Source organism: Rattus norvegicus, chromosome 10 (assembly GCF_021556685.1).
Source record: "Rattus norvegicus strain SHRSP/BbbUtx chromosome 10, alternate assembly SHRSP_T2T, whole genome shotgun sequence".
Classification (NCBI taxonomy): Eukaryota; Metazoa; Chordata; class Mammalia; order Rodentia; family Muridae; genus Rattus; species Rattus norvegicus.
In genome coordinates, this window is record NC_141543.1 from 109367387 (window position 1) to 109481878 (window position 114492).

General features: G+C 51.6%; 7 protein-coding genes, 3 long non-coding RNA genes and 1 other non-coding gene across 34 annotated transcripts; 6 read left to right on the top strand and 5 right to left on the bottom strand.

Annotated features, from left to right (window-relative positions):
- Positions 1 to 4436: 4436 nt before the first annotated feature.
- C10h17orf99 (similar to human chromosome 17 open reading frame 99) lies at positions 4437 to 15405 on the top strand. Of its 9 annotated transcripts, none has more exons than XM_087575068.1 (6): positions 4437 to 4546; positions 5864 to 5896; positions 10319 to 10606; positions 13829 to 14098; positions 14249 to 14372; positions 15251 to 15405. In XM_087575068.1, exons 1-6 carry the CDS (start codon positions 4510 to 4512, stop codon positions 15324 to 15326), a joined length of 828 nt encoding a protein of 275 aa, XP_087431194.1. In that variant the 5' UTR covers positions 4437 to 4509; the 3' UTR covers positions 15327 to 15405. The 9 variants fall into 9 exon arrangements, with proteins under 9 accessions (XP_087431194.1, XP_087431196.1, XP_087431197.1 ...); XM_087575070.1 differs by having other exon boundaries at positions 14252 to 14372; XM_087575071.1 differs by having other exon boundaries at positions 15097 to 15370.
- On the bottom strand, positions 12651 to 12754 carry LOC120095354 (U6 spliceosomal RNA). Its single transcript, XR_015632528.1, has one exon. It is a non-coding gene; the product is annotated as a U6 spliceosomal RNA (small nuclear RNA).
- A 2459-nt stretch (positions 15406 to 17864) lies between the features above and the next one.
- Positions 17865 to 22380, top strand: Syngr2 (synaptogyrin 2). Its single transcript, NM_053553.2, has 4 exons — positions 17865 to 17991; positions 20500 to 20737; positions 21101 to 21240; positions 21334 to 22380. The coding sequence occupies exons 1-4, from the start codon at positions 17893 to 17895 to the stop codon at positions 21529 to 21531; spliced, it is 675 nt and encodes a 224-aa protein (NP_446005.2). The 5' UTR covers positions 17865 to 17892; the 3' UTR covers positions 21532 to 22380.
- A 281-nt stretch (positions 22381 to 22661) lies between these two features.
- Positions 22662 to 33937, bottom strand: Tk1 (thymidine kinase 1). Its single transcript, NM_052800.1, is given in 7 exon segments — positions 22662 to 24349; positions 24428 to 24547; positions 24823 to 24912; positions 29325 to 29418; positions 32755 to 32865; positions 33698 to 33729; positions 33810 to 33937. Coding segments are annotated over 7 exon segments (699 nt in total). The 5' UTR covers positions 33876 to 33937; the 3' UTR covers positions 22662 to 24163.
- Positions 33938 to 34033: 96 nt separating this feature from the next.
- Positions 34034 to 49551, top strand: Afmid (arylformamidase). 7 transcript variants are annotated; one of them, NM_001111366.1, is given in 11 exon segments: positions 34034 to 34124; positions 36527 to 36617; positions 42175 to 42279; positions 42365 to 42413; positions 44353 to 44438; positions 44518 to 44590; positions 44713 to 44810; positions 44972 to 45050; positions 45136 to 45277; positions 45987 to 46091; positions 47975 to 49551. In NM_001111366.1, coding segments are annotated over 11 exon segments (921 nt in total). In that variant the 5' UTR covers positions 34034 to 34064; the 3' UTR covers positions 48008 to 49551.
- Positions 43738 to 46020, bottom strand: LOC102548046 (uncharacterized). The gene is made up of 3 exons (XR_015632282.1): positions 45916 to 46020; positions 45209 to 45405; positions 43738 to 43956 (listed from the first exon to the last, which is right to left on the bottom strand). It is a non-coding gene; the product is annotated as an uncharacterized LOC102548046 (long non-coding RNA).
- A 9643-nt stretch (positions 49552 to 59194) lies between the features above and the next one.
- LOC148003199 (uncharacterized) lies at positions 59195 to 61013 on the bottom strand. The gene is made up of 2 exons (XR_015632310.1): positions 59883 to 61013; positions 59195 to 59773 (listed from the first exon to the last, which is right to left on the bottom strand). It is a non-coding gene; the product is annotated as an uncharacterized LOC148003199 (long non-coding RNA).
- A 225-nt stretch (positions 61014 to 61238) lies between these two features.
- Positions 61239 to 69657, top strand: Birc5 (baculoviral IAP repeat-containing 5). 2 transcript variants are annotated; one of them, XR_015630986.1, is made up of 5 exons: positions 61239 to 61382; positions 61765 to 61874; positions 65689 to 67013; positions 67218 to 68302; positions 68413 to 69655. XR_015630986.1 is itself a non-coding variant. In NM_022274.2 (4 exon segments), coding segments are annotated over 4 exon segments (429 nt in total). In that variant the 5' UTR covers positions 61251 to 61271; the 3' UTR covers positions 69207 to 69657.
- Positions 69658 to 71290: 1633 nt separating this feature from the next.
- Tmem235 (transmembrane protein 235) lies at positions 71291 to 80259 on the top strand. Of its 4 annotated transcripts, XR_015631062.1 has the most exons (6): positions 71502 to 71742; positions 73656 to 74735; positions 76706 to 76786; positions 77328 to 77465; positions 78956 to 79338; positions 79644 to 80259. XR_015631062.1 is itself a non-coding variant. In XM_087574401.1 (5 exons), the coding sequence occupies exons 2-5, from the start codon at positions 74561 to 74563 to the stop codon at positions 79195 to 79197; spliced, it is 636 nt and encodes a 211-aa protein (XP_087430527.1). In that variant the 5' UTR covers positions 71291 to 71742; positions 73656 to 74560; the 3' UTR covers positions 79198 to 80259.
- Positions 80260 to 82752: 2493 nt separating this feature from the next.
- Tha1 (threonine aldolase 1) lies at positions 82753 to 88225 on the bottom strand. 3 transcript variants are annotated; one of them, NM_001430275.1, is given in 7 exon segments: positions 82753 to 83536; positions 84038 to 84230; positions 84353 to 84490; positions 85101 to 85286; positions 85680 to 85768; positions 86305 to 86388; positions 87919 to 88190. In NM_001430275.1, coding segments are annotated over 7 exon segments (1176 nt in total). In that variant the 5' UTR covers positions 88121 to 88190; the 3' UTR covers positions 82753 to 83252.
- Positions 88226 to 93494: 5269 nt separating this feature from the next.
- Positions 93495 to 107390, top strand: LOC120095220 (uncharacterized). Of its 4 annotated transcripts, none has more exons than XR_015631368.1 (4): positions 93495 to 93662; positions 104062 to 104157; positions 106182 to 106374; positions 106542 to 107390. It is a non-coding gene; the product is annotated as an uncharacterized LOC120095220 (long non-coding RNA). The 4 variants fall into 4 exon arrangements; XR_015631365.1 differs by lacking the exon at positions 93495 to 93662 and adding an exon at positions 105308 to 105435 and having other exon boundaries at positions 103506 to 104157; XR_015631367.1 differs by lacking the exons at positions 93495 to 93662; positions 104062 to 104157 and adding exons at positions 104539 to 104632; positions 105308 to 105435.
- The last annotated feature ends 7102 nt before the right edge of the window (positions 107391 to 114492 follow it).

The following is a 114492-nucleotide window of genomic DNA, read 5'->3' on the forward strand; positions in this document are numbered from 1 at the left end:
CCTGATCCTCCTGCCTCTGCTTTCCTAGTGCTTTGTGACGATCACAGTTCCCTCCACCCAGCTGAGACACCTGCAGCGGCTGCCCTGATTTCTGTCACAGACACTAGAGTCTTCTCAGGTGACCTCTGAAGACTTGGCCACTTCAGGCCCTCCTGAGACTTCCCTTGCTTCAGTTGCCTGGCCACCACATGACCTCCCCCTCCCATCTGTAATCAATTAGGTGCTTCTAAATGCTAGGGTTTCTGCAGCAAGTACAGGTCTACAGTTTGAGAAGCATGGAAAATGTACTGTAGGAGGTGGCCCTGGAAGGTGGTGTCCCCAATCCCTGGGCCACAAACAGGGCAGGGGTGCAGGGCCCTGTTCCTGGAGCAATAAGACCTGTAAGGGCACAGGTAGGCTCTGGTGCCCAGTAGGAGGAAGGTCACAAACCATCCAGGTGAACAATAGCAGCTACAGTCACAAAATCACCTGGGAGCAGCTTGGAGACAGATTCCTGGGCCTGAGCTTCTACACCAACTCTTTTTTTCTTTCTTTTTTTTAATTTTATTTATTTTATGTATGTATGTATAAATACACTGTAGCTATCTTCGGACACACCAGAAAGAGGCATGGGATCCCCCATTACAGATGGCTGTGAGCCACCATGTGGTTGCTGGGATTTGAACTCAGGACCTCTGGAAGAGCAGTCAGTGCTCTTTTTTTTTTTTTTTTTTTTTTTTTTTTTTTTTTGGTTCTTTTTTTCGGAGCTGGGGACCGAACCCAGGGCCTTGCGCTTCCTAGGTAAGCGCTCTACCACTGAGCTAAATCCCCAGCCCCAGTCAGTGCTCTTAACCACTAAGCCATCTCTCCAGCACTACACCATCAACTCTTAAGACACTGCCACAGTGGAATCTTTTGGGGTTATTTGTTTATTTGTGGGGTTTTGTTTATTTGTTGTTTTTGTTTTTCAACCAGGCTAATGGCCCACACCTATAATCCCAACCCTTGGGAAGCCTAGGCAGGAGGATTATGAGGTTGAGGTCAGTGTAGACTCCACAGCAAGACCTTGCCTCAAAAACAAAACCAGTGCAGTTTGGTGGCACGTGCATGTGCATGTGATCCCAGTATTCGGGAGGCAGCAGGCTAGCCATTACGTTTTAGGCTAGCCTGGTCTACATAGTGAGTTACAAGGCCAGCCAGGGCACAGGGTAGAACTTGTATCGAATATACTAGAAAAAAAAAAATGACCAGGCATGGTGGCATACCCTTTTAATTTTAGCGTTCTGGATAGGTGAGTCTCCATAGGTTCAAATCCAACCTGGTCTACTTAGTGAGTTCAAGGACAGCCTACAAAGCGAAACCCTGCTTCAAACAAACAATAAAATAAAATAAAATAAAACCATCTAATAACAGCATCAGCATAAAACTAAACCAAACATGGTGAAGTCGTGCTCAAAAGACCCAAACAGGAGAAGTAGGAAGAGAGCTTGAGACTAGCTGCTAATCAGACAACAACCAGGGCCTCTGGAGATGGCACTTCCAAGGGAGGGGTTGGCTTGGAGCCCTACCCCCCCAGTACAGCTTGGGGAAGGGGAGATATGAGCAGGAGATTGGGGGGTTGCTGAGGAAGGCTTGCAGATGGAGTTACACTGTCCAGGCGTGGGCAGCTGAGCCCCTATGGCAGTGGTCAGAGTCCAGGAGGCCGAGGCAGCACCTGCAGTGTGTGCCACAGGGCCTAGATGACCCGCACTGACACACTGTGAATGATGTGTCTGCTCTGCTTGCCCAGGACCACATTAGTGAGACCTTGTTTCAAAGGTAAATAGAGGCTGGAGAGAGAGCTCAGCCAGCAAGGGCCCCTGCAGAGGACCTGGGTTCAGCTCCCGGTGCTAACATCTTGGCTCACAACCCTGTATAACTCTAGTACCAGGGGATCCAACGCCTTCTTCTGACTGCCACAGATGGCAAACATATGTACTCAGGCACACATGCCTATGTGGATGGATGTCTATATGCAGGTTAGGGCAGGCACAAGATAAGGCAAGGCCTGGGATTGGGCAGTGAAAAAGAAAGTCAGGGGCAGAGCTTTTGTAAGGTGGGAAAGATAGGAGAGAAGAGGAAGAGAAGATGGAGAAGGAGAAGGACGACCCACCCCTGTGGGTCTTTAATTAGCCCTGGGTAGTTATGAATACCTTATAAGGGATGGATTATTAAAGGACAATTTGTCTTATCTAGGTGGGCAGTTTATATCAATATCAACTGGCTCTGATTTTATTGTGTGGACGTTTTGTGAGTGAGAATTTACTGCTATAAATCTGATTGATAAATTAAAAGCTTTAGAGCTTTGATTTTTAATGGGTTATTGGGAGTTGGGACCATAACCACGGGGTTGGGTGGATGCTGGGAATGCGAACAGAGTCTGCAGCAGAGAGCCCTGAGATAGATGCTGATGGAGATAGCCATGGAGGTAGAGAGATGGGTCAGCAGTAAAGAACACTGACTGCTCTTCCAGAGGTCCTGAGTTCAATTCCCAGCCAACCACATGGTGGCTCACAACCATCTTTAATGGTATCCGATTCCCTTTCCTGGTGAGTCTGAAGACAGAGACAATGTACTCACACACATCCAATAAATAAAGTCTTTTTTTTTTTTTAGATTTATTTATTTATTATATATAAGTACACTGTAGCTGTCTTCAGATACACCAGAAGAGGGCATCGGATCTCTTTATAGATGGTTGTGAGCCACCATGTGGTTGCTGGGAATTGAACTCATGACCTCTGGAAGAGCAGTCCGAGCTCTTAACCGCTGAGCCATCTCTCCAGCCCCAATAAAGTCTTTTTTAAAAATCCTCATTTCAGAAACAAATTCTTTCTTTCTTTTTTTTTTCTTTTTTTCTTTTTTTCGGAGCTGGGGACCGAACCCAGGGCCTTGTGCTCTCTAGGCAAGCGCTCTACCGCTGAGCTAAATCCCCAACCCCAAGTTATTTCTTTTTTAAAACTTACTTTATTTTTTGGAGTACACTGTTTCTGTCTTCGGGCACACCAGAAGAGGGCACCAGATCCCATCGCTGATGGCTGTGAGCCACCATGTGGTTGTTAGGACTTGAACTCAGGACCTCTGGAAGAGCAGTCAGTGCTCTTAACCACTGAGCCATCTCTCAAGCCTCAAGAAACTAATTCTTTTCTTTTCTTTCTCTCTCTCTCTTTTTTTTTTTTTTTTTTTTTTTCGGAGCTGGGGACCAAACCCAGGGCCTTGCGCTTGCTAGGCAAGCACTCTATCGCTGAGCTAAATCCCCAACCCCGAGAAACAAATTCTTTTTTTTTTTTTTTTTTTTTTTTTTTTTTTTTTTTTTTTTTGAGAAACTAATTCTTAAAGAACAGGAATTTTGTGGGGAACTAAGTCAAAACATTCTCCCCTTCCCCCAGTTCCCACTGAAGAAACCTTACAGCAGGCGTGGGCAGGGTGTACACTGCTGAGTGTCAGAGCCGGCTCAAGGCACACAGCAGGTGTCCAGGCGACCTGCCTCCTTTGTTAGCTCTTCCCCCGGCTTTTTCCTCTGCTCCCTTGCTGTGGGGCCACAGCACAGACAGCTTCCTGATAAAACTAGGCCTCTGTAGGTCCTCCAAGAGTGGCAAGAGGGGACCAGGCTAGAGTGGCCTTCCTAGAGAAAAGGGCTGGACTAGGGGCTTAAGTGCAGTGGTCAGTCAGGCTCTGTGGAGCATCTACACATGACAGGGCTGTGACTTGGCAGCCGGAGACCTCTGCTGTGAAGGAACTGCCAACGATGGCGGGCATCTCCTGGGTAGTCATTGAGCCTGCCCAGAACGCCACAGGTTAGTAGGAGACTGTAGGGGTGGTCTCCCATGGGGTAGCATGTTTCAGGGCTTATCTCACCTGCTTCTTTGATTCTCCGTCCCTCAGACCCTGTGGGTCTGGCCCTGGTGTAGCCTTAGGCTTGGAAGGAACGGCACTGCCCAGGCCACACCAATGTCAGTAGCATGGCCCGCTTTGTCCAGGTTAGGCTGGATCTAGGTCCTTAAGGGATGACCTTGCCTTTCTCTGGACTCCTTTAAGGACAAGACTCCACACTCTCAGGTGACAGGGAGTCTCATCCCGCCTGAGGTCTAACTTGGAGACAGAATGCACCAGCTATGCAGATGCCTGGTCTACGGCGCTCAATACGGTGCTCAATACAATGCATACTAAAGCACCTTCTTCCCTGCCCCTTAGCAGGACCCCACTGATTCCCAGTGTTAACATTAGGCCCGTGCCGGTGCCCCAGGATAATTACCCATCCCAAACCCAGTAGGCACTTGCTTGCCCCCTCCACCCCCTGCAGGTAATGAGGGGAGGACACAGATGTCCCTGGAGTCAGGTATCGGCCCCCTGGAGAGCCACGGCCTTCAAGTTATCTCCTAGCTGCAGGCAGGCATCCACTCAAGGAGCATCGGGGGCCTCAGGGTGGAGAGGCCACACCAGGAAGCTTCTGACGCCCAGAGCTCCATTCAGCCCCAGTCCCACAGAAGCATGAGGTGCCTTCCGCTGTTCTTCTCCGCCATGCTGGGTGAGTCCCATGCTGGGTGAGTCTCCTGCAGGCATCATGGGAAGGGCCAAGAAAGAGAGAGAGAGAGAGAGAGAGAGAGAGAGAGAGAGAGAGAGAGAGAGAGAGAGAGAGAGAGAGAGAGACCCAAAGGCAGGAGCAGCCTGGAAGCCAAAGTAGCAGAAGGAGACTATGGGAGGGTCTGAGCAGAATATTGACAGCAGACAGCCTGTGTACGTAAGACCTTGTTAGGGAGTCATCCGCCATTTGGATTCCACTGGAGTGTGTATTGTGTGTGGTGTGTGGTGTGCACATGTGTATGGTGTGATGTGTGTGTGTGTGTGTGGTATGGTGTGATGTGTGTGTGTGGTATGGTGTGTATGTGTATGTGTGTGGTGTGTGTGTGTGTGATGTTTGTGGTATGGTGTGTATGTGGTATGGTATGGTGTGTGTGTGTGTGTGTGTGTGTGTGTGTGGTGTGGTGTGTGTGTGTGGTATGGTGTATGTCTGTGTGGTATGGTGTGTGTGTGGGGTGATGTGAGTGTGTATATGTGTGCATGGTATGTGTGTTTGTGTATGTGTGTGTGTGTGTATGTTTGTGGCGTGTGTGTGTGATGTATGTGGTATGGTGTATGTATGTGTGGTATGGTGTGTGTGTGTATGTGTGTGGTGTGTGTGTGTGTGATGTTTGTGGTATGGTGTGTATGTGGTATGGTATGGTGTGTGTGTGTGTGTGTGTGTGTGTGGTGTGGTGTATGTCTGTGTGGTGTGGTGTGTGTGTGTGTGGTATGGTGTATGTATGTGTGGTATGGTGTGTGTGTGGGGTGATGTGAGTGTGTATATGTGTGCATGGTATGTGTGTTTGTGTATGTGTGTGTGTGTGTATGTTTGTGGCGTGTGTGTGTGATGTATGTGGTATGGTGTATGTATGTATGGCATGTGTGTGTGTGTGTGTGTGTGTGTGTGTGTGTGTGTGTGTGTGTCCAGCACTCAGGAACTAGAGACAGAAAGATTAGGAGTCCAGGGTTTGGGGATTTAGCTCAGCGGTAGAGCACTTGCCTAGCAAGCGCAAGGCCCTGGGTTCGGTCCCCAGCTCTGAAAAAAAAAAAAAAAAAAAAAAAAGATTAGGAGTCCAAGGCCACCCTCAGGTACATACTGAGTTCAAAGCCAGACTGGAGTACACAGAGAGACCCTGGGTAAAGTAAGATAAGATAAACACTCGTGATCAGAGATTCTAACTGGTCCCCGGGGCCTCACTGTCAGAAATCAGCCCGGGGAAGGAAGCTGTCTGGACAGTTTCCCTCCTCTACCGGCTTCCCTTACCCCTCTCCTCTTTTATAGCTGCCTGTGTCTTCTCAGAGGAGCAGACAGAAGGTGAGTAGCAGACAGAAGGTGAGTAGCCCCCACGCTGCAGGGAGATGGATCTAACTGGGGACACCTGGGTCACAGCTGCATTCTGTGGCAGGTGCCTTGGCTTGGGAGACGTTATTGAACGGTGAGGACACAGTTTGAGAGCACCCAGATGGATAATTCTGGCCTCTACCCCTACAGCGCAGGGTGGGCCGTTATGAGGCCTCTAGGGTACATGAGAGAGGAGAAGTTTGGAGTGTGGGAGGAGGAGGGATCCTCAGCAGCTGCGGTCACGGGGCCCAGGTCTTCATAGGAAACAAAATTCACCTGCTCCAAGCAAGTCCCACAGCTCTTGCCTAATGAGTGGAATCCAGAGAAGACTGGGGAACTCTAGTGTGTGCTTATCGGAAAGGAGGGGATAAAGATATCACACACACACACACTCACACACACACACACTCACACACACATACACACACACACACACTCACACACACACACACTCACACACACACACACTCACACACACGTATAGATAGATAAATCCCTCCTTTCCTCCTCTTTTTGTCTCCCTCCTTTCTCCTTTCCTACCCCCCCCCTTCTTTTCCTCCCCAGTAGTCCTGGCAAAGGGCCTACTCCATCCAGGCTCTATCCATCTTCCTCTGCCTCTCACCTCCTTCCCCTAGATGGACCCCTCCCTTGGCCCTCCATCACCATGTCTGCAGCTCCTGTACCCCTCAAGGTGGAGGCAGGCAGTCCCCTCCCTGTCTCCCTGTCCACCTTGCATCCCTGGGCATCCCCTTCTGTTCTGCTTAAGGGCGGTGTTGACGCAGATCTCACTCAGATGAGGCACAGACCATACTACCATTTCCTCATTTTCTGCAAAAAAAGAAAGAGTTTATTAGTGTCTCGGCTAAAAAAAGAGCTGGTGGCTGGGTCTCAGGAAAGTACCCAGGCAGAGGCGGTCCTGTCTTCTTGTCCTCTCAGCCCATGGCCGCAGCTCTGCTACGGGTCTCTGAAAAGCTGGCTGATCCCTTGTTCCCTCACAACCCCTGGAGGCTGATGTTTGGCTGTTAGCAATGTTTCAGGATAAAACCAAATATAGAAGAACCCAAGCTTCCTGCAGGGACAGAGTATGGAGGGAACACCCCAGGCTTATTCTTAGGAATAAGAACATGCATGGGTGTAGTGGTTCACACCTACAGTCCCTGCACTGGGGAGGCAGAGGCAGGAGGATCTCTGTGAGTTTGAGGTCAACCTGGTCCACATAATGAGTTCCAGGACATCCAGGGCTACACAGAGAAACCCTGTCTCAAGAAACAAGGGCCGGAGAGATGGCTCAGCGGTTAAGAACACTGACTGCTCTTCCAGAGGTCCTGAGTTCAATTCCCAGCACCCACATGGTGGCTCACAACCATCTGTAATGGGATCTGATGCCCTCTTCTGGTGTGTCTGAAGTCAGCGACAGTGTACTCACATAAATAAAATAAATAAATCTTTTTTAAAAAGACAAGAACTTAAAAAAAAAACCAAAATAAATAAAAACAACAATATTTTTTTTAATTCTATAAAACGAACAAACAAACAAACAGCAACAACAACACCCCAGCAGTCGGCCTCACACCGGCTTCATGTGGAAAGAGAGCATCCCTGTTTTCTCCTCTGGGAGCAAACTGTATTTTCTCAATGCTTACAGTTGGTACATATGCAAACCAAGCTTCTATTCCCGGCCACCGAAATGGAAATGAGAGGGACTGGTTTTCTTCTCGATTTTACAAGTCAAGCTCATTGTTTCTTGTGAAGGGGGTAGAAAAATAGACAGACATAGAACCACAGCCTGGCCTTGAGCTCATTTCTTCAGTGAGGCAGAGTCCAGCCCCAACCATGTCGTTTGGATCCGAAAGAGACCTGTTGTCCCTAAAGATTAAGGTGGCGAAAGTCTTGTCAGAAGTCTGACAGACGGTGCTCAGAGAGGATCCAGCTTTAGCATTAGGTCCAGGTTGGAAATCTATTTTGATCTAAAAAAACAAAACAAGGGGGCTGGAGAGATGGCTCAGTGGTTAAGAGCACCGACTACTCTTCCAGAGGTCCCGAGTTCAAATCCCAGCAACCACATGGTGGCTCACAGCCATCTGTAATGGGATCCGATGCCCTCTTCTGGTGTGTCGGAAGACAGCTACAGTGTACTCATATACAAAATAAATAAATAAAAAAAAAAACAAAAAAAACCAAACCAAAACAAACAAACAAAGAAACTCTCAAAGAGGGGTAGTTTACAAAGTTTTCACAAAGCTACAGAAGTGGGCTCTGTTGGTGTTGGGGAGCAACTAGACAAAAATGGGTCATCCGCTGCTGTGGGGTGGGGAGTATCTGACCTCAATACTCAGCTGTAATGCCAGCAGACACAAAATTCCCCTGAAACAGTCATGGGAATTAGGATCTGAGAGAAAGTGGTCAGATGCCTGGGGCTTCCCAATGTCTGCAGGAGCCTGGGATGCCTCCTCCATGGGTGTCCTCTGGCGAGGGCTCAGTAGAGCAAGGGCAATGTATACAGTCTGGGAGGTTAACTACCTCTTCATCCTCATCCTCCTCCCCTCTTCCCCTCTCCCTACTTCCCATCCCCCTCCCCCCCCTCCTCCATCTTCTTTGAGAGGGGTTTCATTGTGTAGTCTTGACTGTCCTGGAATATATAGATCAGGTTAGCCTTAAACTCACAGAGATCTGCCTGCCTCTGTCTCCCAAAGGCTGAGATTTTTTTTTTTTTTTTTGGTTCTTTTTTTTTTTCCGGAGCTGAGGACCGAACCCAGGGCCTTGCGCTTCCTAGGCAAGCGCTCTACCACTGAGCTAAATCCCCAACCCCAAAGGCTGAGATTATTAAAGGTGTATGTCACATGCTCTCTCTCTCTCTCTCTCTCTCTCTCTCTCTGTGTGTGTCTGTCTGTCTGTCTGTCTGTCTGTGAACCATATTCAGGCGGTACCCACAGAAGCCAGGAGAGGACTTGGATTCCCGCTGATAGTGGGGTTGGTACAGGCATCTGAGAGCCACTGTGTGACACTCTCTTTACTGCAGAGCCCTCTCCGCAGCTGCAGCTGCAGCTGCTTGTGTTTCTTTCTTAAGATTTATTTTTGCTATTTTTATTTATACGAATGTGTGTTCTGCGTCCATATGAGTGAGTGCCACTTGCATAGGCATGCCTGAGAGGATCAAAAGAGGAACCAGATCCCCTGGGATGGGACATAGAGGCAGTTATGAGCTGCCTGGTGTGGGGCCTGGCAACCCAGCTCTGGCCTTCTGCAGGAGTGGCAAGCGTTCTTAACCACTGAGCCATCTCTCCAGCTCCTTCAGACAACAAAAGGCAAAGTATACTTATGTAGCAGTTTCCCTTGTGTCCGGCTTCTCGGAGGTTGAGTCAGGTCTCATAGGGTCTGTGGCATCTGCTGGGCTCATTTCTTTCTTTTGACCTCGCTGGAATCAATCTGCGACCTCGCACAATGCAAACACAGGTTCTGCTGTTGCGGCACACCTCTCGACCCTCATTCGTCCCTGAGACCTAATCGTAGTCCTTGCCCAGGTCTTGTTCCAGTGTTAAGTTCTGAAGCTGTTTCCACCTCAAGAGGTAGCCATGGGGGCTGGGGATTTAGCTCAGTGGTAGAGCGCTTACCTAGGAAGCGCAAGGCCCTGGGTTCAGTCCCCAGCTCCGAAAAAAAGAACCAAAAAAAAAAAAAGAGGTAGCCATGAGCGAGTGGCCCTGGCAGGCATATAAGGATCTGTCTAAGGCTGTCATCAATTCTGTTGGGATGTGTCTAGGACTACAATTGTTAATCTTTTAGGCCAGGAGTAGCCTCTAATTCTTTTATCTCCACCCCTCCCCTCACCTCTTTCATGGTGCTGGGGGCAGAACCCAGGGATTGATAACCTTTTTCTTTTTCTTTTTTTAATTTTTATTTACTTATTTATTATATATAAGTACATTGTTACAGTCTTCAGGCACACCAGAAGAGGGAATCAGATCTCATTATAGATGGTTGTGAGCCGCCATGTGGTTACTGGGATTTGAACTCAGGACCTCTGGAAGAGCAGTCAGGGCTCCTAACCACTGAGCCATCTCTCCAGCCCAATGGCCTTATATTCTATCACTGAGATATACCCTCAACCCTTAGGTTTACACTTCTTTCAAAAACCAACTTGCTCATGTGTATATGTATCTGCATGAGTTTATGTGAACCACCCTATAGCTGTCCTCGGAGGGCCAGGAGAGCGTGTCCATCCCTGAGACCCAGAGTGACAGTTGGTTGTGAGCTGACCCGAGTTGGAAGTGCTCTGGGCCACTGAGCCTCCTCTCCGGTTCCGATTATTTAACTCTTTGAAGAATTGTCAACCCTGAGTTTCCCTTGGGCGTCTGATCATCTTGGTTTCTTTCTTTCTCTGGCTGGTTCTCTGCCCAGGCATCACCATTGCCTACAAAGTACTGGAAGTTTATCCCCGAAGTCGGCGAGTGCTTATAACCTGTGACATCCGTGAGGCACCCCGGCCCATCACATACTCTCTCATAGCTAGCCGAGGTGTCCTGGTGGCAAAAAAGATTGTGCGTGACTACACCCCGGCCTCCTTCAACATCAATATCACGCTCAAGTCCAGCCCAGACCTGCTCACCTACTCTTGCCAGGCGGCCTCGAACCTGGGCACCTATGGGCCCAGCAGCAGGCTGCAGATGTACTCTGAACTGTGGACTAGTGAGTACTGGGCTGCTGAGGCCGGTGGGATGGAGATCAGTGGAGGGCCTGAGGGAGGGAGGAGATTAGAGGAGACCTAGGAAGAGGCCAGCAGAGTGGGGAGGGACAGACTGCTTGCCTCTGAGGCTGTACTCATCCATGATGACAGAGGACACAGTCTCCAGGCAGCAGCCTGTTGCAGTAAAAATAAAAAAGTGGGCGGAACTGTTTCCTGCATGCACCCTGGCAGTCACTAGTTCTGGCTCCAGCGGGCCATTGGAACTATGGCTAATTCATCTCAGATTAGTGTCTCTCCCGGGGGCTCTCTGCTGGCCTCGAACTCTCTGGTTCCAGCCACCCGGTAAAATCAAGACTCAACAAACTGCAACCCAACAATCGGATTTACATGTTAAATCCTCAGTCCACAGTACATCCACACGATAAACTCACAGCCACTAGAGAAGATATAATTTGCCCATCTAGACAACACAAAACCCTGTACACATCCACCCCTTAAGAATAGTCATAACAGGGCTGGAGAGGTGGCTCAGTGGTTAAGAGCACTGACTGCTCTTCCAAAGGTCCTGAGTTCAATTCCCAGCAACCACATGATGGCCCACAACCATCTGTAATGAGCTCTGGTGCCCTCTTCTGACATGCAGCTATATATGCAGAATACTGTGTATATAATAAATAAATAGATCTTTAAAAAAAAAAGAATAGCCATAACAACCTGTAAATGTGCAGAGAGAGGGCTGGGGATTTAGCTCAGTGGTAGAGCGCTTGCCTAGGAAGCACAAGGCCCTGGGTTCGGTCCCCAGCTCCGAAAAAAAAGAACCAAAAAAAAAAAAAAATGTGCAGAGAGAAACCTTAACATCCACCACCATGTTCTCTCGCCTGCCTCCTCCTCGCTCTGCCTCTCTAAAACTTTTCTCCCGCCCATCCTTCCTTCTCGTCCAATGACAGGCCTCGTTCTATCCTGTACCTGCCTTCACCTGCATAACCACATCAACCTACAGGTGGGGCCTGGCTTGGGGCTGGTGATCAGGGGGTTGCTGTTAGTTCTGTTGGTTACGTCACCCACCCCCACTGGGGGCTGGTCAGCTTCTCCACGGTCACTGTGCAAACTGAAGTTCTCTGACTTTGAGAGGCTTGCTTAGACAACCTACAAGTGGCCACATCTGGTTTCGTTCCCAACACTACCCACTCTAGACCTTCCTTTCTTCCCTTTCCAGCACAGAGGTCACTTCCTGTTCGTTATTAGGAACAGGAAGTATCAGTGGCCTCCGTGAGCCCAGCATCAACACCACAGTGCACAGGGTCGGGTCGGGCAGTGGTGGAGACATCTTTAATCCCTCTGCTTCGGAAGCAGAGGCAGGTGGATCTCTGAATTCAAGGCCAGCCTGGTCTACAGAGTGAGTTCCAGGACAGTCAGGGCGACACGGGGAAACCATATCTCGAAAAACAAACAAAAACCAACCCCCCCACCCCCAAATGGTTGCGTAGGTCCCGAAGCCCAGCAGGAGGAAGGCTGGGGTCTCTTCCGAGCTGGCTGTGGGGTTGTGGACAAGTCTCTCAATATCTGGACCTCAGCTGCTTCCTCTGTGGGACAAAATGATAACACGGCCACCCCAGGGGGCAGAAGGGTTGTGTTCTGACCTGATGAGTCTGAGACCATCAGGAACAGGTAGCTACTGGTCAGTCCGGATGCTCAGAGCGTCCGACCGAGTACTCCAGCACCTGATTCTTCTTGTCCTGAAGGAGCTTGTCTTGGACTGAGAGATAGCCCAGCCATCCTGTTCCATAGCTCTCACCTCTCATCCCTGAGCCAGAGGCTGTCAGTCCAGGAGAGCATCCTATCACTGAGCTACATCCTTAGCCCAGCTTAAAGATTTATTTTCCTTTTATGTGCATGAGTGTTTTGCCTGTGCACCCCATGTGTGCGGCATCATAGCGGCCAGATAACAATCCCGGAGGTGGAGTCGCTGATCACTGTGAGCTACCGTGTGGGTTCTGAGAACCAAACTGGGATCCTTGGAAAAGAAAAGTAGCTTTGTTTTGTTTTGTTTTTACGGAACGCTTCATGAATTTGTGTGTCACCCTTGCGCAGGGGCCATGATAATCTTCTCTGTATTGTTCCAATTTTAGTATATGTGCCGAGGCGGGCACTTGTTTTGTCTTTCAAGACAGAGTTTCTCTGTGTAGCTCTGGCTGTCGTGGAACTCAGTATATGGCTGGCTTTGAACCCAGAAATCCACCTGCCTCTGCCTTCCAACTAAAGGCATGTGATGCCACTGCCCAGTCTGTTTATTTATTTAGAATTATGTGTGGTATGAAAAGGTGTCTTTGGAGGCCAAGTCTTACATTTCCCGGAGTTAGAGTTACAAGTTGTTGGGAGCCACTCGACATGGGTATTGGGAGTCTAAGTTAGGTCCTCTGCAAATCAGTAACACTCAATGGCCGAGCCTCTCCAGCCCTTTGTTTTCCTTGTTTGTTATTTTCTGCCCCAGATTCTTTTTTTAAATATATATATGTGTGTGTGTGTGTGTGTGTATACATATATATATATATTGTAGCTGTCTTCAGACACACCAGAACAGAAGACGGCACCTGATCTCATTACAGATGGCTGTGAGCCACCATGTGGTTGCTGGGATTTGAACTCAGGACCTCTAGAAGAGCAATGTGGTGCTCTTAACCACTGAGCCATCTCTCCAGCACCCCTGCTGGCTGCCTGGGAAACCTGACTGTCTCGCTACCTTCTTAGATAAACTGCTTGGTGTTAGCTTGGTAAGGTGGGACTTAGCTCTTGGGCCTCCACTTTTTTTTCTCCAGCATGATTCCCTCAAAAGCTTAGTCCAAAACAATTTGCCATGTGGTGGTATGCGCCTTTAATCCTAGTACTGTAAAAGCAGGAAGATCCCTGTGTTCAAGTTCAGCCTGGTGTACAGAGGGAGTTCCGATAGCCAGAGCTATCTGTAGAGAGACCCTGCTTCAAAAACAACAAGGACAAAAAAAAAAAAAAAGAATTTCTTTAAAGTACATGTTAAAGATGAAATTGTATCATATATACTACAAACCGTCCAGAAGCCTGGACATTCGGTGCAGAGGGCACGCTGGCTGGGGGAGAAGGTAGCAGTCACATTAAGTCTCTGGGTTCACTTGACACATCAGGAGGAGAATTTATTTGGGATGTGAAAAGCTTTTCCACCACACCTATGCTACCCTCTTCCACCCCGTCAGAGCCAGTGTCTCAGCTGCAGGCTGACTTCGTCCTACGGGATGGGGATTCAGGTCCCACTGCAGAGCTGTCCTGCCTGGCATCCTCAGGCAGCCCACCCATCACCTACCGCCTGGTGGGGAATGATGGGCGTGTATTGGCACAGCAAAGGCCACTCCACGGAAAGCCTGCCAACTTCTCCCTCCCGCTGTCCGAGACCTCCAGTGGGTTCCAGTGCGTAGCTGAAAACAGTATCAGCGTGGACAGTAGTGCCCTCATCCTGCTGCCCCCAGGTGAGCAGGTCCTTCTGGGCCTGGAGCAGGGAGCTACACCCATGTTCAGGAAGGTGGTTTGGGCTGGGGAACGGCTGAACCTGGCCACTGTGCAGGGCAGGGCAGGGCAGGTCCAAGGGTTGCTGCATGACTCTCTTGCCCCTTTTATAGCAGAGGCCCGATCCGAACTCGTAACCACCCTCACAGGGGAGCTACCCCTGGCACCCACCTGCATTCTGGCTGGCAGCCTCATCTCCATTGTAGTTATTACCTCCGGGATGCTGAACTTGACCAGGTAAGCTGTGGGAGCTTGGTGTGGCGGGGCGGCTGACCACCTCAGTGACAATCCAGTGTCCTGAGTGGGAACAGCAGGTTCGTCTTGTGAGACTGGGTTTGTAAAATAAGGCTTGACCTGAAGCTGCTTATTAAAGCCAAAGGAAAGATCCTTACACACTCCACCCTAACCATGGCTCCCAGCCGACATCTGGTGAGGGATTTCCCAATGGGCCTCATAGGGCCTCTAGGGACCAGGGTGGGTCAGGAGCTCTGCCCACCACACAGTCTCACTGGTCAGCCTTTCGGCAGAGGGAAAGCTTCCCAGGTTACCTTCTCCTCAAGCCTTCACATCTCTGACATGGACAGTGGCCAGGGCATTTGTGTGCTCTGGTTCCAAGCACCAGAGATCTCTGTGCAGACCCAGTACTGGCCTTTAGGTTATGATCACTTCTGTTCTCTTGAACATCTCAACTTGGCACCTGCTGGACTTTATGGTTCATCCTCCCGAGACCATCTTCTCCAGGGGCCAGACTCATAGGAGAGCATGTCACCTCTCTGAGACTCATTGTTTTCCTCTATAAAATGGGTGCGAAAGCCTAGCTCCCACTAACATGTGACCAGGGACCAACGAGTGGCCTCTTGGTGATTCAGTGCACTTAGTGGGGTGAGTGAGCTCACCGGTGCTCCCGGCACCACAGGATCTGGTGAGTCTGTCTGACCTGGACTAACTCCCTTGTCATCAGGTTGTGACCAGAAGACAGAGCCTTGGGCTTGCCTCCCTGCCCTAAACAAGAACCCACCAATGGAGCAAAAAAGAGCCTGGGGAGTAGGGGATAGAAAGGGGGTGCAGGGCTGAAGAGATGGCTCAGTGGTTAAGAACACTGACTGCTCTTCCAGAGTTCCTGAGTTCAATTCCCAGCAACCTCATGGTGGCTCACAACCACGTGTAACGGAACCTGATGCCCTCTTCTGAAGACAGCTACAGTGTATTTATATAAATAAAATAAGTAATTCTTTAAAAAAATAAACTTGGGGTTGGGGATTTAGCTCAGTGGTAGAGCTCTTGCCTAGGAAGCGCAAGGCCCTGGGTTCGGTCCCCAGCTCCGAAAAAAAGAACCAAAAAAATAAAAATAAAATAAAAAATAAAAAAATAAACCTTGATAAAAATAGACGGGGTGCAGATCAAGGTACCAAACGTAGTGTACCCCAAAAGAGGCCCAGAAATCTAGAGCATTCGTGTGAAGGAGGCCCGAGGGAATAAAATCGTACTGTGTGGGATCCCTGCCGAGTGAGTGAGTGAGTGAGTGGCCGTTGGTGAGCAATGATTGCTCCAAGAAAGCACAGGAGTGCCTGACTGAGTGGGTGCGCCTGCTCCTACTCTCTGATGCACTGAAGCCCAGCTTCTTAAATTTCTGGTCACGACCCCGCCTGGGGTTGCATAACCACTCAAGCTGGTGTTCATTGACAGTTTGGCAACAGTAAAAGGTTTCTCTGTGTGGTGCCTCATACCTGTAATCCCAGAACTTGCCGAGTGGAGGGAGGAGGATCTGGACGAGTTCAAGGTCAAGCACATGAGTCCAGTTCCAAAGAACCAGACAAACAAAAAGATAAATGAAAATTGAGGTGCTGGCTAGGTATGCTGGCTGGCATACGCCTCTGGTTCCACTATGTGGTAGGCAGAAGCGGGAGGATCTCTGCAAGCTAGAGGCCAGCCTGGTCTATGGTAGCGAGTTCCAGGACAGTCAGGCTGCATAGCGAAGACTCTGTCTCAAAAATCTGAAAAGGGGCCTGCGAGATGGGTTAAGGTGTTTGCTGCCAAGTCTGGAAGCCTGAGTTCAATCCCGGGGACCCTCACTGTGAAGGTGAGCACTGTGTACAAGGTGTCCTTTTTATGACATGTGTCATTTCATGCTCTCCACCCACCCCAGGCACAAACCAATTACATGTAAATGGGAAAAGGTTGTTTTGGTTTTGCTTTTGGCTTTTTGAGTCAGGGTTTCTCTGTGTAGGAGAAAGGAAGGAAGGAAGGGAGGGAGGGAGGGAAGGAGAGGGAGAGAGAGAGAGAGAGAGAGAGAGAGAGAGAGAGAGAGAGAGAGAGAGAGAGAGAGTGTGTCAGTCCTGCTAGTCAGGACTCCTTCATCAAACACTCATGACCCACATGGACAGATTTTAGGATGGCAAGGAGTAGCCCTGGGCTCACCTACCAGCTTCTTGTCACGCTCTCTGTGCGTGTGGCGAGAGTGCTGATAGATTATTAGAAGGCACGGCCCCTCTTGTGCCTACTCCTGTCTTCTCCCCAGTGACACTCCTTCTGGTGGCTCAGGTTTCTTCCTCAGCTCCCTTACTGTCCAGCCCCTCTCATTACTGAGGTGTATCTGTCCCATTTTTTATCCATTGACGTGACTATGGTAACATCATCTTGTCAACTCCATTCTGTGTCTCCCCTCCTCACTTCTCAACCCTCTACACCCCCAACAGTCATGGTTCCCTTGGCAACAAATTCATGTTGTCAACATAAGGGTGTCTGGGGGCTTCTTGGCAGTCAGTGTGGGGCCCTGGGTTGACACACAACGTCTTCAGACGTTATTTGGGGAAGTGGGGGTGGGGGTGGGAGGGGGGGAGGAGCTGGGTTCTGTGAACTAATGTTTTAATTTTTATTTGTTTTATTTTTTTTTTCCTTTTTTCTTTTTTTCGGAGCTGGGGACCGAACCCAGGGCCTTGCGCTTGCTAGGCAAGCGCTCTACCACTGAGCTAAATCCCCAACCCCTTGTTCTAATTTTTAAAATTACATTCCTTAGAGTGTGCGAACTTGTTCTGAGACAGGATCTCAGATAGCTCAGTCTGGTCTTGAATTCCTTATTCTCCTGCCCTCTTTCTCCTCCTGAGACAACCACCAGGTTCTCTGCAGCATGTGATCTTGAAGTTTAGAGATGTGCAGGCACTCTGTCCTTCAGAACCTTTTGTCTGGCAGGTTCAGGAAGAGTGGGTAAAGGACTGTCCTTCACTCTATCCCAGGCTTAGCTCCAGAGCGAAGAGTAACCAAAATGGTGGGGGCCATATTTATTAATATTGTAATCCAGAGAGGAACCCGGGAGCCTCTGACGTGCTAGGCAAGAATTTATGCCCGAGTCCTTTGGCCTGGAGCAGAATGGTGACGCCTAGGTATTTATGAGCCTGGGTTCTGGATTGGTGGGATTTGGGTGTCTGGAGGGTTTTCGGAAGAGGACCCTCACAGGGCAGTGTGTAAGTGTAAAGTGGAGGCCGCCGAGGATGTCTCTTCCTGGGGACTCTCTGATCCTTTCTGGTTGAACTTGGGATGACTGATTTCCCAGGGGTGAGCTTTTCCTCCCCCTTGAACCTCAGGAGCAGCTTCAAGTTCAGGCCAACTTCCAGCACAGTACAGAGGGGTACTCGGCCGGAGTTCCCGGCTGTTGGCCACGCCCATCGGCGGGGCGGCCACGCCTCCATGGGCGGGGCTGAACGGGGGCGGGGCAATCCGGCTGGTTCCCGGCCATCCGCGGCTCGGCGGCGACGGCGACATGGAGAGCGGGGCCTATGGCGCGGCCAACGCGGGCGGCTCCTTCGACCTGCGGCGCTATGTGTCCCAGCCTCAGGTGGTGACGCGCCTCGTGAGCATGGTGAGTCGACCGGAGAGGACCCGGAGCCGCGCGTCCCGGGTACAGGGGCCGTGGGCCGCCAGCGGCGGAGCGCAACAGGTGGCGGCGGCCGCGCGTCCCGGGCCTGGCGGAGAGCGCGGGGCCTCGCGCCCCTCCGCGTCTCTGTCCCCTCTAGCCGGTGCGTCCTGTCGTCTGTTACACTGCGTGGCTCTGGACCTTGTCTCTCCCACTCGGGGCCGGGCCCCGCCGCACCCTCGACCACTCGTCCGGGCCACTCTGGTGGCGGACGTCCCTGAGGTGCTCCGGGGAGGCAGGCCTGTCGCCCTGCTGGCAGTGGGAGGGGCCGGAGAGGGGCACGCCGCAGCAGGTGGCCGGCACGCCGCGACTCCCAGCCTAGGGAATTCACCTGGAAGGGACTTTCTGAAGCCACGTGGGGTGCAAGGAGGGGGATTGGTCCGGCGCCCCTAAGGAGGGTTTCCTTCCCTCTCAGAGACTGGCCAGTCTGCTCACACAGCAGAACGCACTCCCTCCCCCCGGATGCAGGACGGCTTTCTAGATCTTGGGACGAAAATACTGAACGCAGAGGTTTTAGCGCCAGATTGAGGGTGGCCCCACTGCACCCAGAGTACCTGGGCCTGGAGCCTTGGAGGTGCCCTGGCTCTCCGAAGCCTCCCAGCCTAGCGGTGGAGTCTAGCGACTCAGTCCTGGATTGTACCGTCAGTCAGGATGGCAGTGCCAGGAGTCCTGACCCAGACTCTGCGCCCAGTCCTGGAGTTCCGGCTTCATCCGCAGCTAGGGGTGGGGCTTGTGACTGTCAGTTGCACGGCCCTATTGAGAGCGTCCCGGCAGGATCGCTCTAGTCCTGCGAGTCTGGAGGCAGCCAGGTGCCCACAGACTCAGTTGCATCTGCCGCGTTCACGTGGGCTTGGCAGTGGCCTTAGGGTGTGGGGAGGAGGCGAAATGCCAAAGGGGCTGCCTACCAAACTTTGGGCAGTCTCTGCTGGTGAGTTTCCCACCTCTGCCCTGGCTCACAGATCTGTGGATCTCATCACCCCAAGAACCTTGTTCTGAGGGGAACCAGTGTGGAGCTGGAGAGTTGTAGTTCTCTGGAGGGGAGGGGCCGACGTGCCACAGAAGCCGGAAGTCCTTGTAGGGAGAAGGCTGGCTAGCTGGGGAGTCTCTTGCCATAGGGAAGTCTCGGAGGGGAGCAGGGCTGCTGTTGAAGGGTGTTCTGGAAGACGTTGGTCTATGCTGTAGAGTTGACTTGAGTGAGGGTGTTGCGGTGAACGTTGGATGAAACGCTTCGAGTTTCGCCTCCGTGACTTTGTGGCCCATCTTGTTTAAAACTCATCCAAGTGGGATGTGGTGGCTCAACCCAGTATCTCAGCACTGAGGAGGCTGAGGCAGGATTGTCACGAACTTCAGGCCAGCCTGAACCAGAGTGAGATCTTGTCTTTTTTTATTCTTTTTATTTTTATTTCATGGGTATGAGTGTTTGCCTGTATGAAGGCACACCACTTTCGTGCCTGGCATTCAGAGTCGGAAGGTGGTTATCTTGTCCCCTGGAATTGGAGTCACAGGTGGTTTATGAGCTAATATGTGGGTGTCCAGGTCCCCTGCAAGAGCAGTCAGTGCTCTTAACTGTGAGCCATCTCTCCAGACTGAGAGTCTATCTTAAAACAACCAAACGGGCAGGTGTGGTGGCACAGGCATTTACTCCCAGCATTCTCTTCTGGAGGCAGAGGCAAGTTCCCTGAATTCCAGGACAGGCATTGGTACCTGATGAGGCCCTGTATCCAAAAACAAGACAGAACCATCAAAAACAACAACAACAACAACAACAAAAAGAAACTTACACACACACAACCTCAAGGACTAAAAATGTAGGTCCATGGTGGTGCACTTGCCTAGCACGTGTGAAGCCTGGGTTAAAGTTGCCAGCGATCGGGGTTGGGGATTTAGCTCAGTGGTCCCTGGGTTCCCAAGGCCCTGGGTTCAGTCCCCAGCTCTGGAAAAAAAAAATGTTGCCAGCGATCAGGATAGGATAGGATAGGGGAGGGGGAGACCCAAACAGGCACATGGTTATCCCGGGATTGGGAGGTGGAGGCAGGAGGATCAGGAATCATCCTGAGTTACACAGCTAAATGAGACCCCTTCATCACAAACAAACAAAAAAAAACCAAACCACCAACACCCCTCCCCCCAATAAACAACAACAAAAAAAATCTCATACAAAATGGAGATTCTTCTTTGTTCTTAGTCACTACCCTGAATGAGAACACACTGTAGTCAGGCAGCTAAGAGATAGCCCCTTCTCAGAATAAATAGCCCATTCTGTCCCCAGCCCCCTGTCACTCTGTCCCATGAGTCCAGAAGGAGTTGAAGCACCAGCCTCAGATGAGGACATCAGCAGGGAGACAAGAGATACCCTGTCCTACCAGGACCCTCCTCTCTAGGCCCTAACAGGGGTCTGTACAGGATATGGCCCGCACGCGTCTGCCACTGCCCACAGAATCTCCTCTTCCCCAGGTCTTGGCCTTGATCGTATTCTCCTGCATCTTCGGCGAGGGCTACATCAACCTTCACTCATCTGACCAGCTACACTGTGTGTTCAACCGGAACGAAGATGCCTGCCGCTACGGCAGTGCCATTGGGGTGCTGGCCTTCCTGGCCTCAGCCTTCTTCCTTGTGGTGGATGCGTTTTTCTCTCAGATAAGCAATGCCACTGACCGCAAGTATCTGGTCATTGGTGACCTGCTCTTCTCAGGTATGCCCATGGCACTGGTATACCGGGGCTTCATGACTGAGACCTTGGTGCTGCTGGGAGGGGCTGCTGACAGCAGCTGAGGGGCATGAACCTTACCTGAGGCTTCTCCTAGGTCCCCCTGTACCCTGGGACGGCACACAAAGCTTTCTGGCTTCAGAAATTCAAGGGTGTTGGGATAGAAGTGTGAGGCATGGCATCAGGTTTCTGGGCTCATCAACCCCACTTAGCTGACCCCTTACTCTCACGTCCCTCTGCTCCTATAGGTTGCACAGCTCAAGGCCCTGGGAGAGTCCTCTGTGTCCCTCCTGGATCCTGGGGATCCAGTCCATCGCTGAGGCCGCCTCTCCCTTGTTATTTCCCTAGCTCTCTGGACCTTCCTGTGGTTTGTCGGTTTCTGCTTTCTGACCAACCAGTGGGCAGCCACCAAACCTGATGACGTGTTGGTGGGAGCAGACTCAGCCCGGGCTGCCATCACCTTCAGTTTCTTCTCCATCTTCTCCTGGGTAGGTGGACCGGGGGAAGGCAGTGGAGGATTGGGTGAACACTGAGGTCCCTTGCCCTGCCCACACCTTGGCTCTCCCCCAACCCACCCACAGGGTGTGCTGGCCTCCCTGGCCTACCAGCGTTACAAGGCTGGAGTGGATGCCTTCATTCAGAACTATGTGGACCCCACGCCGGATCCCACCACAGCCTACGCCTCCTACCCTAGTGCCTCGGTGGAAAACTACCAGCAGCCGCCCTTCACCCAGAATGTGGAGACTACTGAGGGCTACCAGCCTCCCCCAGTGTACTGAGCAGCCAGGGACAAAGAGGCAGGAGGGTGCTTGGTGGGGCTGCCCCTCCACCCTGGACTTCTCTCAAGGTTTGCTGTCCAGAACTGTAGTCCCTTGGCTGTTACAGTTGACAGCCCGAGTCCATGCCTTTCTGCACCCCAGCAGCCAGAGCACACCTGAAGTGCCCATGCCCAGAGGGGCTTCACCGCCACCCGCCTGACCCTCAAGGGCATCTTTGAGGAGAGGGTTTTACTAGGCCTTATCCCCCCACCCCAGTACTGTAAATGGAACCCAGGGCCTTGGATTTGCTTAGCCAGCGCTGCCATCCAGCCGTACGCTCAGCTCCGCATTGCTTTTAATAACACTGAACCCCATCAGAGCCAGAAGCAGGTGCCCGCTGCAGTTTTTGACACATGCCACTTTCCCTACAGCTGGAGGCCTTGGGAGCCCCAACTTTTTTTTCTCCAAAGACAAACTTGGGGATCCTTGTGCTACCTGTCTCCTCAGTGCTCGGCTCCCCACTTCCTCACTCAGGTTCAGGACCCAGCTTCGTCTGGGTTCTATGCTCACTGCTGTGTCTTCTGGGGTCACCACTGTGCCAACCGTCTCCAGGCTGCCTGCCTGACAGCTGTGGGGCGGGCAGAGGGACGAGATACCACTCCTTTCTTGCTCCTACCCCTGGCAGAAGGACAGAACTTGCCCGGAGACAGCACCTGGCTTTATGTAAATATTCCCAAGCAGCTGTTAGATACTAGTGGGGAGGGCAGGAACCCCTGCACTGAATGTACGGAGACTTGGTGGGGACAGCCCTGCCCTCAGTTCTGTAGACTAGTTTGGAGATGGAATAAACGTTTTTCTCAGCCTGTTGTACTTGGTGGCGTCTCAGGCTAGGGGTAGATACTTTGGATGTATTGCTTTGAGACAAGGCCTCCAACTTACACAGCCGAGGGTGAAGCTCTGACCTTCTCCAAGTGCTGGCTGTCAAACCCTGAACTTCATGCTGGGCTCCCATCCTTTCAAAGATGATATCTGCATAGCCCAGGCCTATGGTGCATGCTTGGCTAGAGCAGCATCTCACTGTGTAACTCAGGTAAGTCCCCAACTTGAGGCAATCCTCCTGCCTCAACATGGTTCTAGTTCTACACCATGGTTTTGTTTTGTTTTGTTTTTTTAAGATTTATTTTTGTTTTATTTATATCCACACAAGAGGAGGCATTGAATCCCCTTACAGATGGTTGGGAGCCAACATGTGGTTTGAGTACTGGGTAAAGCTGCAGACCACCATGCCCAGTTAGACCATGTTCTTTAAGTTTGGGGTGGCAGCTTCCCTAGTGGGGTCTCAGTCTTCACACTGCCTTCTACTGCATCCTAAAACAGCCACCATGACAGCTTGTGAGGCGGATTGTTCTGGACAGCTGGCCAGGTTTCCGATGCCTGCCAGGGGCCCCTGGGTGTTGCCCCTCTGAGGTTGACTCTGGCCCCTCTTGACACCTTCCAGGGACTTGGCAGGGAGTGGACCCATCTCTGTCAGGAAGCAGCCATGCCCCTGAGGTAAACTCTTGTGCAATAATGGGGCTGTGGAGAGCCGCTGGCCGCGTCTTTCAAAATCTGAAGTATAAACTGACAGGCCGGGCTCCGAGCTGTGGGCCTCCTCTGGAGAGCATGCCTTGAGCAGTTGGGCATGGCACCAGCAGCACCCCACACCTTAGACCCAGGTCTCTGGTCCTCAAGTGTCACCCTGCCCACTTTCCAAGGCCATCTGAGCCGTTTCCTCAACTCAATCTATCAGGTATCGGTCTCACAAAACCTGACCTTCCGTGCCAGCTAGAAACACCATCTCCTGACTCTCCTGGCAGGTGCCTTTGCCATTTTTGTCCCCAAACCAACCAGATAGAAATGTGGGTGACTGTTCCTCTTGGGCTGTGGTGGAGACCATTAGTACTACAGAAGAAATTTCTACCCCCAAGTCATGTGGGTGCTAGTTGCAAGATTTAGGGAAACCCAGGCTAAGTAAGTTATAAGTAATGGGGCACAAGAAACATACTCCCTTGGCTTACTGAGAGCTGAGCAGAGAAGGATTGGAGCTATAATGGCAGTAGGGGTCAAGGGATACATATATGGGAGAGCTGTGAGAAGGCTAGAGCCTTGGTAAAGTGTGGGGCTGAAACGGAAACCCAGCAGTGAAAGCCACCAACAAGGAAGAAGCTAGCACCACCAATGTCACAATGCTGGGTGGCTCTGTTCTCACCTTTGGCTGAATGTGAGACCCGAGCCACCAGGCAGGGTCTGGGCTCCAGTCTGTGCTGAGGTGTCTTGGCAACCAAGAAGGGAGCTAAAGGTGCTGGAATGATAGCTCAGGGGTTAAGAGGACTGACCACTCTTCCAGAGGTCCCAAGTTCAATTTCCAGCAAGGTCTCCCCATGCAGCTCTCTAGTGAAGCAAGACCAGTAAAGTATGATGTTGCCTGAATCACGGGGTTTAAGAGAGAAGCGTTGGGTTGGGGGCTCACAACCATTATAAGAAGGGAACTAAGAAAGGTTTCAACAAGCAGATAAGCCAAGGTGCAATGTCCAGTAGGAATGGCAGGCCCCGCCCCTTTCCCTGCTCTCTGGGAGTCCAACCTGGGGAAGGAGCTGGCAGGCCCTGGGTCCCCTCAGTTGGCAGAGTTACACTGTAGGATTTGCTGAGGGGCAAAGAGCTTCCTGACAGCCGGGATCTCTATAGGCTGCCCCAGCACTGAGTAGTTCTCTTTGTTGTCTGCAGTCTGGGCTGAAGACTTCTTAAAGTAGCACAGGCGGCAAACAGAGTGGTACTTGTCCGCTCCGCCAATCACCTCCACCTGGTAGGAGAGGCGTATGAGGGAGGACTCAGAAGCCTAAGCCCACCCCACTCCGTGGGCAGAAGCACAAGGAGATACCTCTTTCTCCAGGCCCAGCCTCTTGGTGTAGGAAGCTTCTCGAAAGCACTCCATGCACACAGCGGTGAGCTTCACCACACTCTCGGCCAAGGGCACCAGGTTCAAGATGCTGCCGAAAGCCTACACAGGACAGCAAAAGTGTTAGCCAGGCACTTCCCTCCCTGCCTGTGTTCACGTGTATGCGTGTGGAGGGAGTTCTGCGGAACTGACGCAAGCCTGTGTGCAAGGCAAGTGTGTTACAGCCTGGGCTGCCCCCAGCCCAACGCTTCTCTTTTAAACCCCATGATTCAGCAACATCATACTTTACTGGTCCTGCTTCACTAGAGAGCTGCATGGGGAGACCTTGCATGCTGTCTCCCCTCTCAAGACCGCTGCCATGGGTCAGACATCTTTACCTTCCTCTGGAAGGTTCCGTCCAGCGCCGCCACAATCACTGTCTTGCCTGTATTGGCCATCGTTTCACAGAAATCCACAATGTCAGGGAACTAGGAAAGTTCAGAGAGGATGAAGTGAGGCGTCCTGAGCAAGGGCCTCATGAAGACGGTGAGGGATCCGAGCACACAGGTAAGCCCAGAGCCGGAGATCAGACCGCACTGCCACTCCTGTGAAACATCCCACCTGCATGCCCACTGCTACCCAGGGCTGGCCCACAGAGGCCTCTACATACCAGAGAGGCTGGAACAGCAGTTCTCAACTAGTGGGTCGAGACCCCCCTGGGGTTGAACAGCTTAAACAGTGTGCATGAAGCCCTTGGCTCCACCCCCATCCCCTACCCCCACATCAAATGAGCCAGACAAGGTGTCCAACACAATACCACTACTTTAAAGGTAGAAGGATTAGGAAGTTAAAATAAACCAGGGCTGGAGAGATGGTTCAGGGGTTACAAGCATGGCTTGTTCTTATAGCTAACTAGAATTCAATTCCCAGCACCCACAACAGATAGCTTACAAACCATCTGTAACTCCAGATGCAAGGACAGCTAATGTCCTCTTTTGGCATCTGCAGGCACCCACCCTCACATGCACACATGCACTTTTAGCCCCCATGGACAGCTGGAGGGAGGAAGGGAGGGAAGGAGGAGGGGGACTCTTGGTAATGAGATGTACAAGGCGTACGTAAGTAGGTTGGCAGGGATAGCTGCCCTCCGCCTTCCACTGTCTCTCAGGCCAGCCTCCCCTTTCACAGCACGGGTGTAGACCAGGTTAGCCTTGAACTCAGGAGATCTACTTGCCTCTGCCCCTGAAGTTCTAAGATTAAAGGCCTATGCTATGAGCCTGGCGCTTCCATTTTGTTTGAGCTGGGTCTCTTCCTGAATCTGGAGCACAGCTACTGGGCTGGGCTGCCTAGTCAGGGAGCTCCAGGGGCCTGCCTGTCTCTGCCTTCCTCACACTGGGATTATGGACATGTGGCTATACCCAGTGTTGTACACGGGTGCTAGGGACCCAAACTCAGGCACTCATGCCTGCAGAGCCAGGGCCTCCCTCACTGACAGAACTGTCTCCCCATCCCTTCTGTCTCTCACTTTTGATTGGTTACTGCTGTGCAACCCAGGCTGGCCTGGGTTGCAAAGCAATCTCCTGCCTGCCTGGTTCTTGGACCTTTTCTTGAACATATCTCTGCCCTACACCTTAACGTTCTAACCTTTCTCTTCTTCCACGGTCCCTCCCAGTTTTAGTCTTTCAACGGAGGTGAGGTGGAAGCTCCAGATTTATCTCCAGACCTAGAATGCCGCAGCCAAAGGGCAGAAACTTGGAATGGATGCGATTGGTCCCTGGACTCAGCCATTCCCACAATAGTCACAGCATGTGACATGGCTTGCTCTATAAAAACACACGTGTATAATTAGAAGCGTCCAGGCTGGACTGGCATTCATCAGAGTCCTGGCACTGGCTGAACATAATCTCTTGGGTCAACACCAGGCAAGGCAGGCACCCTGGCCGCATGAATAAAGACCCTTCCTCAGTCTCACGTGACCACTGACAAAGCAGGTGCAGTCTATGCCAGAAGCAATCAAACAAGCACCACCCTTCCGCCAAAAGGAGCTCGGTCCCCTCCCGGAGGGCCACTGTTCCACGACTAGTGTTTGCCCCGTGGCAGGCTTTAGAACCCACAATATTGGCTCGCAGGGCATTCCTGGTAGTTTCTGGTTCAAAGACACTTAAGTGGCAAGCCTCCTTTGTCTGGTGTGCTCCTGCTGTGCCCTACATTGAGCCTGTCATTACTGCGTCAAAAAGAAGGGAAACAAAGTTCTTAACGATGCAAGCTTCTAATCTTGCCCAGAAGCTGTGGGCCCTGCTTCTGGTGAATGAACACACGGGAAGCTCTATGTCCTCAGCTCTGGCTCCAGGGACCCTACAAGACCCTCTACCCACTGTCTGAGGACACAGGAAGGAAGGGCAATCTCCTTGTGTTACCACGAGGAGATCCTGAACTTAGTAAGGAGCAGGGTCTAGAGTCTGGGGCGGAAGCACACAAGAATTGTGTTGTTTATACAGTGCACACTGAATACTCACTGTAGCCTGTGCGAGGGCCCATGACTACACAATACCAGCACTCGGGCCCGAGTTCTAATCTAGCCTGGACCACAAAGCAAGACCCCACCCCAAAACTCCAAGTAGCCACTAAATGAACTCGTTTTCCTTAATCATAAGGTGGGGTGGGGGTGGGGCGCATAGAAATAAATCTCTCCTATAGGTTAGGATGGGGAAGAGGGTTGGGGCGACTGGTAGGCTGGTGCCAGACCTGGGTATGAGTCTATCAAGCAGGAAGAGCTAAGAAAAGAAGGTAGTGGGCTGGAGAGATGGCTCAGCGGCTAAAAGCACTGACTGCTCTTCCAGAGGTCCTGAGTTCAATTCCCAGCAACCACGTGGTGGCTCACAACCATCTGTAACGGGATCTGATGCCCTCTTCTGGTGTGCATGAAGACAGCTATAGTGAATAAATAAACAAATCTTTAAAAAAAAAAAAAAAGAAAGAAAGAAAGAAAGAAAAGAAAAGAAGGTAGTGCCTAGGGAGTGCGGCTGGGCCTCTGGGAATACCAGGAGAGCACAGAGTAAGCAGGCTACTGCCGCAGGCCTGAGGGGGGAAACTGTGTCCTAAGTCAACGTCTGCACAGCCATTGCACTCCCAAGGTTTACCTCTGAGGACAAAACAGATCAGGCATGTCCAAATGGATAGACAGATGCCAAGAGCATGACGAGGGTATCATGGCCAGAGCTTTCTCATTCTATCCTGGGGGTCGGGGGCACACGAGGGACAGATTGGAACATTCCTCCTCTAAACCCAAACAGCCTCTCTCCTTCCAGGGTAGATCGTAAGACTGGTGGGCGGCCAGAGAGCCACAGCAAAGTCTAGCAGAAAGTCATCAAGTGATACAGAGCCTCTGGCCCAAACCCCACCACCCAGGACCATCATCCAGGTTTGTGAACAAGCCTCTTGCTGCCACAGGACTCATTTTCCATTGAGTGGTTTATTATGTTGTCACAGGCTGCTTGCTTGGGACATCACGCCATCTTTATGTGACCACTATTTTTAAAATTTAAAAAAGTCATGTGTGGGGTTGGGGATTTAGCTCAGTGGTAGAGCACTTGCCTAGCAAGCGCAAAGCCCTGGGTTCAGTCCCCAGCTCCGGAAAAAAAAAAAAAAGAAAGTCATGTGTACATGTCTATCCGACGAGTGTATGAGGACTTGCATATGTGTAGATGCCCACACAGGCTGGGAGAGGTCCTGGGCTGGAGCTGTAAGTGGCTATGAACTGCCCAGTGTGAGTGCTGGGAACAAATCCGGTCACTTGCAAAGTGAGCAAGTGCTCTCAACAACCGAGCCTGCTCTCCAGCCATTACCGTTTTACAATGTCTATCATCACATATGATACATGGGAGGTGGGCGCTCACACGTGGAAGTCAGGGGATAACTCTGAGGAGCCGGTTTCCTGCTCTTTCCCTTTCGTGGGTTCTAGGGATTGAACTTGGGCCTCCAGGCCGTGCAGCAAGCTCCTTTACCCACTGAGCCATCTCACTGGCCCTATTTTTGATTTAAGACAAGGTCTCCTCTGTAGCTAAAGCTGGCTTTGAACTCCTGACCCTCCTCCTGCCTTAGTCTCCCAAGTATGGGGATCACAGCATCACCTCATCACCTATCAACAAATACTTTAGACAATGTCTATGATGTCAAATTTTAGAGTGTGGTTTGTTAGGCCTCTGTCCTCATTCTCTCTGGTGGACCGGATACAGACAGCCTTTAACTGGCAATGAAGTAGGTGTGGCGAGGCCCTACTTGTTTGCAGGCCCTCTTGGAGCCCAGGCTGACTCCAAACTGGCTACACAGAGCCAATGATACTTTGAACCGATCCCCGCCTTCATCTCTGGTGCTAGACCCAGAGGCATTCCAGCTTGTCCAGTTCATGTCATGCTGGGCTGGGCCTTGTACTCAACTAGGCGGGTGCTCTGCCAGCCCCGCCCGGGCCCTCACTGAAGGACTTCTACTGCTAGCAATGGCCAAACTTCCAAAGCATGGTAGGGGTGAGGGTTGGGGGTGGTGTTTAAGACCATGAAAGACACAATTCCCACCCCAGTCAGAGCATACCCTGAAAACAAACACCACCTCCCAAAGAAGAATAAAACCCCACAAACAAACCCCCAGACCAAAGCAAGGCTGGGGTCAAAGGACTGGAGGTCTGGCCACCAATGAGGCCAAGGCTGGAGTTCTCTCCCTCATAGCTACTTTGGCAAAAGCAACCCTAGCCACCCAAATGACAATATGCACACAGGCAAGGGGATCCACACACCAGTAAAGACAAGTCAATGACCCATCTTTCCGAAAAGATGAACGGAACTTCTGAGCCTGCAGGGCATGAAGGGCCAGGGGTGGGTAGGGGTTGTGCCGCAAGCTAACTTACAAACTGCCCTTCATCGATGCCAATGACAGCCACACCCAAGGCCTCCTGGGCCACATCCTTGAGCATGCAGGCCGGCAGTGCATCCATGGTGTTCCTGGGAAGATAAGGCCAGAGGATGAGCAAGGCCACAGGCGCCCGGATGAGAGTGCTACTGTGGCGTTCCCACAGAGCAGCCTGAGGTGTTCCCGTAGCTTCTATGGGGGGAGGAACGGGGAATACAGGCCTTGTTCAGAAAACCAGTTATTACAGCTTACCTCCCTCAACTGAATATGGGTAGTGTCTGCTACTAAGGTCAACAAAGACCCCAAAGTTCTTTAAAAAAAAAAAAAAAAAGGCTTATTTATTAATTATGTATAAGTATACTGTAGCTGTCTTCAGACACACCAGAAGAGGGCATCAGATCCCATTACAGATGGTTGTGAGCCACCATGTGGTCACTGGGATTTGAACTCAGGACCTCTGGAAGAGCAGTCAGTGCTCTTAACCACTGAGCCATCTCTTCAACCCGACTCCAGTTCTTATTCAACAGGACACGCGGTACCTGGCCTAGGTACTGGGGCCATCAGGAAAGGCCCAAGGCCTCTGAGAACAGGAGAGAGAGCAGGCCACTAAGCAAGCCAAGCCACGAGGTTGACAGTGAACATGGGAATACACCCGCGCTGTAACTGAAACACTCAGGAGCTCCAAGCAAGTAAGTTCCAAGTCAGCCTGGGCTATGGAATGCTTCAAAAACCAATGTGCACACCAAAATCTAAACCCCGAACAAGTTACCCTCCCCCACAAGAAACAAAACAGTCCAAAAACTTACCTTCCAGACAATCAGCTATATACACTACATAAGCTCTCAACTACGGAGCCACCCAAGTGTTTTATGAGGGACAGTCCTCAGGGGACACGATACTCTGAGCAGCAAAATCCATATATATATATATATATAAAATGTGTTTTTCTTAATTCAAAATAAATAAACTGAGATGATATTAACATATGTCACTGCCATCATAAAATATAATTTGTAGCCTAGAGGCAGAGCACCCGGTGGCTTCTGCCTGAGGTTCTATCCCTCAGTACCAAAAGACAAAGCAAAACAACTCATTTGAGTCAAGGTCTCTCTGTAGACCAGGCTGGCCCCATACTCTGCCTCTGCCCAACAAGTGCTAGCTAGAATTAAAAGTGTAAGCCACACCAGGGAAAATTTAAATAATTTAGTCACAGGATTAGCGGTTTCCCTGCGTGTACATCTGTGTACCGTGTGTACCGTGTGTACGTCTGGCGCCCTTGGAGGTCAGAAGAGGGTGTTAGAACTTCTGGAGCTGGAGTTGCTTACAGTCGTGAGCCATCAAGTGTGTGCTTGGAATGGAACCTGGGTCCTCCTTGGTAAGACCAAGTACTCTTATTAGCCACCTCTCCAGCCCAGAGAAGCAAGAGTGCAGTGCCCAGGGAAGGGAGACTGTCACAGGCCTGTGGATTTGCCCCGAGCAGCCCAGGATAAGGAGCGTCCTGGAAACCAGACAGCAGAGTGATGCTCTGGAACCCGGTTCTAATTCATCGCTCTCCACAGACTGGAGGACTCTGCACGCCATGTGGCCAGCTGCGGGCAGAGTCAGGCTGTGAAGCCTCTGCTTACAGTCTTACTGTGGACCGCTTCCCAGGAAGGAAGAACCCACCCAGGCCTCTGAAGGCCAGGTTGGACATGCTCCAGAACACCATTAAAGGATGCCAGGAACCTCTCTGCTCTCTAAGGAGTGGAATGCTGGGCTGCACCCAGCGCCTTCTCCCTGTGGTTTCTGCCTCGTTTTTAGAAACAAACTCAGAGAAAGCTCTTTCCCAAAACACAGGCAACAGCATGCAGTGGTGTCCTTACAAACAATAGAACCTCCCAGGCCTACTTATTACCCCACAATCTTTTTTTTTTTGGAGCTGAGGACCGAACCCAGGGCCTTGCGCTTGCTAGGCAAGCACTCTACCACTGAGCTAAATTCCCAACCCATTACCCCACAATCTTAAGATCTGGGAAGTTGGGCGTAACCAAACATGTCTGTAATCCGTTTATCTATATAGAGCCGATGGGGGTGCGGGCTGGGTGTGGGATTGCTTGCCTGTAATCCCAGGAGGAAGAGGAGGGGAGGTCACAAGTTACAACCCAGCTAGGCTACAAGAGACCTGTCTCAAGGTTGGAGAGATAGGATCGGGTGCTATCCTTGCAGAGGAACCAACCATGGGGCAGCTTACAATGATCTCCAATTCCTGTTGTGGGGAATCTGATGCCCTTTCCTGGTCTCCAAGGGCACCAGGCAAGCAAGTAGTTTGCAGATCTACAAGCAAGCAAAATACCCATATGTAAGAAAAAATAATAATAAAAAACCAAACAAATCAAAAACAGGATTGAGATGTCTGAATGTGTAAAGGCCTTGCTGTGAGAGCACACTGAGCCAGGTGTGGTGGCCACGACTTTGATCCCAGGCGTTCGGCAAGGCGGAGGCAGGCGGTTCTGTGAGTTCAAGGTCAACCAGGTCTACAGAGAGAGAGAGAGAGAGAGAGAGAGAGAGAGAGAGAGAGAGAGAGAGTTCCAGGGCAGCCATGGGTCTAGAGAGATCTTGTCTCAAAAAAAACAAAACTGAAAAGTATGACCAATGAGTTTGGAACCCAGAACGTATAACCTGAGGCTGTCCTCTGAACTGGTGTGTACAGACACATGTGTGCACAACACAATACTCATGAATCTGAAGTTCTCTCTTCCCTCCCCTAGTAGAGCAGACAAGGGAGGACAGGCAACAGGCCGGCTGTGGCCGACACTCGGCTGCCTCCGTCCTGCTTTCGGCCCTCCTGGATGCTCATCCCATCCTGTGTGCTGGACACCACGGTTACAGAGACAGAGAAGTAAAGATCTCAGCACCTCGCCTGGCAGGAACCACGGCTAGAGTTCCCGACCCAACTCCAAGTCCTGGTTATTCTCCGCTCTGCTTCTTGTTCTGCTTCAGAGACCTGTTCCTACAGCTCCAGGCTGTTCACCCTCGGTCCAGGTTCCAGCCACCCTGAGGGGCTACCCCAACCTCACGGTCAGACTTCGACTCTGGGTTGAGTCCAGGATACTCAGAAAAGAGTGCCTCAGAGCACGAATCCCCAAATTTTCCCTTCGGCAGCAGAGACAAGTGTTCAGTGCTAGGGCTGGTAGACACACAAGTGGGAATGATGACAGCTACCTGATGACAGAAAGCCAACTCAAGAGGGGGAAAGAACCTCTGGAGTCAAGGTAGCTGCAGCCTCTACCCAAGTGGAACCCAGGTTCTCCCATGCTTTGAGCCCTCATCCCTATCCATTAGAGGTGAAACGCAGCCCATCCCTTCACTACCCCAGCCCTGATGCATGTGAAGGTATGCCCTGTGCCTTAGGGGTTCCCGCAGGACAGGATCAAGGGGGCAGGACTGACCGGTCATGTGTGGAGAAGCTGTTGCTATAGCGCGTGTCTTTGGCATACTTGATGACCAGGCACTTGTACTGGGCGATCTGGAAGCGCCTTACTCTCCTCATCAGCTCCGTGCTGCAAGAGTAACCAGGCAAGATGAGGCCCGAGCCAAACGCGGGCTGCCACCGCCACCTAGTGTCCAGCCAGAACCGCACGCGTTCACCACATGCTGTTCTGAACAAATTTCCATTTATAATGAATGAACTTCTTTGACAGAATCGCCAGAGCTTGCTTCTGGGCCCCAGGTCTCGAGCTTCGGCCTCACCCTCAGGTGAGGGACAAAAGTGAGGTGACACCAGGCTGTTCAAGAAGAGTGGGGTGCCTGGTGTGGTGATGCACCCCTATAATCCCAGCACAAGAGATGAAGAGGCAAGCGGATCTGAGTTCGAGACTAGCTTGGGCCACATAAAAAGATTCTGAGTTAAAAAAATTAAAACAAAGTAAAAAATAAAGCAAAGTAACCCCGAGTAGTGTGTGTGTGTGTGGGGTGTTACTCGGGGTGGGACTTCCAGAGGTCAGACCCTCACCTCAGAGAGTTAATTGGGCTCCAAGGCTTTAGGAGAGCTCGCACGGGGAATGCATAAGGAAACTGTCTTGGAAAAGGTGCCCAACTCCCAAGGGACACACTTGGGAGTCCGGTGGGCTCCTGGGGATGTGGACTGGGTGTTTTCAATTGTACCCCGATGTGGTCCGCTTCAGCAAAATAGGGTTCCCTGAGAAGAGGCTTGGGCGGGAGGGAGGCAGGAAGCCAGCAAAGAGGATTTTGGGCGGGAAAGTAAGCCCAGAGGTGGAGCGGCCTTTTCCGCCTAGTCAGAGGCCTCTGGAAAGATGGGGGAGGTGGGAAAGGAGAGCTAGGGTCTGCGGAGAGAGGGAGACCCACCGCCCCGAAGGCCCATTCATTCATTACCTTTTCCCTGAGAACATGGGCCCGAGAATCACCTAGAAGAGAAGTCATCTTACGGGGTTTCCCCTTGCACACCCCTCACCACCCACCACCCGATCCCACCCAGACCCCGCACCTGGATCTGCCCCCGGGTCTTGCTGGGGGAGATGGGCAGCACGGTGGGCAGGTTGATGTAGCTCATGGCGATGGGGTAAATCCTAGCACCCGGGTCCTTGAGTGGAGTACGTTAGTCACACACAACGCCTCCCACAGTGCCCCTTGCGCGCCTAAGCACGGAGCAATCGCCCGGCAGGGCGGAGCCTGGTGAGACCCGCCTCCCCTCTCAGTCCAGTGAAAACCCTGGACTCGACTAAGCCCTCGGGATCTGGCCATGGCTCTTCCTTCCTCTCCTTCTCCCGGCCAGGCTCCGTGGAGGACCTTGTCTTCAGAGGTAGGTGTGGTGCAACCGCTCCGAGCCGAGACTGGAATTTTAGGAATTTTAGGATGCCCACAAACCAGATTTCCTAACCTCGAGTGCCAGATTTCTTCATTTTTCCTCGTTACAGGGTAATTTTAGCCTGTTAGTCTGGTTTTAAAGACAGCGAAAACTGAAGTCCTGCAGAACTAAGGGGTTGAGGGTTCGGACCTTATTCTGAGGTTGTGCAGTGTGGGGGTCTATGTTTCTGTAACCACAGTCCGAAAGATGCCAAGGCAGGGGTCCCTGCTGTGAGTGGCTAAGCAAAGCAGGCACCTTCTGGGACAGACAGACAGTCTTGAGAATTTCCCTGCTAAAAATCCTCTGGCTCACACTAAGCATGCCCAGAAACCTTTGCACTCAGGAGTTTGTGGTTGGTTACTCTGCCTGACCGTGGTTGCTGCAAGAGTTATCTACGGTGGTGTACACAAAGCACGACAACCCATTTTGGCGATTTCTGAAGTTAATTACCATTCCGTAATGATTTCTTGACTGGTTGGCTTGTATTAAACGGGGTTCTTCGTTTTGGTCGCAGACAGACATCATTTAGAAACTGTTCAAAGTTAGGAACATTGTGTTGTCGGTGGTGGCCCACGCCTTCAATTCCAGACAGACGAAGACAGGCGACTTGAGTTCAAGGCCAGCCCGGTCTATAGAGCCAGCTCCAGGACAACCAGGGCTACACAGAGAAACCCTATTGAAAAATCAAAAAAGAAAAAAAAATAGATTTTTTTTAAATCAGTCGTAAATCCTAGTATTAAAAAAATGAAGGCAAAGAAAGGGCTGGATTGATGGCTCTGCTGTTGAACATTCAATGCTCTTCTTCCGGAGGACCGGAGTTAGATTCCACCCATCAGACAGCTCACAACTTCCAGCCCCAGAAGGGACTACTCCCCGATTCTCCGGGGTTGTAGAGGGGGCTGCACCCCCGAGTGGAAGGGCATTTACTCTTATATTGAGCACACGGGTGAGCCTCTGCTGGGGCGGGAGGTGGAGGTGTGGCTGGAGGCAGAAAAGGCTTGAGGGAGGACAAATTCTAGTGAGACGCCCAGATGATGTATGCATTTCAGAAAAAAAAGATTTCTGGGCAGATGTGTATAATCTCAGCACATCCTGGAGGCTAGTCCTCAGACAGCTACATAGTCACAAGAGGCTCCATCTCCAGAAACAAAAGGACAACAACAACAAAAAAATGAGGACGGTCCAGTGCCAAGCCCGGGCCCTGGCATCCAGCAAGGTACCTTACCGGTACTGACCTGAACAAGACGGTGTATAGCACCTAAGGCGCACACTGAACAGGAAGAGGCAACTGTGCTTGAGCAACGCACACCTCCCTTCTAGCCCTCTAGGCGATTAGCACGCCCATCATACCAAAGAGCAGGAGTCCTAAGCTGGAGACAACCAGTAAGAGGTGGAGGTTGACGGTGCTCAGCCCCCGGCCTTTGTGTGAAGACTGTCTTCAAGATTCCGATTGTTGGGGCTGGGGATTTAGCTCAGTGGTACAGTGCTTACCTAGGAAGCGCAAGGCCCTGGGTTCGGTCCCCAGCTCCGGGGAAAAAAAAAAAAAAAAAAAAAGATTCCGATTGTTGTTCAGGAATCTGTCTCCTGCTTGCTTTTCTCTGTTACCTGTGGGCATCTCACACTCTCCCCGCGTGATGCTGGAGATCGAATCCAGCACCTCACACGTGCAGCACCTCACACGTGCTAGGCAAACCCTCCACCGTTGAGTTATGTCCCCACGTTTTACTTCGTTTATTTATAAACGGGGTCTCACTCTCTAGGCCTGGATATCCAGAAACTTGCTCTGCTCCTGCCTCAGCCTCCGCCTCCACAGAGTGCTGGGATTACAGCGGCTGCTTAGCCACACCTCAGCTGCATGGCCTCCTGCATCAGCCGTCTGGCTGAGCGGACATTTGTAAACTGACCTTTGACTTCTTCTTCCTTACCTCTGACCCTGTGACCCTGTACGTGCCTGGGGTCAGACTACTGTCCTCCCAGGAAAACAGCCCGTACCACTTGATCGGTTATGGCCACACAGCTGCCTCACCTCCTGTGGTCTCAGTTCCTATAGGAATGTGGCCCCCCAGTGCCATTTACAAACCTCATGTCTCATGAAGGCTGTTAGCTGGTTAAAGGCACGGTTGCCACTAGGGAACCCCTTTGTCACCCTTTTGGAGGCATCTTAGATGTTCTGCTGAGATACCCAACGGGCAGCTAGTGGAGGGAGTGGGGAGTGGAGGCTGATGGGGCTTGAGAAAGCTGCTTGCGTTACAGGGTCTTCTCAGGGCAGAGAAGTAGAGAAGATCAGCCGTCACGGGCAGGTGGGGTCGATGCACCCCCTGAGAGGGAGAGTCTCACAGGGTTCTGTCTGTCCACAGGAACTGGAGAAGCAGTACTCACCCAGAAGATGGGTCATCCGCATGAAACCAGAGGAAGTTGTCGGGAATTTCATGCAGATAGGAAGCCAGGGTACTGTGGGACTGTCCCAAAGGGACCTCGATGTATGGCCGCTTCTCTGGGGTTGGGGAGGGGGCTGCACCCCTGATTGGAAGGGCATTACTCTTATATTGGGCACATGGGTGAGCCTCTGCTGGGGCGGGAGGTGGAGGTGTGGCTGGAGGCAGAAAAGGCTTGAAGGAGGCCAAGTTCTAATGAGACTTCCTGGTTGGCTAGGGGCCTCTAAGCTCTAAAGCTATGGTTCTCAACGCATAGATTGAGGCCCCCTTTGCGGATTGAACGACCCTTTCACAGGGGTTGCCTAAGACCATCAGAAATATCAGATATTTATATTATGATTCATAACAGTAGTAAAATTACAGTTCTGAAATAGCATTGGAAATAATTTTATGGTCGGGGGTCACCATACCACGAGAAAGTGTATTAAAGGGTCGCAGCATTAGGAAGGTTGAGAACCACTGCTTTAAAGGGACATTCTATGGTTGGCACGGAAATTCAAACTAAAAATAGCAAAGAAAGCGGGGTACTGTTACTTTTTTTTTAATTTTTTGTTGTTGTTGTTGTTGTTGCTGTTGTTCTCTTTGTAGCACTAGCTGTCCTGGAATTCACTCTGTAGACTCGGCTGGCTTTGAACTCAGATTCTCCTGCCTCTGCTTCCCAAGTTCTGGGATTAAAGGTGTGCTCCACCACTACCCACCTCACCCAGCTGTTTTGAGTTTAATTTTTTTTATTTTATTCTGAGACGGGGCCTTTCTGAGTAGCCTAGGCTGGCCTCAAATTTACTATGTAACCCAGGCTGGCCTTGAACTCATTAACTTCCTGCCTCAGGCTCCAGAGTGTTGGGATTACAGGTGCCAATCACTATGCCCAGAAATATGATGGGTGGGATTCTTCCCAGCATGCACTGCCCTGGGTTAAACTCTCTGTCATAGAACTGGCACGGTGAGTGCATGGCTGTAATACTAGCACCAGTGAGGCCAACCAGAAGTTCAAGGTTATCCTCAGTTACATAATGAATGCTAAGATTGGGATACTGAGACCATGATGGGGGAGGGGATCAAACCTTTGTTCCCTTTAAAGCAATCAGAGCTTGGGTCTTCCCTCTGCCCCAGGGTGCTGAGGTGCTGTGGTGGATGCAATCTTTGGTGAGGCATCCATGCTGGGTGGGGAATTGCTTTGAGGTGGAAGTAGGCTGTGGGAACAGCTGTGGTGGATGCAATCTTTGGTGAGGCGTCCTTGCTGGGTGGGGAACTGCTTTGAGGTGGAAGTAGGCTGTGGGAACAGCTGGCTGTCTGCTCAGAGCGGGAGTCTGAACGCTGGCCAAGTGCCAGGTCTCAGCAGACTGACCAAACCCTTGCCCTTGGAAGTTTTCAAAATAGAGAGAGGGGTGTGGGGAGGATCAGGCTTTGGGGGCCACCACATGCATATTCTCCTTGGCCTCTTACTGTGGATTGGAGCTGTTTCTGAACTCTAAAGAGTCCTCACGGTGGCTGTCACAGTAGGTATGCGGAGATGTGTGGCCTTGGAGTGAGCACATTCGCCTTTCTTTCTTTTTTTTAAAAACATTTATTTATTATATATAAGTCCGCTGTAGCTGCCTTCAGACACACCAGAAGAGGGCGTCGGATCCCATCACAGATGGTTGTGAGCCACCACGTGGTTGCTGGGAATTGAACTCAGGACCTCTGGAAGAGCAGTCAGTGCTCTTAGCCGCTGAGCCATCTCTCCAGCCCAGCAGGAGTTAAAAAGCCAGCCCAGCAGGGGAAGGAACTCACTAGCCAAAGCCCAGGGCTCAGACTAGGCCACTGTGCTGGACGCTCAGAACCCTCTGTGGTCAGCTCTCAGGAAGTGCTAGCAGGGCTGTCCTGCTGGTGCACACTCCCCTCCCCAGCCCCACCCCCAATCGCAGCGCTCACAGACAGGCTCCTCCAATGCTCTGTGCTTTCCCTGCTCACAAGCTTGCCTTTCCCTGTGCTCCTTGGATTTGACTGAACTCTGAGACTGAGCCACAGGCCCTGTTCTCTACCCTAGCCTTATCCCGACCTCTCCACCTTGTGGGGGATGACCATGTACTTCTGATCCTCCTGCCTCCACTCTCCTATCACTACAGGACTACCCAGCTAGGTTGGTGTTTTATTTGTTCTAGAGTCTGTAACAAGGACTGGCGGAACAGCACACACACACACACACACACACACACACGTTCAATCCCAGGGTTCCTTCCCCAGCCCCCAAAACAAACAAGATATAGAGACTGGTACAGCTCATAACTGATGCTGACATTAAAACCTGTTCATAGGGGCTGGAGAGAGTGGTTAATCTCTAGCAGCTCTTCCGGAGGACCTGTGTTTGATTCCTAGCACCCACGTGGCAGCCCACAATTGTCTGTAATTCCAGCTCCAGAGGGTCTGACAGGATTCTCTGGCTTCCTCAGGCACCAGGCATGTATGTATGCATATGACGCTCAGACATATCTTCAGGAAACTACTCATAAAATCAATTAACTTTTTTTTTAAAAAAAAAAGCATATTTACTAAATGAAGTAAAAAAAATCAAAATGCACCAGACTCTGAAGGCTGGGGAGACAGTTCAGTGATTAAGTGCATGCACTGCTCTCGAAGAGGATCAGAATCCTCCCAGCTCACAACTGGCTCTAACTCCAGCTCCAGGGGATCTGAAGCCCTCCTCTGACTTCCACAGAGAACTGCACACGTGCGCACAGGGAGGTGCACATACACACATAAATAGAAATAGAATAAGCCTTAAAAACACAAAAATCGAGTCTTATCATTTCAAGAGGCTGAAGTGGGAGGTTCAAGGCCAGCCTGGGGTACGTAGCAGTTCCATGTCATCCTGGATAAATGTGTCTCAAAACTGCAGAACAAAACAGTGTACTCTGCCGTCCGAGGATCCCAGATGTTGAAATTCGTAGATAGGAGGAGTTGTTCAAGGTCACCCTCGGCTAGGTAGGACTCTGAGCCAGCCGAGGTTGCATGAGATCCTGTCTCAAACCAACAGAAGTTCCCAGAGAGAGACAGCATGCTTGACTCCGTGTGTATAACCTGTAGTGAGCTCTGGTTTCTGCTTCCCACTGACCAGTCCCTCCTCATGCTTGGATTCATTTGCATGGCCTCTGGCCCCTGCTTGCACTGTTAGACTGCCAACACAGCATTCCAGTTGGCTCTGGACCATGACTTCTAGAACCTGGGGTTTTGTCTGTAAGCATTTTGGCTCTTTGGGTTATGAATATTTAAAGTCTACTTCTCTCTTTGTTACGAAGTTTATTCTGGGGTGTCTTGAGAAAGCCCTCTTGTGTTCCTACCTATGGGTTCAGAGCCTGGAGGGTATTCACACTCTGGGGGAGGTTGTGCATCACCTCAGATTTGTGTCTCGAGCCCAGTGAGAGTTGTCCCAGGAGGCTGGTCCTTCCTTGTTAATTAGGTCAGCGGTGCTTTGAATATCTGAGACTTCAGCCAAGAACAAAAGTGTGGTTTTGGCATCAAGATAATCTAATTCAGCCAGGGAAGTTGTCAGGACTCTTAATAAAATCACTAGCTTTTGATCAACCCCTGTGTTGACGAGACCCTGAGGCACACACTTCTCCCTGGTTGGAAGCGTCTGTGGAGGACACCACCAGTTCCCTCCTATTGGCAAACAGGGCCACCCTCTGGCCCAGAAGTCACACTTCCTGGAGGTGCTTAGTCCCAGGGTCAGGAGGTTTGTGACACCCTAAGCTAACCCATGCATGGCCGTGGTTGGATCTCAGCCAGGGAGTGGCCCCAAGGGATGCTGGTTGTGACAGATGCTGATGTCGCAGGTTTTGGGGGTTCAAGGAGGAACAGGAAGAATAGAGGGGGTGTCACTACCTTCCAGGGACAAAAGAAGGCAGAACCCACCAGGGAGTCTCAGTGCTGGTGGGAGGGGGAACCCTGAATCGAGATAGGCTGTGAAGGGAAAGTCCTGAGCAACTGTCTCAAAGAGAGGAGCAGGGGGCGGGGCAGGGGCGGGGCAGGGGCGGGGCAGGGCACAGCCATGTTGCTGGTAGAGAGAATGACTGTGACCATTGTATGGGACCTGTGTGATCTATGCTTGTTCTTTACCTAAGGAAATACTTCTGTTTGTCTTAGGACAGGCTTGCTCTGTAGCACAGGCTGCCTTAAGACCCAACTGCCCCAACCTACCGGGTGCTGGCAAGTCACAGCTGAATCTCTTCTCCTGGTTCTGTGTGGTCTCTGTTGACTTCAGGTTCATGAAAGTCTGTTTTGCTATTGTCCTTTTATGAATGTGTGTGGAGTGTGTGGGTCTGGGAGATTGAACTCAGATCTTCAAGCTTGGTGGCAAACCTCTTTACCTGTTGAGCCATATCACTGGCTCCTAAGGTGCTTTCTTTCCAGAAAAAAAATTTACTAGCATACACTGTAGCTGTCTTCAGACACATCAGATCTCATTACAGATGGTCGTGAACTGGGATTTGAAGTCAGGACCTTTGGAAGAACAGTCAGTGCTTTTAACCACTGAGCCCAGCCCCCTAAGGTGCTTTCTCAAAGTCTGGTTGATGGTTAACATATCTGGAGTTGATCTTTTGTGGTGTGAGGTATGAATCACTTGGATATTAACTCTCCCAGTACTGTTGCTCTTAACCGCCGAGATTCTACCTCTCCACAGCCAGTTTTTGTTTAACATAATAAAAATCTTTTTTAGAAGGCACTGTCTCCAATTCAAATGTCCCTGTCCCTAATTAGATGGTCTCAAGATTATCCGTTTCAGGGTGACAAAGATGGCTCAGTGAGTAACTGGTGCTTGCCATGGGAGCCTGGTAACCTGAGTTTGATGGACCTTTTTTGAGACCCTGTCTCAAAAAATAAAACAGGGAGACAGGTGTGGTGGTGCACACCTTTGATCCCAGCCCTCCAGAGGCAGAGGCACGCCGATCCCAGAGTTCAAGGCCAACCTGGTCTACAGAGCACATTCTAGGACAACCAGGACCACACAGAGAAACCCTGTCTTGGAAACACAAACATCGAACACTTTTTAAATCGATAAATAAAAGTAAGGCAAAGACTGAGGCTCTGGCTCAGTTGATGACGAGCTCTGGTCGAACGTGAGGACCTGCGTTCAGACTTGGTGGCAATCACACTCCACACACACAAGATCTCTGCTGACCTCAGTTAGATCCCTAGTAACTGTGGGGACGAAAGGAAAGGATAAATTCCCCTAAGTTGTCCTCTGACCTGCACAAGCATACCTCGACACATTGACACCTTAACATGTACACACAAGCACACTGAATGAATAAAAATAATTTAGAAAATACGCCGCTTTTCCCAACACCTAGGTAGGTGTGTGCTATCTAGTGGCGAACGGAATCAGAGGGCACTGAAGTGGCGGCAGCCAGCCGCAATGCCTTCTGGGACCACGGGGGTCACTTGCCCGCAGATGTCAGGGTGGGGGCGGGGCTCCAAGCGGAAGCTGCCTCTGCTGACCACTTAACCACTGAGGAGGCTGCTGCAAACTGCCCAGAGCTTGCAGTATCTGGGGTTAACTGACAGCGACTCATCTGCCTCTGCAGCCACCCAGAAGGCCCGGGCCACCAGGAGGAACCAGCTGGATGTCTCCTATGGAGATGGTGTAGGGGAGAAAATGGATATCTACTTTCCGGATGAGGATTCCAAAGGTGAGATGGGCAGCGTGCGGGGCCCATGGTCCCCTGGAGACTGCCGGGTGTCTGGCTCACTAGCGCCCCCTACCGTTTGTTACAGCTTTCCCCCTCTTCATGTTCTTGCATGGAGGATACTGGCAGAGTGGAAGGTGAGTTGGAGAATGTAGGTTGACTAGTGAGCATGAGTCACCCTTCCCCAGGACGGTGTTCCGGAGCTGACACATTACCAGCCTGCAAGAAGAGAAGCTCGACCTTTCACATCTTGTGGCAGGAAGTCAGAATCGAGGTGCTGAGGGGCCTGGCTAGAGGTGCAAAGGGGGTGGTGTGCTCTGGCTGGGTGTTCCTCAACTTGTGGCCCTGTCTCAGCTTTTGCTTTCGTCCTCACATGGTTACTGATGCGTGTGTCCCAGAGCTCCCTCTCATAAAGACACCACCTCAGGGCTGGACACATGGCTCAGGGGTTAAGAGCACTGGCTGCTCTTCTAGAGGTCCTGAGTTCAATTCCCAGCCCCCACATGGTGGCTCACAACCATCCGTAATGGGATCTGATGCCCCCTTCTGGTGTGTGTGAAGACAGCTACAGTGTACTCATAAATAAAAAGCTAGTAAAAAATGTTTTTTAAAAAGGCATCGTCTTGGGCTGGAGAGATGGCTCAGTGGTTAAGAGCACAGACTGCTCTTCCAGAGGTCCTGAGTTCAATTCCCAGCAACCACATGGTGGCTCACAACCATCCGTAATGGGATCTGATGTCCCCTTCTGGTGTGTCTGAAGACAGCTACAGTGTACTCATATACAAAATAAATAAATAAATCTTAAAAAAAAAAAAAAAGGCATCGTCTTGGGGCTGGGGATTTAGCTCAGTGGTAGAGCGCTTACCTAGGAAGCGCAAGGCCCTGGGTTCAGTCCCCAGCTCCGAAAAAAAGAACCAAAAAAAAAAAAAAAAAAAAAAAGGCATCGTCTTAGATTTAGATGTCCTTGTCCCTATTTAGATGATCTCAAGATGATCAATTTCTAATTTGCAAGATGGCCCGGTGGGCAAGGGACTTGGAGTGTTTGGTGCTTTGGAAATAAGAGCAGGGAAGCTAAGGCAGCAAGTTCGAGACCAGCCTTGTCTCAGAAGACACGAAGCAAGGTGGGGTGTAGTGGGTCAGTGGGACCTGGGTTGCATTGCTGGTACTGAATCAAATTCAGCATGATGGCACGTACCTCCGATTCCAGCCCTCGGGAGCTGGGGAGGTCGGGATCAGGGTTATCCTCGGCTACATAGGGAGTTTGAGGCCAGGCTGGGATACAGAAAACAGGAAGTTTGTGTCTACTCACGCATGCTGCATACACACTAAATGGATAGACTTGGTGTCCCTGTGTTGAGAAGAAGGGTGTTTGGGGTCTCGGAGGACACCACTGTTCTGAGGACCGTCCTGAGATGCCTGTCATGGGAACCCTCCCGCCCCACAGCGCACTCATCTCTTTAATTTTTCGTCTTATTTGGCCGTTGTATTTATTCCACTGTGCTGTGCTTTTCACCTTCAACTCTCACAACTTGCAAAGACAGGGAACATAATTGTCCTGTTTTCCAAGGGAGGAAGCCAGCCTAGAGATTAAAGTCCGTAGTGAGCACAGCCTATTCTTTCCCTCAGCACAGTGTCCTGTGTGCATGGGATTATCTGCCGCAGGGCGTGTGTGTCCAGGACCTGAGGGACGAAACGTCACAGTCAAGTTGTCTCCACTTGTCACGTCTTTATCTTTCATTTTCTGTTGCTTCGGTTTTTTTGAGACTGGGTCTCTTAGCTGAGGCTAGCCTCAAACTCACTAAGTAGCTGAGGGTGGCCTTGAACTCCCGATTCTTCTGCCTCTCCTTCCCAAGTACATATTATATGCATCATCATCATTTTGTGTGTAGCGTGTTTGCCTGCATGTGTGTGAGTGTGCCACGAGCCCGCCTGGTGCCTGCAGAACTAGGAGTTCCAGATGTTCATGAACGTCCATGTGGGAACTGAGGGATGAACCTTTGCGTGCTGGAAGAGTAGCTAGCACTCTTAACCCACGGGCCAGCCTCCAGCCCCCTGGCCGCTTTTGTCTTTCCACAGTAAAGATGACTCGGCGTTCATGGTAAACCCACTGACGGCACAGGGAATTGTGGTGGCCGTCGTGGCTTATGACATTGCACCCAAAGGTAATAAGGGTGGCCCCTGAAGATTTGGGGGCCAGAGCCCCCCTCCCCGGTGGATTCTGACCGAGCATTTTGCTCTCAGGCACACTGGACCAGATGGTGGACCAGGTGAGCCGCAGCGTTGTGTTTCTGCAGAGACGCTATCCGAGCAATGAGTAGGTGTCTCATGGAGGCCCTCTGTAGACCAAGGGAGGGGTAGATCTGTGGAGCCCAACCGGGACTGGGACTTCCCATGCCTTAGGGAAGTAGCCGTAATCCAAGTCTCTGTCTCACCCAGGGGAATCTACCTCTGTGGACACTCTGCGGGAGCTCACCTGGCTGCCATGATGCTCCTGGCCAGCTGGACCAAGCATGGCGTCACACCCAACATCCAAGGTTCCTTATTGTTTGTCAAAACAGAATCTGGTATCTGACCTATAAGGGCTCTGTGGGTACGGGAAGAGCTGGCCAGACAGCTCTTACCCTCTCTGGAGCCATGGAGGATTGGGCAGCTCCATCTAGGCCCAGCCCCGGGCCTGAGCTCCTCTCCTTCACAGGCCTTCTCCTGGTGAGTGGGATCTACGACCTGGAGCCCCTCGTATTTACCTCCCAAAATGACCTTCTGCACATGACCCTGTGAGTCACCTGCCCTCCCTCTTCTCCAGTACCCCCACCCAAGGCCTGTCTCCCCTCTGCCCTGACCTCCACTGTCCCATCCCAGGGAAGATGCTGAGAGAAACAGTCCGCAGCGACTCTTGGAGGTGGCTCCAGCACGGCCTGTGGTTCCAGCCTACCCTGTGTTGGTGTTTGTGGCTCAGCACGATTCTCCAGAGTTCCACCGACAGTCCAAGGAGTTCTGTGAGGTACCGCCCACAACCAGCTTAGCCCCTGTTCAGCATCGCGTGATCTCCCTCTCTGGACCTGGTGGTGCACATACGTACTCCCGATTACTCCGGAGGCTGAGGCGAGAGGGTCATGTGGTCAGGGTGTGCTGTAAAGAGAGCCCAGGGCTAGCCTAAGGAACTTAGTAAGACCTTGTTTCAAAGTTTAAAAAAAGAGGGGGCGGGGGGGCTGGAGAGATGGCTCAGTGGTTAAGAGCACTGACTGCTCTTCCAGAGGTCCTGAGTTCAAGTCCCAGCAACCACATGGTGGCTCACGACCGTCTGTAATGGGATCAGATGCCCTGGTGTGTCTGAAGACACCTACAGTGTATAAAAAATAAATAAATCTTTTAAAAAATATTAAAAGAGGGTTGGGGATTTAGCTCAGCGGTAGAGCGCTTGCCTAAGAAGCGCAAGGCCCTGGGTTCGGTCCCCAGCTCCGAAAAAAAAAAAAATATTAAAAGAGAGAGGTTAGGGTGTAACTCGGTGGTAATGGGCTTGGTAAACATAAGCCAGGCTCTGGTGGAATCCCCCAAGGACTGTAATAAATACAAATCCTGTCTACCCAGACCCCAGGACAGTCATTTTCTCATTCAACAAAACCATCCAAATAAACTTGCCGTGCACCAGACACTGAGAGCTACCTCCCCAGCCACACTCTTATGCCCGCCCCACCCCCATTTCTATCCAGACACTACGCCTTGCAGGATGGAAGGCCTCTTTCCAGGAGCTGTGTGGTGTGGATCACTTTGACATCATAGAGAATCTGACCCGGGAGGATTATGCCCTCACCCAGGTGAGGTTCACCCCTCCCTGCAACAGTCTTTCCACATGGACTGCGTGGATCCCACTCCCTAACATGGCCACCGTGGCCAGGGCGGCAAGAGCAGGGGAGAAACACTGACCCGTGTCTAGATGCAAAAGCCAAGGCCAGCTCCACAGAAGGGCATGTGGCTAGTGTTTATTAATTATTGTTGAGACAACGTCTCACTACATAGCCCTTCTAAATAGATGCAGCTGCCCTCAAACTTGTAGTGATCCTCCTGCCTCAGTCTCCTGGGGTGCTGAGATTAGAGGTGTATACAACCATATCAGGCTTGCTACAACTTTGACACAGAGAATACCATGAGCAATTCAGAGAAGCCAGCAGGATGGCTCACTAAGTGCTGGAGAGATGGCTCAGCGGTTAAGAGCACTGACTGCTCTCCCAGAGGTCCTGAGTTCAAATCCCAGCAACCACATGGTGGCTCACAACCATCTGTAATGGGATCCGATGCCCTCTTCTGGGTGTGTCTGAAGACAGCTACAGTGTACTTATATATATAAAATAAATAAATCTTAAAAAAAAACAAAAGGCTCACTGGGTAAAGAAAGGTACTTGCTAGGGTTAGGGATTTAGCTCCGTGGTAGAGCACTTGCCTAGCAAGAGCAAGGCCCTGGGTTCGCTCCTCAGCTCCTGGAGAGAAAAAAAGTACTTGCTGTCACACCAGAGAACCTGGGTTTGACCCCCAGGACCCATGAGGTGGAAGGAGAGAACCACTTCTCGAAAGTTATCTTCTAACCTCCACATGCGTGCCATGCTGTGTGAACATACAATAAATAGTCCTCTTAAAGTCCAAGGATAGGGGTTGGGGATTTAGCTCAGTGGTAGAGCGCTTGCCTAGCAAGCACAAGGCCCTGGGTTCGGTCCCCAGCTCCGAAAAATAGAAAAAAGAAAAAAAAAAAAAAGAAAAAGTAAAAGTCCAAGGATAAAGCTGGACATGGCGTCGTACGCCTTTAGTCCCATGCTGGCGAGGCAGAGGCAGGCAGATCTCTGAGTTTGAGGCTGGCCTGGTCCTATAGAGTTCCATGACAGCCAGGGCTACCCAGAGAAACATTTTGAGGTGAGAGGGGCCAAGGATAAATAGAAAAATGTGGCCAGAAAGCTGATAGGGATAATTCTTTTTGTTTTTTTCTCCTTTTGCTGATAGGATTGACTGGCTTGATTTTATTTTCAGGTGCTGGGGATTGAATACTGTATATGTGTGTGTGTGTGTGTGTGTGTGTGTGTGTTGACATGAGGCATCTTCAGACACTCATGTTTTTAAAATTTTAATTATTTTATATAAGTACACTGTACACTGTCGCTGTCTTCAGACACACCAGAAGGGGGCATCAGATCTCATTACAGATGGTTGTGAGCCACCATGTGGTTGTTGGGAATTGAACTTAGGACCTCTGGAAGAGCAGGCAGTGCTCTTAACCTCTGAGCCATCTCTCCTGCCCCTGACAGACTTTTAAAACACCTTTCTGTTACACTTGCCTGTCTACTCTGTATGTGTGGAGGTCAGAGGCTGACTTGCTGGAGTTGAGTATTCTTCAACAGTTCTGGGATCAAACTTAGGTCGTCAACTTGGTGGCAAGCACCTTTACCCGCTGAGCCATCTCATTAAGGTTTTGAACCTGTAATCCTTCTGCCTCCACATCCTGTGGACTCCGGGACTAGTTTAGACCTTTTATTTGCTTGTCTATTTATATTGAAACATGGTTTTACTATGTAGCCTGGCTGGCCTCACACCCAGAGATCCACCTGCCTCTGCCTCCCAAGTATTGGGACCAAAATTGTGTGCCAGCACCAACAACCGTTTATTTACACGGCCATCCATTCCTGGGCTTTTCTGTCTTCTCTTCCCCGTGCAGATCATTTTGAAAATGATCTTCCAGAAGCTGTGAGGACACCCAGTCCCCAGCCTGCATGCACCTCAGAGAGCCTCCAAAAATGAAGTGACCGTTCCACCTCACGCTGGCTTGCCTGTCCACCCTGTATAGTCTCCCTGCTGTGAACACATTCTCCTCTCCCGCCATTCTTCGCCCCACTGAGATGGAACTCCGGGGAAAGCCTGCAGATTGTCACTGGGAGATACACACAGCCACCACCTGGCCAAGTCTGTCCCCCAGCCCCACCCCTCGCCTGCTTACAGGGCGTGGCAATCACCCTCTGGCTGGCTTTCTATGGGAGTTAGCAGTATCAGTGTGGACTGGCTGGGGCTGAGGCTGTAGCTGAGTGCTGGAGTTCTGCCTATCTCCTGCTGCAAGAGAGGGTGGGGTGGGGAGAAGAGATGAAGCCAGAAGGCCAGACTGGCGAGACCGGCCAACCACTGGGGGATGTAACTCAGTAACTCGCTGGTAGAATAACCAGCCAACACGCATAGGATCGTGGGTTTTAACAAGGAAACCTGGTATTAACAAGGAAAAAAGAAAAGAAAAAGGCAGGGGTAGGGTGGGGGGCATGCCCAGTGTACACCTGAATCCCAGCACTGAGGCAGGAGGATTGCTTGTGAGTTCAAGACCAGCCATCGCTAGACCCCGTCTCAAAAAAGAAAAGTGGCTGGAGAGATGGTTCGGTGGGACAGAGTGCCTGGCACTGAGCCTCACAACCTGTGTTGGGTCCTGGGGACCCATACGGAAGCAAACCACCATGCCCCCCCCCCATTGTCCCTTGTCTGCCATGTATATGTGTTTAGCACACACACACATCCATACATGATGATGGTGATTAAAAAGAACCCATGTCGGGCTGGAGAGATGGCTCAGTGGTTAAGAGCACTGACTGCTCTTCCAGAGGTCCTGAGTTCAAATCCCAGCAACCACATGGTGGCTCACAGCCATCTGTAATGAGCTCTGATGCCCTCTTCTGGTGTGTCCGAAGAGAGTGACAGTGTACTCACATACATTAAATAAATAAATAAATAAATAAATAAATAGAACCCATGTCTGTGCCCACTGTGTGAACCGTCAAGGATTTCCTCAGAACTGTGCCATCCCAGTGAGGCCGCCTGCACCGAGACCGGTGTGTGGCAGGTTTCTGCAGCACACCCCGTAGCCACTGGTCCTTCTGAAACAGCAGGTGTGGGATATTCTATTGGGTTCTTGTAGCTACCACCCTTTCCTACCCCAACCCCTTCCGAACCCCCAGCACTAGGAAGGTTAGAGGGGAAAGGGGGGGAGTAGATGCCCTGCTGGTCAGGGGTGTCAAGATCCTTGAGGCAGCAAGTCATCAGACAATAAATTAAGCCGCAGGGGATGCAGCAGCCACCTCTTCTTGGGGCTCTGGCCTTTTTATACCCCCTCAAAAGTCCCCAGAATTCCAAACGTGAGCTATGTGCAGTTGGCCGACCGATGCCCCTGCTAGGGCACAAGACGAATGACCGCTGCTGTGGACAGTCTGAAGCAATGCCATACCCCACACCTGGGATCAAAAACAGAAGCACAGTCACACAACTGGGTTTTCAAAGAAATAAAAAATTCTCACTACAGTGGCCATTCCTGCTTCCTTTCCAAAGCTTCTCTCAAACTCACCTGGTGGGGCCTGCCAGCAATCCCAGCACTTGAGGGCTCTTTAGCTCAGGTCTAATTTGTGATGGGTTTCTCTGTGTCTGGTTTGCTTTTTATGTTTCTGTGGTAAAGGCCATGACCAAAGCAACTTGAGAAGGAAAAAGTTCATTTCATCCTACGCGTTTCAGTCTGTCATCCAAGGAAGCCAAGGCAGGACCTTGAGGCAGAAACGACCAGAGGAAGGCTGTGTACTTTCGCTCCCAGCCTCATGCTCAGCCACCTACAGTCCAGCCCTACCTGCTTAGGAATGACACCGCCCATGGTGGTCTGGACCCTTTCACATGAATTAGTAGTTAAGACAGAGTCCCACAGACATGGCGAGAGGCTACTCTGATGAGCAGTTCCTCAGCTGACAGTTTCTCTGCCTGGATGTGTGTTCAGGTTTGTGTGACATTGACAGGTGACACCATCTACATCTTACATCCTGACAGTTGTAAGCAGCAGAAAGGCTGCGTTTCCATGCCTTCCCCTTCCCCATTCTTTCCTGCCAAATCAGAGGCTCATGCTGAGCAGAGAATTCATTCGGAGTATCTGTGTGTTCTATCATTGCTCCTTTGTGTGTGAGTCCTTTGTGGGCAGACACGCTAAGCCCTAGTTGTGTCTTATCACCCACTGGGGACTGTGCAACCAGTTCTCCCCCATCTACTTTGGGGTTTGTCTGTCCTTATCCGGGTATCAATGGTATCACATGACTTTTCAGAGAGGATATGAACAATGCATCTACTTACCTCAGAAAGGGCACCAGCAACAGACCAAAGGAAGATCCCATTGAGTCTAGTACCCAGGGTGTTTATTACTGACAGGGGACATGGTTGACTCAGGGCAGCTGCGTCCCTGAAAAGCCCTCACAGCATGGGTGACAACTCACTTCATTCCTGGAGCTACTGCGTGTGGTTGGCTCAGGCCTTTCAGCATTTACTGACTTTATAAGCTAGCAGCCAGGCCTTGCAGCTCCCCTGTGGTTCGGAGCTGAACATTGCTGAGCCTTCTGGCTCCCTACAGGAGCGAATGTTTCAACCTAGAGGAGATAGCTAACTACAGCCATCTAGAAAGGGTCAAACATCAGGGCCGAAGAGGTGTCTTAGCGGTTCAAAGCACAGTTTGGCTGTGGCAGGCTTGAGTTCTAGTCCCAGCGCCCACAACCGCCTGTAGCTACAGTTCCAGGAGGACCGGACCGCTCTGGTCTCTGGGGGCACTGCGCAGAGTGATTCAAAGTACAAATAAATCTTTCACATAAACTTTCAGATTCAGGTGACTACAAATAACTTGTATTGGAACATGGCCTTGTTCATGGTGGCCCTTGTGTTCTGGGGCAGGTGGGGTACCTGCGACACAGTCAGTCTGGCCCCGGCGAAGGCTTTTCTCTGTGCTTCAGTCTGGGCTGGGTCCCTCCTGACGTCGGGCGTTTATAGTGGATGAGTTTCTCATTCCTAGGACTCAACTCCAAGCACCTCCCGACTCAAGGACGGCCTATTTTATGACTCGGTTTGCAGAGATGGAGTCCACTGTAGTGAAGAGGCATGGAGCACGGGGCTGCTGACTCTAGCGTCCAAAGACCAGGAAGGATGCTTCCTAGATCCCGAGAGGGTCACGTGTGCGGAGTCAGCCATGTCATCTCGGTCCAGGCCACCCCACAGCCTGGGCTTCTCTCTGAGTACCTAGTAGTCAGGAATATCCAAAGTGAGCCAGGCTGAGACCGGGGCATTGCCATGAATTCAAATCTGGGCTCCATAGCAAGATCGAGTATGGGCAGTCCCGTAGCAGAGCCACAGAGCTCTGATTCTCACTTCCGGTATTTGTAAGTTACCGGGACATTCTCATTCATTCCGTAAGCTTTGCGTTTGTGAAGTTGTGTGAGGGTTCTGAACAGATTTGTGTGAGGCCTTATGTGAGGGTTCTGAACAGATTTGTTCATTACCTGTAGCGAGGCCTTGTGTAGCACACGCTGGGGGACTCCCTAGGTGGCTCCAGCTTCTGGCATTCTCTTCCGGCCGCCATTGGTACTGCATAGGTGGCTGGCATGTATTCCTTCTCCAGCCCCAAACATAAGCCAAGCATGGGAGCACCTGCCTGTTGTCATCCGACCACTGGGGAGAGAGACCAAGGAATAATGAACACTGCCAGCTTGAAGCTAGCCTGGGCTACATAGTGAACTGCCTGGCATGGGTCCTGGGAACTGAGCTCATGCCCTGGAAAAGCAGGACCTGTTCTTCACTTTGAGTCTCCTGCGCCGCCATGCCTGGCTTTCTGAGCGGCTTTAAGGTAGGTTGGGCTAAGCCAGGATGTTGAAGTGGTCAGAACTAGGAGTCCATCTTTGACTTGGGATATCGATTCCTAGTGGAACAATAAGATGCATTTTTAGTGACATACATAAAATGTTCAACCATATGCTGCAGCACGGTCTCAGACTGTGGAAGCCACAAAATTCCTGGGCTTCTGTCTATGTATATATGTATCTATACATCTATGTATATATCTGATCTATCTATCTATATCTGTATATGATATATCTATGTATCTACATCTATCTATTTTTGTTTGTTTGTTTGTTTGTTTGTTTTTGAGACAGTTTCTCTATGCAGCCCTAGCTGGCCTGCACCTCATAGTTAGACCAGGATGGCCTCAAGCTTAGCGATCAACTTGCCTCTGCCCCCCTGGGACTAGAGAAGCACACTACCCCATGAGTCTCTGTATGCACGTGACAATGAATATAAAGGGAGAAGTCTAGAAAGAGCTGCACTGACGGTCTCTGTGTCTCTCTGGAGGGTAGAGTGCCAGGAAGATGTAGAGGAGTGCTTGCTTTCTCTGGATTCTTTGAGTCTTTTTTTTTTTTAAGGGTTTATTTATTTTATAAGTACACCGTAGCTGTCTTCAGACACACCAGAAGAGGACATTGGATCCCATTACAGATGGTTGTGAGCCACCATGTGGTTGCTGGGACTTGAACTCAGGACCTCTGGAAGAGCAGTCCATGCTCTTAACCACTCTCCAGCCCTCTTTGAGTCTTTACATGAGAGTTGGAAGAGGACTTCGGTGTTCTTTGAATTAGCAACATCAAAACTCTCAGAAACCTTGTTGGAAGCTGGGAGATGCGAATGTGATAGTTGTGACCAGAATCCACTGTGGAGTTACAAAGGAAGTCAGTCAGGGCCATGGGACCTCAGTGACTGTTTGTAACCCATTCCTGGAATCTCTCTCACCTGAGTTACTCCCTGGGCTGTACCCTAAAGTAGGCATGAGCGAATGTAAATAAACACACAAACATATACATATATGCTCTGCTATATGTAAATATGCATGCATAGAGAAAGGGGCTGGGAGCCTGTTAGGCAGTAATACCAGCATCGAACAGGCAGAGGCAGGAGGAACATAGTAAGTTCAACAGAGTGAGCTTTAGGTCATTGGCGGGTGGGGGTGGGGCTAGCTAGACTGGCCAAAGCCAAAGATGGCTCAGTAGGTGAAAGACCTTGCTGAACCAGCCTGGCCACCTGGGATCCCCAGGTGGAAGGAGAAAACCCAACTCTCAAAACCTGTCCTGGGGGTTGGGGATTTAGCTCAGTGGTAGAGCGCTTGCCTAGCAAGCACAAGGCCCTGGGTTCGGTCCCCAGCTCCGGAAAAAAAAAAAAAAAAAAAAACTGTCCTGGCTACACTCTGCACACACACACACACACACACACACACACACACACACACATCCATCACACATACATAAACACCAAGAACAATCAGTAGGTTTTTTTTTTTTTAATTTATCACTCTTATGTATATAGGGAGGTATGTGCACCTGAATGCAAGTGCCCACAGGGGTCTGAGCTCCCGGATCCCCCTGGAGCTGGGGTAACTGGAAGTATGAGTGCTGGGATTGAACTCAGGTCCTTAAGGAGAGCAGAGTCGCGTGCTCTTCACTGCTGAGCCAACTCTCCCGTCTCCAAAATCAATACTTTTTAAAAATTAAAGATGCTACTTTAAAACGTAAAAAGCTATCCCTTCCCCTTACGAAATAGGAATTATTGGGCTGGAGAGATGGCTCAGCGGCTAAGAGCACTGACTGCTCTTCCAGAGGTCCTGAGTTCAGATCCCAGCAACCACATGGTGGCTCACAACCATCTGTAATGGGATCTGATGCCCTCTTCTGGTGTGTCTGAAGGCAGCTACAGTGTACCCATATATATAAAAATAAATTAATTAATTAAAAAAAAAACCCAGAAGTTGTCGACTGAAAGAAGTCAGTGGCCTATCGTGGAGCTGAGGACCAATGGCCTCTCCCTGTACCTCACAGGACAGGAGACACGTTGTCCTACAACTCTCAGCAGCCGGGTGCAGTAGACAAGGCAACAATTACTTTATTTATCTTTTTCTCTAGATTTCCATGCGATTATTTATAGATAGACTGAAGGGTTTACCATTACTTGGTCTCCTTGCTTTGAAAATGCAGGAGAGTTGGCCCAGTGACTAGACCCCTAATCTTTTCCTGGTTCCCCAGTGACCCTGGCACTGACCCAGACTACAAGAAATGGTTCTTTCATAGATGCAAACCTCATGCCCTGGCTCTTAGGATACTTGTGGAGACTTAGGATACTTGGGTTTTTAGAGATAAGGCCCTATCAAGTTGCTCTCTGGGGGGCTGGAGAGATGGCTCAGCAGTTAAGAGCACTGACTGCTCTTCCAGAGGTCCTGAGTTCAAATCCCAGCAACCACATGGTGGCTCATAACCATCTGTAAGGAGATCTGATGTCCTCTTCTGGTGTCTGAAGACAGCTACAGTGTACTTATATATAATAAATAAATCTTAAAAAAAAAAAAAAAGTTGCTCTCTGACACTAGCTGAGAAATCAGGGCCTGGTTGCCTAGTATCCAGGAGCTGCCCATAGGTTAACTCCAGAATCTGATTTCACCTGGCCTCAGGAACCTTCCAGATTTTCCCCAGGAGCTCTGAGTTTCCACATACCCATTGAATAACCTGGCTAGACGCTTGTCTAGGAAGCACAAGGCCCTGGGTTCGGTCCCCAGCTCCGGAAAAAAAAAAAAAAAAAAAAAAAAAAAGAATAACCTGGCTAGAGCAGGAACAGGCAAGTCAACAGACAGCTGTGGGCAGAACTGTGGCGACAGGTTCTGTTACATAAGCGACCTTAGCTGCTCAGAGCAGGTTACTGAATAATCAGGCTGGGGAGGGGACACAGAGAACAGGCAGGCCTGGGCAGCAAGTGAGAAGAAATTGGAGTCTGGAGAGATGACTCAGCAGTTAAGAGCACTGGCTTTTCTTCCAGAGGACCTGGGTTCAATTCCCAGCACCCACACGGCGGTTCACAGCTGTCTGTAATTCCAGTTCCAAGGAATCCGACATCCTTAACCCAGACGTGCATCACAGACACACACGCAGGCGAACACCAATGCACGTACGATAAGACTAAATCATTTTAAAAACAGAGAGGGGCTGGAGAGATGGCTCAGTGGTTAGGAGCACTGACTGCTCTTCCAGAGGTCCTGAGTTCAAGTCCCAGCAACCACATGGTGGCTCACAACCATCTGTAATGGGATCCGATGCCCTCTTCGGGTGTGTCTGAAGACAGCTACAGTGTACTTACATACATAAAGTAAATAAATAAAATATTTTAAAAACAGAGAGAAGAAATCAAGCGGTCACTTGACTGCGGAAGAGGAGAGGAGCCTCTTTTGGGTTGATACAAATTATCAGTTCTTGGTTGTTTTATTCTCTCACATGGAGGAGGATCCAAATGCTTTGACCTCCAACTGTTGTGACATTGCCGTGACACTGCAGTGTTCTTAGCTAATCGGGACTCATCAAACAGCAGCCGGACAGTGCCAAGCCAACCTTGGCCTTTCAGCTGACCCCTGTTGTCCTTTTGTTCATCTCAGCCCTGTTTAACAGAATCTCTCATAGTTTATTTTTATGATTAAGCTGAGAAATAAATCCAGTCCGCCAGCCTCTTACCCAACTCAGAGTTGGTGATCTCAGTGGTAGAGGTGAACACAACATATCAGATAACGGGAACATCGCACATAGCGGACTTTGCTAAAATAAATGAAAATTCAAGAAATTTACATACTAAATGGTGATGGCTAGAAGACGTTTGGCTCTGGCTAGAGAGATGTGCTGTGGACTTGGTCTAACACTTGTATTATGTTAATTGGGTTCCCCCCACCCCCCACCCGGAGAGAATCCACAGCAAGACACTGAGGGTTCCTGCTCTCAGTTGGTTTTGATTGATAAAGTTGCCAGTGGCCAATGACGGGGCAGGGAGACAAGGGTGGGACTTAAGGATTCCCAGGGAAGAAACAGGGAGGTGCAGGAGGAGAGAATCCCCATGCTGGGAAAGGAGTAAAGACCAGGCCTGAGAAGTCAGGATAGAGAGACAGCCTACATGTAAGAGTTGGGGAAGAGGGGCTGGGGATTTAGCTCAGTGGTAGAGCGCTTACCTAGGAAGCGCAAGGCCCTGGGTTCGGTCCCCAGCTCCGAAAAAAAGAACCAAAAAAAAAAAAAAAAAAAAAAGAGTTGGGGAAGAGTGGCCCCGTGGCCCCACCCCCCAACCCTGTCTAAGTAATACCTCAGGGAAATCAGAGGAAAGCGCGTTAGCCACGTGGAGGTTTGGGAGTGGCCCAACCATTGAGCTGGCATATTAAAATATAATGCACTGTGTGTGTGTGTGTGTGTGTGTGTGTGTGTGTGTGTGTGTGTGTGTGTGTGTGTGTGTGTGTGTGTGTGTTCCATTCAGGAGCCCAGAACACTGGGGCAGGTATCGAGGACCTACCAGAGATGGCTCAGAGGTTAAGATCTTCCAGAGGTCCTGAGTTAATTCCCAGCAACCACGTGGTAACTCATAACCATCTGGTGCCCTCTTGTGGCCTGTAGGTATACATGTAGGAGAACGCTGTATACATAATAAACGAATCTTTAAGAGTTTTGACTCGGCTGGGGAGATGGCTCAGTGAGTGTGAGCCCTGTGTTCTTACTCGAGTTTGAGTCCCGGTGCCCTTGCTAAGGGCCAGGCATGGCCCCGCCCCTATGTATCTGTAAACCCAGAACTGTGAGGGGCAGAGAAGAGAGGACCTGTGGAGGTTCTGGTAGCCAGTTTAGTTGAGGCTCAGTGAGAGACTTTGTCTCAAGGGAATAAGGTGGAGAGCATTAGAGTATGACACTCATTTTACTCCTTCCCTAGCATTGGGGGGTGGGGGTGGGGGCTGGTAGGGAAGCAGAAGTGCAAGAACCCAATAAAACAACACAAAACACACACACATACACACACACAACACTCCCTAGCGCCACAACAACATACAAGCACACACATTTGACCTGGGCCAGGGGGATAGCTGTGTTGTCAGAGTGCTGGCCGAGCATGCATGAGGCCCTGTTGCCTGGTGTATAACAATGTCAATGTGCTCGGTGCCTTCAGCCTTTGTGTTTAAAACAGTTCTGAGACAGTAACTATAGTTTACCCTATAAAACCCTAGACAGTTGTAGTGGTGGACGTCCCCCCACGGGAGATAGGGTGGGGACGTAAAAGTCCATACTTTAAATCCCAGCACTAAAGAGGCAGAGGCAGGCAGATCTCTACCTGGTTTATATAGTGACTTCCAGCCAGGGCTATATAGAGAGACCCTGTCTCACAAAAACAAAACAAAACAAAAACAAACAAAACCCAAACACACACACTCCCCCACACACACACATTCACACTCACACTCTCTCCCACACACCCAAGCATAAGCGTGATAGAGGGAAAACGGTAGCGGTGACTGGAGACACGGCTCAGCGGTTAAGTTCTATGACTTTTCTAGAGGACTCTCCCTCATTGAGTTCCCAGCACACGTGTGACTCACATTCCTGTAACCTGGTTCAGGGGATGTGAATCCTTCCGGCCTCCATGGGCAGTGCACACGCAGATGGTTACATATACATACATGCAAGCAAAACACTCGTACACATGTATCTTATTTACTTTTGGTTTTTCAAGACGGGGTTTCTCTGTGTAGCTCTGGCTGTCCTGGAACTCACTGCAGAACAGTCTGGCCTTGACAGAGATCTGCCTGTCTCTGCCTCTGGGATGTACAGCTGCACACCTCACCACTGTGTCTTTTTTTTTTTTTTCTTCTTCTTTCTGTAAATTACTGAGTTCAATTAGTGCTGCCGGTTGGAATGCTGGCTTAGGGGCTTTTCACTGGACCACGAATGTTACTTTGTAATAAAGAGCTTTGTTCCTGAAGGATTGGGTTGGACTCCGTGGTCTAAAAGTTGACCGTCTAACATGAATATTTTATGATCCTACAACTGGTTGTATCGTCCCAGTATTGATTACAATGGAATCTCTAGTCAACAGCTAGAAAACACAGAGTTCACATGGAAAGGAATGTTCCTCTAGAAAACCCTCAGCCCAAGTGGCTGGGATTGAGTGACAGATACTTTGGAAAGGACAGAGCTTTGTCCTTGCTACTAAACATTTTACAGCTGTGGAGTCTCACACCTGGCAGTCCCCTTAGGCGTGAATATCTCTCAGCAAAGGCTGAGGAGCAAAGTAGAACTATGACAAAGGATCAAGCACTTATGCCTAAGTGGGGGGAGGGGCGGTGGAGGATTAGAGTGGGGGATGGAGATGAGGACATAAAAAACAAAGAACCTATTGTTTTAGGGCTACTATTGCTGTGATGGAACTCAGAGACCTGAGAGACCTGAGGTTAGGCTGATTCTGTGACAGACTTGGAATTGGCAGTTAAGAAGACTGGGCCTAAGAACTGGGCAAGTCCATGCAAGCCAATTACTAATAGAAAACTCCAGGCTCCAACCTTCACGCCCTGATAATGGTTTTTGAATGCCTAGAGCTAGAGTAAACTAAAGATCTTATACCCCGGAATTCCAATGTGCTTTAAAAGGAGCCTGCGAGCTCACTTGGTTGTCCAACTTGGTAATGGGAGGCCCCAGCATGCTGGACTTGTGCAGAATAAAACACTCTTTGTGTTTACATACTATTTGAGTCCAGAATATCATTCTTCAGCGAATCTTAGACTCTTACAGACCAAAGGCAAGTTGGGGAGAAAAGAATTTATGTGACTTACGCTTCCACCTCACTAGTCCATCACTGAAGGAAGTCAGGACAGGAACTCAAACAGGACAGGATCCGAGAGGCAGGAGCTGATGCAGATCATGGAGCGTGCTGCTTACTGGCTTGCTCAGCCTGCTCCCGTATAGAACCCAGGACCACCTGCCCAGGGGTGGCTCCACCCACAACGAGCTGGGCCTTCCACATAAATCACTAATTAAGAAAATACTCTACAGGCTTGCCTGCAGCCCACTTTATAGACTGCAGCCCATTTTCTCAATTGGGGTTCCTTCCTCTCAGATGATGCTAGCCTTTGACCAGTTGACATGAAATTAGCCAGTTCATCTACCTTGTCAGGGACTCAGAAGAAAATTACTACTGTAACACTGGGCAGGAGAGGAATCTGAGCTGTCTGTGCAGGGCTGACTCAAAGACAACTTAAGTTGGGACTCACAGTACATACACCTGTTGCTATTTCAAATGTTTATATTTATTTTTATTTATTCATTTTACATCCCACTCACTGTCTCCCTCCAGGTCATCCGCTGCCAAAATCCTCCCCCCATACCCTCCCCTTCTCTTCTGAGAGGGTGGGCTCCCCCTGGGTATCCCCCCACCCCAGTACATCAAGTCCTCTATGGGACTAGGTATATCCTCTCCCTCTGAGGCCAGACGAGGCAGCCCAGCCAGAAGAACATATCCCAGACAGGCAACAGCTTTTGGGATAGCCACCCGCTCGTTTGAGACCCACATGATGACCAAGCTGCACATCTGCTACACATGCTGGGAGAAGCCTAGGTCCTGTAAAGTGTATGCACTTTGGTTGGTGGTTCAGTCTCTGAGAGCCCCAAGGTCCAGTTTAGTTGATACTTTTGGTTTTCCTATGGAGTCCCTATACCCTTCAGAGTCCATACCCTCCCCCCTATTCTTCCATAAGAGTCCCCAAGCTCCATCCAATGTTTGGCTGTGGGTGTGTCCAACCACCTGAATCAACTGCTGGGTGGAGGATAAAGAGCAATGCCTGAGACCTTTAAAAATGAACGAATGGGGGCTGGGGATTTAGCTCAGTGGTAGAGCGCTTGCCTAGGAAGCGCAAGGCCCTGGGTTCGGTCCCCAGCTCCAAAAAAAAGAACCAAAAAAAAAAAAAAAAAAAAAAGAACGAATGAACGAACGAATGAATGAATGAAAATGAGGACGTGCCCACTCCACGTTTGGTGGTAGAGAAGGGTTTGATTGTAGATATGTAAAGTACACCACAGGCATCTGGAAGAGTCCTGTCTGAACCGGGCCATGAGAGATGAGAGGAAGTGATGAGAGAGGGCAAGAAAGGGGAAGCAAACCAAGAGAGAAGTGGAGAGTCTGGGAGCAAGTGGTAGACATGGCTGGACTATACAGGGTAGAGAAGCTCAACCCCTGGGCTGGAGAGCTTTAGGGTAGGGGGCAGGGTGAGAAGCGCTGGGAGGAGGTACAGGAACTGATACTTGACCCATGTTTCTTTGGGACATAACAAAACCCCTCTTGTTCCAGCTGGTCATACATACGCGGTATGACCTGTTCTTCCTCACAATCTGTGAAGTGGCCTGGTCCACAGTGGAGGCCCACTGGCGGGGAGCCTACTGCGGTTAACTGAAGAGGAAACCAAACTACTGGGCACTCGCTTGCCACGCCAACCAGGGCTGTGCTCGGGATGTGCCCAGCCTGCTGTCTGTAGTGTGGGGCCCTTTAGAAGCCGCTGCAACCACAGGCAGCCCGAACAGAAACACTGTAAACGGACCCACTGCAAGGCTGCCGCATCGCCACCAGGCTCAGCCAACAGTCATACCTAGGAAGCAATATTTTTTTTTTGTGCCTGGACTCGCTTGAGGTGTACGGCTGCTTCCTTTTAGTCTGAGCTAGGCCGATGGACTCAGAAATATACACCCATTGATTTTCCAGCTTTGAGGCATGTATACAGACCCCGCCTCCATCCCAAGGTGTCTACAGGAAGGATGGCGGCTGCAGGGAGGAGGGTCTCCTGTCTTCCTAAGGGTGCCCTCTCCACCAGCCTGTGGGTGGGTCGAGGCACTCTATCAGCTGGGTGGAGCACTGAACCTATCTAGCTGGCCAGGGCCTGCAAACCCTGAAGAAGGAAGAAACCGCAGAGCACGTGGGACCTGCAGCCGACAGGCTTTAGAGAGGTACCCTAGGCCAGGACGCCACTCTCGGCCTCTCTCCGGGGCCTCTGGGAGGCAGTTGAGTAGCTCCAGCTGACACTAGACGGAACAGCAAGAAGGAATCGCCGCAGAGAACACAACTCCCAGCAAGCCCTGCGCCTGCCAATCCCGGAAGGCCACGCGCGGAGGCTCATGGGGCGGGACTTTCCCGGCTGGCCTCGCGCCGTCCACTCCCGGAAGGCGACTTTTTCCAGAGGGCGTGGCCTGCGAGGCGCTACAGTCGTCGCCTGCTCCCAGAAGGCTACGGGCGAGGACGCGGGGGCGGGGCGCTCCCGGCCTGCTCTGCGGCGCGTCTCCGCCCGCGGGTTTTGAATTAGGGATTGTGGCGGCGCTATCATGGGTGCTCCGGCGCTGCCCCCGACCTGGCAGCTGTACCTTAAGGACCACCGCATCTCCACTTTCAAGAACTGGCCCTTCCTGGAGGATTGCTCCTGCACCCCAGAGCGGGTAAGTCGGCCCCTACTCGCACCTCGGCGTCCATACACAGACATTTCCGTCCCAGCTTCAAGCGACTCCATCCTGGGCGGGACGGTGCCTTAGTGGTGGGATCCGGGATCAGAACTCCCCAGCCTCGCTTCGCTCTGTTAGCCAGTCTACTTTGCTCTGCTCAGGACGGGGAAAGACTGCTCTGTTCTCCACGAGGCCACTCCGCTCTCCCCTCCCTTTACCTGAACCACTAAGGCTGCCCTATCCCTACTGTTAGGCCCCGTAGACCTGGCCTCTTCCCACTGTTCCCAGAGGCTGCCTCAGCTCTCGGCCCGGAAAGATTGCTGGAAATGCTAGGATAAGGTCAGACTGTTGATCCTTGCTCACGAGCTGTCCTTTTCAGATGGCGGAGGCTGGCTTCATCCACTGCCCTACCGAGAATGAGCCTGATTTGGCCCAGTGTTTTTTCTGCTTTAAGGAACTGGAAGGCTGGGAACCGGATGACAACCCTATGTAAGTCCCGCCGGCTACTCTCCGAGGGTTTCCTGGTGCCCCCCTCCCATTGGGAGTCTTTTGGGAAGAACTGGAATTGGGACAAACTATTTGTATTTGGTAGAAGAACCTGCTTCTTACTCATGTGTTACAGACTGGTCTTGAACTTGTTATACAGCTCACACTGGTCTTGAATTCTCAATTTCTGCCTCGGTTTCCTGAGTGCTGCCAACATGCACTGTTTTGCCTGATGTTTTGTTGTTGTTGTTGTTGTTGTGTTGTGTTTTGTTTTTGTTTTCAGATAGGGTTTCTCTGTGTAGCTTTGGCTGTCCTGGAACTCCTTCTGTAGACCAGGCTGGCCTCAAACTCAGAGATCCACCTGCCTCTGCATCCCAAGTGCTGGCGTTAAAGGTGTGTGCCACCATTGCCCGGCCTGCCTGAGATTTTTAAAGATTTGCTGTTGTCGATGTTGTTAACGTGCACATGTATGTCAATTTCTGCCGTGCATGTGGGTATCAGATCCCTAGGGGCTGGAGTTAGAGTCTGTTATGAGACCCCTTATGTGGGGTGCTGGAAACTGAGGTTCTGTGGGAAAGCACCTAACTGAAGATCTGTGGAAAAGGGCTCCTAACCATTGTGCCATCTCTCCAGTCCCAGATATTTTTATATTATTATTATTATTATTATTATTATTATTATTATTATTTATGTTTTTCTTTTGTGTGTGTTTGGATGAGGGTGTCATGGTGGATGTTGGAGTAAAGACAACTTTGAGGAGTAAGTTCCCTCCTATTGTATGCGTCCCTGGAATTGAACTCCGGTGAGGAGGTTTGGCATCAAGCATCCTTACCTGCTGGGCCATTTCTGTGGCCCCAGTTTGATTTCAGACCCTAGGACAAGGGACTGAGGTGCATATTTTACATACCAAAAACAGACCTGGCCTCCAGGTTCTCCCAGCATCCCTTGGTGCCTCAGGGGCATACCCCACCCCCACCCCTGTACTTTTCAGCCCAGGGGCCAGACTGCCCTTTCCGCCCCCCCCCCCCCAAGACTCCTCCCTATATAATCCAGACTTTTTGGTCTTCTCTCTCCTGCTCTTCCTCTTCTTCCCCCTTCTCTCTATGTGCGCTCTTTCTCTTCCTCTTACCCCCTCTTTCCCTTCTCATGGTGACTCCCCTGGCCTCTGTCCTTGGGGCCAGTGAATTCACCTGAGAGCAGCCTTCCAATTAGCCTGCAATTAATATCATCTAATCTGGCTTGAATTGGTTCATTTCACCAGCAGAGAAATTATTTATCAGCCCCTGACCATGATTCTTTAGAAACAGCTGTATTGAAATAGAATCCACACACTGCAGAAGTCACTCTTCGGGTCTTCGCTTCGTCATTACTCTGGGTTTCATTCTTATGCTTACCTGTCCTTCTGCTTGCCCATTATACCTCCAGCCCTGGCTCTTTTTTTTTTTTTTTTTAAGATTTATTTATTTATGTATACAGCATTCTGCCTGCATATAACACCTGCAGGCAAGAAGAGGACATCAGATCCCATTACAGATGGCTATAAGCCACCATGTGGTTGCTGGGAATTGAACTCAGAACCTCTGGAAGAGCAGCCAAAAGACACATTAGGGGTTAAAAACTGCAGCACCCTCTGACCAGAGAGAAACAACTCTGGTGCTTTTCTTGGAGAGAAAATTGAGGCCATAGAAGCATCACTTTTGTCAGCAAAGAAGGTGAGGGGACATGGGAGGCATGACAGACAGACACAGCAACCTGACTGAATACTCAAGAGCTGTGTTTTCTTTTGCCTATTTGTTTTTTTTTTTTTTGTTTTTTTTTGTTTTTTTTTGGTTCTTTTTTTTCGGAGCTGGGGACCGAACCCAGGGCCTTGCACTTCCTAGGTAAGCGCTCTACCACTGAGCTAAATCCCCAGCCCCTTGCCTATTTGTTTAAGGCTAGGTGTCTTGCTGGGCATGGAGACCCACACATGCCACCTACCTCAGCACTCAGGAGGCACTTGTGGATCAGCCTGGGCTACATAATGAGGCCCCGTGTCAAAGAAACAAGGTCTGGGGCTGGAGAGATGGCTCAGAGGTTAAGAGCACTTGTTGCCTTGCAGAAGGCCTAGGTTTGATTAGCAGCACCCACCTGGTGGCTCACAACCGACTACAATTCCAGTGCCGGGGGATCTGATGCCTGCGTCTGGTTTCTGCGGACACCAAGCACACACGGGAGGGTGAAGACTTAACGTTGCCTGTGTTTGGAGTTTGTGTGGCTGTGTTCTCACTGCAGTCCTGGGCTGAGTGTTGTGACAGAGCATAGCCAGGATATGGTCCCTTTGCAGGCGTGTGCGAGTTAGCAGAGTCCTGGATTACCGTCCAATTGCACCTCGTTCAGAATCTGTGCTAACGTTATAAAAACATTACTGTAAACTAAAATGATTTCTAGCAGGTCTTTGGGGATTCAAACAACCTTTGTGCGTGTGCGTGTGTGTGTGTGTGTGTGTGTGTGTGTGTGTCTGTGTGTGTACACACAGGTACATGCATGCACAATATACATATGTGATGATGTGCGGAGGTTGAAGGACAATTTATAGACATTAGATCTCTGTCCCTCTACTCTCTGGGTCCTAGGATGGAACTCAAGCTGTCAGGCTTAGTGAATTTTATATACAAATTTTTAGGTATGGGTGTGTCTTAGGATTTCTTTTTGTTTGTTTGTTTTGTTGTTTGAGACGGTTTTTCTGTGCGGCCCTGGCTATCCTGGAACTCTGTAAAGCAGGCTGGGTTGAACTCTGCCTTCTGAGTGTTGAGATTAAAGGCGGTGACCACCATTGCCTGGATCTGTTGTGAAGAGACACTGTGGCCACAGCATTATGAAGGAAAGCATTTAGCTGGGGCTATGGTCACAGCATTATAAAGGAAAGCATTGGGGTTGGGGATTTAGCTCAGTGGTACAGTGCTTGCCTAGGAAGCGCAAGGCCCTGGGTTCGGTCCCTAGCTCCGGAAAAAAAAAAAAGAACCAAAAAAAAAAAAAAAAAAGAAAGGAAAGCATTTAGCTGGGGCTATGGCCACAGCATTATAAAGGAAAGCATTTAGCTGGGGCTATGGTCACAGCATTGTAAAGGAAAGCATTTAGCTGGAGCTATGGCTGCAGCATTATAAAGGAAAGCATTTAACTGGGGCTGTCTTAGCGTTCAGAGGTTTAGTCCATTATCATGGTGCAAGCATGGCCGTATGCAGGCAGACTTGGTGCTGGAGAGGCAGCCGAGAGTTTACTTCCATATCAGCAGGCAGCAGGAAGAGAGAGTGACACTGGGCCTGGCTTGAGCATCTGAAACATCAGAGCCTGTCCCCAGTGACACACTTCATCCAACAAGGCCACATCTCTTAATAGTGCCACCCCTTATTAGTCTATGGGGCCATTTTCATTAAACCCACCACGGGGTCAGGTGGCGTCTCTGGTGGAGCATTCCTTTAGTCCCAACACTGAGGGGGCAGAGGCAGGTGGATCTCTGAATTGGAGACCAGCCTGGTCTACAAAGCAAAGTTGTACAAAGCCCAGGACAGCCAGGGCTACATGGAGAAGCTCTGTCTTGACAAACAAAACAAAAATCGTGTAGCCTCCTATTGATCACTAGAGAATCCAGAAAAATATTGTGACCATAAGGATGGGGAGACCTTACAGAGAGAAGATAGGCTGTGTGGGCATTCCTGGGACATGTTTGCCCTTGATGCAGTGCAGGGTGCACCAAAAGACAGCCGTGGAGATGGGAGATGGGCTGCAGGTTGTGAGTGGCGGTGGTGCTTTTGACATGGAGGTCTGTTGGTTTTTCTAGAGAGGAGCATAGGAAGCACTCCCCTGGCTGCGCCTTCCTTACAGTCAAGAAGCAGGTGGAAGAACTGACCGTCAGCGAGTTTTTGAAACTGGACAAACAAAGAGCCAAGAACAAAATTGTATGTATGACCGAAAATAAGGACTGAGCAAGTTCGGTCCCCAAAAGCCCTGGGGATCTGTCTCAGGGAGCACCCTCAACCCGGGGGAGCATGTGGGTAAAGACAAACAGGACTGACCTGGAGTGTGGCTTGGAGCTGGCATGCAGCAGCAGACCTGTCCCCTCAGAATGTGATTCAGTGGTGGTTCCTATGTAAGGTCACCTTCCCAACTGAGTGACAAGCATTGTCAGGAGCCCTTATCACAGGCTGATCCCCCGTGGTGGCAGTGGTAGAGGCTTGGGAACATGGAATAGAGAATACTGTCTGAAGGGGACACTGAAGCAGACAGGGCAGCCGAGCTTTGCCTCTTGTCACGGGCTGTTAATTGGGAAGTAGGTGGCACAGGTGAGCCCACAGGGAGGTGGCTCCCATGCAGCCGGGCATGAAGAGTCAAGGTGGCCAGAGTCCAGAGCTCACAGTAAACCCGAGTCCATTGGGACAGAGAGCAGAGCTCACAGTAAACCCGAGTCCACTGGGACTGAGAACACCCCATGTTTTGCATGGGGTTTTCACTGCAATTGTTTGTCTATCTGAAGTCCAAATTTATCAGGCAGTCTGTGTTCTCCTCTGTTACCCTCGCACTGTTTTAGGGGGAGGATTTGGGGAGGGGTTTACTGGCAAACTTCCTCATGCTCGAAGGATGACCTCCAGCTGACCCTGGCCGGGGCAGAGACTAGGACCTGCTGTCCTGCTTACCACAGTTTCACTTCAGCTGTGAGTTCCGTTCTTTGGTGGAGGGCATTGTGAGATAACTGACTGATAACTCAGTGTCAAGGATGATGGTTTTCTGTCAACAGGGAGGACTGAAGACAGTGTTGGGTCCAGCACGCTCAGACACTCTGGGGATGGGCAAGTGAGGTCGGCCTTGCTGATCAAAGTCCCCGTTATATAGTGTTGTTGTTGTTGTGGTTGTTGTTTTGAAGCACAGTTGGAGTTCAATAAACATTTAGTACTAGATTGGGCACAGAGTCAAAAGAACCATCTCTCCAGGCTCAAACCCCTCTCCCAGGTTTTCTTTTTTTTTTTTTTTCAAAGACAGGGTTTCATCATCTAGCCCTGGCTGCCCTAGAACTCAGGAACTCATTATGTAGACCAGGCTGACCTCAACATACAGAGATCAAACCACTTCTGCCTCCTGAGTGCTGGGATTAAAGGCATGTGTTACTATGTGCTTTTTTTTTTTTTTTTTTTTTTTAAAGATTTATTTATTTATTATATATATAAGTACACTGTAGCTGTCTTCAGATACACCAGAAGAGGGCATCAGATCTCTTTACAGATGGTTGTGAGCCACCATGTGGTTGCTGGGAATTGAACTCATGACCTCTGGAAGAGCAGTCGGGTGCTCTTAACCGCTGAGCCATCTCTCCAGCCCGCTTTTTTTTTTTTTTTTAATTAATTAATTTATTCATTTTCCTTAAAAGCAGAGGCTTTTTAAATTTTATTTATTTTTTAAAGATTTATTTATCATATATAAGTACACTGTTGCTGTCTTCAGACACACCAGAAGAGGGCATTGGATCCCATTACAGATGTCTGTGAGCCACCATGTGGTTGCTGGGAATTGAACTCAGGTCCTCTGGAAGAGCACTCAGTGCTCTTATCCACTGAGCCATCTCTCCAGCCCCTGTTTTTTTAATTTATAATGTATTTTATGTGTGGGTGTTTTGTTTGTGGAGGTCAAAAGAGGGCATTGCATTATCTAGAACTGGGACCATCATGTGGTTGCTGGGAATTGAACTCAGGTCCTCTGGAGAGCAGCCCGTGCTCTTAACTGCTGTGCCCTCACAGACCCCTGAGTGTTCTTTGCTGCTGTTGTTTGTTTTCTGAGTCAGGGCTTCTCCTTGGCTGTCCTGGAACTCACTCTGTAGTCCAGCTGGCCTCAAACTCAGAGACTCACCTATCTGCCTCCTGAGTGCTGGGATTAAAAGCATGCCCCACGCCAGTCAACCCTTCTGGTAGCTCTGTGGGTCTGTGGAGATACCATAAGGAGCACAGCCATTTTTCAGTCTTTTTTTTTTCTTGTCAACTTATTTTTAAATTAAGTTCTCTAGTCTGTGAACGTGACTTTTATTCTTCTGTAATAATTGTCCTCTTACAGGCTCACTGCTCCCGTGTGCTAACTTAGGCCAAGTCCTGGAAGTTTTAGTCTCTGTACAATCTAATCTAGGCCTAGCATGGTTTCAGCCTCTGAAACGCTTCTGAATCAATTCACTCTTTCTAGTTCTTTCTGAACTCTGGCTGGATGGTTCATCTCAGCTCTTCTGGCTCAAATCCTCTCCAAGCTGACTGATTCAGTCTGGCTTCTCTCTCAGACTCCTGAATTGCTCTGCTTGGCCTCGTACTACCTTTAGCAATCTGTTCTCATTTTCTGGCTCCTTCTCATTTTCTGGCTTGTTCTGTCTTCACCTGCGTCTAGTTTGTTCTCTTCAACGTGTCTCTGTAAAAACTCTCTCAGTGGGGTTGGGGATTTAGCTCAGTGGTAGAGTGCTTGCCTAGGAAGTGCAAGGCCCTGGGTTCGGTCCCCAGCTCCGAAAAAAAGAACCAAAAAAAAAAAAAACTCTCAGTAAAACTGCCTCCTCTCTTCCCTCTCTGCACTGCTTCTTAAATAGCTTCTCCTTCCTCCCTTCTCATGAGAGTTGGACATATCGTGTTCTGTCAAATCTTTCTCTGATTCGTCACTTTGTCTGCCACTCAACTAGACATCATTTCACACATGGGTGCTTCCTTCTACAAACTAACTTTACCTTCATTGTTTGGGATTAAAGTTGCATGTTAAGGGCATGTCTGTGTTCCAGCCAGAGTGATTAAAGGTGAGTGCTAAGGGCTGAACTAGAAACCACAACTAGAAACAGGTTTTTCCAGTAAACAACACAATCTTGGGGTTCAATGTGATCGAATATCCTACAACATTAACGCTGGCTTGGTGCCAGGGGGTACAGTCCTAGGGTGCAATCCCATATAATTTGGTCGGCTGAAGGAGGATTGAAAGTCTAAAGCTATGGGCTACATGAATCCTGTGTGAGTAAGTGTGTGTGTGTGCGTGCATGCGTGTATCAAGGAAGAAAAGTTGGGGCTTGTAGCTCAGTAAGTATTTGCTTGTTATGCTTGAGGCCTAGGTTCAATTCCCAGCAATACAAAATTAATAACTTTCCTTTTAGTACTTTGTTATTTTGTTGCGATGGTGATGAAACTGTGGTGTCTCCCTTGGTAGGTGAGCCCCTCCCTCTGGGCCACACCGCAGCCCCATTGTGTCTGTTCATCATTCCAGGCAAAGGAGACCAACAACAAACAGAAAGAGTTCGAGGAGACTGCGAGGACGGTCCGCCAGTCCATTGAGCAGCTGGCTGCCTTACGCTGAGCCTTTGCTGGGCAACCTGGACCTGAGTGACATGCCACGGCTAAGCACTTGTCCCAGCTTTCCAGGCCTGCCTGGCCGCCTTGGTGTCTTACAGGAGACCGTGACATTTCGAAACTGGACATCAGATGATTTGGGGTTTTGCTTTAAAGGGGCTCAGCCTGTGTGGCCGCCTCTCTTTGGTTTTGTGGCTTTGCTCTATTGTGACCTGGACTTAAGCACTGAGGAAGGGAGTGGATGAGGGACAGGATTCTCTGACAGGATCTATGGGGTGGGGAGGGGGGTGAAGGGAGGGTTGTGCAAGGCCTTTCTGGTCTTGATGTTTCCATGCCTGGCAGCTGTCGCAGCCCATGTGTAGGTGTGGTTTATATATGTTTGCGCTGATAATTCTTCTGTCCTTCTGATGAGTCCTCCTACCATGGGGTAATGGAATAAAATAACTTAACAAAGTGGACCGTAAGCTCTTTCTGTCTTGGGGAAATGGTTTGTTTGGTCTTTTGAGATGGGCCTCATGTGGTCCAGGCTGATCTGGAGCTTTGTATAGCCAAGGCTGGCCTTGAACTCCATCCTGCTGCCCGACCTCCCAGAGGTCACACGGAACAGGACCTCCTTTTCCTCTTTTTTTTTTTTTTTTTTTGGTTCTTTTTTTCAGAGCTGGGGACCGAACCCAGGGCCTTGCACTCTACCACTGAGCTAAATCCCCAACCCCTCTTTTTTTTTTTTTTTAGAGATTTATTTATTCATTTATAGGAATACACTGTAGATGTCTTCAGACACACCAGAGAAGGCATCAAATCCCATGACAGATGGTTGTGAGCCGCTGTGTGGTTGCTGGGAATTGAACTCAAGACCCCTGGAAGAAGATTCACTGCGCTTAACCACTGAGCCATCTCTGCAGCTCCCAGGACTTCCTTTTTCTTGCTTCCTTTGCAGACCTCTGCAAAGCAGCAAGTGTGATGGACAGTGTTGTCAACTTCATCACTTATAAGGTGGGGGGTATTTCGATTGTACTAATTGAGGTGGATCCTGTGCTAAATGATGCAGAACTGAGCGTCAGGGTGCACTCATTGTCCTGTTTCCTGACCGACCAGCTGCTTCTTGCTCCCTCGACCCCGACTTCCCCATAGGCACCAACTGCACCTTGAACTGTGAGCCCTGGGTAACTGCTCCTCCTCTCAGGTGCTTTTGTCAGAGGATTTTATCACAACAGCAAGAGAAACTAAGGCACCAGGTGAGGTGCCACCTACTGATAATCCTAGAACTTTGGAAGCAGAGGCTGAAGAATCAGGTTCTGAGTTGTCCTAAGCTACACATATGGAGGTTGAGGTCAGCCTGGGCTATTTTGTGCGTGTCAAACCGTATGACTAGTCTCCAAGCATGTGGGGAAAAGTGTAGCCCACTGTCACACGGCACGGTTCTAAGGCAGGTGGGGTACAGACTTCACACATGTACTACTCTGCACCTCATGCTGATAGAGTCTAGGTCTGCTCTGTTCCTACCCTGCAAAGCGTTGCCAGTCTCACTGATTCCAGGAGGATCAACAGGAAGCCAGTAAGACCTTCAGAACTCAGGAGGCATGAAGCAGAGTTAGAAATGACAGCTCAAGTGACCTTCTGAGGCTTCCAGCAGGGCTGAGTGACATGCCTGCAGTTTAGCTTGAGGAACACTGGAAACCAAACATACCGTCCTATCGGGCTTTGGTTCTGTCTGCAGCAGCCCAGCAAAGCCCAGGCTCAGCGTGTGTGAAGGATTCAGGCCACGCACTTTCCTGGTGGCAGTGGTGTGTATGCCTGTGCTCACTTGGATGACTCCTGGGAGCCCACTTCAGGAGCTGCTCTGGACATCTGGGGCCTGGCTGTCTCCAGATCCACTTAAGACATCCTGGTGGCCTCCCTGAGGGCTTAGACCAGCTCTGTGCAACAGTAACGAGCAAAACAAGGGAACCAGGGTACAACATTAGGAGCTGGGACCATTCCCATCTTACCACAGAAATCATAGGAGCGGAGGCTAAACAACACATGTGAGAGAAAAGGACCTATGTCTAGATGGCTGGTCAAAGCCATAGGCAAGCATCAAGGTGGAGATCTGAGCCCAGGTGGATCTAGGTCCCAGTCAGGGATGACAAGACATATGCAAACAGGCCGGCCTGGGCAGAGGCCAGCTCTGCCACAGTCTCGACACTGAGGACCTTACTGCCTGACATGAGCAAAAGTCACCCTGAATAAGGTCAGGAACCAGCACAGCTTCGAGTTTCCGATCCACTGTCTCGGTCTATAGGTCTTGCTGGGTTTCAACAGGGAGGGGCCAATCTGGGTCTCGGCTGTACGCCCATAGTCCCCAAAGTGGGGCATTCTGAACTGGTACTGTGCCCTGAACCCTGCCTCCTGCAGTCAGCTTACAGAGTTTCTTCTTGCTTTCTGAACTTCAAGGAGGTAAAAAGCCAGCTAGCGTTCCAGAGCACCGTTGGTGGCAACAGAAGAGGCACTGTTGAACTTGTCATCCAAGTTCCTGTCAGAAGCTGCCAGCTGAACTGACAAGGGTGGGTGCACAGAGCAGGTGTCTTCTGGTTACTGCAAGTGCAGTCGTGTGTGTGTGTGTGTGTGTGTGTGTGTGTGTGTGTGTGTGTGTGTGTGAGAGAGAGAGAGAGAGAGAGAGAGAGAGAGAGAGAGAGAGAGAGAAAGAGAGAGAACATGGAGAACATGGAGAACATGGAGAACATGGCAATGGGAACATCTTTCCCACAGCAAAGCCCTAGCTGGTGGTAGGGGTGGCAAGTGGAGCCTCGCAGACCTGTGGGTTCCACTTGGTTTGGTACTACTTGCTAGTCCAGTTACTGCCACAGTCACATCTCTTAGTGGCTGTCCAGTGAATCCTCAGCACATGTGAGCCTTGTTTCATCCAAGCAAGATGATTTTTTTTTCCTTTTTTTTTTTTTTTTCCGGAGCTGGGGACTGAACCCAGGGCCTTGAGCTTGCTAGGCAAGTGCTCTACCACTGAGCTAAATCCCCAACCCCCGATTTTTTTCTCTTGGTCTTGCATCTGCTGGACTTAGCTTTGTCCTGCATGCTGGATGGATGAATGGGTCTGTTGGACAGTGATTTGTGTGAGGTTCATCTATGAAAGGGTGCCCAGTAAAATTAGCTGGCAGATAGCTGATGGCCAGCTGCTGGAGGATAATTCAGCTGACAGTTCCAGATGCTTCCCCAGACTCAGGCTGAAGACAATAGCCAAAGTTAGCTTTGGGAAGGAAGTTCATCAGTCACGTGGCTGGCACTAGAAACAGACTGCCCAGAAAATGTAACCTAGTTAAAGACAGGCTTGGATGCAGACCTGTCTCTGTCACTCAGGATTGGACTATCCTCCTCTAGGAGCCCACCTCTGTCTTTGACATCTGTGACGATAGGTTATGCTGGCTTGGAAGAGCCCCTGCAGCAGGGAGAGGCCAGCACACAGCCTGGCTGGTATGGCTTACACACTGAAGAGACAAGTAATGAATACAGGGTAGTTCTAAGGTAGCACCTGTCTTGGGGCCATTCCCGGAAGGACACTAGCAGAATTCATTAGGGCAACCCCCAGGGACCAGCAGTGCTGCCCAGAGGACAATGTCAACAGTGACTTTGGCTGCACAGAACCAAGGGATTGAAAATGAAGTGAGTGTGGGCCGCTCAGCAGACCATCATCCAACCCTTCAGCTTGAGGGAATTAGTGCTGTGAAGGCCGATGCCTCTTGCTGTCACTTCCCTCCTGGGGCAGCAGTGGCCTGGCTGTCGTCTACCTTAACAGCTGCACTAGACCTTTAAGAACGGGAACCTTTGCAGATCAGCTCGAGGACAGGGGGCTTAGTGGGAGAGAAGCAGGGGCAGACCAGCACATCAATTTAGACTTCTACTTCTACGCAAGGAGCCTTTGACAGAAAGCAAGACTGATTGTTTTGTTGATGCACTATGGGGTAACTGCTAAATGACCTCACGTTTGCATGACATGATTATTCCCCAGCTGTAATCAGAGTTTGGGATGAGAGTTTCCCATCTCCCTTTCCTCCTGCCCGGGGAGGGCTGCAGCTCTCTGAGCACCCATTGGGTTCTTAGTCTTCCCCAGATCACTGGGTCACCGACTACCACCTGGTTCCAGTGCAGGGGTGCTACAGGACAACACCAGCTGGAGAGGTTGTCACACAGCAGATGCAGCCGGGGATGGTTTAGTGTACATGGGAAGAGAACATCTTGCAGTATAATGGAGGAATTCTGTGCTTGCTTCAATTCTTGTTTCAGTGGCTGGATTCCACTTGAAATATTGTTTTAATAACTTTGCTAAGATTGCTTTTTATCTCTGGACCACATTCCTCAAATATATATATATTACAGAGAGATCCAAATAATCCAAGAAAGGGTTTGGTTGACCTGAGTGTCAAAGCTGTGTCCAAGAAAGACCACCTCTGTCCCTCTTCTTTAGGTTCTGACCACCCGGGGCAGTGATCCAGAGGCCCTCCCATTCTCCAAAACGTAACCAGCTCATCCAGCTTCAGCCTGGGTTCCTCTTGGGGGAGGCCTCTTCCCTGCTCCTTTGCCTTGCCTGTTATTACCATCTGACTCCTGTCCTCCAGAGATCTGTATATGTGCCCTGAAAGTGAGAAGCAGTGCTTTTTCTCCCAGCCTCCGGGTGTTTATCCCACTGGTCCTCTAGACTAATGGAAACCAGGGCCATGCTGAGATGTGTCACACCCCGAGTCTTCCTAAATGTGCCCAGCAGGGTCTGTCTACCACCCATCCCCCTCCACAAACTTTCCTCCTTTAGGAGCTTTGGTGCAGTGGTCCAGCTGCTGACAGCTGCTCCACAGCCCTGAGGGGCAGGGGAAGAGCATCTTAGACTCACCTCTGATCGTCTTCCCAACACCACAGTGCACCGTGCCTAGTCTGTGACGTAATTGGGATTTGAGCCCAAATTTACTGTCTCCAGCTCTGCCTGGACCTGAGATTTCTCCCTCTTCCCTTACTGAGTGGCCAGCACAGAAAAGTGATACATTTCCTTGCATACTTGGCCACTCGTGCGGTGGCAGAAATGCAGTGGTCACAGAAGAACCTAGGACAGGGTCTCTCCCACGACCCTACCCTCCACTTAACCTCTGCTTCCTGCCAGCCTGCTCCACAACACCCCTCCCATGCCCTCTCCTGCTGATGCTCCCGCCCTCCCATCGCCTAAACCTTCACTAGCCTGCTTCATTTCAGTCCTGAACCCCGACTGTTCCCAGCCCACAGTTCTCCTCTTCACCTCCCTGACACCCGGTGCAGCCAGTCCCTAGCTTCTCTTCCCACTCAGCCCTGCCTCCCGTGGTGCGCTGCTGTCCGATTCCAGCTCACATGGCCCTGCTAGCCGCGTTGTTTCTGAGTGCAGCCCTGGGCGCCTTACTCAGTTTCGCGCTGCTGGCAGCGGCGGTCGCCAGCGACTACTGGTATATCCTGGAGGTGGCAGATGCTGGCAGCTCGGGCGGCGCGCGGCTCTCCTCGCATTCTGGGCTCTGGCGCACCTGTGAAGGTAAGCTACACCCAGAGATCCCTTGGTCCCACTCCCCTTCTACCTCCTTTATTTCTACCCCCACCATCTGCTCCCCAGGGAGTCTCAGTTCCATCCCATCAAGGTCTCCCCTCAAGTTGCTGAGGTGTGAAGGGTTTGGGGATGAAGGTCCCTGCTCAGGGACAGGCTGCTGTCATCGTGACCATGGCTGGGAAGAAGGGGTTTGGGGGGGCTGACACCATGCTTTCTTACATTCGGAAGAGCTTTTCTTTAAGGCCTGGATGGGAAGAGTTAGAGTGTCCTTGAGAGATGACAGGTCGGGTGGGCCATGGACCTGCTTGTTATTTCTCAGTAATTTAACAGTTTGTATCTCCTTAGCATTTCTAGGTCTAGGGTCCTCCATGGAGATCAGAGGAAGAAGAGCACCAAGAGGCTGGATCCCAGCTGCCGGGGCTCAGTCACTGCTGCTCCTCCACAGGGCCAGAGAACCCCTGACCCTGTCTTAGAGGAGGAGCTATGGGACTAAGGAGGGGTTAGAGGAGGGGCTGTGGGACTAAGGAGGGGTTAGAGGAGGGGCTTTGGGACTGAGGAGGGGCAGGAAGCATAGGCGGATGCTCAGGGCCTATAGTAGACCACAGACCTTTAACCAAGTGACCAGGGGCTGGTATTTCCTATGTCAGGCTTCCCGCTGTCCCCCAAATTCCCCTTCTCACCAACCTCAGTCTGATGCTTCCCTTGCAAAAGGGTGTTAAGAATGTGATGGTGATGGTGTATGAACACATGGTACTGTGTGAACACGTGGTACAGTGTGAACACGTGGTACAATGTGAACACATGGTACTTAGGTGTGAGAAAATATAAGTTGTGTGAATACGAGAGGCAAAAATGAACATATGAATGTGTGACTGTGTATGGGTGTGTGTGTGTGTTTGTGACTGTGTGTTTATGTGTGTGTACACCTGTGAGCAAACTTGTATGTGTAAGCATATGTGTGATAGTGGCTTCCTCTCTCTTATCTGTGTGTCCTCGGCATACATGTATATGTAGGTACTTGTGTTGTATGCTCAGCATACACACATGTGTAGGTGCTTATGTGTGTGTGCTTGGCATACATGCATGTGTAGGTGCTTATATATGTTGTCCTCATACATGCATATGTAGGTGCTTGTGTGTGTGCTCAGCATACATGCATGTGTAGGTGCTTATATATGTTGTCATCATACATGCATATGTAGGTGCTTGTGTGTGTGCTCAGCATACATGCATGTGTAGGTGCTTATATATGTGTGTTCAACATAATACATGTGTAGGTGTATATGTGTGCATGTTCAACATACATGCATGTATATGTGTATATGTGTGTGTGGTTACCATACATGCATGTGTAGATGCGTATGTATGTGTGGTCAGCATACATGCATGTGTATGTGTGTGTGGTTAGCATACATGCATGTGTAGATGCTTATGTGTGTGTGGTCAGCATACATGTATGTGTAGACGCTTATGTGTATGTGGTCAGCATACATGCATGTGTAGACGCTTATGTGTGTGTGGTTAGCATACATGCATGTGTAGACGCTTATGTGTGTGTGGTTAGCGTACATGTATGTGTAGATGCTTATGTATATGTGGTCAGCATACATGCATGTGTAGGTACTTATGTGTGTTTGGTCAGCATACATGCATGTGTAGGTACTTATGTGTGTGTGTGATCATGTGTTAGGACCAAAGAGCCCATATAACATGAGTCAGGAAGGCTCCAGAATGTGGCATCTTCTCTCTGGTGACCCAATCTGGGCCTTTCGGAATGTTTGAGATTTTAAACTCACTTCCCTGCAGGTATGGCCTTCTGTGACCCCTAATTAAATAAGAGGTCTAGTTTCTATCCCCTCCTTTGGAGCCATAACTAACCCTGAGTTTCAAGAGTTAAACTGGTCCCAAGGCTGTGGGACCCATGTTTCCCAGCCCCCCATGTGCACCTTGGCTTTCAGGACAGAACAGCTGTGTGCCCCTGATCGACCCTTTTGCCAGCTCCGGCCTGGAAGCTTCTCCCTCCATACAGCACCTGCTCTGTGAGTCCTGGGGCAGTGCCATCTCTGATTCTTCAGGCAGGTCTGGGACCCAACCACCTCACCTCAGCCCACAAACTGCTTCTGAGGCTCGGGCTCAGAGGGTTTCCATCACAGTCCTCTGACCACAGATGGCAGAACCCTAGCCTGCTCTGCCCTCCCCTTACCTCCGTTCCTTCTCAGTGGAGCCTACCTCTGTCTTTGAGGATGTGGACCACTTTGGAGCATGACTGGGTCTCCTGGGGCCCACCAAGTCCCCTTCTGGACTGGCCAGTTTTCGAGTTGGATGGCCACCGACAGCCTACTCTCCCTGAGAGGCCTGAGGGTAGAGAGGGGAGGGCATTGGTGGTCCTCTCTCATCCTAGCTTCAGGAAGCCTGTACCAGAAAGGGGTGGCTGCGGGGAGGGTCTAGTAGTCCCTCCGGAAATAGGTATCTGCTTGAACCTCTGTTTCGCTGACAGGAGCAGGTGAAGGCGTGGCCATCTTTGGCTCCTCCTTGGAGGCAGGCCCCCCCTTCCCGCCCCTGAGCTCCCTCTCCCCACAGCCCTGCATCGCACAGTCATGGTAGTCTTGCCTTTGAGCCTCATCCTCATCGTGTGTGGTTGGGTCTGCGGCTTGCTCAGCTCCCTGTCCCAGAGTGTCCCTCTGCTGCTGGCCACAGGCTGCTACTTCTTGCTAGGGGGTGAGTTGGAGGGAGGGTCATCCTGGGGGTGGGGCGTCCTCACTCACTTAATCCCCATCCTGGTCCCTAATCCCCTCTGAGCATCAGAGAGCTCACTCCACCATCCCCAAGGCTGGCCCACCACTAAGGAGCACTGGAGTGGAGCTTCTTGGCCTGGGAGACTTGAGGTTCTCCACGGCCACTGCAAAACTAGCTCTGTGGGTAGATGTTTTGTTACAAGAAGACAGAGTAGGGCAAGCAGAACCATAATGTCCTTGGCCCTTACCTCCCTAGTCCCAGGCTAGAACCAGCCACAACACCAGGCTGAGCTCCATGTAGGCCACTTTAGCAGGCTAGAGACCCAAGGCTTCCGGAGCCAAAAGGACACGGGTGCTCGGGTCCCCTTGAGTAACTTGGTACTGTCTGTCCCAGCCACATTACATTCTCCTGGCTGTAACCACAAAGATGAGATCACCCAGGGTGGACCCCTTCCCAGACATGGCTGCCTTCCCTACAGGGGATGCTGGGCTCCTCAGGAGACCTTTGTTAGGAGTGGGATGCATTTGAGATGGGGAACCCACAGAGAAGAAGTAATGAGGCAGACATTCAGAGCCAGGTCTCTAGAGAAGGAAGTCAGGGTAATCAAAATATCAGCGTGGCCTTGACCCAGGAGACTGACTGTGAGTGCCAAATCCAATTAGGAAGCCATGGGAAGCCACCACAGGGAGCCACTGACAGCCAGAGTGGGTTAGGATTATAACTGAGAAACTTCTCGGAGCCTCTGCATTTTTTTTTTCTTTGCACAAAGAAGATAGAGAGTTGGAAAGTAGCTTCTGGGCGAGGCTGACCCCGCCTTCCCAGGGCAGAGGGTACTTTGCCCTCAGAGGGGGAAGCATGGTGAGAGACCAGACCGGAGTTCCCTGAATCAAGAGGTCAGGAGGAGAGGCAGATGGATGTAGAGTCATCAGCTGAGGCTGCAGGGAAGAGCTGGGGGATGTTCTGTAAGAGAGCTAAGGCAGATAGATGGGGAGCTGGGCACTGCAGGCGAGGGGGACCCCAGCCGTGCTGGCTCCTGGACAAGCCTGTAAGTGTGACCATTCCACTGTGGGTGCTGACCCATCCCTACCTGTCCCAGAGTGCAATGCATTAGATTCTTTTCCATGCCCGTTCCCAGATCAAACCTGTGGCTTTTGCTGCAGGCAGTTAGAAATGCACCCTTACCTCACCCCCTCAACTGCCCAAGGGTGGACGGAGGCCAGATAGTGCAGGCTGCAGGGCTGTGCCTTTTGCTGACATAACTGAGTTCTGGGGCTGTTGACAAGGGGTTTTGCCGGGTGATGTCTCAGGGTGGAGGACTGTATTGGAAGCCCCAATACTCACCCCTTAAAACTCAGAGCTCACTACCCTTAGTGCCTGTCCTGAGGTAAAGGTGGTATTTGGGAGGGGAGAGGAGACCTAAAGTCTACCACGGGAGGACACGCTGAGCAGTCTTGCCACCCTTCTCTCCCCAGGCGCCCTGACCCTGGCAGGGCTCAGCGTCTACATCTGCTACTCACAGCTGGCCTTCGTGGAGGCTGCCCGCCTGTATGGCCTGCAGCACGTGCAGAGCGTGCACATCAGCTTCGGCTGGTCACTGGCCCTGGCCTGGGGCTCCTGCGCCTCAGAGGTGCTCAGTGGTGCCCTCCTGCTCGCAGCTGCCCGTCTCCTCACCCTGAGCCAGCACCCAGGAATGCCTCACTCTGTCATCCTCTGAGTCCCAGTGTGGCAGGGGGGTGGGGAGAAGGTCATCTCAGGCACCCTCAACGTTTGCTGGAGTCCTGGCTGGGAAGAGGCCCTGGGGATGGCTTGTGGCAGAAGTGTTCACCTCCACTCCATCTGGACTTGAGAAAGGCAGGTGGGTAGCCGGTGCCTCCAGTCACGAGCTTTTGATGGTACGGTCTGGCTGGGGTGCGTCAGGGCTCTCTGTGTCCAGGAGGTGCTCTTGCTCTGGGGGATGTGGCCCACTCCAACCTAGGCAGCTGAGACTGTTTGGCGGGACCCCTGGGTTCAGTTTTGTTCCCTTTCCCCACGGGAGGTTGATGGGGAGGAGGCTCGAGGCTGGATGGGAGGGCACACCTTCTAGGCAAGGTGGACCTTTGGGTGTCAGTCCTCCTCCTCAGCAAGCTGCTGCCCATGCTGGCCTGGAACTTCTCTTTGTAGCAACAGCCAGGGGGATGTCTGAAACTGGCCACATTAGGGGTGAGCTGGGACCATGCCTGGCCAGCCCCTGGGATGTCTGGACAGAGGAACTCCGCAGAGGGAGGCAGAAACCTGTCCTGGAGAGACTCGCTGCAGATGTGGATGGGTCAGTGCACAGGTCCAGGCCTGCAGCCCGCTCCCTGCCTGGGGCAGCACGGATGAGAACTGAACCAGCTCTGGCCACACGAGAGGGGACACACCTGTGTCATGTATCTGGACAGTAGGTAGCTATAACTTAGGGGTTGTGTAGTACCCCAAAGCCCCAAACGGCTGATTCTGGTGTAGACCCTTCCTGAGTTTGGGATATGTACTAGGGAAGAGAAGGTAGTATTTTTCAAGGTTTGGTCCCAGCAGTATCCCTAAGCCACTTTCAGTTGCTTCTAAGGGTCTGGGGAGCCTCTGAGGGGTCTGGGGAACCTCTGAGGAGCCAGGTTTAATGGGACCCACTGGGGACAAAGGACTGGAGCTGATGGAGACCCTGCCTTCCAATTTGTGTTCAAACCTTTGCCATTCCATGTACGAGCACTTCCAAGTGTCTGAGTAAATTAGCTGTGATGTATATTTTTCACTTACAGTATTTGTTTGTTTGTTTATTTATTACGGGGAAGGCACAGGGGTAAAGCCTCACTATGTTGGTCCGAACTTGCTGCCCCCACCCCCAACCCCTCTCGGCCTTAGTCTCCCTAGTGGAGAGATTTCAGCCATGCACCACCAGGGCCAGCCTGGAATTCTTCAAACTGGTAATAATACTCATTTCTCATGATAACACAAGGCTGAACACAGCCCAGTGTGTGTGTCTCTGGCCATCAGTGCATGTATGTGTGTGTACCCATCACAGATGCCTCGTATGAGGTGTGTGCTCTGTCATGTCCTGCGGCTACAGGATTTGCCTTCTTCCTGGGTCCAGAGCCTGAGAGGAGCCTTGGGCCTTGGCAGGATCTGGGCTGGCTCATGGGGAGCGAGAGGAAAATGATAGCCTCTCTCTGTCCAGCTTCGTAAACATTTGCTGAGATGTCTGCCTGCTGGAAGCCAGGCTGTGAATTTAACTCCAGCCCCACGGAATGTGGGTGGCTTTAGGATTCCAGTCCACACTGGGGAAGAACCCACACGGTGGCTGTGAAGACCTCCCCACTTGCCTAAGGGTATGTGTCTGTGTCCAAGGGCATGTGGCTAGACATGGGACTTACTGAAGTCATCCGAGGCCTTGGCTCTGATGGGCCAGTCTCCTTAGCAACGCCCAATGGTTTCATCTTGTTTTGCGGTTCACTGGGTAGCTGAGCTGTGAGGCCCAGGTGAAAGGCAGGACAGTGCTGCCCAGGGAGGCGTTAGCGGCTCAGAGCTGATGAGAAGAGACAGTGGGCTCTGGAGGATACGTCGAGAGGAGAGACAAGTGGGGAGCTCTTCCACACATACAAGGACCAGCCTCTGTGGCAATCAGGCCTCATGGGCAGGAGCCTCACCATTCCCTATGTGTGGGCCTCAGTTCTTGCAGGCAAATGTGGGCCCGGGAAAGAAGCCCCTTCAGCAGCACAGGGCTCACTGGCTCTGAGCTCAAGTGCCTGCAAATGTCCCACCCTTCCTTTTCTTCTGCAATACCACAGCTGCCTCTGGTTGGTTATCCTCTGATGGCCCCAGGGACCCGTGAGGATCCAGTGTCTCCTGGATGCGAACTTCACCCTAGCCAGTTACAGCAGCAGCTTCCAGATGACAGGGAGATCCTCTTGAGGTCTCTTTCTGACACACCAAGTCTGGACTGACCCCGGGATACATAGGAGGAGGCAGATAGTGCCTGCCTAGGGGGAGCCCACAGCACTGAAGCTGGGTGGATGGGCATAAGATAGCCAGGGTGCAGAGCAGACACCAAGGAGGCTGAAGACCTACACAGAGCCTTCATTGCTTAGGAAAGATGAAACCGAGCTTCAGCTAGCCCTCAGTTCCTAAGGCCAGAACCTCAGAACATGTGAGGGGCTGCTGCCCGGTTAAGACACTAGCTCGCCTGGGGAAGCTTGCTCTCCATCAGTGGGTGCCGACATAATGTGTATGTGTTGTCTGTCTCCAGAAGGCAGTACGAGAGAACAGAAGGGAAGGCACTGGCTTCATGCTCTACCACCTGAAGCACAGGAGAAACACGCTGGGGCCCTGGGGAGCCCCAAACACTAGACTCCAGACAGATTTGGAACTTTCTGGGGGTGCAGGGCAGACAGCCCTCTGCTGCAGGCAGGCTCTGGCTTTTCTCTGCTTGCATTTGCTGCAACCCAGACAATCTGCCCCTCCTGTGCCTTTGACCAGCCCACACACCATGCCTGTTCTCTCCAACGGCTTCCTAGTCACCTCTATCTGGGGTCTCTGCTTCATCCCCTCACATTGAAGTCCAGTCTCCTCTCTGGTTCCTGTGAGACACCAAGAGCTAAAGCAACGGACTATTGCTAGTTTAGATCCTGGCATTACCCCCCAAAGGTCCCTGTGGCAAATGCTCTACCATGATGTTCTGCCTCCTGTGGATGCAGCTACAGGGATCACGAGTCACAGACTGACGCTTGCAAGGCTGGAAGCCAAAAGACACTTTTTCTTTAGTGAGTTGACTGCTTTTGGTAACTTGTTATGGTGACACACAACTGACTGGGGTGTGCTTCCCTTTCCGCAGATTTATATACACATCCAGAATGGAAGATCCATGCGTGTGTTCTTGTTGGTTTTGCCTGCATGTGTATCTGGGTATTTTGTAGGTACCTGGTGCCCATGGAGGCCAGAAGAGGGCATCAGATCCCCTGGAACTGGAGTTACAGATGGTTGTGAGCCAATGTGTGGGTGCTGGGAATTGAACTTGCTGCTCTCTGTTGCGTATTTAGCCCGGACATAAAAATAGCCAATACAGGGGCTGGACAGATGGCTTAGTGGTTAGGAACACTGACTGCTCTTCCAGAGGTCCTGAGTTCAATTCCCAGCAACTACATGGTGGCTCACAACCATCTGTAATGGGATCCGATGCCCTCTTCTGGTGTGTCTGAGGACAGCGACAGTGTACTCACATACATAAAATAAGTAAGTAAATCTATAAAAACATGGCCAATACAGTGCCTTCAATATTTTATTTTGTAATCCACCTCTAATAATTCCACCATGTCAATCACTAAGGAGCTGTTTGCTTGAAGACAGGGTCCCGTGTAGCCCAGGCTTGCACCAAACTGTGTAGCTGAAAATGGCCTTGAATGTCTAATCCCCAGGCACACTAGGATTCCAACACACCTGCTGGGGATGGAACCCACAGTGCTGGGGGTTGAGCCCAGGGCTTATGCACACTAGGTGGCCATGCCATACCGCCCAGCCCCAGGACCTGTCTCCTTTATCCACTTCCTCCTCTGGATATTCAGTCCTAGCTCTGCCTGGTTATAGCTCTGCCTGATTATTCCTGACTGCATGAGGCCAGCACCGGAGAGTCACTGGAGCAAACCAGAGGCTGAGTGATGTCATCAGCCTCCAAAGAGGAGGAGCCTTCCTTCATCAGGCTAACAGCTTGAGGCCTGTCACTGCCCACTTCAAACATAGCACCTGGTCCCTGATCCCCTGGTCTCAGGGCCTCAGCTGTCTCAGCACAAACTCCCACTTCTTCAGTGCCAGTTCCGTATCCTGGGCAGACACATCTCGGTGCCACACGGCCCTCACAGACTGTTCTGTCCAGGGAAACAGCAGCACGCGCACGGCATGGCCGGTCTGAGCCACTTCCTCGGCACTCACAGCCTGTAGATGCTGGCACAGCTCTGAGGGAGGCAGCCCAGCCACCCGCACCAGCACCATGTTGGTCTCCACAGTGGCAGGATCCACAGAGCAAATGGGTGACGCCAGGTCTTGGAGTCCTAGAGCCAGACATTGTGGTGAGCATACTGTAAGCCCAGGGCCCAACCATAGGCCACCACCAGAACTATCCCACAGGGAAGGCAGAAGGGCGGCCCAGCTATCTTGTGGGGGAAAGAGCCTGAATCCTGATGTGGCGTTTGGAAACATGAGTTGAATCCTGCTTTTCCCCTCTCTGTCACTAAATAAGTCGGTCGTCTACTCTGGCCCCAGATGTGGGAACGTCATAGGATCATTACGAATATTTAGAATATGCACAAAACACCCAAGTTGGAGGCTCCACTCTGGCCTGGTGCCTGACTCTGCTAGCTGCATCCGGTGTGGGGTACTTGGAGTAGGGCCTGGTGAGTCAGGAAGACCCAGGTCCTCTCCTAAGGGCTAACTCTCAACACACTAGACTCTTGGGATGCAGACCTGCTGGGGACCTGATCCTGCTGCTGGGGTCATCAAGGCCTAGGTAGAAGGAAGCAAAAGGGAGGGAGGGTGAGGGTGGGTCCAGGCACCTTTAGCAAATCTCTGGGCATTCTCATGGTCCCTCAGCAGCACCTCCTCTGCCTCAGCCAGTCCCACCAGGGCAGCCGCAGCCAGCACTCCTGCCTGGCGCATGCCTCCACCCAGGGCCTTGCGGAGGCGCCATGCTTCTTCAATGAAGTCCTTGGGTCCCCCAACCAGAGCCCCCACTGGTGCACCGAGGCCCTGAGGGAAGAGAGGAGAGAGTCCTGGAGCCTAACCTGCAAAGCCTGCCCTTGAGATGGGGAGGGGTGAGGGCTGCGGCCTCTGCGGCCCAGGAAGCGGGTCTGGCAGGAAGGCCAGCCTACCTTAGAGAAACAGAAGGATACGGAGTCACAGTGCTCTACGAGGCGTGCGGGGGGCACACGCAGAGCCACGGCTGCATTCATCAACCGAGCCCCATCCAGGTGGACCCTCGCCCCGTGGGCATGAGCCAGGAGACACACCTGGGGGCAAAGGTCAGGTAGTGTTCAGAGGCAAAATTTCCAAGAGGCCACTGACTGGGCTTGGAATATTTTTTTCTTTTTAATTTAAATTAAATTCAGGAGCACTGGGTTCCCCCAGGAGCTGGAGTCACAGACAGTTGTGAGCTGCCTGGTGTGGGTGCTGGGAATGTAATTCAGGGACCTCTGGAAGAGCAGCAAGTGATGCTAACCACTGAACCATCTGTCCAGTTGTCTTATTTATTTTATTTATTTATTTATTTATTTATTTATTTATTTATTTATTTATTTATTTTGAGCTGAGGACCGAACCCAGGGCCTTGAGCTTGCTAGGCAAGCACTCTACCACTGAGCTAAGTCCCCAACCCCTTATTTTTATTTTTATGTGTGTGTGGACGTATGCCATGTGTGGTGATGGTGTGCCTTTGGAGGCCAGAAGAGGAAACCGGATTCCCGGGAGCTAGTGTTACTGTTACCGATGGTTTTGATCCGGCCAAGCTCAAATTGTCTGTTAGAGCACTGTTCTTAACCACGGAGCCAATCCGCCAGAGAGAGGATTTTCCTGGGACACGGACTGCTCAGGGGACAGAGTGCACCGACTTTAGCGCCCTACCTGGCGGAGGTAGTCGACGGGGAGCACCCGGCCTCCCGCGCTGCTGTGCGTGTTCTCCAGGCACACAAGCTCGCAGACTGGATGGTAGGAGCTCCCAAAGCCTCGGGCGAGCGCCCTCTCTAGCTCATTCAGGTCCAAGGTGCCGTGAGGGAGGTCTGGGAGGGGGTGGGAATGCACCCCAGCGATCTGCAGGTGGGAGAGAACACTGGATCAGGTGAGTCCGGTGGCACTTCCAGGTAGGAAGGTTCCTCTGCAGTACGATCAACCTCTGGAACCCAGGGTCTTTCTTCTGAGCATGTAGACACAGCATCCCAACTGGGAAGTGCTGGTTCCTGCTTTGTTCAGACCCTGCTGCCCCTTCGCTTCTTTCTGGAGTGCTACTACCCCGTCTGTCCACTAGGGGGCAGTAAGGCACTGCGGCAGATGAGCAAATCTGGGCACTGGCTGTCTCTTCCATCTCCCTTTATCCCTTCTGCCGGTTCCAGTCTGGTGCCTGGGAAACGGGGGGGGGGCCTACCTTGATATCTTAGCTGGCTGGAGAATGTCCAAAACCCCAGGGGAGTGTTGTCTGGTCCTTACCTGAGCCACCCCGCCCTGCTCATAGACGTGGAGGTGGCACTCCTGCCCAAGGAGGACCTGGGAACCCCGGCGCCGGCAGTGACCCATCACTGAGACAGATGGGAGGAGGGCAGGACTTGGAACTGGGTCCAGAGTCTCTCTCTGCCCTGCCCGTTCTCAGCTTGGCCAGGCTGAGCTAGGGCCCCCAGTGAGCTGAGACTGCCTCTGTCAATCAGGAGGCAGCGCCCCTTGAAACACCTCACTGCCACATGTTGAAAAGACTGGTGTGATACACAATTCTAGGCTGGTTTTACTGTGAAGGCTGGGCACTAACAACCTGCATCGGACCCCGGGGCCAGCAAGGAAGAGGGCCAGGATGCCAGGATGCTGTCTCCAAGAATGGGCAGCCCGGGGTACCAAGAGCAGCCTCTCGTATCAGAGAACTGAAGACACAAGCACACTGGGAAACAACCCAGGCCAGGGCTGCAGTGTAAGCAAGCATCCAGGAGGAAGAGCTAGGGAGTGGCAGAGACTCACAGACCTCACTCCTCCCACTGCAGGGTGCTCCACCAGCTGGACCCAAAAGAAATCCAGGTCTGCCCATGGTGCCACAGACCCCAGCTCAGAAGGGCAGGTAGACACTCACCAGAGATGAGGTTGGCCATGGTGTTGGTGGGCACAAACAGAGTCCTCTCCACCCCAAGCACTTTTGCAGCCTTTTCCTGCAGTTCTGAGAAGGGAGGGGGTGGGTAGGGCAAGAATCAGCAATTTCTTGGGCCACTGTACCCTGGTACAGTTCCTTGTGCAAACTTGTTACAGGGTATGAGGATAGGATAGACTTGTGGTTCCAGTACTCTGCTGAAGCAGGGGGATAACTGAGTTGGAGGGCGGCCTGAGCTACACAGCAAGACTCTTGTCTTAAGCACTTCTCTCCTAAAAAGTACATTTGTTCAGAGGAGAACTGATGGTCCCATGGGCGGGGCTCGGAGTCCATCTGCCATCCCTTAGTCAGTGATCTTGGTAACCACCTGTCATGTCCAGAGGCCCCTCTGTCGATCCTCCTGGGCTGCAGTCCCCACCCCAGGCCACTGAAACTCTCTTGTGGTTTGAACCCCCTTTCCCATCCAGACCTCACACCTGTTTTTCTTCCTTTCCCATCAGCCCCGGCAGGTGAGGCCTTGTGGTTTCCCTGCAGACTTCCTCTGCACATCACCACAGAAGAAGAGCCTCTGGGGAACTGGCAGGGCACAAAGAGTGCAGCTGGTGGGTGAGCAAATGGCCTGTGTAACGCCCATGGTGGCTTTCCTGTCTGTGGCGTGACGCTCAGTGCTGAAGTGATCTAGATTCCGTCCCCAGAGGACACACACCGGTGTCTCCCTGAGTCCTGGGTGCTGCTCACCCTTTAAGAGTTCTGCTCTCTCCTCCTTCCAGGCCCTGGTTCACCCTCCTCAGATTCCTGTCAAGGCCAGTGCCTCCCTGCCTTGATGTGGTGACCTGTTTACACCAGGTGCCTGCTGAGCGGTGTAGCTCAGCAGCTTTGAAGTTCCTGGTAACAGCCTTGTCGAAAGATTCTAGATCAGCCCCAGTGATCCCTGGGCCCACAAACAGGCCTCCAGGGGTCAGGTGGTGATCGGTGGTTTATCTCTGGACCGGCTGAAGATGTACATACCCAGCAGCACTAGAGGGCCACTTTAGCAGTGGTTATTGACCCCGAGTGGGCTTTGGTTTGCTGTCTCCTTAAAGCACTCCCTAGATTATGAAATTCTGTCCCCCTGGGAAGGAGCAGCAAGCACTTTCTTTGCTAGATTGGTTTTGTCTTTGTGAAGAAAGAGAGTAGTTCTGCCTCATTGCAGTCAGACCTGCCTCAAATCCGGTTCTTCCTTGCTCCTGATGTGGGTCCTTGAGCTCCATCGGGGGTGGGGAGTGGAGGTGTTGGGGGGAGTGGCTTGCTTTGCAAGCCTGGACAACATCCATCTGGGCAACTGAGTGACAGTGGATAGAAACTACCCGGTGGTCTGGTTAAAATGCAGATTCTGGCTCCCCGAGTTCAGTGTGGAGCTCAAGAGGCTGCATTACCAAGGATCTCCCCGAGAACGAACGAGAACGCACAAGAACACAGAGTGCACCACTTAGCCTACGGGTGCTTCCTCAAAGGCCAGGCAAGGCACCCCTCTGCGTCTGTGCTGCCCTGTCAGCACCGTGGACAGCGTTCAGAGGTCACCGCAACGACCCCTGCTCCGGGCCTGTTCGCCCGGCTCACCGTGGACCGTAGGGTCTTCGCCGTAATCATCGTCTCCTACAACCGCTTCGGCCATAGCGCGCCTCATGGCCGGCCCTGGCCGAGTCACCGTGTCGCTGCGCAGGTCCACCACGTGGGCTGGGACCCCCGCCCAATTCCTAGACCACTGAGCCCAGGGCACCCTGAGCCCCGGGACCGCGGCCCGGGCCAGGCTGCGTAGCATGGCTATGGCACTCGCTTTCCGCGCCCGCAGGCTCCGTGGACGTCTCTTCCGTGCCAGCGGGGAACCGTGCAGCTGGACTCTTCTGACCCGGAGCAGACCTGTACTGGGAAGGCCCGGAGCACTATGGGAATTGTAGTCCTTTCTGGAATTTTATGCAGCTGGCGAGCCCCGCAGCATGCTGGGAGTTGTAGTTTGTGTTCCCTTACTCCACAGACTAGGAGAATTTGGGAATGACAGTTCCTTGCTTTGTTAAATGGGTAACGTAGTTGACGTTCGGGTGATTTTAGCATGTTCCTGGTACTGTTCACGACGCTGCAGATTTAACTTAATTAAGCGTCCTAGCCACTCTGGGAAACAACCTGGGTGTTTGGGAATGGAACACAAGTTCTCTTCGTAATTAGTACCACCTTAACTTCTGAGCCGTCTCTCCCATCCCTCACGGTCCTCATTTTACACCGGATGAAACAGGCTGCAGACGCTGATGTGAAGTCCAGGAATCAGATATGGTACTGTGTTGCCCGTAAACAGTAGCTTTCAACCACTGGGGTCTTTTTAATTTTTCTCTTTTGAAACATGTATCCCAGGCTAGTTCTGAACTCACTGGGTAGCCTAGTTAGCCTTGAACGTCTGACCCTCCTGCTTCGGATTTCAGATGTGTTCTACCATGCCCAGTTTACTCTGTGCTGGGAACTGAATTTAAGGCTTTGTGCGTGCTAAGCAAGCATGCTACCAAATGGGACACATCTCCAGTCCTCTTTTTTAAAAAATGAATTTAAAGCCGGGCGGTGGTGGCTTGCACCTTTAATTCCAGCACTAGGGAGGCAGAGGTAGGTGGATCTCTGAATTTGTGGTCAGCCTGGTCCACAGAGTTCCAGGACAATCAAGGTTACACAGAGAGACCCTGTGTCAGGAGGGGAAAAAAAAGAATTTAAAACTTTTAAAAGTATGTGTGTGGGTGGGGAGTAGATGCACATGAGTGTAGTTACCTAATGAGGCCAGAAGAGGGCGCTGGACACTCTGGAGCTAGAGTTAGAGGTTCTCCGCGAGAGTGGAATGCGCTTCTCAGTGTGGCGCCATCTCGCTAGTACCCGTTTTGGGATTGTTTTTTTTAAAAATCCCACACCGTAGCCCATACTAGCCTGGAACTCATTCTGCCCCTCTGCCGCAGCAGTCCTTTTGCAGCTTCCCGAGTGCTGGGAATATAGGAATGAGCCACCACGCCCAGCCTTCCCATATAGGTTTACAGAGCGCTGTATTAGGCAGGGAGGGGACACGAGGATGTCTTCAACTGGGGCTGGAGGTATGACCTCCTAGGGCATTTGGAAAATGGAGTCGCAGAGGTTTCTAGAAATCTCCCTCCTCCCTACACCATTTGAGAGATAAGATGCTTCCATGGACGCCATGCCCAAGAGCACTGTGACAGAGCACCTAGCTAGCACGGATGAGACCCTTGGATTGATTCCCCAGGGCTGCAAAAAGTAGGCATGGTGGTTCATGCCTGTAATCCCAGCCCTTTGAGGGGAGGAGGGGCGAGATCCCAGTTCTGGGTGGGGTGTGGGTTGCTGTCGAGGTATGAGGATGGCTGAGACTCTCAGGCCAGTCTGCATTAGAGCAAGACTCTTTCTAAAAACTTAAAATGAAAATGAAAAAGCAAGGAAAATAAAATCCGCCCCCTCCGAACCGTGTGTCAGCAGACAAGCTGTGCTCATGGTCCCTAAATCTGGTGAGGATGGGAGGCTGCGTGCGCTCGTCCAGCCTGGCTTGTGGGAAGCACTACTGTTTATCCTGATGTTGGAACTTGGTGCTTCTATTGTGGGATACATTCTGTCTTACCAGGACCAAGGGGTGACCTTTCCTCACACAGGGAGGTTGGGAACTCAGCCCTGCTCGACTGCTTCCGTTTCCAAAGCTCCAGTTGTCTGTCCATGGTGTCTATTGGGAGTAAGATGATCTGAGCAGGGCCTACTGGAGCAGAGGCCCTGGTCTAACGAGGCATCTCTCAGATGCAGACTGTGTTTGCCTGCTGTATCTGCCGGTGGTGTGTTGGGAATGAGCAGCCAGGCAGGCTTCCTGGAGGAAGCATCAGTCTTTGACCACAGGTGATGGAGGAGGAGAAACTGACTTGGCTAGGGGATGGCATGGGCCACGGGAAGGTGGTGTACCTGTTGGGAGTCCAGGGGGCTGGAGAAGTGGGGAGGAGCCGCAGCCCAGAGGCCACCTATAGGGACAGAGCCAGTTCTAAGGGACTCTTCTCCTCTCCCAAACACCTAGCAGAACCATCCTTAAAGTGTACAGAAGTGTGGCAGGCCTGGGACCCCAGGGGCCTCCAGCTAACAGAAAAACCACCCTGCTTCACCAGAGCAGGGTGCTCTGGCCCTGACCCGCAGGCTCTGCCCGATTCCCGAATTCCAGTCCTTAGAAAACAAACCCTTATCTCATTGTCTGGCTCCAGCTTCTGCTGGGAAGTGGGGGGCGGGAGCGAAGGCTCCATGGGAGGGGGGTGGATGGGCTGGGAGCAGCCAAGGGAGCTCTCAGGGGAGAGAGGGGACAAAAGAGCAGGACACCTCCCTTCCATGGCAGGAGCAGAGAATAGCCACCTGCTTGTAACCCTCTCAGACTGCAAGGCCTTCCTGAGGGAGCGCCCTGTCAGCCCTTAAGCAGCTGTGAGGAGGGGAACTGGCTTGAGACCTAACTGGACCCCTAGCTTCTGTCCTTCTCAAGTGGCCCCACTGAGGCACACTCTTCCTGGGGCGGGGGTGGGGCACAGGAACCTCTCTGTTGCTAAGTCTTCCAGCCTGGTGCTCCGGGACCAGTCCTACCTTGGCCCCAGGATTGTGGGGGAGCCGGTAGGAATGGGGATGTGTACAACCAGGTGTGTTTAGAGGAGATCATACCGGAGCTCAACCTGGACCTGTCTGTCTGTCTCTCTGTCTGTCTCTGTTGTGTGTGTGCCTGTATTTATGTGCGTCTGTGTGCATGCCTGCGTGCATGCACACGTGTGTGCATCTGTATGGACTGTGTTCGTGCGGGAGTATATAGGACGTGTCTATAAATATGTGCGTGTTTATGGGTGGATATGTGTGCGTCTCTGTGTGTACATACGTTTGTTTGTGTACTTCCGTAGCCATGCCTGAGGTTTGAGTCATCCTGGTGAGAGAGGAGTTGTATAGACTCCCTGGTAGGCAGACAAACAGGGAGAGGGTTCGTGGCTGGGTAAGGAAAGTGGAGACTTTTCGAGAAGGCCATCTTCTTCCTCAAGCTCCTGACTTGGGACAAAAGCCTGTCAGCTTCTACCTCCCACCATCCCCCACCCCTTTGCTGTGCAGAGTCTCTCTCTCCCTGTGTTGGCTGTGCACCCGGTGCCTCACCCCAGCAAGGGCTGTCCTTCAGCTGCCGACTCTATGTGTCTGTGGTGCTTGAGATTTCCCTGCTGCTACCTGCTCTCTCCAAACTTTTCCTGCCCCCTAATTCTTTAACTCTGTCATTTCTCAACTGTATCACTGGTGACAGTTAGGGACAAGCCACCCCCATTAGGGTAAGGAATTTCCTGTAGAGCTGTCTCCTTTAGTCCTCTGCCTTGGTCCTGGTCCCCAAGCCAACCCCATCTCTCTTCCTCTCTGATTATGGCCTTTCTGCAGTTAGCACCAAAGAGTTTGTGGGGTCACCTCACCCGACCAGTTCTCCCCACAGCCACGACTCTGGGCAGGACAACCCGAGTGTCTGCAACAGCTGCTGATCCTTTTATTTGGTGTTTCTGTGTGGGCACACACGCGCATGTATGTGCACACACGTGGAGGCCACATGTCAACCTCAGTTGTTGCTCCTCTGTCCACCTTATTTTTGGGACTGCGTCCCTTACTGGGACATGGCAGGCTGGCTAGCCGGCAGGCCCTTGAACTCTGCTTGTCTGTCTCACTGGAGCAGGGATTTTGAGAGCCAGGCACCATTATCGTTTTTTTTCCATGGTGCTGGGGATGGCACACGGGTCCTCAGGGTTTCAAGACTATTACTTTACAAACTGAGCCATCTCTCCAGCCACTCCTCCCTGACCCAACCTCTTGATGTAGCTCTTTTTCTGGGGTGTTTCACCAGCACTTCAGCCTTGTGATATTTTGTCCCCCAAATGTGCTTCTCTGCTTCTCCCCATAGTCCCAGCATCTCCTGCTTGGACCCTCGCCAGCCCCATGCCAGCCATCAGCGAATGTCCTTGGTCCTCACCTTCCCTGTCTTTGGGTCTCAGCAGAAACATTCCTCCACCAGGGAGCCCACCCTGATGAAGGAAGGATGGAGTCCTCTTTCTTTCCACTGTCTACGGGCTACACATGGACACTTGTGTCACCTGATCCTCAAGACAAGAACCAGCCCATGTCCTGTGTGCTTAGTCAAGTGCCTGATTCTGGGACTTGTCAGATGATAGACGAGTGGCTGATGAGGGAGGGGCAGCCTGTGTGTCTCCGAGTGGCTGACACAGGAGTCACTAGGTCCAGTACCCCTTGATCTTGGGCCACTGTCGTGCACACAGAGAACAGGGGCCATGTGGCTCCCTGGACAGTCCAGAAACATCAAGGTCAGCCCCACCCTCATCATCTCTTGCCACTTGAGTGAGGATTTTAAGAGACTCGGGCCAGGGTTTCTGGTGGGAGAGCTGTCTTTGGGGTTACGTTTGACTGCCTGGCACTGGGCCAGGCTGGTGCAGGCTCTTGGGTGTGGGCACATGTGCGCACGTACGCTCACGTGCTGAGCTGGTTCAGTGTGCCGTGTGTGTGTGTATTCCTGTAATGCTGGGCCACTGGCAGGAAGTGAGCTGTGGGGAGGCTGCTGGGAACCCAGCCGTCCCTCGGAGATAAAGAGAGGCGGCAGATTGGAACTGTAGATAGCAGCTGGCCCCAGGAAACAGGGAGAATATCTTTCCCAGCTGCTCAGCCCACCCCTCCATAGAGCGCGGGTCCAAAGGAGACCAGGGGCATCACCATTCCAGCCTGGGGGAGGGGTAAAGCTAGGAGATCGTGGGATGCTGCCTGGGCTTAGCAGTGGGCAAATACTTGGACCGTGTAGCTTCCCCATCATGCCAAGGCCCCCCTTTCTTGATGGAGGGTTGGGGAAAGGGAAAGTAGTCACCCCTGCATGACCCCTACAGGGAGAGCCCACTGCTTTTGCCCTGAGACAGATGAGGAAACCTGGCACTGTGCCCTGAGGGCAAGGAGTGAACATGAGAGGGACCACGGCAGGTGGGCTTGCTGTGCAAACAGACACAGTGGGCTTCAGTTTCTATAAGGCCAAAGGGCCTGTTCCCTCCACCTCATCTCACCTCAGCATCGGCTTGCCTCAGCACGGCTATGAGGGAGCTCTAACTCCCCCACAGAAAAGCACACAGGGCACAAACAATTTCGAACAGCAGATGAGCTCCTGTGTTGTGGCCACTACCACCAAGAAGGGGACCAACCATGAAGCTGTGGCACCCAGTGGCTGTGGCAATGGCTCAGGAGGGCCATCCCTGCACTGGGTCAGTTGGCTGAGGCAGCAGGGTTTTCATGAGTCTGAGGTCAGTGTGGGTGACAGAGTGAAATCCTGTCTTTAAAGGGAGGGAAAAAAGTATACCTGAGTCAAGGTTCCAGAAACTTCCCCCCTCCCTCCCTCCCTCTCTCCCTCCTTCCCTCCTTCCCTCCCTCCCTTTGCCTTCCTGATCATCACCTGCTTCCCTTGTTGATCTGCGAGCTCGTGTCCTTCTCTCTAGACAGTGAGCTGGGGCTGGATTTTGAATCATTGTGCAAGTGGAATTCTTGAGGTTAGGAACCGTCTTCCTGAGAGCCATCACCTCTCCGTGGGTTGTCCTTCCTGTTTTGTGGAAGCCTTGTAACTTTCTAGTCTAGACCTAAGCTTTAGGGTGTCAGTTGTCACCTGGAGTCCTGGGGCTTGGCAGCAAGCTGTCTTTTACCTGCTAAACCATCTCGAAGGCCCTAGGACACAGTTCCAGTCAGGAACCTTCAGCCACGTCCGGTTTGCTTTGTGAGTTGGTGCTGCTGCCGGGAGCATCCTTGTTCCTGGCTCCGAGTCCCTCTGCTTCTGTGGCCTGGGGTGGAACCAGTGAGTCACCAGGCTACCTCGAAAGCCACCTCCCCAAGGGATGGAAGTGTGTTCTCCCACTTCCCATCTGGATGACTCTTGCGTCATCAGACTTACTCCGGCCCTCTGGGCAGGCAGGCATGTGGTATGCGTGTCCTTGGGATGTGCAGGACCTCACTTTGTGATGGGGTCCTTTAGACTCCTTTTAAGCAAAGGACCCAGCTTCCCGAGGATCAGCCAGTAAGTGGTTAGTTTACATATGCTGGAACCAGTTGGGAAATGTATGCCCAGTCCCACTCTCTCGGGGTTTTGATCTTACCTTGTATGGCCTTTGTTTATCTGTGTGTGTGTGTGTGTGTGTGTGTGTGTGTGTGTTGGTGCGCATGCGCATGTGTGTGTTTATTTTATTTTATTTTATTTTGAGATAAGGTCTCTCTATAGAGTTCTGACTATCGTGAACCTCACTATGTAGACCAGGCTGGCCTTGAGATCCGCCTGCCCATGCCTCCCTGGTACTGAATTAAAGTCATGAATCACCATGCCCAGCTTGTGACTGGCTCTTATGAAGTTCTCCTCAGCAACTCAGCACCTCCAGGTCCAAGGGCATCTCAGCCATCAGCTTCTGCAAGGGAAACAGTGCTGTGTGCATCTGAGTGTGTGTGCACTCACCACCTGCTAGGTGTGCATCTGAGTTTGTGTGCACTCACCACCTGCTAGGTGTGCATCTGAGTGTGTGTGCACTCAGCACCTGCTATGTGTGCATCTGAGTGTGTGTGCACTCAGCACCTGCTAGGTGTGCATCTGAGTGTATGTGTGTGCTCAGCACCTGCTAGGTGTGCATCTGAGTGTGTGTGTGTGCTCAGCACCTGCTAGGTGTGTATCTGAGTGTGTGTGTGTGCTCAGCACCTGCTAGATGTGCATCTGAGTGTGTGTGTGTGCACTCACCACCTGCTAGGTGTGCATCTGAGTGTGTGTGCGCTCAGCACCTGCTAGGTGTGCATCTGAGTGTGTGTGCACTCACCACCTGCTAGGTGTGCATCTGAGTGTGTGTGCGCTCATCTGCTAGACGTGTATCGGAGCGTGCTGAGGGAGCCATAGAGACCAGGACTTACAAGGAACAGTAGGAAGGACTCGGGGCTCCGAGGGAGCAGAGCCACCCTGTCCTGCCTGGTGGTCCTGTGATAAGAACAGGACGGATAGAGGTAATCTTACTGAGATTGGCCACTTTCGAGCATTTTTGCCAGAGCAGTGAGGAGACCACACACCCTGTGCATCCTCCCTCGGCCCAACTGGAGAGTCGGTCATGTGTTGTTCTTGCAATCATGGGACTGGTCACATGTTGCAGTCATGATCAGTTCATGATCTGGTCCTTCCTCTTCTTTCTACAGAGAGCCAGCTCCATCCCACCCCCATGTCCCATCTGGCCCAGCCGAAATGATCCGAATCACCTCCTACACCATCCCCTCTCCAGAGAGCACAAATGCTAAGGCTACATGTCTTAGACCTGCATGTCTGACTGAGGGACCCACATTTTGAGGTCCCTTGGGGTAGCACCACCAGGATGTGCTTTAAGGGGAATTTGAGAGGTGGCTTTGGAGCATGGGAGCCCAACAGAGAAGGCTTGGAGGAGCAGAGGACACCCTGGGGAATCCTGGAGGACTATTGCCCCTGTGTGTGTTCGGAAAGCAGATGACCTCCAGGAATCTTAGATTGGGTGGGGCAGGGAAGAGCATTGGATCCTTGAGGTAGCACAGTCCTCACTCAGTGGCCTCCCTGAGAGATTAGGGGTTGCAGGCATTGAGGGCAGGAGCCTTGGGCTCCCCAGAAGAGTTTGGGAGAAGTCCCACCAGCTGTGCTTAGAGACTGTGTGAGCGTCTGCCACCTTCCCAGGTGTCCCAAGCTCTACTTGGCAGCAGGCTATACCATATTCCGTGCTATCTGTTCCTTCCCAGGCCCCTCCCTCCAAGACAGCTTGCTAGTCTTGTCCCCGTTCCCGCCCCCCCAACAGTGCAGCCCGCTGCTGGCTCCTGCTCCTCGCTGCTTGCTCACAGGACAGCCTGGCTCCTGGGCTGTGCTGCATTTGACATTATTTACCGTGCAACTTCCTCCTTCTTCTTCCAGGAACTTGTCTGTAACTTCAGGCGGCTTCTGATCAGGCAGCAAGACCTCTAATCTCTCACATCTCATTTACTGGCACCAAGCTTCCTGCTGTGGAGCCTGGACGGAGGTGCAGGGTCAGCACCCTGCCTGCTGAGATTCTCGCCTGCTCTGGGGCCCCCAGCTCTGTCCTTTCAGATTTTCAGGCAGGAGGACAACAGGGTCAGATTCTGGGGCTGCATGGATTCGTCTCAACAGCCCCTGTCCCAGTACAGGGAGCAGGAGTGGGGTGGGCCTTGGGGCTCAGGATCTAGCCCACAAAGCCAGTGCCCCTCCCTCTGCCCTTGTGGACTTGGCAGAGGCCCCAGAGGGCATGCCTCTCTTGAGACTGTCCCCGGTGTCCCCTGAATTCCCTGACTCCACAGCCTGGGGCCAGAACCCAATGGGAAAGCCTGGGAAGGTTTGGGAGACTGGTATGAATGGTGGGTGTGGTCAGGGTTTCAGGTTTTGGGCCTGCTGGAGATGTAGGCTTGGCCCGGTTGTCAAATGTCAAACGTAGTAGGCTTCCCGAGTCCCCTAGTGTCCTGGCTGTTTTTGTGTGTCAACTTGACACAAGCTGGAGTTCTCACAGAGAAAGGAACCTCCCGTGAGGAACTGCCTCCATGAGATCCAGCTGTAGGGCATTTTCTCAACTAGTGATCAAGGAGGAAGGGCCCACTACGGATGGTGCCATCCTTGGTCTGGTGATCCTGGGTTCTATAGAAAAGCAGACTGAGAAAGTTATGAGGAGCAAGCCAGTAAGCAGCACCCCTCCATGGCCTGGGTATCAGCTCCTGCTTCCCGCCCTGTCTTGGTCCAGGCTTCTTGGTCATGCTGTCTAAGCAGCAATAGAAACCCTGACTGAGACGCCTAGCACAGTTTGACATCTGCCAGGCCCCCACCCAGGCTCTGAGTCTTTGACAGGTAGACCTGCCTAACTCAGGAACATTGTTCTTGAAGATGTCCCCGACTTAGGACCTTCAGGACCTTGCTGTGTTGTGAAACAAAGCCATCAGTAGAAACTGTCCTTGTCTTGATCTTTTCTAGACTATCGCACATGCGACGTGAGACCGTCCTAGTGGCTGTGAAGTGGCTAGACCCCATAGCTCCTCAGCCCCGGGACCATTAGGAAAACCATGGGGCAGCTAACCGTCAGACTGAGCATGGGGACCCCAATGGAGGAGCTAGAGAAAGAACTGAAAGAGCTGAAGGGGTTTGCAACCCCATAGGAAGAACAACAATGATCACCCACCATGTGATCGTATCTGTGAGTCCTCCAGTCAGTTACTTCTCCCAGAGCCAGGATTCAAACGTCATAGCTCAAATTGCCGTATGTTGCCCTTTTACCCTTCGCAGAGGAAGTCGGATGTCAGGAGGAACCAACTCTGCTCTTTGCTACCTATTTCAGTAGCATTCATTCCCTTCCACAGGCAAGCCTCACCTCTCTTCCCCTGGCAGTCTGGCAGAGGGTGGAGAGTGGCCACTGTTGGAGGCCACCTCACATCAGCAGGAACTTTGGTCACAGTGGCAGAGCATTGGGAAGAAGGGAGACAGTTTGAGCTGGCACAGGGGCTTGTGCAGAAGGCACCAAGAACTCACCCAGGAGTCCCAAGGGCATCTGTAAGGCCTTGCTCTTCAGGCTGGAATGTGTGAGAACCAAGGGCTGCACTTAGCATTTAAACCACATGCTCAACGGACAAGCCCAATTATATTTCTCCTTAATGCTGGCAGTAGATGGATTTTATTCATATTATTCTCTTGGGGCCATGAAGACAGGGTTTTATAGACCCCCAGAGCAGCCTCGATGTGTAGCTAAGGATCTTTTTTATTTTTTTTAAGATTTATTTTGTATGTGAGTACATTGTCACTGTCTTCAGACACACCAGAAGAGGCATTGGATCCCCATTACAGATGGTTGTGAGCCACCATGTGGTTGCTGGGACTTGAACTCAGGACCCGTGGAAGAGCAGTCAGTGCTCTTAACCACTGAGCCATCTCTCCAGTCGCCAAGACAGAGTCTTGCTCTGTAGCACCGGTCGGTCTGGCAAGTACTATGTAGACCAGGTTAACCTAGAACTCACAGCAATCCTGCCTCAGACCCCAAAGTGCTAAGACTACAGGCAAGAGATACCACACCCGCTTTTTGGAGAATATTTTATATGCAGTAATATACAAGTGTCCTGCAGAGACTCGTAATCTGCAAATTCCAATGTGTATGTGGGTTTTATTGGCAGGTAGGTGCACAGCGCTGATAACGTCAGGCTTGAATGAAGGCCATCGTTTCCCGGGTCTGATACTTTCTTGTCCTGGCACCTGCTTGCTGAGTCCAGGCTGGAAGAAGGCCCCCCTTTGGGGTGTCTGGAGGGCTGTGTGCAGTACAGAGTGACCTGAGGGTGATTTGGTCACAGAGAGGCTCACGCCCCCCCCCCCGTAGTGGGGAATTGCTGGGAGCAGAGACGAGCCTGAGTGTCTCTTACCCTAAGGTGTTGGACCCCCCCATGGTCATACCCTAAGACCTGTTCACCCAGCATAGGACAGCATGCAGAAGTGACACCCTCCTGTGGTGGGCAGGTACAGCTGTTTCTGGGAGCGGCAGAATCCCACAGACAGGCTGGACCAAACACGGGCAACTGCCCGGTACACTGCCAGGTCTCCCTCCTCTCATGGGTTCTGAACGTTTGAGAGGTGCCAGCAACCCTGAGGTTTTGGTGCATTCCCAACAGTGGGGTATGGAGGTGAACTGCCATTTGGGGGAGGAAGATTCTGGGAGAAAACAAGGTCAAGGTTCTCAGGCCTTCGCTGGGCGCTGGGTTAGGATACTCTGCCTCCTGTCAAGGAGTGGAAATCACATCAGGGCCAGGATCCTGGCGTTGCAGGACGGCGACTCCCACTGGTGACGAAGCAGGCTCAGGAGGCTCCTGTAAGTACTGTGGGCAGGACTGGAGCCTGGGCGTCCAACGCTCAGGTTTCTGTGTACCACAGTAGGTGGCCAGTGTGTGTAAAGGCAGCCGAGGACCGTGCCGAGAAGGTGGTCCAGCTCTCATTCTCTTCTGTACCTGGGTGAGTCACTTCCGGTTTAAAGCCTGCCTCTTCCTCCAGGGAGTCTCCCATGATAGCCTCATCTCTGCCAAGGTCCATAGCCTCATTCTTCCGTCTCTCCTGCACCTGGCTCATCTCGAGGCAGCAGCTTCTGTCCTTGTCACTGTCCCCACGTCCCTCACAGGGCTGCAGGATCCCTTCCTGGCTCTTATTTCAGGATCCCCATCACGATGTTGGGCATCGTCGTTGGGTGCTCAGGAACTGTGTGAGGACTGAGGAGGACTGAGGAGGCTTTCTTCAGAAGACAGTCCCCGGAGACATGAGCCGGGGGACAGGACACTTCCATCAAAGGCTAGGACCTCTGCTGACCCTGGGATAGACAAGGGTATTCAGCTCCTGTAGTCAACTGGGGCCCCTCTAGGCTTTTGGTTTTTTGAGATAGCATCTCACTGAGCAGCAGGAGTTAGCCTCGAACTCACAGAGGACCTCTGCTGGGATGTGGCAGGTTCCTAACCAGGAACACCACAGGAGAGAGCCTTCCGTTGGTGTGGGCCCTCCTGCCAAGGAGGACATAAAGGGCAGCTGAATCCCTCTGAAAGTTCGCTTGGACTTCCTGCCTGGGCCACGCAGTTCAGGCCGTCCCTTGGAATCTAGAGGTCATGTGTTCAACTTGTTCATGTCCTGTGTAAGTGTTTACTGGGAACCAAGAGCCTTCCAGGCACTGGGCTCGGGAAACCTGGACTAGGGGCTGGGCTTCAGGCTGTCCAGCTACCTCATGCTATGCTAGGGCTCTGACCCCACTCCTGGACACTGGTCCCCTCTGTGCTCACTCTGGCTGGCCCCTGGGCTCTGGGTAGAGACCTAGAAGCCTCCCCTACCCCACCACCCCCATGAAGTCCATTGGGGATGGGTGGAACAGCTTCCCTAGAGCCCCCTATGGGCAGCCATTCCCAGAATGGGGGTTTAATTTTTGTTGTTCTTGTTGTTGGCAAACATTCATGTGGTCTTAATTATTTATATGTGGCACTTATCCCCCCAGATGTTTCTCTGGGATTGTGGAGGCAGTCAAACATGCTTGGCTGGCAGCAGCAGGGTGGGAAGCAGACAGAAGCTCAGGCCCAGGCAGCACCCAAGTCATCCTGGCCCAGTGGTCAAGATGGAAGGACTCCCATCAGTGGGGGCGTTGACCTTCCCGTGCACTGGTGTGTGTGTGTGTGTGTGTGTGTGTGTGTGTGTGTGTGAAGCTGTACACGTAGGTTGTGCCCATGGGAGTCTAGAACTGGCAGGCTCACCCACTGCTTCATCTTGGTTGCCGTGGGCATTACCACCGAAGCCCAGCTCTTCTGGTATTGGGTTGATAGGTGGAGCTCCATAGGGACCCAGTCACCCATGAGACCCAAAGAAGGGCCCTAGACAGGCCGTGACCTATAATCCTGGTACTTGAGAGGCAAAGGCATGAGGCTTGGGAGTTTAAACCTAGCCTGGGCTACACTGTGTTCTAGGCTAGCTTGGGCAAAATGAAATCCTGTCTCCGAAAAATGAAACCAGGGGTTGAAAAGATGGCTCAATGGTAAAACGCAGCAGCCGCTCTTGAAGACGACCAAGGTTCAGCTCCCAGCACCCACGTGGCAGCTCACAGGCATCTGTAACTCCAGTTCTGGGGATCCAGTGCCTTCTTTGGGCACCAGGGATGCATGGGGTGAATGTCCATCCACACAGGCAAAACACCTGCACACGAGTTAGGAATCAGCTGGGCATGGCTTAAGCTTGGAAAGGAGTGGGAGGCTGAGTGGTGGCGGCGGTGGTGGTGGCGGTGGTGGCAGCCTTAATCCCAGTGCTTGCTCTGGAGGCAGAGGCAGGCAGATTTGAGAATTCAGGAATAGTCTGGTCTATAGAGTTCCAGGACAGCCAGGGCTACAAAGCCTGTCTTGAAAAACAAAACCACAACACCAATTAATTAATTAATTAATTAAAGATTAAAAAAATACCTTTAAGCCCTTGTTGCTCTTGCTGAGGACCTGGGTTCTCTTCCCAGCATGCACATGGTGCCACAGCTACCTGCTGTCTGTAACTCCAGTTCTTCTGGATCTGATTCCCCCCCCCCCCTTTTGAGTATCAGGCATACATGTATTCCACAAATACACATGCAGGCGAAAAACACTCATCACCCAAAATAAATGAGTCTTTTTCTTTTTTTGAAGATTTATTTGTTTTATATACGTTGAGTACACTCTAGCTGTCTTCAGACGCGCCAGAAGAGGGCATCAGATCTCATTACAGATGGTTGTGAGCCACCATGTGGTTGCTGGGATTTGAACTCAGGACCTCTGGAAGAGCAGTCAGTGCTCTTAACCGCTGAGCCATCTCTCCAGCCCAAAATAAATGAGTCTTAAAAAGGCCAGCCTACGAGCTGTACGGTGGTGTGTGGGGGTGCGCACCTGAAATCCCAGCGTCTGAGAAGTCATTCTCTCTGAGGGTGAGTTTCAGGCAAACCTGGTTCGTACAGGGAATTCCGAACTAGCCAGGGGCTACGGTTTGTCTCAAACAAGGTTTTTGTCCAAACAAACCAATGCGAGGTGGCATGGGAGACCCTGGCGTTCCAACACCACCTGCTCACTAGTGCTTGCTCACTAGTAAGACGGAGTGGTCTTACTGTGTTTATTTTGCAGATGAGGCTCAGACACGTGACATGCCGGGGTTGGTACCTTGTCATTCCGTTTATGATCCGCTGTCCCAGGGACTAAATTGAACACAGAGGAGGGTGTGGTTCGCTCCTCCCTACCAGGTCCCAGCTTTCGCAGCCCCATAGGAGATTCCTGAAGTGACTTTGCCCTGAACCTGCCCTGAACTTGCAGGGTTGCTGAGGCTGCAGAGGGCAGCCTTCTCACACAGGGTCCTCTTCGAAGTGCTCCACCAGCCCACCCTTAGCCAGATCTCGGGTCTGTGCACCCACAGCCAGCAAGGCCTCAGGAGTCTGCGGCTGCATCAGCTGCAAGCCAGGGCATCGCGTGGGTCTGGGTGGGAGGTCCAGTGTACCCCCACCCTCCAGGAAAGGAAGCGGGACAACATCTCTCCCACTACCTACTCATAAACCCACCTGAGTGAGCGCTAGCAGGGCAGGGTGGACTGGGAGCTGCCCCTGGGGACACCTGTCCCTGCTCACACCCATCATGGGGGCTTTCGTTTGTGATGTGTCGGGTGGAAAGAACAGGCAATTGGTGATTTAGCCCAAGTTTCCATCGCTGGGATCCGAGTGGGGCGAGCTCCTGCCAGGGTACCGCTGGCCTCCGGGACCGGTGTGTGGGGTTCAGGACAGGATTCTTCCCTGAAATTGAGCATCCTCTCCCCATTCCTGCAGCCTGTGAGTAGTGCTCTCCGAGAGAACTCTTCCAGGCGGGAGATTCCCTGCGGCTCCCGGCGCGGGGCCTGCGGGCCTGGTAATTGGTGCATCGATTCGCAGCTGGGGTGTAGGGCTCTAAGATGGGGGCGGGAGGCCGAGTCTCGGGCAGGCCCTGGGGAGATATTGCTGGAGGGAGGTGGGGAGACCGGTGGTGCCAGGTTAGGGAGGGCCTCCATGCCTCGCTGAGCCACAGAAAAGGGGGACGATTAGGATCCCTGGGGTGGCCAGGACCGCCCGGGCCCCCTTGGGCCCCTGGAAGAATTGGTTCCCACCAGCCAACCTGTTCCCACAGCCAGAAGTTGCCATGGTGACCCCCTCCCACCTTCAGCTACAGCTTTTCCAGTAAAACCACTGCCGAGATCCATACTTCCCGACAGGCACGCCTGCGGGCCCCCACCCCCCTCGTGGCAGCCGGGAGCAGCTGGGAGTTAACCCTGCATTTGCCGGGGAACTGTTGTTTGGGGGTTGTGGGGGGAGGAAATCAGGAGCCAATAGTCGGGGCCGTGGGTTGGAGTGAAGGTGGGCAGGAGCATGATCTTGGCCAGCGACTTGAGCAAGTCTGGAACTTGGAGCAAGGAAGCCAAGCTTAGCCAAGCCCCCTGGGCCTCTGGGAGGCCTTGCCTTGCTGGGGCCCACTGGCAGCCATGCTCCAGCCTCGGGAGGGACCCAGCTGTATATGGGACAGTGGATTCTGTCTAGCTTAGTCTGAGCTGCAGCCCCTGTCTGGTTTTCTCCCTTGTCCCACAGGCACAAATTCTTTTCCTGGAGGCCGAAAGAGCCCTACAGCCTGGGGTTTGGCGTTCCTGTGGGTCGTGCTACCCCAGAGGTCCCAGCTGCCCCCTGCTTCAGTGTCCTGCCTTAAGAAGTGGGGAGAACAACACTAGCTGCTTACCCATCTGAGGAGGAAGATGGTGCTCCTTGAACGGCACCACCTCTTTGGGCCCCAGGGACCCGTGGCCGGGCCTCTGTTAGGGAAGGGGCCCCTTGGGGACACTGAGGCTGCAGGCCCAGGGGGGTCCATCTGCGGCTCTGGCTGGCCTCACTTCCACTGTGAGCTGCTAGCTGCTGCAGCTCTAATTGTTCTCTGTAGCCGGATGAGTAATTGAGAGGTCTTTGAAGGGAATTAATTAGGCCGCTTATTGACTGTAAATGCTTGCCGGGGATGATAAAGGGAAGGCTGGACGCCCGTGTGGGCCCGACTCGGGCACAATTGGACATTTCAGCCACATTCTGCTCCCCCTGGGGTCAGCTGCTCAGCTTGGCAGGGACCTGACCCTCTTGTCTGTCCTGCCCCCTCCTCCAGGAAGGGACCAAGCACGCTGAGTCCTGCTTAGTCTACACCCCTACACCCTGCTTCTGGTGTTGGAGGCAGCACTCTGTGCCATAAATCTTCCCAAAGGTGAGCTGGGGTTTCTTCCCACAGGAGGAATAAAGGTTTGTTTGGCCAGCCCCATGTTGGGAGCACTTCCCTAGGAGAATGTGAGGGTCGAGTCCAGAGACAGGCTGGGGGCAGGTTCTTACCCTCAGCTCTTGGAGAGAAGTACCTTACTCGAGACCTGCTGGGTTGTCGTTGGGCTCCGATGTCCAGCCCATCCCCCACTCCCACCCCCACCCCCACCCCAGTCCCAGCCCTTTTCTGGGAAGAAGGGAGAAACTGGAAATCTAGCAAGCATTCCTGCCCTCCTAGGCTAGGGTCAGAGTGTAAACAGTCGTGCAGTCGGACACAGTTGGGGAGGGTGAGGAGGGCAGGACCCTGTTGGGGTGGCGCCTGGTTGACTTGTCAGGAGGTGGCACTGATAACCCGAACTGAGAAGTAGCCATAGGGGCTCCCCTTTCTTATGGCCTCTGCTCCCTGCTGGCGGGTTCTAAGCTAGGTCAGTACGGTCTAATCTGCTGACTTTATTCTTGTAGCAGCCTTCCACAGATCCTGCCCACAGAGCCAGTACTGGGGGCAAAAACTCTACTTTGCAGAGACTCGGGGCAGCCCTGGCTTCCTTAAGGACTGGATGAATGAATGAATGAATGAATGAATGAATGAATGAATGAATGAGTGGATCTTAGCCCCCTTTATCCAGTCAGAGGACCCATGGGGTGAGGGTCTGCCAGGACCAGGGACTGTCAGTGTTGATGTCTTGAGGTGAGATACAGACTGAGCCACTGGGGGACAGTTCCAGGCACAGCCCCCGAGAGTTCAGGAGTCAGTCCTTGGTTCTAGCTGGCTGCAGCATTCCTGGGTCCAGTAGGAACTTGCAGAGGAGAGAGGCTCAGGCTGCAGGGCTGGGAACAGAGCTGGCGCAAAAGGAGGGTGAGTGTGGCCATGCCCCAGAAAGACAGGTAGTGGCGGCTCTGAGGTTGCTGGGATGAAGAATGTTGTGGATCCAGGTGGCTAGATCTGAAGTTGGGGGACCAGAAGGAGATGGCAGGTGTCACCTTAGGAGCACAGGGACTTACTGGCAGGAGGGAAGATATTCTGAGGAGACTCTAGACCACCTCCCTTTGGCTACTAGACCTGTAAGAGGATTAACCCTGAGAAATTGGAATCTCCACAGGAGATGTTTAGAGAAGGAAAGGGCTGAGGCCTGGTGTCAGCCAGAGGGGAGCTTGTCTCCCAGGAAGAGACTTCATACCGTTCTGACAACTTGTTAGGTCACCTACGGGAGAGAGGAGCCGGGAAATGGTGAGCCAGTTCCACCTTGGCCAAGACTACTTGGCTCTTCATGCCTCTTGCCCTCTGTTTAAACACAAACCTCACGCCAGGACCCTCAGAGGGGTTTGTGGGAGGAGGGTGTCACTGGATGTCTTTGGTCTCTTCTCAATGTGCCCACATCAAATAAATCTCTTTTCTCTGCTTTGATATAGCTTGTCTCTTTCATTGGCCTAGTGGGGTCTGGAGGCTAAGCCTGCCTTGTTAATGCTTTCATGGTCCAGCCAGGCTCTGACCCTAACAACTTGGATAACAGGATGCTCCTGGTGTTTCCACAAGCCCTCCTCACCCTGTACTGGAAGAGGCTCCCAAGGGGCCTTGCGAGCTGTCCACTGTTTTCTCTTGGGTCCAGCCATTGGGAGCACTTGCAGAAGGCGGGGGTGTGGGGATGTGGAGCTGTGGTTGTTACATCCTCTGGATTTGTGGGTCTGTATCCTCTTCCTCCTCGCTCCCAGCTGGCAGCTCTTAAGGGTTAGCCCTCTCTCTCCTGAGCTTCAGAAACCACAAATGACTCTGAGGAAGAGAAGCCTGTCTTCCCCAAGGTGGCTGAAGCTGAGCACCTGGAACCTGAGGACAGCTGGTAGCCTCAGAAATGCACCGACAAGAGTTGAGGAAGAGTTGTGCGCCCAAGGGGAAACAGAGGCAGTCAAGAGCTCAGGCCTGGCTGGAGCCCACTCTTCACTTCTGATAGAGTTCTCCTTCTCTTCTGCTCCTTCCAGGTCAGGGCGTGCATATGTCCCATCTACTCAGCCCAGAACCAAGAAGGGAGTGAGAGTGGGCTCCACGGCAAAGTGACCAATCAAATGCCTTCCTGGAGCTGGGGGCGGAGCAGGCGGCAAAACGACCAATCAAATGTCTTCCTGGGCTGGGGCGGAGCAGACGACAGTAATCCACCTGTGACACCCAGGCAGAGTATGGTACCATTTGTGATACCCAGTCATTAATTCTGTTTTCCGACACTCAATGCGAATTTGATTTTTTTTTTATTAACTTGAGTATTTCTTATATACATTTCGAGTGTTATTCCCTTTCCCGGTTGCGAATTTGAATTTTTGTTCTTTCTTCCTTCCTTTTCCGAGTGCTGGGACCACAGACGTGTTCAAAGCCAGGACAACGGATGCAGGGCTGTACATGTGGAGCGGTTGGCAGAGCGCTTGTCTAGCACACCCAAGGCTCTGGGCTCGATCTCCACACTCTGTGGAGGTGCTCGCCTCACACTGCACACCCTCGGCAGAGGGTAGAGAGGTGTGGGGATCAGAAGTTCAGGGTCGTGGTTGGCTGCACAGCAAGTTTTAGGAGAGCCTGAGTTACACAAGACTTTGTCTCTAAAAGAAGGTGGGCTGGGGGCAGGGGATGACCCCTACATGCATAAGGAGTTCAATTTGGAGCTCAGGTTCAGGGGCAAGGGTCGGTAACCCTACTGCTCACTAGATAGACAGTCTGGCCAAGTGGTGAGCTTCTGGTCTCCAAAAATAAGGTAGAGGGTATTAAAGGTAGGTTCCTGATGTCAGCCTCTGGCTTCCATACATGAACACGTGTGCTTGCACACCCGCACACCCACGTGTAGATCATACACTAAGATGTGATAGGACATTTCAAAGTAAGGATGCATCACTCCACATGGCAATCAAGAAGCCAGCTGTTAGGACTGGACAGATGGCTCAGCGGTTAAAAGCACTGACTGTTGGGGCTGGGGATTTAGCTCAGTGGTAGAGCGCTTACCTAGGAAGCCCAAGGCCCTGGGTTCGGTCCCCAGCTCCGGAAAAAAAGAACCAAAAAAAAAAAAAAAAAAGCACTGACTGTTTTTCCAGAGGTCCTGAGTTCAATTCCCAGCAACCACATAGTGGCTCACAGCCATCTGTAATGGGATCCAATGCCTTCTTCTGCTGTGTCTGAAGACAGCAACAGTGTACTTATATATAATAAGTAAATAAAAAAAAATCTTAAAAAAAAAGCCAGCTCTTGTTTTGTTCTAACTTTGATTACCAATGTCCGTGTGTTTGATGACCATGCATGCACTCAGGCAACTGTGCCCATGTGGAGGTCAGGGGACAACTTTGTAGAATTGGTTCTCTCTTTCCACCTTTATGTGGGTTCCAGGGAGCGAACTCAGGCACCAAGCTTGCACCACAAACATCTTTGCCCTCTGAGATGTTTCGCCAGCTATACATTTTTTTTTATGTTGTTTGTTTGTTTGTTTTTGTTCTTAAGACAGGGTTTCTCTGTGTAGCCCTGGCTGTTCTGGAACTCACTATGTAGACCAAGCTGGCTCCAAACTCTCACAGAAACCCACCTGCCTCTGCCTCCTGAGCGCTGGTAATAAAGGCGTCCACCACCATGCCTGGCTTCAGCCGTGCTTTTTGGTCCTTGGTTCCTGAGAGATTGGAGTCCTTCACTATGAGGGTAGGGAAGAGACACTACTGGCCGGAGCAACTGAGAGCTCGCAACCTCAAACAGGAAGCAGAGAGAGAAGGGGATGGCGGAGTCTTCTCAAGGCACCGCCCCAGTGACACTTCCCTCAGCAAGGCCACACTGACTGAATTGTCCAAACAGCACCAACGACTGGGGACTGAGCATTCAAATGCCAAGGCTACTAGGACATCTTTTTTTTTTAAAGATTTACTTCATGTATGTGAGTACACTGTAGCTGTGTTCAGACACACCAGAAGAGGGCATCAGATCCCATTACAGATGGTTGTGAGCCACCATGTGGTTGCTGGGAATTGAACTCAGGACCTCTGGAAGAGCAGTTGAGCCATCTCTCACCCCCCTGGGGGGGTACCATCTTTCTTAAACCTCCACAAATGTTTTGAATTGTCCGCAGGCTTGAGGAACACCCCCACTTGGGCCCCACGGTTTTAATGTCCCCTGTATTTGTCTAATCATCCTCTGTTTCCTGGTAAAGTAATTTCTGAGCTTTTTTTCCAATTGTGGTAAACCATGCCATCTTAACCATTCCAAAGTGTCCAATTCCGCGGTGTCAAGTAATTTGGATTGCGTAACTGCCACCGTTTCCTGACCCGTCCATCTTCACCAAGCACAGCTCTGTCCCCCGTGAAACGCAGCAGCTCTCAGCTTTGTGCTCCCTGAGCTCCCACTGTCCAAGTCTGTCAGCCTAACTCCTGGCGGGACAGCATATGGGAGGTGTCATGTGGACTGGGGATGTGGCTCCATGGGTACAGGGCTCGTCTAGCCCAGAGCACTGAGTTTAAGCCCAGTAAGTACTTCATACGGCCATCTGCAATGGTGCACACCAGCCAAACCAACACTCAGGATGCCGAGGTAGGTTCAGAAGTTCAAGGCCAGCCTCAACTGTACATCGATTGGAATTCAACCTGGGCTTCTCAAGACCCTGTCTCAAAGAGGAAAAAGAAAAGCTTGTACATTTGTCCTGTCAGAACTGGCTTAAATATTTAAAAAGTCTTTGTTTCATTTTATATGTATGAGTGTTTTCCCTGCCCGTATTTGTGTGTACCATGTGTGCTGGGCGCCTGAGGAGATCAGAAGAGGAAGTCAGAGTTATAGACCATTATTAGCCACCCTGTGGGTACAACAGCTAAAAGTGGCCTTAAGCACTGAGCTACCTCTCTAGGTCCCCAGCTGACTTATTTTGAACATTGTATCTACCCGGGTCTCCTGACTTCCTGACATGTGTTGGAATTCCTTTCCCCATTAAGGGAGAAGGACGTATTCCGTTGTAGGACTACCATATTTCCAACGTACATTCCTGGGTTGGTGGATGCCTTCCGGCTCCGGATGGCTGATGTGGAGTCGCTGGGTCCTGTGCTGAGCCTGTATTAAACACTATGGGTGTGGTCGTAGAGTGCCCACAACCGCAGGCACACAAGGTCCCCAGCCTGGCTGCTTCCTTGCCAACACTTGTTTTCGGTGACTCTGGAGGCTTTGTTTGTTTGTTTTTGCTTTGGTCTTAGGCCGTCCTCTATCTAAGCAAGAAGGAATGACCTTAAGTTCCTGATCCTCCTGTCCCCACCTCCCAAGTGCTGGGATTGCAGGTGTGTGGCACCCTGCCCAGTTTATGCAGTGTTAGGGATCAAACTTAGGCTTCATGTATGCTAGGCAAGGACCTACCGACTGAGCCACATCCCGGGCTCTTCCTCCCTTTCTTCCTTCTTTCCTCCCTCCTTCCTTCCTCCTTCTTTCCTTCCTTCCTTCTTTCCTTTTGTTACATTTATGTTTATTTACTATTTGTATATAGACGTAGGGGGCACATGTATACCACATTCTCTGTGTGTGAGTGTGTATGTGTTTGTGTGTGTGTGTGTGTGTGTGTGTGTGTGTGTGTGTGTGTGTGTAGGTCAGAGGACAGCTTGTGGAAGTCAGTTCTCTCCTTCCACCATGTGGATCCTGGGGCTCAAGTGCTCAGGCTTGACCATGGTGGGTGCCTTACCTGCTGAGCTCCATTACACCATTGTTCATGGTGGCTGCCCGAGTGGGTGAAGGTGTCTTGGGCCTCAGCTGTACATGTGAGCCTCCTTTTGGCTGAAGCTGGTGTGAGATGGGTTTCTCTTTCTTGGAACTGGTACTGACGAGGCTTTAATGACCTGAGCACAGTAGCTGTGGTCCGTGAGAAGTTTCTTTCTTTTCTGTGATAGCCTAGGTAGGGACTTCCCAGTCTTTTGCCTTCAGGACCCAGGTGCAGGGCCACGTTGGCACCTCAGTGTGGAGTCTGTTGCTTGGGCCACCACCTCATCCCTTGGAAGGGGGAGAGATGTGGGGTGGGGATGGGTGGGAAAGGGCTTTGACCTTGATTTCCAAGGGGGGGAATTTAGTTTATGGCTACTCTGCAGGGGGACTGGGGAACCAGGTCCCTGGTGGGACAGCACCACTCTCTTCACTTTCTAAGGTGGGAATGGGTTTTGGGTCCTCGGCAGTGCAGCAGATCTTACCTGAGTGGGTCATTGTGCCTCCGTTCTCTCTAGCCCCACAGGTCCAAGGATCCCTTGGGAACTTTGGAGCCTGCTAGTCACTTTGAGTGCCCAGTGTGCCCACAGGACCAGAGTGTACTCTAGTGAGGGGATCCACCGTGGAACCGCCATCCTCAGCACCTGTCACGGCAGCACCAGAGTTACTGGGTTAAATGGTGGTCTCAGAAGACCTTGTCTGACTCTTCAGTGTCTCCTGTGTCAAAGGCCTGGCACTCTGTATGGTGCTTTTGGGAGCAAGTAGAACCACCCAGAGCTGGGGCCACATCGGAGGGTTTGAGGCCATCAGGGAAATGCCTTTGAAGAAAATGTAGGGACCATCCAATTCTCTTTCTCTCTTTTGGTGTACAGGGGCTTTCTCCCTCCCCTCCCTCTCTCCTTCCCTCCCTCCTCTCTCCCTTCTCCTTCCTTCTATTTCTTCTTCCTCCTCCCTCTCCCCTTCCTTCCCTCCTCCCTCTCTCATTCTCTCCCTCCTCCCTCTTTCCTTTTCTCCTTCCTCACTCCCTTCTCCTTCCCTCTATTGCTTCCCCCTCCTCCCTCTCTCCTTCTCTCCCTCCTCCCTCTTTCCTTTTCTCCTTCCTCTCTCCCTTCTCCTTCCCTCTATTGCTTCACCCTCCTCCCTCTCTCCTTCCCTCCCTCCTCCTCCCCTTCCCTCCTCTTCCTTTTGTTTTCTTCAGTTGCTATTTATAGAGATCTGACCTGTTCTAACTGGGCTTGTCAGCAATCCCCACCTACTGTGTTATGTACAGCCACGGCCTTGAACACAGCTCTCCCGGTTGCTAGCCCAGTGCTCTGGTGCCTCCCCGCCGGGCTTAGGATTCCTGGACTGTGGTCAGTGAGGGAGATTGGCTCCCAGGGTGACCAGCTATCCCATCCTGGCCTGACATAATGGCTTATGCAGCCTCGCGCTTGCAGCTGCCAGCTCCTCTAGAGGCTGCCCACTTCCTAAACCTCAGTTCCCAGCTTCAAGAGGGAGCTGCCCTTGTCCTCGGCTCACCTCGCCAGGGCTCACCCTGTGGGGAGAAGGGCTGGATGCTGGAGACACGAAGGGGCAAAGGTGCACCCTGAACACCTCTGGGTCCTCTTTGCCTCTCAGATCAAGAAATGCCATGGATGCTCCCAGCACTGGATGGATAAATGAATGTAGCAGCATGGGCCTGGGGTGCAGCTGGCTCCCTGCTGGTGGGGGGTATTAGATTGGGAGCAGAAATGGGGCTGGAGAGCAGTTCAGTGGGTAGGAGCTCTTGCTGAGTACCTGAGTTCAAGTCCCCAGCACACACATTAAAAATTAACTAAATAAATAGGTAAATAGATACATACATACACACATACATATATACACACATACATACATATACACATACATGCATACATATATACACACACATACATATTACATACACACACATGCACACATACATATACATGTACACATATACCACATATACACATACATGCACATGCACACACACATACATATGTACACATATATGCACATACATACACATACATGCACACACATACACACGTGCACACACATGCACACATACATGCACACATACACATACGTACATGTGCACATATGTACATACACACCTTTACAGATACATGCATGTACATGCACACATACATGCATACATACATGCATACATACATACATACGTGCTGTGCTGTAATCCCAGTGCTGTGGGGTGGGAGAGATGAGGAAGGACTGAGAACCACACCCTTTGTCCTCTGGACTCCATGGGCACACACTTGGGTACATTCACCAAACACACGTGTGTGCAGATACCCGCTACCCTTGCCTCCGGTCTTGGGAAGAACCTGACTCCTTTCTGTTCCCTTGGGCGATGCTCAGGAATCCTGGCTTCCATTGCTTGGCTCCACGGTCAGGATGAGCTGACCCAGACAGCTTCCCTGAGTCCTGCTTGGCGCAGAACTCTCCAGATCTGGACTTGTGCTCCCCTGCATTCTCTCTGAGGGATGCTGGAAGCCTGCTGTGAGCCCAGGATTCCTGACACTGCTTCATTCATCATTCATTCATTCGCCTCCTGAGGCCCACTGCAGGGCCAGGATCTGGAGGGCTGGTCTATAGGTGCCCTCTAGGGTCAGATGGATATTTCCAGGTTACCACTTGACTCTTTCTCCTTCGAAAGACTCAGAAGGTTGAGGCTGAAGGGAGGACTTCAGAATTTTGATAACCAGGAAAGAACAGGGCTGCTGCGGCATCTAAAATTGAGCTTCCTCCCTTCTGGGAAGAGAACAGAGGGAAGTTGCCCCCACTCCCCCAGCCCACACACCCTCCTGTTTGTGGTCCCTCTTCCCCAGGAAGCCCCTGGCATCAGAGAGGCAGAGGCCACTGGCCTGGGAACCCCTTTACCCATCCCCCACTCCCATTGCCCTCAAGAAGCCACCTGCAGCAGGGACTGGGTGTGGGGGCCCAGGCTGGGGCTGCCAGCACAGCAGGCCCCTGGGAGTTACTGTAGAGCCACTGGGGAGGGGACTTACCAGCAGTCAGTTCTACAAGACCCCAGGAGGTTTCCACATTTCCAGTAATGGCAGAACTCGTGGGGGAGGGGTGGCCCAAGGTGCCAGCTCCTGCCTGCAGCCAGGCCTGGGCCCTGTGTTGTTTCCCCCCTGCCCCCGCCCCCAGCAGTCAAACAGGGATACAGGGCTGGGCTGATCTGAAAGTTCAGTCGATCCCTGACCTGGCCTCACTCAGTCTTTAAGATGTTCCCAGGAGGATGTCTGTCTGGAGAACCAGCCCTGCAAGGCTCAGGTGGACCCTTTTTATACCCCGCCTTCCCTGCCCGGTCCACTTTCTCTCCAGGGCCTTCCTAGCAGCCCTCTGCCTCTTGCTAGGGGCGGAGGCCTTGACCCTCAGTACTCTGGTGGGCCAAGAGTCTGATTCACATTGAAAAAAAAAAAAGCTGTGCCTCTCTGGAAGCCCCAAGTCCCAGAAGCAACAGCAGGGGCAGAAACACCATGAGTGAGACCTGGGAACACAGCCCAGTCTGCAGTCTGTGCAATCCACTAAGGGTGTGGCCAGAAGGAGGGGTACAAAGGATATGCAGATGGGGCCCTAGTCCAGCTGGTCACACTTCTAGAGAGAAGACCACTCACTCACTGAAGTCATCACCATCATCACCACCACCACCATCACCACCAACACCACCATCATCACCACAACCACCATCACCACCATCATCACCACCACTGCCATCACCACAATCTTTATCACTATCACACTACCTCAATACCATCATCACCGTCATCATCTGGGAGAGCAGCAACACAGGGTCAGGGCATCTGGTGCAGGCAAGGAGCCCAGGTCTCAGGGCCAAGGAAAGACAGAAGTCAGCTCTTAGAGGACTGGCGAACGAATCACACCACCCACAGGAGGATGGGTCAGGAGACACTGAGAGGGGCAGGCACATACACACACACACACACACACACACACACACACACACACACACACACACACACGGACTCCCTCACTCTTCCCTGCATTAATTTGGCAGACATTTTGGGGCCAGAGAGATAGCTCAGCTGGTAAGAGTGCTGTTGTGAAAGGCTGACCACCTAAATTCGATCTCCGGAGTCCACAAAAAGATGCAGGTTACGGATGTTTCACCTCTGTGATGCCAGTTCTCCTACAGCAGGCTATGAAGCAGAGATAGGACCACCCAGAACCGCAGGACTGACTAGAACCCAGTAGAGGGGCCGGTAGAACCCGCCCTCAACAAAATGGATGCAAGGAACCAACCCCAGCAGCAAGGAGCCCCAAACACATGGCCAAGTAAAATGTAAATACATGAGCTATCCTGGATCCAACACCACAGCGCAAAGGAGAGTGGTGCCTATGGTATCTGAGCTCCTGCAGGAGGAGGAGACGTGAGGAGTGAGGAGGAGCTGGCCCCTGGTGCTACCTCAGAGGAAGAAGCAGGAGAGACCCCTGATGCAGGAGAGAGTGTAAGTTCAAGGCCAACCTAGGCAAGTTAGCCACATCCTGTCTTACCCCCGCCCCTCCCCCACAGAGCCTCCAAGCTGTAGTCTAAGTCTGGAACATTACCAAAGGCTCGCC

What these genes read in the sequence shown, in the direction of transcription:
- C10h17orf99 (XM_087575068.1), top strand. Translation starts at nt 4,510, where the DNA reads ATGAGGTGCCTTCCGCTGTTCTTCTCCGCCATGCTGG. An exon ending in GTTCTTCTCCGCCATGCTGG is followed by an intron (nt 4,547 to 5,863) that starts GTGAGTCCCATG and finishes CCTCTTTTATAG; the next exon opens with CTGCCTGTGTCTTCTCAGAG. An exon ending in CCTCATCCTGCTGCCCCCAG is followed by an intron (nt 14,099 to 14,248) that starts GTGAGCAGGTCC and finishes CCCCTTTTATAG; the next exon opens with CAGAGGCCCGATCCGAACTC.
- Tha1 (XM_087574402.1), bottom strand. Translation starts at nt 86,868, where the DNA reads ATGTGCAGAGGAAGTCTGCAGGGAAACCACAAGGCCTCACCTGCCGGG. An exon ending in CATGGCCAACCTCATCTCTG is followed by an intron (nt 85,287 to 86,304) that starts GTGAGTGTCTAC and finishes TCCCACCTGCAG; the next exon opens with ATCGCTGGGGTGCATTCCCA. An exon ending in TATCCTTCTGTTTCTCTAAG is followed by an intron (nt 84,231 to 84,352) that starts GTAGGCTGGCCT and finishes CTCTTCCCTCAG; the next exon opens with GGCCTCGGTGCACCAGTGGG.
- Tmem235 (XM_087574401.1), top strand. Translation starts at nt 74,561, where the DNA reads ATGGCCCTGCTAGCCGCGTTGTTTCTGAGTGCAGCCCTGGGCGCCTTA. An exon ending in GCTCTGGCGCACCTGTGAAG is followed by an intron (nt 74,736 to 76,705) that starts GTAAGCTACACC and finishes CTTGGCTTTCAG; the next exon opens with GACAGAACAGCTGTGTGCCC. An exon ending in CTCCATACAGCACCTGCTCT is followed by an intron (nt 76,787 to 77,327) that starts GTGAGTCCTGGG and finishes CTCTCCCCACAG; the next exon opens with CCCTGCATCGCACAGTCATG.
- Syngr2 (NM_053553.2), top strand. Translation starts at nt 17,893, where the DNA reads ATGGAGAGCGGGGCCTATGGCGCGGCCAACGCGGGCGGCTCCTTCGAC. An exon ending in TGACGCGCCTCGTGAGCATG is followed by an intron (nt 17,992 to 20,499) that starts GTGAGTCGACCG and finishes CCTCTTCCCCAG; the next exon opens with GTCTTGGCCTTGATCGTATT. An exon ending in TCTTCTCCATCTTCTCCTGG is followed by an intron (nt 21,241 to 21,333) that starts GTAGGTGGACCG and finishes ACCCACCCACAG; the next exon opens with GGTGTGCTGGCCTCCCTGGC.
- Afmid (XM_087574394.1), top strand. Translation starts at nt 34,065, where the DNA reads ATGGCTCTTCCTTCCTCTCCTTCTCCCGGCCAGGCTCCGTGGAGGACC. An exon ending in TTATGACATTGCACCCAAAG is followed by an intron (nt 44,439 to 44,517) that starts GTAATAAGGGTG and finishes TTTTGCTCTCAG; the next exon opens with GCACACTGGACCAGATGGTG. An exon ending in GACCTTCTGCACATGACCCT is followed by an intron (nt 45,051 to 45,135) that starts GTGAGTCACCTG and finishes GTCCCATCCCAG; the next exon opens with GGAAGATGCTGAGAGAAACA.